The sequence below is a fragment of the Solanum lycopersicum genome, chromosome 7, assembly GCF_036512215.1.
Source record: "Solanum lycopersicum chromosome 7, SLM_r2.1".
Classification (NCBI taxonomy): Eukaryota; Viridiplantae; Streptophyta; class Magnoliopsida; order Solanales; family Solanaceae; genus Solanum; species Solanum lycopersicum.
This window is the reverse complement of record NC_090806.1, coordinates 32,737,543-32,881,721: the sequence shown is the minus strand read 5'-3', so window position 1 is coordinate 32,881,721 and position 144,179 is coordinate 32,737,543. Positions and strand designations below refer to the sequence as shown.

General features: G+C 36.1%; 6 protein-coding genes and 1 long non-coding RNA gene across 13 annotated transcripts; 4 read left to right on the top strand and 3 right to left on the bottom strand.

The window, feature by feature from the left end:
* Positions 1–46,120: 46,120 nt before the first annotated feature.
* Positions 46,121–47,050, top strand: LOC138337401 (uncharacterized). Its single transcript, XM_069287310.1, has one exon. The coding sequence runs from the start codon at positions 46,121–46,123 to the stop codon at positions 47,048–47,050; it is 930 nt and encodes a 309-aa protein (XP_069143411.1).
* A 2,493-nt stretch (positions 47,051–49,543) lies between these two features.
* On the top strand, positions 49,544–50,096 carry LOC101257680 (uncharacterized). Its single transcript, XM_004243085.1, has 2 exons — positions 49,544–49,625; positions 49,813–50,096. Exons 1-2 carry the CDS (start codon positions 49,544–49,546, stop codon positions 50,094–50,096), a joined length of 366 nt encoding a protein of 121 aa, XP_004243133.1.
* An 11,065-nt stretch (positions 50,097–61,161) lies between these two features.
* Positions 61,162–61,923, bottom strand: LOC138337400 (secreted RxLR effector protein 161-like). The gene has a single exon (XM_069287309.1). The coding sequence runs from the start codon at positions 61,921–61,923 to the stop codon at positions 61,162–61,164; it is 762 nt and encodes a 253-aa protein (XP_069143410.1).
* A 908-nt stretch (positions 61,924–62,831) lies between these two features.
* Positions 62,832–66,062, bottom strand: LOC101257086 (uncharacterized). Its single transcript, XM_004243084.1, has 4 exons — positions 65,304–66,062; positions 64,829–65,158; positions 64,472–64,640; positions 62,832–64,180 (listed from the first exon to the last, which is right to left on the bottom strand). The coding sequence occupies exons 1-4, from the start codon at positions 66,060–66,062 to the stop codon at positions 62,832–62,834; spliced, it is 2,607 nt and encodes an 868-aa protein (XP_004243132.1).
* Positions 66,063–72,526: 6,464 nt separating this feature from the next.
* LOC101265743 (transcription factor MYBS3-like) lies at positions 72,527–74,166 on the top strand. Its single transcript, XM_004242920.5, has 3 exons — positions 72,527–73,102; positions 73,369–73,568; positions 73,810–74,166. The coding sequence occupies exons 1-3, from the start codon at positions 72,748–72,750 to the stop codon at positions 73,996–73,998; spliced, it is 744 nt and encodes a 247-aa protein (XP_004242968.1). The 5' UTR covers positions 72,527–72,747; the 3' UTR covers positions 73,999–74,166.
* A 2,460-nt stretch (positions 74,167–76,626) lies between these two features.
* Positions 76,627–92,284, bottom strand: LOC101265449 (K(+) efflux antiporter 4). 7 transcript variants are annotated; one of them, XM_069286804.1, is made up of 21 exons: positions 91,596–92,058; positions 91,219–91,262; positions 90,877–90,984; positions 89,505–89,563; positions 89,321–89,399; positions 89,128–89,189; positions 88,938–89,013; positions 88,688–88,762; positions 85,840–85,911; positions 85,668–85,751; positions 85,415–85,483; positions 84,539–84,616; positions 84,277–84,365; positions 83,132–83,228; positions 82,994–83,047; positions 82,784–82,879; positions 78,685–78,873; positions 78,485–78,562; positions 78,247–78,291; positions 77,405–77,494; positions 76,627–77,279 (listed from the first exon to the last, which is right to left on the bottom strand). In XM_069286804.1, exons 1-21 carry the CDS (start codon positions 91,810–91,812, stop codon positions 77,199–77,201), a joined length of 1,842 nt encoding a protein of 613 aa, XP_069142905.1. In that variant the 5' UTR covers positions 91,813–92,058; the 3' UTR covers positions 76,627–77,198. The 7 variants fall into 7 exon arrangements, with proteins under 7 accessions (XP_069142905.1, XP_069142904.1, XP_004242967.2 ...); XM_069286803.1 differs by having other exon boundaries at positions 91,219–91,274; positions 91,596–92,045; XM_004242919.5 differs by lacking the exon at positions 90,877–90,984 and having other exon boundaries at positions 91,596–92,217.
* Positions 92,285–131,260: 38,976 nt separating this feature from the next.
* Positions 131,261–138,061, top strand: LOC104648234 (uncharacterized). Its single transcript, XR_011210663.1, has 3 exons — positions 131,261–131,413; positions 131,877–133,495; positions 137,784–138,061. It is a non-coding gene; the product is annotated as an uncharacterized lncRNA (long non-coding RNA).
* Positions 138,062–144,179: the final 6,118 nt, after the last annotated feature.

The window sequence follows — 144,179 nt, the reverse complement described above, 5'->3', positions numbered from 1 at the left end:
GACCAGGGGCACCGTGCCTCCTATAGACCCAAAGTAGAGTCTCTATCGATAGGTCCTTTAAGTGGGGCGCCAGCCAGAGCGCCCCAACTTGGCCTTTGAAGTTTGGGGCCAGGCGCCCCACGCATCTCAGAGCGCCAAGGACACCTGTTTACCCCATTCAGTCCCGTTTCTTTCGTACCAGTTCCTAAATGATATGCCCACATTTTATAGTTGATTCCAATGATCTAAGGTACATCTAAACATCATGAAATCATCCATAAACATGAGAACATGAACCTTGAATCCATAATCCAATTCAAGGAAGTTATGGTCAAAGTCTAAGAAGTCAAGAGTTAAGTCTTAAGGTTAGAAATAAGCCAAAGTAAAGTTTCTTAAAGTTTTCAAGTATCTTTGACCATTTTAACTATTTTTTAAGAATCAAGTTTCAAGTTAAGTAAAGGGTAAAGAGTTGAAAACTTTCCTTCAAAGAAATATAAGGGATCTTACTATTCCCCAAGAGTTGATTGAATACTCAAGTTTCAAGTTAAGCAAAGAGTAAAGAGTTGAGTTCATTTATCAAAATTTATACGTGAACTAAGTATTGCCTAAGAGTTAAAAATATTTTTACATTTTGAGCAAGAAAGAAATCTGAGACTTCCAAACAGCCTTTGGCTAGTTTTAGTAAAGAGGAAACTATAATATCCAAGAGAACATTTAAAGCTAAGTTTGAGAAATTATCTCAAATTAGAGAAAAATCAGTTTTAAAAACATAGGATCTAACTATTTGAGAGTAGTATTAAGCACCGATATGAGGATGCAAGTTATTAACACAAGCACTCATACACCATAAAGCCAACATGGACAGAAGAAGGGTCATACTTTTTAAATGATTCCTTAGTGTTTTTTAGCATAGACTAGTGGATCCACTTAGTAGTTCAGGCTCTATACTAACGACAAGGTATAGGGTGGTCCTCTTCCAACGTGACGTAAGATGTTGTACATCACTTAGGCTAATAGTGATGATTGTCGGTTAGAGAATCTCCCACTGAAACACACTCACACACACACACACACACACACACACACACATATATATATATATATATATGAGTTTGTTATTGAACTTTTCTTTAACGAACTAAGTGTTTACATCGTTTTACAAGTTTCGTATATATTGCATATGTCATTATTGCTTTATATGAAGTTCATTACTTCATGAGTTGAGAAGAGTTAAGTGTTTCTTCTTACTGTTTACAAGCTTAAGGTTTGTTAGTATTCCAACTCTCATACTCGTATATTCAATGTATTGATGCCAGTTGGACTGCATCGTATCATGATACAGGATTATTATCATCCAGTGCCTTGTTATTAAAACTAAGCACTCATAGTCAGTATTGAGCCTATTGCATTTCGGAGGACACATATTTACTGTTTTTTCAGTCTTTTTATTTCTAGAATATCATGGGGTTTGTCCCAAAATTCATCTTAGTATTATATAGGCTTCATATATGATAGACACTAAGACAATTTAGTTTTGAGTCTCTCTTTATTTATAAATATTTTATTATGATACTTAAGTGCCATTTTGTCCAACCTATTTTAATTCAAGTTACTTTATGAGAATGTCTTCTTATATTGAGTTAAGTCTTCCACAGAGTTAAGTAAGTCAGGCTAAGGTTTTCTCAATTCTAGCAATGGTTATTGGGTGTCATCCACTTTCAATGTGTAGGTTTGTGGCGTGACAAACTTTGTATTAGAGCACAGAGTTCTAGAGACCTAGAGAGTATATGAAGCCATGTTTGTAGTGTCCTTGTTATCTGTGTGAAGCGCACCACATCTGTAATCAGGAAGCTTTAACATTTAGTAATTTCTCAGTTCTTCATATTCCTTTTCGTACGTTAGAGTTTTTCTCTAAAAGTTTCTCTCTAATTTTTGCTTGCGCGTGTTTTAGAAATTATGCCTCCACAAAGAGAAGAAAGAGGTCTTCCAGCTAGAAGAAATGTAGCACTTCAAGAACAAGAGTTACTCAATGCAACTAAATGGTAACCCTAAGGGGAAGTTACCAATGCATAGTTTCCTGAGGCAATTAGGATGTAGAGTCAAGCTGTGACTAACCATGTATGCTCTTGGGTGTTTTCTTCAAAAACTTAAAGAAGAAATGGTAAGGGAGTTCCTTACACTGAACAAGATTGTTTGAGTTTGCATGAGTATGAGTTGAAGTTCACCTAGATTTTCCTCTATTCTCCTGAACTGGTTAAGGATATGAGGATAAGATTTAGCTTCTTTGTCAATGGCTTGGGTCGTGCATCACGCAAAGAGGGTAGATCTGCAATGCTGATCAGCGACAATGGTCATATCCCTATTGACGGTTTATGTGCAGCAAGTTGAAGTGGAGAATTTGAGAGACATAGAAAAGTATAGAAACAAGAAAGGCAAGACTATTAATTAGTGTGGACAGTAGAAATGTGGTTCAAATTAACCAGAATCTAGAAACAAAAGAGGCCTGCACATTTACCTGCTAATGCTCCTAGACCTAGAAAAAAGGGTGAGCACAATGGTGAGAATTCGCAGAACATCAATGCTAGATTGGTACAGTCTTAATGTAGTGTATCACAAGGAGGTAGTTGGGCTCATGCATGTGGTAGGTATGTTAGAAACCATGTGGGTAAGTGTCTTGATGTCCATTCAGGTTTCTTCAAGTGTGGTCAAGAGGGTCACTTCATGTAAGAGTTTCCTAAGAATAAATAGGGAGGTTATCTGGGCAAAATAGACCAATCTTTATCAGCTGCTCCACCAAAAAGTGTTGCACCTAGAGAAGATACTTTCGGTGTTTACGGAGAGCAAACCGCCTCTATGCAATCACTAGCCGATAAGAGAAGAACTCTCCTGATGTTGCCATTGGTATGATCAAAGTCTCTACTTTTGATATATATGTTTTGCTAGACCGGGGAGCAAGTTTGATTTTCGTAACTCCTTATGTTGTAAATAAGTTTGAGATTCTTCCTGAGAAACTTTGTGAAACTTTCTGTGTTTCTACACCTGTTGCAGAGTCTATTCTAGCAGAAAGAGTCTATCGTGATTGTCCTATTTCTGTCAATCACAAGAACGCCATGGATTACCTAGTGGAGTTGGAAATGGTAGATTTTAATGTCATTCTAGGTATGGACTGACGTCATGCCTGTTATGCATCAATAGATTGTAGAAATCGAGTTGTGATGTTTCAGATTTCTAATCAATCATAGAGTGTAGTAGTGGTTCAACAGGGCCTAAGGGTTGTTTTATTTCGTACCTTAAGGCGAGGAAGTAGTTTCAAATAGATGTATCCATCACTTAGTTCGAGTTAATAACTCAAGTGATAAGGTGCCTTCATCAGTCAGTTTCTATAGTAAAGAAAGTTTTTCCTGATAATCTACTCAAAGTCCCTATTGAAAGAGAAATAGACTTCTTCATAGACATCATTCTAGATTCTCGTTCTATCTCTATTCCTCCATATAGAATGGCAACAGCAGAGTTAAAGGGGTTGAAAGAACAACTGAAAGATATGTTAGATAAAGGTTTCATTCGATCAAGTGTCTCACCTTGGGGCACTCTCGTCTTGTTAGTAATAAAGAAACTTAGGATGTGTTTGGACTACCTCTTATTGAATAAGGTTACCATCAAGAATAATTATCCTCTTCCAAGGATAGATGATCCCTTCGATCAACTTCAGTGTGCCACCTACTTCTCAAAAATTGATCTTACTTCTTGCTACCACCAGTTGAAAATTAGGGAATGTGATAATCCAAAGACAACTTTTAGAACCAAATATGGGCATTATAAGTTTTTAGTTATGTCTTTTAGGTTAACTAATGCACCAACAACATTCATGGATCTTATGAGTAGAGTCTTCAAACCTTATCTAGATATGTTTGTTATCATTTTCATTGATGACATATTGATCTATTCAAGGAAAGAAGACGATCATGCTAGTTACCTCAGGATAGTCCTTCAGATTTGTAAATATAAGGATTTGTATGCCAAGTTCTCCAAGTGTGAGCTTTCGATTAAGTCTGTGGAATTCTTGGGCCACATAGTTTCCTGTGATGGTATTAGGGATGATAACCAAAAAATAGAGGCAGTTCAGAGTTGGCCTGGACCCACGTCTCGTACTGACATAAGGAGTATCTTAGGTTTGGCTGGCTACTATAGAAAATTTTTTGAGGGCTTTTCATTTATCTCGTCTCCTTTGAACAAGTTGACTTAGAAGATAGTTAAGTTTCAATGGTCTGAAGCTTGTGAAAAAGCTTTCAGGAGTTGAAGAAGAATTTGACTAGTGCCCCAATCTTGACCTTACTAGAACGTACTCATGTTTTTGTGGTGTACATTGATACATGAAGAGTTTGTTTCGGATGTGTTCTAATTCAGAATTGCAAAGTTATATTTTGTGCCTCAAGACAATTGAAGGTTCATGAGAGGAATTAACCAGCCCATGACTTGGAGTTGGCTTCTGTAGTATTTACCTTGAAGATATGACGTCACTACTTGTATCTCATTCATGTTGATACATTCACTTATCACAAGAGCCTACAATATATGTTCACCAAGAAAGTTCTTAATCTTAGACAAAGGATATGGTTAGAATTTCTCAAGGGTTATGACATGAGCATTCATGAACACCCAGGTAAGGCTAATGTGGTTTCTAATGCCTTAAATAGGTTGTCTATGGGTAGTACCACCCATTGATAAGAAGAGAAGAAAGAGCTAGGAAAATATGTAAATAAACTTGCACGCTTAGGAGTTCGAATTATGGATTCCACAAAAGGAGTAATAGTGGTTACCAATGGGGATGAATCATCATTATTTGTGCAAAATTGAAGAAAAGCAAAACCAAGACCCAATTTTTCTTGACTTGAAGTATAATGTTAATAAGCAAAGATTATTGGCATTTGAACAAAGGGGAGATGGTGTATTGAGATATCAAGGTAGGTTGTGTGTACTTATGGTGAATGGACTCCAAGAGAGGATCATGGAGGAAGCTCATATCTCCATACATTCCATTCATCCGGAATCCACAAAGATGTATCGTGATTTGAGAGAAGTATATTGGTGGAAAGGTACGAAAAAGGGCATTGCCGGATTTGTCGCCAAGTGCCCAAATTGTCGACAAGTTAAAGTAGATACCAAAGGCTTTGAGGCTTGGCTCATAATATATAACTTCCAAATTGGAAGTGGGAGATGATTAATATAGACTTCATCACAGGGTTACCAAGATCACGCAAGCAGCGCGATTCTATTTAGGTAATTGTCGATACAATGACAACATCAACCCACATTTTACCGATAAAAACTACCCATTCAGACAAGGATTATGCTAAGTTATACATTCAAGAAGTGTAAGACTTCAGGAGTTTCGCTCTCCACTATTTAAGATAGAGGTGCACAATTTACTGCTCAGTTCTTGAGGTCTTTCTAGAAAGGTTTGGGTTCGAACGTGAACTTAAGCACTGCTTTTCATCCTCAGAAGGATGGGCAAGCGGATCGTACTATCTATACCTTCTATGATATGTTGATAGATTATGTGATTGATTTCAAGGGTAAATGGATGATCACCTACCTCTCATTGAGTGCGCCTACAACAACAACTATCATTCAAGCATCCAAATGGCTCCATATGAATCTATTTATGGGAGAAGACGAAGATTATTCAAGAGAGGTTGAAAACGGATCCATATGAATCCAAAGGTGGTTCAAAGTTTGTGAATCAGGGTTGATAGGATCAGATATAGTTCACCAAGACATGGAGAAGGTGAAGATTATTCAAGAGAGGTTGAAAACAACATAGAGTTGTCAAAAGTACTGCACAAATGTTAGGAGAAGGTCGTTCGAGTTTGAAGTGGATCATTGGGTATATCTAAAAGTTTCACCCACAAAGGGTGTTATGAGGTTTGGTAAATTTAGTCCCGGTATATTTGTCTTTATAGAATATCCAAGAGAGTTAGCAATGTAGCTAATGAGTTGGAGCTACCAAAAGAGTTAACAACGGTTCATTCGGTATTTCATATCTTCTTGTTGAAGAAGTGCATGCGTGATCATTCATTAATTGTACCAACTGAAAAATGTTGAGATTAAGTATAACTTATCCTACGAAGATATTCCTGTTCATATTTCATATCACCAAGTTCACAAGTCAATAAAAAGGAGGTTGCGTTAGTCAAGGTCCTTTGGAAGAACCAATTTATTAAAATAACAACTAGAGGACATAAAGAAGAGATATCCACATCTCTTTGAATCCGGATATAATGCATATTAAGGTACTCTTAGTACTTTATAAACTATAAGTAAGCATGTTGTTACTTCTTTTGATTGTTGAGTGTTAACTTAAGATTACTATTCTTAGCTTACTGAATGAAATCTCATTCGAGGAAGAATGTTCCCAAAATTGATATATTGTAACATCTGGCAACTCATAATAGCTAAGGAAAATCTACGAAAGTAAAAATAATCACTTTTAGAAAAAAAAAGAAGGGGGAAATCTTCAGAATTTTCTAAGTTTAAGAAATTGAGTTTTAGTCCTTTTCAAATAGTAATAACTCCTAGATCTTGATGAGTTAGAGTTTGTTCTTGATATGGTTGGAAATTTCTTGGACATATCTTTCCATCACCCCCGAGTTTGTGCATTTTTGATATCGTATGAGGGAGATATGCCTATCGGAAGTTGGATTGTTGAAGTGAGGAAAGTCCAAATCCGGATATAAGGAAGGGAAAACTAGTCTTTTTCACCCATTTATTTCCTTTTTCGTTTGAGGGATTTATTTGGGGTAAAAATAAGTTTTGGTTTATATTAGAAAAGTTATTTTACTTATAGCTCTTGGAGAAAAGAGAAGAGAAGAAGGAAAAGGGAGAAAGATTAGGGATTCATCAAGAAAGCTAAGTTTTTGCGAGTGGAATTTATTGTGGGTGATTCCTATCAAGTCATGTGAGATATTTTCGTGTTAAATTATTTCACCCACACACCAACTTCTTTAGCTCAGTGACTTTTAGTAGATTGAATTATGGAAAGTTATGTTCTTGAAGAATATTGTTGAATTCTTGTTGGTTGAGTTGTTACATGCCTGGAGTTGATTTAATTCATGTTTATAGTTGTTTTAAAAGCCTAATCTATTAGGTATTGACGGTATTAGTGATTCTAAGTGTTTAGGGAAAGAACCATGGAGGTCTAGAGGGTTTAGATATAAATAACGGAGAACTAAATTCGAAATGCTTGTTCGTAGGGCTCTTGGTTCCAGCACATCCCATGGTCCCCATACGACAGTCTTTGTTTGTAGGTCCTTGGGGCGGGGATTAACCCAGAGAGCCCCAATTTGGCCTCAGAAGTTTGCGGACTGTCACCCTACACCTCTTAGAGAGCCAAGAACTACAGTTCACCCCATTCATTCCTTCTTTTTCATACAAGTTCCTAAAAGATGTACCCAAATTTCATAGTTGATTCCAACGCTCTAAGGTACATCTGAATATCATGAAATATTCCATAAACATGAGATTATGAACCTTGAATCCATAATCCAATTCAAATAAACCTATGATCCAAGTCTAAGATGTTAAGAGTTAAGTGTATAGGTTAAGAAGTAAGTCAAAATAAAGTTTCTTAAAGTTTTCAAAAGTCTTTAATAAACGTTTTAACTTTGTTTTAAGACTCAAGTTTCAAGTTAAGTAAAGGATAACTAATTGAAGTCTTTCCTTTTAAGAAATATAAAGGGAATTAAGTATCACCCAAGCGTTGCTTTAAGACTCAAGTTTCAGGTTAAGCAAAGAGTAAAGAGTTGAGTTCTTTTCTGAAAAATTATTCGGGAACTAAGTATTTCCTAAGAGTTACAAATGTTTTCGCATTTTTATCAAGAAAGGAAGATGAGACTTCCAATAGAGCCTTTGGCTAGTCCTAGTAAAGAGAAAACTATAATTTCCAAGAGAGCTTTTAAAGGTAAGTTTGAGAAATTACCTCAAACAAGAGAAGAAGTTGTTTTGAAAACATATGAGCTAACCATTTTTCGAGTAGTATTGAGCACAGATATGGGGACGCCATTCCATATTAACTCAATCCCCCATAAACTATGTAGCCAATATGGACAGAAGAAGATTCATACTTTTTATATGATTGCTTAGTTCTTTTTTGCGTAGACTAGGGGATGCACTTAGTAGTTAAGATTCTATGTTGACATAAGGCATTGATCGGTCCTCTTGCAACGTGAGGTAAAACGTTGTACCATCACTTAGGCTAATAGTTATGATTGTCAACTGGAGAATCTCGCACATAAATTATTTATATATATGAGTAAATATGGGTTTGTTATTGCAATTTTGTTTAAAGAACTAAGTGTTAACATCATTTTACAAGTTTTATATATATTGCGTATGTCACTATTGCTACATATTAAGTTCAGTATTTCAAGAGTTGAGCAGAGCCAAGGTAAGTGTTTTCTTCTTAATCTTTTTCATCTTAAATTTTGTTATCATTCCAACTCGCACACTCGTACATTCTATCTACTGATGCGAGTTAGCATGTATTGTATCATTACGCAGACGTAGGTATCCAGGATCAGCATTATCCAGCACCTCGCTAATCCAGCTAAGCACTCGGAGTCAGTGCTTAGACTTCTTGCATTGTAGAGGACACATATTTACTATTTTCACTCTTTTCATTTATAGAATATTTTGCGGGTTTGTCTTAACATTCATCTTTGTATTATAGAGGCTTTATAGACAGATAGACAGTCAGAGAGTTTAGGTTTGACTCTCTCTTTATTAACAAATAATTTATTACGAGACTTAAGTGCCATTTTGGCCAAGATATTTTTATTCAAGTTACTTTATGAGAATGTCTCCTTATAGTGAGTTACGTCTTCCACTGAGTTAAGTAATCCAGGCGAGGGTTTGCTCAATTCTAGCAATGGTCATTAGGTGCCGACCACATCTAGGGTGTAGGCTCGGGGCGTGGCAAACTTGATATCAGAGCACAAAGTTCTAGAGTCCTAGGGAGTCTATGAAGTCGTGTGTGTAGGGTCCTAGTTATCTGTGTGAAGCATGCCAAATCTATAATTAGGAGGCTGCAACATTTAGTAATTTCTCACTTCTTCATATTCCTTTTGGTGCATTAGAGTTTATCTCTAAAAGTCTCTCTCTAATTTGTGCTTGCGCGTGTATCAGATAACTATGACTCCACGAAGAGAAACAAGAGGTCGTCCGGATAAGAGGAATGTTGCACCTTAGGAACAAGATTTACCCAAGCTATGACTAACCAGGTAGGTCAATAGACAGGAGATCAACAAGATGAGTCTGACACCTCGAGAATTAATGAATTCGTGAGAATGAATCCTCCCAGTTTTATCGGTTCGAGCACTATGAGGATCCAAAAATAATTGTGGAAGAGTTGAGGAAAGTTTGTGATGTGATTCATGTGGTTGATGATGATAGGGTTGAGCTATTTGCATATCAACTAAAAAATGTGTATAGGACATTGTTCTACTAGTCGAACGAGGTAGAGTTAAGGATGTACTATGTTCGAGTTGGGCTTGTTTTGAAGAAGCTTTCTTGGGGTATTTGTTTCTATGAAAACTGAAAGAGTCGATGGTATATGAGTTCCTTAAATTGAAATATGAATGTTTTAGTATGCACGAGTATGGGTTCAAGTTTACCTAGTTGTCTCGATATGGTCCTAAAACGTTTAAGGATATGACGAGCTGATTGAGCTTGTTTGTCGCTTGTTTGGGTCGTGCATCAAGCAAAGAGGGCAGAGACACAATGTTTAACGGCGACATGTATATATCCCGATTAATGGTTTATGAGTAGCAAGTTGAAGAGGAGAAGTTGAGGGAAGAGTATAAAAACAATTTCTGCTAAGCAATTGCTCATATTACATCTCGCTAGTACTTTATTGATGTAGCCTTTCTAAGACAGTCCAAATAGTCTTTATGATCTATTACAAAAATATTTTTATCCCTATCTCTTAGCATGTATGACACACATCTTTCATTTTAAAGTTCATAGAGAGAAAATTTTTTGTCATATGCAATCTATCTAAATCATTAGCATTAAAGTACAATGCCGTCAAATAAGTTGATTTTGAAAAATATGTTTCCAAATCATATAAGTCATCCAAACATGAAAAAATTTAAAAACATTTTCCTTCATAGAAAAATTTGAAAAAAAAAGTATTAAGGGATGTGTTTGGTACAAAGCAAAAAGTTCCAAAATTTTCTCATTTTCGGTTGAAGATAAATGTTTTGGAAAATATTTTTCAAATAAGCTTATTTTTCTAAAACTTAAGGAAAATGACTTCCCTAAAATAAAGTAGGGAAAACATTTTCTAAAATAATTTTGAACCTCATACTGCATCTTCTCATCCTAACTTAATTCTCAAGTATTGATTCTCAATACTAATTTTTTATTCGACCCCGATTCTCAATTTGATACCCGCCTCTCAACCTCGATTCACGACCCTACTCGTAGTTCCATTTTCAGTCGGGTTAGATCTCAAGTCAGGGTCAAGGTTGTATTCAAGTCACTGGTCGAGGTCATATCTCAGGTTCGGATTAGGTTTAGACCCAAGGTCTCTAGTTAAGGTCAGGGTCGGGTCTTAATTTAGTTCATGTTTGGGTTCTCACTTCAAGGTATTGCTCAGATCACAAGTACGGCCATGGGTCTTGGGTTTAGGTCGGGGTAGGGTCTCAGTTTGGGGTGGAGGAAAGGGACGGGTTTGAGGTCGAGATATGGCATGAGGGTTGGATTCGTGGTCACATCTTTGTACGTATACATAAAGATATCTAGGTTTGACTAATTGGTTTCAAAAGTTTCCTTTTATTTGTACTGAATATGGTTCTTTAGGCTTTAGAACAAATATTGTTAGTTTTTTTTTCTTTTGTAAATAGCATTTACCCAGGACTAGAAAAAACTGTTATGAAATAATCATTTATTATTATTATTAATATTATTATTATTGTTGTTATTATTATTATTCAATTATATACAAAAATTAAAATTTTATATAAACCCAAAAACATATTATACACAAGATTTAATAGTTTAGATTTAATTATATATAAAAATACAAGTATATATCTCTATTCACAAATACAAATGCAAATTATACATTTGTGTTTGTATAAAGTGAGAGAGGGGAGTGAGAAATGACTAAAAAAGAGGAGAGTGGCAAGCGATATTCCTGAGACAGGAGAGAGAGGCGAATGCAAAAATATTGTTGCGAATTGGAATTAAATAAAAGTGTTGCTAGAACATTAATTCTGAATTGATAGTTTGGTATGATGTACAATTTTCCTAATTAATTATAAACCAAATTTATTGCATTTTATTAATTGTATTTCTAATTGTGGCTAAGTGACATAGGATATTAAATAGGAAAAAAAATACTTGAATTGCTATCTTTTAATAAATAATTACTGATTTTAGCGATACTTTTTATTTATTACTATTTATAGCAACACATAGCAATATCTGCAAAATATATTGAAAAAACCTTACCCTGATACAAGGACAGGTTCTTGCAATTTGCCGCAACATAATAAAATAAAATATTTTATCGTGGATACCTTCCAAACTCAAGGAAGGTAAAAACTATACCGAAGTTTTATATCAATTGAAGATTTACAACTCAGTTAATCAATGAATCTAACTCTAAACTTCTACGCTTTTTGATTAACTATAATCAAAATCTTTCCACTCACCAAGAAATCAAGCTCTTCTTCTTTACAAAAACTATCAACTCTTCTTAACTGTAACCACCCAAGAAGTAAAATCCATTTCTTGTTTACGATTCTCACAACTTCACTCCCAAGAAATCAAACCTACTTCTTGTTACAATTCTCTCAATACTCTACTCCTAAGAAATCAAACCCACTTCTTTTTAAACAATCTAGGAATCATTAGAACTCAATAATAAACCTAGAACAAATCGATTAAGACTAATAACCCTAGACTTTAATTGATCAGACTTCACTATTCAATTTTTTAGTGTGGAACAAAACTCGTGAACCTGGTCCTTATGTTTTTGTGACAAAGTTCTACATTTTTTTATCCAATAACTACTGCTCTCAAGAAGATATATTTCGTGAATATGCAATAGTTATCGTTCTGACTTTGCTGGAAAATTCTCTCGATTTGTATTTATGCAAAGATGAATTTTTCCTTTGACTTCTTGATCGTTTTATAGAGTTTGATTTTCCTTCTTCAAGTTCTACAAGGAAAGAATTTCCTTCTTGAACTTTTCTATATTTACTTCTTTCCTTATTTGACTTGAATTGCTACTTCTTTATTCTTTCCTTATTTGACTTGAATTACTACTTCTTTATTTCTTTCGTTATTTGACTTGAAAATACTTCAATATTTCATTCCTTCTTTATTTCTTTCCATATTTGTTTCCTTCTTTTTCATCTTTATTTTTGCATTTTTTCTTCGTTGCCGCAATTCCTCATAATTGTACTGCTCGTCGACAGTCACGTTTGAGAATCTGGATCACCTGATAGAGTACAGATATGACAACAAGTAGTGAATCATGCCTTCACTTTATCAATTATCAAAACTATTTTATATGTTCTCCTACTTTCCAACAGGTAATAGAAGTGAATTATGTGTTATAACTATATTTTAAAAATATGTTATGCTTGTTTGGTAAGAAATTGACACATTGTATTATAAGTGTATTAAAATATATGATAAATGTATTGTCCATCAATAAAACTAGTATTATATGTGAATAATAAAAAAAATTGTAATATGCATTAAAGTTGCATTATAAAGGTACTAAAAGTTATTAAGTGAAAAAATAATATTGCTATAAATGGTAAATAATTTTAAAATATAGTATATTTATGTTAGTTTCCCAAAATAAGTTTAGCACTTGACTCGTTCACAATCAAATGAAAAATAATTTTATTTAATAAATACTCATCAACCAATATCCTTGCGTACTTAAGCAAATAGTTCACAATTTCTATTTAAATAATGCTGGAAGAGTTGAAATAGTTCTAGTATTCAAAATAACCTAGCGGGTCGTTACACATATAAACCCAAGAATATATTATACGGATGCTGTAAATATGTTAGAAAGCACATACAATACGTATACAATTCCTAACAATTAGTTCAATCATGAAATTAAAGTTTCCACTCTTTATTAGAAAACCTCAAAAAATCAATACACTCTATAATATATCTAACACACACACTTCTTGTTTTGATAATTAATTTTCATTATAACTTGTTCGGTGTTCCATTATGATACCTAATTAATGAGGACATTTTTAAAATTATTTAAATAATAAACTGTCATTATTACATGTTCCATTATTTATTGAACATTATAAGTGTACATAATGACACTGGTATAAAATGGGGTGAAAAACATTGTGGTCATCCATTCCAGTATTTCTCATCTGAATTTTTTTTATGAGTTGAGAAAAAAAATAAAAAATATGTTGAGTCCCCTAACCATTGTTGCAATATTACTTTTTCTAATTGTGACAGCAACACCAACTTCTGTTGAGTGTTATCCAACAGTAAAGAAGTCGTTATGTTTTATTGATAATATTAGCGCCGACTGTAACGAAGCCTTTGAGACAAAAATATTGGGGACATGAAAGTACAGAGATCTCAATGACTATTGCCCGGAGCTGCTGAATGTCATCAACGGAATGTCTTCTGAAAACTCTGAATCCTGATATGCCATAGCCCAAAAAATTGTCTTCGGAAATCAATCTCCACCTTTGGAAAGACTATACCTCTGAATAAGTATATATGTTGTGCCTAGCTACAACAGTTTCAATAAGCAACTATAAATTTAATAAGCAATATCTCTTCTTCAATTTTTACTGAATAGTTACAACAATTCATGAGCTACTAGTCTAGTTAAATATTACTTCTCAAACTCTAAACTTCTGTGACGTGCACGGACTTACACTTGATGCCTTCACTGCAACATCATAACTCGACCAGACAAACCAACATCTCTACCAACTTGAACATACATACAACTATGACATGTTGTCGTATCCCATTTTTTGCAAAATCAGTTAGGCAACCACATAATAATCCTTTTAGGACTTATTAAGAAGAGAAAGTCGTCACCTAACAAATTGAACTTACCAGGGCAAATAAGGTCACTTGATTTTTTAAGTATTATTAAACAAAGACTAAGGGATAAGAGAAGATAAAAACCTTATTTTAAAAATAAATAAGTATTTGTAGCCGTGCGTTACTCAAATATTTTTAAATATAATAATGATAAAAGTTAAGTTTTTTGTATTGTTTACTTATCCCAATTAGAATGTTATTGTTCCTCTTTTATATATATGTTGTCATAACTTAACAAATATATAATTTATTTCATCAAGAATTAATTAAAGTATGACTTATTTTAATTCATTTTTTTTATTTTAGATAACTCATTTCCTTAATAAGCTTTAAACTTTTAAAAAACTTAACCATGTAAATCAAGAAAACAAAGGAGGACATGCACAACATATAGGAAATGGAAGTGTGGTATTCATTTTATATTATAATATTTTTATACTTCGGGTGGGGAGCGGGGCGGGGCGGAGAGGGACGGGGGTTGCAAGTGAAATCAGTGGTCTAGTTCCCCCTTTTTTTCATCATAAGTGTCTTATTCCTTAATCATAAAAAATAATTTCAAATAAATAATTAAGAAAATGGACATATAAACATAACCTACAAAATTACACTGCAATTAAATATCATTAATATTTTAAATTTGAAACTATATTGTATTTGAAAATCACTACGAAAGGAACCTCAGTTACCAACAAAAAAAATTCATTGGTAAATTGATCAAATTGGTTGGAAATTGAGTTGAGTTATCAATCAATTGTCAACTTATATTAATTCGTTGCTAAAAGGTTTGTCGATTTACTAGTTTTTTATTAGTATATCTTTAGTACCCCTACTAACAAATTGAAAAGGAGTTAGTTAATTTTTTTCTACATTATGGTAGTTTATTCTGGTAATTTACAAATAATTTTTTTTTTTGAGTTTCTCATCCGGTTTTCGATACCCACATTGAAACCCAACTAAATACGAATTCACGCTAAGAAACCCCACATTTAGGGGTACGAAATACTTCGTTAATTTTTTTCTACATTATGATAGTTTATTCTGGTAATTTACAAATAAATTTTAAATTTTTTTTTGAGTTTCTCATCCGTTTTTCGATACCCACATTGGAACCCAACCAAATACAAATTCACGCCAAGAAACCCCACATTGTGGGGTACGAAACTCCCTAACAAAGGCAACTCTACACCCAAGGGGAATTGAACCTGAGACCTCTTGGTCAAAGATGAATGAATACTTACCACTCCACCACAACCCTTTTTGGTAAGAATTTTTTAAGTACATTTCAATCATTATATTTTTTCTAATCAATTTACTAATTAATTGTTGGTTTGTTGGTAATATTCATTCAAGCTAAATGTAAGGATAGGAATTGATTGACAATATGTTCAAAATAGTATTAATTAAATAATTATTCAGTAGTAAAATATTTATTTATTTATTGAATTTAAAAATCTAAGAGCATGAATATTGATCCAAAAATATTAATTTGTTACAAATCCACTTAATTGTGTGGATGTTTCGATTCATCTACTCCTAACATAATGTGTTATTAATGTATCACTTAATTAATGTCTTCTAACGTAATTTGTTTATCATTGTAAACGGGTGATTTTACATCCTATAAAAAGGCATGTTTCACCCTTGTGAATGACACACTTGAAAAATTGAAATAGTATTCTCCACTCTACAATTCCATCAACATTTGTCTACACTAATTTTGTGTTTTCTTGCATTTTTCTCTCGTTTTACAACACATTATCAGCATGAGTCTCTAACCAAGTGAGACCTACGATTCGAAATTTATTTTTAAAAGTTAATAAACATTCTATTGGAGTTAGGTATACATTTATGTGTATATAACATCTATAATAGTACTTGCATAAATCTTTTATCCGTATTTTTGTTTACGCATGTATAACTTGTTTAGGTATCATTATGATACTTTACTGGGCGTAATAATCAATACGTTTTAAGTTTTTGCTTTTATTTTATTTATGCTACTAATTTATAACTCTAAAGTTAATACTAAGCAATATGAATGATAATTAGAATACTCGTAAGTATTTTCTTTTCATACATTTTGTGTCATAAAGAATATAATATTGTATTAAATTCAACTTGAAATTATTACTAAACTTTGATATTAATTGAAACTAGTAATAAATACTTTTAAAAAGTAAAAAAAATACTTAACTCTTACTGTTTCAATGCTTCATAAGTTTATATTTTCTTTCTAACATTAATGTTCATGCATATAATGTATTTTATACTCAACCTTTACTTTATTATTTAAAGTACTATTTGTCATTTATAATAAACAAACCAACATCATGATATTAACTAAAAATTATTTTATTATAGTTTACATCATGTCGAATTTGTCAAAATTTGAATTTGTGGCACTTGACATATTTGGAAAGAATCATTTGTCATGGGTACTTGGTGCTGAAATTCACCTTACCGCTAAGGGTCTTGGTGATAGTGTAATCGAAGGAAATACGATACAAGTCAGGATAAATCAAAAGCGATGATCTTTCTTCATCATCATCTTGATGAAAGACTGAAGGTTGAAATACCTAACATTGAAAGATCCACTTGAATTGTAGATAGGTTCGAAAGGGAGGTTTGACTACCTCAAGGCAACTGTTTTGTCAAGGGCTCATTATGAGTGGATGCACTACAGTTTCCAGATTATAAAACTGTAATTGAGTATAATTCTACTGTATTTTGAATAACTTCCAATTGAAATTATGCGGGGAAACAATAAGAGATAAGGACATGTTGGAAAAGATAGTAGCTACTTTTCATGCCTCTAATATGATATTACAACAACAATGTCGTGAAAAGGTTTTCAGAAATACTCTAAACTGATCTCATACCTTCTAATTGTTGAGGAACATAATGACCTTCTAATGAAAAATCATGAAGCCCATCTCGCTGGAAGTGCTTCATTACCGAAGGCACACACTTCAAAAAAGATAATTAGGTACATGACAATGTGTGTGGGCGTGACAGAGGAAAAAGACGGTATAATAATCGTCGAGGTGGTGGTCATTACAAAAGATAAAACAATATAGGTTCTCAATATAATTCTTATAAAAGAAAAGGCCAATCACTTTCATCGTTGTGGCCTTAAAGGACATAGAAAAATGAATATCGGGCATATGATCATTTTGTCAGGTTGTACTAGAATTCCCTTAAAAGAAAAGGACGAAAGGTGGTGCCTCTTCTTCTAATGCCCGGGTAGAGTCACATTTGACTCTCAAAGATGATATTCACACAGGATCTTCTCAAAAATATAATGAGAATGTTGAGGTAAACTTAGCATTGAAAGATGATGCTTTTGGTTGACTTGATGATATTACTCATGTGGAAGATGAGGACTTATTTGGGGATCACAACTGAGATTGATAATTTATCTAGGAAATGAATAATACTTTTATGTATTTGTAGTGTCTTAATAAAAGTTTATGAACTTAAGATTTGGTTTGTTAAATTGCGTACTTCTTATTATGTATTTTTTATTCTTGTGAAGATTAAAAAAAATTATTCAATTGGATCCAAGATGAGTAGTGGAGATATGTATCTTCTGGACAGTGCCACAACTCATACGATACTAAGAGAAAATAAATATTTCTCTCATTTGGTATCGAAATAATATGTGCTGGATAATATTTTCGCCTATAATGTTGCTTTTGAAATAATGCAAAAAGATGAGGATTTTGAACCAAGATTTGTCGATGAATGTACATAGATAAATGATTGGTTAAAATGGAAGGAAGCAATTCAAACAGAAATGGTTTCACTTGAAGTTTGTAATGTTTTTGGACAAATAGTCCGAACACCTGAAAGTGTTAAGCTAGTGGGGCACAAATGCGTCTTTGTGCGAAAATGCAATAAAAATGGTAAAGTCGTAAGATGTAAAGCACGACTTATGGCACAAGGATTTTCAAAAAAGCCTAGCATTTATTATGAGGAGACATATTCTCCTGTGGTAGATGCAATTACCTTTAGTATCTAATAAATATGAGAGGTCATGAAAAGATTGAAATACATCTAATGGACGTTGTCATAGCCTATTTATATGTCTTATTTGAGCACAATATTTTTATGAAAATCCCTGAAGCACTCAAAGTGCCTGAAGCATATAAAAAATCAAAATAAAGTTGTTCAATAAAGCTTCAGAAATCCTTATATGGATTAAAACAATCAGGCCGAATGTGGTATAATCATTTTAGTGAATATTTTCTACAAGAAGGTTACAAGAATGACCCTATTTGTCCTTATATTTTTATACGAAGGTCAAAATCTGAATTTGTAAAAATATGTTTTTATGTTGATTACTTGAATATCATTGGAAATCTTAAAGAGATTTTAAAAGTTGTTGACTTTTTGAAGAAAGAATTTGAAATGAAATATCTTGGTAAGACAAAATTTTATCTTGGCATACAGATTGAACATTTGACAAATGGAATATCTATCCATCAATCAACATATACTGAAAAGGTTTTAAAATGATTTTACATGGGTAAATCACACCCAATGAGTACCCCGATGTTTTTCAGATCTCTTGATATAGATAAAGATCCATTCCGACCATAAGAAAATTATGAAGAGGTTCTTGGTGATGAAACACCACATCTTAGTGCTATTGGGGAACTAAGGTAACTTGCCAACAATGCCCGACCAGATATTTGTTTCGCTGTAAGTTTATTGGAGAGTTTTAACTCATGTCCAACAAGAAGACATTAGAAAGGTGTTAAACATATATTAAGATATCTTCAAGGATTAATTTATATGAGATTGTTTTATTCTAATACATCCAAGTCAGAATTGATTGGCTATGCAGATGCTGGTTATTTGTCTGATCCACATAAATCCCAATCTCAAACATGCTATGTATTCACATATGGAGGTATAATTATATCATTACATTCAATGAAGAAAATAATAGTTTCTACTTCAAATAATGGAGAGATAATAGTCATTCACGAAGCCAGTCGAAAGTGTGTATGGTTGAGATCAATGACTCAACGCATTCTGCAATTATGCGGTCTTTCTGTGCAAACAGAGACTCCAACAATATTTTATAAATATAATGTTGCTTGCATAGCTCAAACAAGACTCAAAAAAACATATTTCACCTAAGTTCTTTTTCACACATGATCTTCAACAAAATGGTGACATAAATGCTCAACACATTCATTCGAGTGATAATCTAGCAGATTTATTTACTAAGGCATTGGCAACGTCAACATTTGAGAAGCTAAGGTATAATATTGGGATGCATCGTCTCCAAGATATCAAATAAATTTTTCATCAAGGGGAGTAAATACACACTATACTCTTTTTCCCTTAGCCAAGGTTTTGTCCCATTGGGTTTTCCTGGTAAGGTTTTTAATGATGCAACACTTAAGGTGTATTACAAGATGTGTGTGCCCTTGTTCCTTCACTTGACCTTTTTCCATAGGGTTTTTCCTAGTAAGGTTTTAACGAGGCACATTGTAACACGCTAAAAAAAACTAAGGTGAACTAGAGCTTCATGATTGTTTCTTCAGTTAATTTTGTGTTAAAATGAGTTATAATGATTTCCTTAGGCAGTCTGTGAAGATTTGAGGTCAAACTTCCAAGAACGTCCTGATGTTCGAAAGGTGTGCCTTAAAAAATGTTCATGTGTCTTGATGTGTTTGAGTGAGTTTTACGTGTTCGTTTTGTTTGAAATTTATGAAGAATGTTCCTAGTACCTATATGACTATGTTTAGGGGTTTAACATCAGGGTACGACCCACCTATAACCCACAAATGTCCCTAGAGAAGGGCCCAAGACAAGGACCCAAAGACTTCCTTGGCAATGTCCACCAACGAGACCAAATGACGGCTAGTTGTTTAACCAACGTCCTGTCGATTTGGTCCATCGTTTGGAAGTTCATGTATGCATGTTTGGAGGTTTCAGACTCAACCAACGAACCTCTATCAATGGGCCGTCCATGGACAAACGTTCTGTTGGTTTGTGCCATCTGTAAGCTACCAAAAGTTGTCAAAAAGGTTGCCTTGGCTTGGGGTGTTTGGTAATTTCACCCAAGACGTTTATGAATATTGAGTGATATTTTTAGGGTCTATTAGTTATATTAATCTGTTTCAAGACCTAAGACCTAATTTTAGACTTCATTTATAAAACCCAAAACCCCTCTCTCTTAAAAGACTCTCTACAACCTCCACAGAAGCTAGAAGTCAAGAAGGGTCTAGGAGGGTTGTTGCTGGTTGAGTTCTCCATAAACATTAATGGAGTTTATTCAATGTGAGCTATGGGAGTATAACATGAATTCTCTTCCATTCAAGGAGTTTTTTCTAATGAATTCAAAAAAGGTTTTCAACCCTAACTTCTTCTATCTTTATCTCTAAATATGGTCCTTGCATGAAAATGTTTCTAATGATTCAAATATGATGTCTCTAATGTTAGTTGGTGATTTTAATGTTAAAGCTTTTTTATCAAATCTTGGTTTAAGAAATGGGTTGAATGAGCATGATATTGTAGTCTTTTAGCTTTGGTATCCTTTTATTGATGTTGTTGTTTAGATACTTCCCTAAGGGATATATTATGATGAATTGTTGAAGGAATTACAATGGGTGATAAAAGTTTGTATTTAAGGGTATGTTGTTTATGTTGTTTAATTTTAATTTTGAAATGCTCTTGAGTGGTATGGACCACCTTTGGTGGCGATGTTTACTTGGCATAAATGTGAATGTGACTTGTGAATTGTGAATGGTCCTTGAAGGCATGTTATGTGAAGTAAGATGATAATGATGCTATTGTTGATAAATGTTCTTTTTGAAGTTTATTGTGTGAAGTAGGCTAGAGATTATGCCTAAATGAATTACATGATTGTATGAAGCATGTTAAAGTTGGTGATGTGATAAATGAAGGTCTAAGTATGTATAGAATTGAGTATAATTGAAATGATGTTATTGTGGCAGGTGTTCTCACATGTACACACACATACACTCACTTTGAATGAATGAATGAAATGAAATTAAAGAATATTAATTAAAAGGGGAGTTTTAGGGTGAACTCTCTTCGTGAGTTGAGATGAAGTATTTAGTAGCAACCTCGTTATCTTCGAAGATCTTTGTAAGACAGGTAGGAGAATGGATACCCTTCGTGAGTTGAGATTTGTTGTCCACTAGTTATCCTTAACTTATAGTTTATAATGTTGAGAATATGTGGGAAGTTATGCCTAGCATCAAGAGGATATGAAGGAGTGGTGGGTACACTTCTCAATTTAAGATGTTGTATTACAATGTACCCCTTGAGATGAGTACTCCTCGTAAGAAGAGAGTGAGTTACTTCGTAGCAATCTCCTTATCCCTTAACAATGTTCCCACATAAGTGTAGCTATTGGGAAATCCATGTAAAAGCTAAAAGAAATGACCTCACTCTAGGAAAGTAGGGAGACCCTTCTCTGATAAGGGAAGTATCGGGATATCATGTCTAGCTCTCATGGTCTATGTTGGTTAATCTAACCCCCACAAAAGTAATGAAAGTACTAAGTCTTAAAATGAGTGTACTACTTAGGGTAGGTAGTGGAATGGGACGCTATCCGTCCATTACACTAGGTAAGCTTTCCGAAAGAGAATTCTTGGTGAGTCTTATATGAATTGAACGAACTAAGTCTTCTAAAAGAACGTACTTAGGGTAGGTTGTGTTATGGGACGCTATCTATTCATTGCACTAAGTAGACCTTTCAAAAGGGGAGTCTTGGTGCTAAGCCTTTTAAAAGAGTGTACTACTTAGGGTAGGTGGTGGAATGGGACGTCATCTACTCATTGCACTTAGTAGGTATTCCAAAAGGGAAGTCTTGGTGTGTTTTTTGAGTGTTCTTCTAATATCTAGTCATTAAGTAGGGACTTATTCTCCCTAGGTGGGTAAGCCTAGAAGGGGTAGTCTTGAGGATCACTTAGGTGTGTATTGAAGGAGGTGTATGTACATTTCCTTCATGTCTTACCATGGTGAATCTTAGGATTACCTTAGCTAGGGAAACTCCTATGAAAATGAGATCACTTCCTCTTTGCTTAACCTTGGAAGTTCATTTTTTGGAATAAGGATAGTTCATTGTAAAGTCAAAAGAGTTCACTGTACCATTCGGGAAAGCTTACTGTAAATTGCTTCTTTTTGTTAAAATTATGGAAATCCTTATCTAAGTGTTAAATAATGATTCTTATGTTGTTTTGCTCTTATGTTCTTGATTGTTTTACTTAATTGGCATGAAAATGTGTTTTTACTAAAATACCCCTTTTTGCATGATTTTGCATATGCCATACTTAGTACATTATTTGTACTAACCCCATACTTTTCTATACTCTATAAGCATACGAGTGGAACCAAGGTTGAAGTTTAGAAGGCAAAACTTGGGAAAGATTCTCTCAAGACAAATCATGTCCTCAAATATTCTAGGGCATAGTTCTTAATTTTTTTAGTTTTGTGTAAGTTCTTATTATGCATTACTTTCAAATGTAAAGGGGCATGTCCCTATGATTTTTATATCGTGTCTTTAAGTTGGCTTGTGACGATGAGACTCTCTTAGTATTTATAAAATATTCTTTTTTATATTAGTATATTTCATGAAAATTTTTAATGTCGCAATACTTTTCATGTCTTATGTAATGAATGATAGCTAAGGCTTGTACAAAACCTTCGAAAGGTCAAGTACGCCAATGTTACGATCTGAGGGTGCTCCCTTCTTCTAGAGGGGTACTTTCGGGTCGTTACAGACTCTGTATTAGAGCACAACTTATCGGAAATTGTTTAGGGTCTATAAGTCTCTCAAGACACCTCTAGTAGAGTTTTTGTCATTTGTGTAAGTCGCAACACATCCATGAACAAGAGGTTTTAGGACGATAGAGTTTAACTTTCTTTATTACTCTTGTATTGTGCCATAGAACGTAACTCCATAATATCTCTCTCTTCTTCTCCTTTATCCGGTGGTTTTTCTAGGTGTGATTGCTTGGAAAGGCATATGTTTCTTTGTTGAGGGAGAGAAAGGTGAGTTTTGATGCTTATGATGGTTTTATGGGTAGAAGAGTAGATGTGAAGGTTAGATTTTAGATTGTGATGTGAAACCCTTTATGGCTATGTATGACTTATGAGATTAGAAGTGTTATGATCAGAAACTTTGTGGTGATGTAGTTCTGAGCATGTTAAGAATTATAATGATTGAATAAAATGCCTTTGAGAGCAAATAATTTATCTTGTGATTATGCCCAAAGATGGTAGCAATACTTTGAGGTGTAAATTTGAGGAATGTTGAAGGAATGTGGTAATGTTGTGAGAAATAAGGGGTTCTATTCCATCAGTTGTTGTATGAGGTGCCTAAGTGTTGAATGAAGTTATGTCTAAGAGAGTTTATTTAATATTGAATCCTAAGAGGAAAGTGTTATGCTTGACTTGTAAGGTTGATTGTTAGTCTTGATGTGCATGAGTTGAGGGTAGTCTGAGTTCCTACCTTGTAAGAGTTGTAGTGGTAATTTGAAGTATGAGCTTGAAGATGGATTTACCCTAAGTGGGGGAGATGAGTTGAGTAGAAAGGTAGTTGGTATCCTTATCTTTCTTTTTGTTCTTATTCATGCTTGAGACCAATCCTTAGTAGTTTGGTAATGATGAAGATTCTTTCATAATAGTATAAGTTGGATTTCTCCTTTTGTTAGGAGTTCCTTGATGGCATAATGTTTGGGAGGCTCTTGAAGTTATCATGATGGCATGGGAAAGATTAGTAGTCAACTTATGCTCTCTTGTCAAGGTGTAGCTACTAATAAGTGCTTAAATGCTTCAAGGTTGTTTTGAATATTAAATGTATGAATGAGTTATCTTGTTTTGTACATGAATTTAGATGACTTAAGGTCTATTCTTAAAATAAACAAGTTAAAGCTAAGTTTTGGATAATGAATGTTGAGTAGAATTGCATGTACTGTACTTAGTCCAAGAGAATCCTCAAGGGGCACTATGCGGAAGTGGTAGTATTGTATGCTACTCTCACATTTCACTTAGCATAACTTACCTACTCTCTTTGGAGTGAGTTAGTATGGTTATGTCTCTCATATTGTCATGCCATCTTGTCAATGTTGCTTGAAAGGTGCATTATAGAAATTTTAAGGAAGTGACAGAGTGAAGTTTTGAGAAAATTGCATTTTTCATGAACAATGGTTTCAATGTGTTTGGAGATGATGTTTATGAGCATGTTTAATGTTGGAGAAGGTAGTTCCTCCATAAGTAAAGAAATGAAAGTGAGATTGAATTTGTGAAGTTTTGCAAAGTTGTCTGTGTTACAATGATAGTCAATATGAAAATCCACATTTTTGAAAACAAATTAATTTGTCTTGAATTGTAGTAACAATGTGTGTAAATTGTATATGATCATGTTTAACGTTTGACAAGGTAGTTACTCCATAAGTAAAGGATAAGGGTGAATTTTGAAAAGTGAAAGTTCTCGCAAAAGTGCTTGTGTTGCAAAGTGTTTGAAAGTGTGAAATTGTGCTCCTTGTTAGTTGGTTCCTTGAATATGATGTCTGGTTGATTGTAATTTGTTATGTGAATGCTAAGTGAGTCCTTGATGGTCTTAAAGTGTTTAGTGTGATTTGAGGACGAATGTTGTTCCAAGTGGGGGAGAATGTAACATCCTAAAATGAACTAAGGTGAACTAGAGATTTGTGATTATTTCTTGAGTTAATTTTGTGTTAAAATAAGTTATAATGATGTCCTTAGTCAGTTTTTGAAGTTTGGTTAAGTGTGGACGTCAAACGTCCAAGAACATCCATGACGTTCGGAAGGCGTGCCTTAGAAAGTGGTCATGTGTCTTGATATGTTTGAGTGGGTTTGACATGTTTGTTTTGTTTGAAATTCGTGTGGGATGTTCCTAAAACATAGAGGAATATTTTTAGGTGTTTAAAATCTGGGTACAACCCAACATAGGACCCACAAGGGGCCCTAGAAAAGGGCCCACGATTAGGACCCAAAGACTGCCTTAGCAGTGTCCACCAACGAGACCAAACGACGGCCAGTGGTCCAACCAACTGCGCGTCGACTTGGTCCATCGTTTGGAACTGCAGGCCTGCATTTGGAGGTTTTAGACTCAACCAGCGAACCTCCACCTACGGTCCATCGATGGACAAACAGTCCGTTGGTTGGAGCCGTCTGTGAGTTGCGAAAAGCTGTCAAAAAAGGTTGCCTTGGCTTGGCTGTTTGGTAAATTCATCCCAAGTCTTTTATGAACCATGATTGATATTTTTAGGGTGTATTAGTTATATTAAGGTGTTTCAAACCCTAATACCTCATTTTATACTTAATTATCTAAAACCCAAAACCCCTCTCTCTTAAAAGACTCTCTAAAACCTCCACAGAAGCTAGAAGTCAAGAAGGAGCTAGGAGGGTTGTTGGTGGTCGAGTTCTTCATAAAACTCAATTGGGTTTATTCAATGTGAGGTGTGGTAGTCATACTTGAACTCTCTTCCATTCAAGGAGTCCTTTATAATAAATTTTCAAAAAGGGTTTTCAACCCTAACTTCTTCTATCTTTAACTCTAAATGCGGGTCTTGCATGAAAATGTTTCTAATGATTCAAATATGATGTTTCTAATGTTATTTTGTGATTTTAATGATAAAATTTCAATGAAATTATGTTAAAGTTTTTTTTATCAAATCTTGGCTTAAGAAATGGGTTGAATGAGCAAGATATTGTAGTTTTTGAGCTTTCGTTTCCTTTTATTCATATTGTTGTTTAGAAACTGACCTAAGGGATATCTTATGATGAATTTTTAAAGTAATTATTATGGGTGATGAAAGCTTTTATTTAAGGGTAAGTTGTTTATCTTGTTTAACATTAATTATGAAATGCTTTTTAGTGGTATGGTCCACCTTTGGTGGCGATGTTACTTGGTATATATGTGAATGTGAAGCTACTTGTGAATTGTGAGTGAGGCCTTCAAGGCATATTATGTGAATTAAGATGATAATGATGTTATTCATGATAAATCTGCTTTATGAAGCTTATTATGTGAAGAAGTTTAGAGAGTATGCCTAAATGAACTACATGATTATATGAAGCATGTTAAAGTGTGTGATGTGATGAATGAAGGTTTATGCATGTATATAATTGAATGTAAATGAAATGATGTTATTTTAAAGGTGTGATCATATGTACACACACATACACATACTTTCAATGAAATGGGGAGTTTTGGAGTGAACACTCTTCATGAGTTGAGATGATGTGTTTAGTAGCTACGTCATTATATTCCAAGAGCTTTCTAAGATATCTAGAAGGATAGATACCCTTTGTGAGTTGAGATGTGGTGTCCACGAGTTATCCTTAACCTATAGTTTATAATGTTGAGAACTCGTGGGGATTTATGCTTAAAACCTAGAGGATATGAAGGAGACGTGGTTACACTTCGTGAGTTGAGATGTTGTATTGCAATACCTCTTGAAATGAGTACTCCTCTAAGAAGAGAGTGAGTTACTTAGTAGGAATCTCCTTATTCCTTAACTATGTGCCCTCATAGGTGTATCTATTAGAAAATCCATATAAAAGCTAAAAGAAAAGACCTCACTGTAGGAAAGTGCGAGGACCCTTCTCAAATAAGGGAAGTATCAAGATTCCATGTCTAGCTCTCATGATCTATGTCAGATAACCGAACACCCACAAAATTAATGAAAGTACAAAATCTTCTAAAAGTGTGTACTACTTAGGGTAGGTAGTGGAATGGGCCGCTATCTATCGATTGCACTACGTAAGCATTCCGAAAGGGGAGTCTTGGTATGTCTTATATGAATTGAATGAACTAAGTCTTCTAAAAGAACGTACTACTTAGGGTAGGTGGTGGTGTGGACGCAATCTATCCGTTACACTAAGTAGACCTTACGAAAGGGGAGTCTTGGTGCTAAGACTTCTAAAAGAGTGTACTACTTAGGGTAGGTGGTGGAATGTGATGTCATCTACTCAATGCACTAAGTAGGAATTCTGAAAGGGAAGTCTTATTGTGTTGTTTGAGTGTTATTCTAATAGCTTGTCATTGAGTGGGAACTTATTCACCCGTGGTGAGTAATCCTATATGGGGTAGTCCTGAAGATCACTTAGGTGTGTATTGAAGGAGGTGTATGTTCATTTTATTCATGTCTTACCTTGGTGAATCTTAGGATAACCTTATCTTGGAAAACTCCCACGGAAATGAGCTCACTTCCTCTTTGCTTGACCTCGGAAGTTCACTGTTTTGGAATAAGGATAGTTCACTGTAAAGTAAATAGAGTTCACAAACATTTTGTAAAGCTTACTGTAAATGGCTTTTTTTGTTAAAATTATGGAAATTCTTCTTTTAAGTGTTAAATGATGATTCTTATGTTGTTTTGCTCTTATATTATTGAATGTTTTACTTAATTGGCATGAAAATGTGTTTTCACTAAAATGCCCCTTTTTTGCATGTTTTTGCATATGTCATACTTATTAAATTATTTGTACTAACCCCATACTTTTCTATACTCTATAAGTATAGGTTTGGAAGCAAGGTTGAAGTTTATAAGGCAAAACTTAGGAAAGATTTTCTCAAGACAAAGCATGTGCTCATATATTCAAAGTCATAGTTCTTAATTCTTTTAGTTTTGTAAAAGTTCTTATTATGTATTACTTTCAAATGTAAAGGGGCGTGTCCCTGTGATTTTTATGTCGTGTCTTTAAGTTTGATTGTGATAATGAGAATTTCTTAGTATTTATAAAAGATTCCTTTTTATATTATTTAATTTCATGAAAAGTTTAAATTTGGCACTACTTTTCATGTCTTATGTAATGAATGATAGCTAAGGCTTGTACAAGACCTCTGAAAGGTCAAGTACGCAATTGTTCCGACCTAAGAGTGCTCCCTTCTTCTAGGGGTATTTTCGGGTCGTCACGCACATTATCTTTAAATATCCAAGGGGGAGTGTTAGAAATCCACTTAATTGTGTGGATGTTTCTATTTATCTACTCCTAATGTAATGTCTTATTAATGTATCACTTAATTAATGTCTTCTAACGTAATTTGTTTAGCATTGTAAACGGATGATTTTACATCCTATAAAAGGCATGTTTCACCTTTTTTAATGACACACTTGAATAATTGAAATAGTATTCTCCACTCTATACTTTCATCAATATTTGTCTACCACTATTGTTTGTCTATTCTTGTATTTTCTTCTCGTTTTACAATATAATATCAATTTTATAAAACATAATTGAATGAAACAATGAAACAATTATAATAACAAGTTAAATTAATTTCAATACGAGACATATCATTATATTAAAAATTTTAATTTGAGCAAGTTTACCAAAAATATTGACCAAATCTAATTTTTGGCAAAAACCTTAAAAGTTAAAACACTTAATAGCACAAACTTAAACTAGAAGGATCAAAATCTGAACCAACCATCTTAATAGATATAAAAAGGACCTTTCGGAGCTAACCGTGTTGACAGAATTCTCATCAGAGTACGTTTACAAAAAATGTTATGCGAAGTCAAATATTGGCTAAAAGTTAAAAGTTAAAATGCTTAACAATACAAATTGAATATGAAAACCTCAAAATCCAAGCCAACCATCCAATAAGATGAAAAATAATCTTCCACAGCTAACCACATCGATAAAATTATAATTTGAGCATGTTTCCCAAAAATAAAAATTGATCTAATTAAAATTTTAGCCAAAAGTTAAAAGTTAAAATGCTTAATGACACAAGCTAAAATAAAAGTCTCAAAAATTGAAACAACCATCCCATGAGTCGAAGAGTAAACTTATATGACTAACCGCGGTGACAAAATTTCAATTCGAGCACGATTACTAAAAATATTTACCAAAGTGAAATTTTGGTCAAATGTTAAAAGTTAAAATGCCTAAGGACACAAACTAAAATAGAAGCCTCAAAAAGTACATCCTCTATCTAATTACATCAAAAATAACCTTCCGCATCTAACTGCGTACATTTATCAAATATACTAACCGAAATTATTTTTTTATCAAAATTTGTAAGTGAAAACTCCTAACGGCACACAGTAGAAATGAACGCATCAAAACCCGAGCCCACCATGCTATTAAATTAAAAATGACATTTGGAGTTAATTACGATGAAAAAATTCTCATTTGAGCAAGTTTACAAAAATATTGACCAAAGTCATATTTTGCCCAAACAATAAGATTTAACACAACTTACGGGACAAACAAAAAACGAAAGCCTCAAAACTGGAACAAACCTTCCTTTGAGATAAAAAATGACCTATTAAAGCTAATAACATTGACAAAGTACTAATCTAAGCACGTTTACCATAAAATTGACCAAAGTCAAGTTTTGACTAAAAGTTAAAAGTTAAAACGCCTAATAACACAAAGTGAATATAAAAACCTCAACACTAGCTGATTTACAAAAAAAATTAACATCAATTGGTTAATAGTTTACTAACATAGTTATATTTCTTTACTAATTTACCAGCAGATTTATATTTGGTTGGTAAATTTAGCAACACAATCTTGTCATTGGTAAATGTTTGGTTAGTAATTTATTGTAATTTGTTAGTAAATCATATAAACAATTTTTTTGTCATATTTACCAACCCAATATATATGTCCTTGGAAATATTACCAGCAAAAGGTGTGTGTTAGTAATATTTCAGCTGATAATTCATTGATAGAATATTGCTAAAATTGGCACCATTTTTCACCGCCGTATTTACACAACAAAATTACTTAGTAATATTTTTGGTTGGCAATCAATTAGAATTTCGTTGTTAAGTTCTTTAATTTTCTTCTTTTCTTAAATGTTTCTCACTTTCTTTCGCACCAAGTTACATCCTCTATTTTATGTTCTTTTTCAACACTAAACTCTTTTCATACCTTTTTTCTTTTGATTTCCTCTTTCATTGCCACCCTCAACTTATGGATTTTTCACTAGTTGAGAAGCACAATATTCGATATCAGACCAGAGCAAAGATTGAGTTTTTGTTTCTTTCGCCACCCTCAAATTAGGCTTTAGGCCTAAGTCGAGGTGCACAAGTCCAAGGAGGGTTCGGGCCAACACAACAGATTATGGAAAGGTGAGTTAGGGTTTTAGAATGAATTAGTCTCATTAAGGCTCAAAACATTTGGATCAATTAGAACAATCATTTCATCGGTTGGATTCGTAGGCCTTTAGTGGACTTTTTAGAACAAGGGATCACTTCCTAGATTCTAGAGTAGATCATATTAGCATGAGTAATCGAACAAGTTCTAGATTGGCACAAAAAGTATTTGAACAATTAATTAATCTCACACATTCTTGGAACATAGTTCCATTATAATATTATAAGATTACCCAGTTCAAGTCAGAGCTAAGTCATGAAATCAAGCAGGTTCGTTATCATGTGATAAAGAGAGCTAACACATTCAACTGTATCTAGCCTACAAATTTTTAGCACACATCTCAATTTTTCATTTCGACGGGTATCATTTTTTAAAAAGAAACATATGACATCATGATTTATTCTTTCTCATGATTCTACACATACGACCCTAACACATGCCTGTTCAACATAAATTAAGAAGTCTCTTGGGGAAAAAGAACACAAGAAAGAAAACCCCAACTCTAAAGCTTTTTCAACTTTCTTGTTTCTAATTTTCTAAGTTTTGATTTAATGATTTGACTTAGATATGTTTTAGTTATTTTTCTAGGCTTAAACTGACTAAAATCTGATGATTTAGGGTCAAAACGACGTAACTTAGGGTGTAAAGAAAGTTGAAAAAGCTCAAGAACCCTAGTTTAAAAATGCAGCAAGCTCCAGCAGTTCCGGCCCTGAAACTTAAGTATTTTTCTGTAGATTTCATCACAACGTATGTGAGATTCCACTAGTGGATTCCTTTCACCCATTGGGTCCCTAGTTTTCAGTCAGATTCTTGTTTCCATATCATGATTAAATCTGGGGTTTCTAGAACTTCAATAGAACTTTATGAATTTATTAGTTTTAGATTCCAAATCAGATTATCATGTTATTATTTAGTTTATTGAATGTATTTAAGAACCCTAGCTTTTTATTTCTTTAGCTCTTGAATTACACATGTAGAGTTAGGTTTTTTATGACACTTCAGATATACATGCCTCAGTTGTAAATGCATAATTGCCAGATTAATTGTTGCATTCTCAAGTTGCATGTTAAGTTTTGAGCTATCCAATATGTACAGAAACTCAGACATAATCAATAAATTTATAGAATTCATTGAGAGTACCATATTACCGTGTTGGACTAGGGTTTAGTGTACCCAATACTCCAAGAACTACTAGCCAAGTAGGTTCTAAGTCCCCTCTGTGGGAAATCAGTTTAGTGATCACGGTAGCATGACTTTATACCTCTGGCAGGGTATATTGAGTCCTTTGGATGGGTCGTATACATCGGACTCCACATTTATCTGATGTAGTTTTATTATCGGTTATTATTAGTTCCCGCAGTTGAGTTAGACATTCTGCATTAACCATTTATCAATATATTTAGTATTCAGTTTCAACATGTTATAAATTCGTCATTGCATCCACTTAGATCATAATTCATTTTACCATGTTAGATTATTATACTTGCTTTTATGCTTGTTCAATTATGTTTTATTTCATCTTTATACTATCCTACATGCTCAGTACCTTTCAAGTTCTGATGCATATGTGTGTTACATCTTCTCGTGATGTAGGTTAAGGTTCTCAGCATCAAGATCACGCATAGATCAATTTATCGATCTCCAGTTCAGCAGATTCAGTGATAAGTCCTCATTCTCCAAGGACAACAATCATGAGTGTCATTTGAGTCTTTAGTCATTTAGTTTCAGTTTTTGCTAGATTTAGCTGGGGGCTTCTCCCAGTATTTCTAGTCCAGTTTAGAGGCTTATTTCAAACATAGTTAGATTCAGCTTAGTATTGAGTAAATATTTCCTTTGTATTAAACTCATTGTATTCAATTATCTCAGTTATAGAATATGGGCATTCCCCATTTATTCATATTCAATTATGATTTAGCTTCAACATCAGTTTATTATCTTTAGTATTTTTATGATCATGCCAGCAGGGTTAGCTTGGGATCACTTATTTTCCTAGGTTCCGTGTCCGCGTCTCGGGGGTAGCTCGGGGTGTGACAAAACTTAGTATCAGAGCAGTAGGTTCAAAAGTCCTATGATGTCTGAAAAAGCCACACTAAGTAGAGTCCTTTTCATAGGTGTGAAGTGCACAACATCTAATGAGAGGGAGGCTATGAAGTGTTTTAGGAAAAACTTCACTTTCTTGTTACTCTTATCGTACGTATGGTATGATCAAATTCCATTCTAACTTGACGTTGTGCGCTTAAGATCATGCCTTCTTGTAGAGCTTAGGTGTGGAATGTTAATGCACGCAATGCTGACACAGTTCCTCTAGTACTAGATAAGGAACGCTAATTCAGCTTTTGGCTCAGAGTATAACCAACCAGAACAATCCGCAAGTTCTAGTTCCTACTAATAGAAATGACCGATTAGTGGCAGCCAAAGTTTGTGATTTTTTTAGGATGATCCGCCTATGTTTTTAGGATCGCAAGCTAATGAATATCCTAAGAATTTCTTGGATGAGATCAGGAAGATCTTTGAGGTAATGCAAGTCACTGGGAATGATCAGGTTGAGTTAGCATCATACCAGTTGGAGGATGTTTCTCATATCTGATACACTCAGTGGAAGGAGAATAGGGGTGTAAATGTGGCTCCTATCACTTGGGATTGCTTTAGTGAGACTTTTATCAATAGTTTTTTTCAATAGAGTTGAGAGAAGCAAAATCCCAAGAATTCATGAACTTAAGGCAGGGTAACATGATAGTCCAAGAGTATGGACTCAAGTTTAACCAACTCTCCAGATATGCTCCTCTCATGGTTCCTGACTCCTCTCAAATGAATAACTTTTTGTATGGAGTGTTTGATTTAGTGAAAACTGGGTGCAGAAATGCAATTTGACTTGGAAATATGAACATCTCAAGGCTTATGACTCATGCTCAGCAAGTTGAGGGTGATAAGCTTAGGGAACAGGCTAAGGAAAATAAGAAGGTTAGGAATGGGAAATATAACTATTCTCAGCAGAAATCGTGTGGTGGAAATCGCTCACAGGGTTAGCAGAAGTTTTCTGCTCTAGCTCCTTCATCAGCTAGACCAGAAGAGTAGAGCAACAGGTTCTAAATCTCGGGGAAGTGTTTCAGGCACCAAGACTTACCCCACTTTCCCAATGTGTGGTAAGAACCATTCGGGCGAGTGTCTTGCAGGAAAAGAGAGATGTTTTGGATGCGGTCAGTCTGGTCACATGTTGAGGGATTGCCTTATAGACAAGGTCAAAGAGGTGGAAATGGTAGAGCTCAGTCTACAATTTCAACAGCACCAGCAAGTCACCCAACTCAGCAGGTTAACTCATCTAGTACAGGTGGCCGGTCAGCACAAGAACAGGTTGTATGCTCTTCATGCTCAACATGATCATGAAGGTTCTCCTAATGTCGTCACTGGTATGTTACCTGTTTTTGACCTTGATGTTTATGCATTGTTATATCTGGGAGATACTTTTTCTTTTGTAACTCCTTAAATAGCAGTCCAATTCAATGTCAGTCCAGAAACTCTCTCAGAACCTTTCTCGGTCTCTACTCCAGTCGGTGACTCGGTTGTAGCTAGGCGGGTATACAAAAATTGCCCTTTCACAGTCTATCAAAAAATCACCTCAACAGATCTAGTAGAGTTAGAAATGGTAGACTTCGATGTCATTCTAGGCATGAATTGGGTACACTCATGTTATGCCTCACTCAATTGTTGAAGTAGGATTGTTCGTTTTCAGTTTCTAGACGAACCAATCGTAGAATGGAAGGGTAGTAGCTTAACGCCTATGGGCCAATTTATTTCTTACCTTAAGGCCAAAAAGATGATATCTAAGGGTTATCTCTATCATCTAGTTTGGGTAAAGGATTCTAGACTTGAAATCTCAACTCTTGAGTCAGTTCCAGTAGTTTGTGATTTTCCGAAAGTGTTTCCAGAAGATCTTCCCGGATTTTTTTCCGAAAGGGAAATAGACTTTGGAATTGATCTCCTTCCAAATACCCAGCCTATTTCTATTCCTCCTTACATAATGGCTCCAGTAGAGCTTAAGGAATTGTAACAGCAGTTGAAAGACCTTCTAGATAAGGGTTTCATCAGACCTAGTATTTCACCATGGGGTGCACCAGTGTTGTTCGTAAGGAAGAAAAATGGTTCTCTCATAATGTGCATTGACTATAGATAGTTGAATAAGGTCACAATCAAGAATAAGTATGTCGTCCCTATGATTGATGACTTGTTTGACCAACTTCAGGGTGCTAGCTATTTCTCAAAGTTAGACCCCAGATCGGGTTATCATCAGCTCAGAGTCAGAGATAGTGACAGTCCAAAAATAGCCTTCAAAACTCAATATGGTCATTATGAATTTGTAGTTATGTTGTTTGGACTAACTAATGCTCCTGTAGCTTTCATGAATTTGATGAATGGAGTTTTTAAATCGTACTTGGATTTGTTCATCATCGTCTTTATTGATGATATCCTCATTTACCTTAGGAGTGAGGAAGAACATGCAAGTAATTTGAGAGTTGTTCTGCAGACTCTCAAAGATAGCAAATTATTCTCTAAGCTTAGTAAATGTGAGTTCTGGTTGCAATCCATTGCTTTCCTTGGTCACATTATATCTAGCGAAGGGATTCGAGTAGATTCACAGAAGATAGAAGCAGTGAAACAATGGCCCAGACCTACCTCTGCTACGGATATCAGAAGTTTCTAGGTCTAGCGGGTTATAACAGAAGGTTTGTGGAAGGATTTTCATCAATATCCTCACCATTGACTAGTTGACTCAAAAGATGGCAAATTCCAATGGTTAGATGATTGTGAGAAAAGCTTTGCAGAATTGAAAACTAGATTGGCTACAGCTCCTGTCTTGACTCTACCAGAGGGTTCATATGGTTATGTTATCTATTGTGATGCATCCAGAGTTGTCCTAGATTGTGTGTTGATGCAGCGAGGTAAGGTGATAGCTTATTCCTCTAGACAACTTAAGGTTCATGAGAAGAACTATCCAATTCATGAACTAGAGCTTGCAGCAGTGGTGTTTGCACTAAAGATTTGGAGACACTACTTGTATGGTGTTCACGTAGATGTTTTCACTGACCATAAGAGCCTTCAGTATGTATTCACCTAGAAAAAATTCAATCTTCACCTGAGGATGTGGCTTGAATTCCCTAAGGATTATTATATGAGTGTGCATTTTTATCTGGGTAGGGTCAATGTAGTATAAGATGCTCTTAGTAGATAATCTATGGGTAGTGTAGCCCATGTTGAGGAAGAAAGGATGGAGCTAGTGAAGTATGTTCACAGGCTTGCTCGCTAGGGAGTTCTCCTTCAGAGTATATCAAATAGTGGTGCAATAGTTCAGAATGGGGCAGAATCTTCTTTGGTAGTGGAGGTTAAGGAAAAGCAAGGCAGTGACCCAATTTTGCTTATAATTAAGAATGTAGTCCACAATCAGAGAGTGGAGGTTTTCTCCCACGGGGGAGATGGTGTACTTCTCTACAAGGGTAGATTGTGTGTTCCTGATGTGGGCGAGTTGAGACAACATATTCTTTCATAATCCCATAATTCCAAATATTCTATTCATCCAGGTGCCACTAAGATGTATCGCGATCTGCGGGATGTCTATTGGTGGAATGGCATGAAGAGGGACATAGCAGACTTTGTGAGTAAGTGCCCCAATTTCTATCAAGTCAAGGTAGAACATCAAAAACCAGGGAGTATGACTTAAGAGATAGATATTCCTACTTTGAAGTGGGATGTGATCAATATGGACTTCATCATAGGATTACCGCGTACCCGCAGACATCATGACTCCATTGAGGTGATAGTACATAGGATGACAAAGTCTTCTCGCTTCTTGGCGGTCAAGACTACATATTTAGCATAAGACTATGAAAGGTTTTACATTAATGAGATAGTGAGGTTACATGGGGGTCCTTTGTCTATCATCTCAGATAGAGGTCCTCAGTTTACCTCTTATTTCTGGAGTCATTTCAAAAAGGTCTTGGCACTCAAGTTAACCTTAGTACATCATTTCATCCACAGACAGATGGGTAGACAGAGCGTATTATTCAGACCTTAGAGGATATGTTGAGAGCTTGTGTGATCGATTTCAAAGTTAGTTTGGATGATCACCTTCCTCTTATTGAGTTTTCCTACAATAATAGCTATCATTCCAGCATTCAAATGTCCCCTTATGAGGCTTTATATAGGCGTAGATGTAGATCTCCTGTTGGTTAGTTTGATGTAGGTGAACCAGCTTTGATATGGACAAATTCCGTCCTTTATGCCATGGAGAAAGTGCAACTCATAAGACATACACTTAAGACAACCCAAAGTCGTCACAAATCTTATGCAGATGTAAGGAGAAGGGAACTAGAGTTCCAAGTTGATGATTGGTTTTTTATGAATGTCTCACCTATAAAGGAGTGATGAGTTTTGGAAAGAAAGGGAATCTCAGTCCTAGATATGTAGGCCCTTATAAGATCTTGAAAAGGGTTGGCAAGGTGGCATATGAGTTAGATTTGCTAGCAGAATTAGCAGCAGTGCATCCGATCTTCCAGATCTCACTCTTGAAGAAGTGTGTGGGAGATCCAACCTCTGTAGAGCCATTAGAGAGTGAGGCAGTGAAAGATACTCTTTCTTATGAGGATGTATCGGTCGAGATTCTTAATCGTCAGGTCGGAAGGTTGGAAACAAAGATGTTGTTTCAGTCAAGGTTTTGTGGACAAGTCAGCCCGTAGACGGAGCTACTTGGGAAACAAAATCAGCCACGAAAACCAAGTATCCTCACCTCTTTCCTTCCAATTCCACTCCAGCTTGAGGTAATAATTTCTCTTCAGTATTCCAGTCATTCATGCATAAATTCAGTCTTAGAAATATGTTCCCTCAGTTTGTACTAGCATTTTCAGCGTATTTGCATGTACTTGGAACTCAATTCAGTCAGAAACTAGTTCCAAGTGTTTAATAGTGGGGTCTTAAGCTCTCTCCCCCTATTTCAGCTAGTTTAGTCTTCATTCGAGGATGAATATTCCCAAGGGGGAGATAATGTAACACCCCATAGCCAAAATTGACCAAAAATAATTTTTTTTTTAAAATCTGCAGGTGCAACCAACAGTGGCATCGACGGTCCGTAGGACAGAGAACGGTTTGTCCTGCACAACTGTTGATGGGATCAGAAACTCCCGAAAATTTAGCAAGGAAAAAATGGCTCCGTAGGTCACACGACGGTCCGTAGTCCGTGACCATCGATCGAGACCCCTATTCACCCATTCTCTGACAAGAGCTAGGGATGACCAGCACGGTCCGTAGGTGGACCTACGGTTCGTAGGTCTGACCGTAGGTTGAAATTTGTAGACAGTTAAGGGGAAATGTAGTTGGGCCAACTTGAAATGGTCATAACTCTTATAACAAGCTGAATTAGGTGTCTCATAACCTGCCCACAGATACATAATTGAATTATCTTTCCATAACCACCAACCTTTCTAAAATCAGACCTCCGAGTAAAAAGCTATGCTTATTTTAGTAAAGGCTTGTCGAACAAGCCCAATCGACGGACCCAATGATGGGGCGTAAGTCAGATGACGAACCGTTAGTCCTGGCCGTCGTTTTGAACCTAAATCATCATATTTTTGTCAGCTTAAGCCAACAAACATAACTAAAACATATCTAAGTCAAATCATTAAATCCAAACTTAGAAAACTAGAAGCAAGAAAGTTGAAAAAGCTCAAGAATTCTAGTTCAAAAATGCAGCAAGCTCCAGCAGTTCCAGCCCCGAAACTTCAGTATTTTTCTGTAGATTTCATCACAAGGTATGTGACATTCCACTAGTGGGTTCCTTTCACCCATTGGGTCCCTAGTTTTCAGTCAGATTCTTGTTTCCCATATCATGATTAAATCTAGGGTTTCTAGAACTTCAATAGAACTTTATGAATTTATTAGTTTAACATTCCAAATAAGATTATCATGTAATTATTTAGTTTATTGAATGAATTTCAGAACCCTAGCTTTGTATTTCTTTAGTTCTTGAATTACACATGCTAGGTTAGGTTTTTTATGACACTTCAGATATACATGTCTCGGTTATAAATGCATAATTACAAGATTAATTGTTGCATTCTCATGTTGCATAATCAGTTTCGAGCTATCCAGTCTTTACAAAAACTCTAACATAATCAATAAATTTATAGAATTCATTGGGAGTAGCATAATACCGAGTTTTACTAAGGTTTTGTGTACCCAGTAGTTCCATACTAGCCAAGTAGGTTGTAAGTCCCCTCTGTGGGCAATCAGTTTAATGATCACGCCAGCATGCCTTCATAGCTCTAGAAGGGTATATTGAATCCTTTCGATGGGGCGTATACATCGGACTCCATATTAAGCTCGTGTGGTTTTATTATAGGTTATTAGTAGCTCCCACAGTTCAATCAGACTCTCTACATTGACCATTTATCAGTATATTCAATATTCAGTTTTAGCATGTTATAAATTTGTCATTGCATCCAGTTAGGTCAGAATTCAGTTTATCATATCAGATTATTATACTTGCTTTTATGTTTGTTCAGTTATGTTTTATTTCAGCTTTACTCTATCTTACATGCTTAGTAACTTTCTAGTATTGACGCATACGTGCACTACATCTTCGCCTGATGTAGGTTCAGGTTTAGCATCCAGATCACGCATAGATTGATTTCCCGATCTCAAGTTCATTTGATTCAGTGGTGAGTCCTCATTCTCCGAGGACAATAGTCATGAGTGTCATTTTAGTTTTTAGTCATTTTGTTTCAGTTTTTGCTAGATTTAGTTGGGGGCTTGTCCCAGAATTTCTAGTCCAGTTTAGAGGCTTGTTTCAGACATAGTAAGATTCTGCTTAGTAATGAGTTAATATTTCTTTTGTATTAAACTCATTTTTTTCAAATATCTCAATTATAGAATATGTGTAATCCCCATCTATTCATATTTTATTATGATTTAGCTTCTGCATCAGTTTATTATCTTTAGTATGCTCATGATCATGCTAGCAGAGTTATCTTGGGATCACTTGTGTTCCTACATTTTTTGTCTGCGTCTCGGGGGTATCTCGAGGCGGGACAATTCCTTTCAATCGTTCTCACTACACCCTTAGTGGTGCTAATATCATCCAGACCTGTTGGCAGAATCTATGTCATGGTCCTAGAACTCGATGCCCCCATACCAATATCTCTAACCCTTTGCTAGCACAATTGCTCATCCAATATAGAGTCTTTCTTATCCTTATTCTCCTGTCTGTGATGCCTCTTGCTGGTTTTTCCGCCTCTGTAAGCTCAATTGTGCAACTAGATCCATGTCTCTTACCTGAGGCATGAGTCGGTTTGGGTTCATCTGCCTCCCAATAGCCACTGAATAATGCATCGAGGATTGTATCGTCACCTAATGCAAAGGGTGCATCCTATGGCAAGGATGGTATCAACAACGACCAGAATACTAGCTAACCCGTTACTAAACGAGGTTAGATCTTTAGTCGGGGCGGTTTCTCGAGGACTTTCAATTTGAATACATCTAAGGGCTTATGAAATAGTTGGGACCATTTGGATTGTTATGTCCTCCATCCTTTTCTACATTCTTGCCTCAGACTCGACAATTAATTTTCAAATCTATGGCCTCACGTGGTGAAGGAAAGTGGCCATACGAGTCTCTAATTTCTGTACTTCAGCCAGAGGCACTTAGGATGCTCCAAAATAAGGGGTAGCTAGAGATGAGCAAGGAGCCTGGCTAGTGGCCTTAGAAGAGGAGGCCGAGACATCATCTGTGGGGCCGGAGGGGGAATTTCATCTCCATGCATTTGCTCCACAATGTCAACCAAATTGTTTCCCAATGGTACATCGACCGTGGCCCTCCTTGTGGTGCTGCCACATTCGATTCATCTTGAATGAAGATCATGTCCACGAGCCTACATAATTTTATTGAAGTGCCAGATCAGCACTTTAGCATCCTTGCTTAAGTGGAAGATGAGACAAGGAAACAAGTTCGTGGTGCAGGTTTTGAAAGCCTGCTCATGAATCTCTGCTAATAACATGCAATAAAAGTGTATGTCTAACCTGCCACCAATGCTGCAACCCTTACTGCCCTGTTCCATGTCATCAATTTTCCAGCCTTGGTTGGTGACACTCTATTCCGCACAAATAACCAAGAGAACATGGCCACCAAATTCAAGGTTGCCTTTCAAATGCAAAATTATTGTGTGACAACCCACTCCACATGCTTTATGTAGCATTGTGCTTGGCAAGCCATAGTACACAACCTATCTCTACTTGGCATAGTGGGTGAATGCTCCACTCCACACTATGTTCCATCGATAGTCAAACTCAACCATGTTTAGTGCCCAAGTGTGATCATGGCCTGGGCCCTTGAAAAACATGGTGATAGTGGTTTTTGATATATTCACTGAGAAACCTCGGAAAACAGTAGAGGGGATAGGTTCGTGTGCTGTGGGCTCTGACCTCCTGTTAGTTGTGCATCGTAGAGTGGCAACATACAAGGCATAGAACTCCCACACAATCACCTCGCTACAGATCTGGTGGTCTCGATCCATCCACTCAACATTTTTAAACCCTATCATATAGGATGTCTTACACATGTCTTTCATTTCAAAGTTCATAGAGAGAAAATCATTTGTCTCACGCAATTATGCCTAAATCATTAGCAACAAGTAAAATGTCATCAACATACAGGATTAAAAATGTAAATTTACTCCCACTGATCTTTTGGTATATACACGGATCAATGGTAATTTCCTTAAACTCAAAAGATGTTATGGTATCATTAAAATTTATATACCATTTTTGTGAGGCTTGTTTGAGTCCATATGTTGACTTCTTTAGTTTACTCACTATTTGATCTTTCCCTTTAATTTTGAAACCCTTTTGTTAGTCCATATAAACATCCCCGTTCGAGGTCTACATTAAGAAAGAAAATTTTCTCATCCATTTGATGTAAACATGAAATCATAATGAGCTACCAAAGCCAAAAAAATTAATGAATATTTCTTTGAGACTGGTGAAAAATTCTCTTTATAATCAATGCCTCCTTTTTGAGTGTATCCTTTGACAACAAGTCTGGCTTTATATCGTTCAATATTACCATTTGAATTGTGTTTGGTCTTGAAGACCCATCTACAATTGGTTATTTTAGAACTTTCTGGTAATTAAACGATATCCCAGACTTTGTTGTATTCCATAGATTTTAACTCTTCATTTATGACATCAGTCATTAAATTCAAAAGATGTTATGGTATCATTAAAATTTATATACCATTTTTGTGAGGCTTGTTTGAGTCCATATGTTGACTTCTTTAGTTTACTCACTATTTGATCTTTTCCTTTAATTTGAAACCCTTTGGTTAGTCTATATAAACATCCCCGTTCGAGGTCTACATTGAGAAAGAAAATTTTCACATCCATTTGATATAACTTGAAATCATAATGAGCTACCAAAGCCAAAAACAATTTAATGAATATTTCTTTGAGACTGGTGAAAAATTCTCTTTATAATCAATGCCTCCTTTTTGAGTGCATCCTTTGACAACAAGTCTGGCTTTATATCGTTCAATATTACCATTTGAATTGTGTTTGGCCTTGAAGACCCATCTACAATCGATTATTTTAGAATTTTCTGGTAATTAAACAAGATCCCAGACTTTTTTGTATTCCATAGATTTTAACTCTTCATTTATGACATCAGTCCATTTATCAGACTCATTGTTTTCTGTTGCTTGTGAAAATGAAATTAAATCTTTATTAATTCCAATGTCAAAATCTAACTCTTGCAAATAAATCACATAATGACTAATTTTATTTATTACATTATTCGTGGTTCAGTTGCGTCAAATACTTGTGAGTTAGTTCCTTCTTGAAGTGTTTCACCCAAATATTAATCAGCATTGTTAAAGAGTTCTTCAACAAGACAAACAACAATTGTGATTGGTGCGGGAATAGGAAATTCATGGGCAGTGAGATATTTACCCTTACCTCATTAATTTCCACACTTTATCGTTCAACACTCCCACTAACTTCATCATTCTCAAGGAATTTTTCAATATGGATGTTGACTTTACTTTGATTTGTTATACTTTCCATAATTTCACCAACTCTATATGACCTAATGATTTTTCACTTTTCTATCTAATTCTATTTAACCTCATTAATGTACACTTTGAGAGCGTCTACTACTTGAGATTTTTCTTTCAACTAATAGATAAATTCATAATGTGAAAAATCATTGATAAAGGTAATAAAATATTTTTTTTCTCCATCAAAATATGAAACCTTAAAGGATCCACAAATATCAGTGTATGATTTCGAGAAGCTGAATGTTCATTGTAGCACCTTTCTTGATATGCTTGGTTTGCTATTCTTTAATGCAATACAAACATATATCAAGATCCTTAAAATTCAGATTCAGAAGAATCTCATTCTTTACTAATCCTTTTAATCGTTCTTTGGATACATGACCCAAATGTTTATGCCACAAATAAGCAGAACTTTCATTTAGTGAACTTACATTTCAACGAATAGTAAGTAGGGATTCAGAAAAATTATTATCGAGTTTCAATCTATAGAAGTCATCAATAAGAGCAAGAACTATAAAAATAGTATTATTATATACATTAAAACATCCATGTCCATACTTAAAATCAAATCCAGAAACATCAAGTCTTGAAAGGAAATCAAATTTCTATAAATTGAAGGAACATAAAGAGTCTATAATATATAAAGATGATGTTCACTAGTCATAGAATGATAAGTTCACCTTTGGGTAAAACTTTTAAGCTCTAGCAATAATGATAGTCAATTTATCAATTTATTTTTCAGGATAGGCATGTAATTTACCTTCATAGATAAATGACAACTTTATGAGTTGATGTATCGTGGTTTCACGGTACTTTTAATTCTTTTTCCTTAATTTTAGTGTGTGTCTAAGGCCTTTTTTAGTGATTTTAATGTGTTTTATCTGTGTTTTGCAAGAAAGTTATCGAAAATGGAAATGCAGAAGGCTGTGCAGAAAATAGTGCAGAAGTGACCCACGAAGCCATTATGGCCTGTTGTCCCATCAATGGACCGTAGGTAGTGATCATCGATTGAAGGTTCAAGATTCTAGAAGCAACCTGGGGAAGTCTAACTAAGTGTGGATCTACGAAAGGATCGACGGTCCATCGAGTGATCGACGGACCGTCCTGGCAAATCGTTTATCAGATCAGAGCTATGTCCTTGTATCCGGTGTTGAACAAAATCTAAGTATGGAGCGACGAGAAGTATTGAAGGCCCGTAAGTAAATCGACTGATCATGTTAATGGTCCGTCAATTGGATCAGAGAAGATGCAAAAGTGAAGGCTGAAGAAAAATCTAAGTGTGGACCGACGGAGACAGTCGATGGTCCTTCGTTCCATCAACGGACAGTTTGTGGGGTCGTCGATTGAAGCTGCATTTTCTTGACAAACTTTCCTGAATTGCTTTCCTTTTATTTGAACAATGTCTTTATAAATAGGGTGTAAAACCTCATTTTTTGGGTAGGATTTTTTATTATTTTTCATACTTTTGTTCTTGGAGATTTGAATTTTGCAAAGTGGCAATTAATTAAAATTTCCAAAATCAATTCTGAAGTGAATTTTGTTTTTTCAAGTAGAATTTCTTCGATTTTCTTCAAACTTGTCAAAGTAAGTTCATGATTTATCAAAAAAAATGAATTCTGTTCTTCTAAGAATGGATAACTAAATCCACAACTAGGGTTGTGGAACCATGGGTGATTAACAAAATAAACCTAGCTAATTAAAAATTCTCAACTAGGTTATTGCATGTATCGATAATTCTTTCGTATAGAGGTCTTTTTAACGAGTGCACGCGTTATAAATCGGCATATTTCTATTTACCGGACAAAGGGGATAGATAATAGGAAAAGAATTATCAAAATGGATTTAGTGGATACTATCTAATAGGCTAGTTTCGGTTGGTGCGAGGTGATAACTAAGCCAAACACCGACTATGATGCTTAATATGAGGTAAAAGGTAACGGTCAGTAATTTAAACACATGTAGCCGGACCAAGTTACAGGGTGAAATTCTCTAAATTCTGGACCAACAATTTAGAAATACATAACTTATCACTTTGCATGCAAAACCTTAGGAAAGAATTGTTATAAGCTAGGATTATGGTGTTAACAACTTATGGGGAACACGTACACCCTATTTTTTCTCATTATTTGATAAACACCAACAATTTAGTCTTGCTACTTGTTTGATTTCACAATATTTGTTTCACAACCCCCCACCCCTTTTAATTACTAGTTTTCAAAAATGACATGACTAAAGAGAGGTAATCGTATATTAAATTTAAGTGTAAACCATTTTCCTCGTGGGATCGACCCCAGCCTAATAATTGGGTCCCTACTTGATATGACCGCTTATACTTCTTTAGGGAAGTAAAAATTGAGTGTATCAAAGTTTAGCGTCGCTGTCGGAGAAAGTGGTTTTTAGATTAACTTTAAGAGCAATTACTGAATTTTAGTCAATAATTTCCTAATTTTACTTTTTTCATTGTTTTTTGTGTCTTTCAGATCTAGCTCTAGTGTATACCAAGTACACAGAGTCGAGGAGAACCAATACCTCCATTTGATCCAGAACTGAACTGTACACTCTGTAGAATGAATTATCGGCACAATCTTTCTAATCTTGGTGATGAGATCAACCATCAACTTCCTCCACCGATTGATGCTCACAACTAAGTGATTGTGGAGAACCCTGGTGATGGTGCTTTGAGGAAGCAACCTCCCTCTCCATGCCCTCACGAGTACTATAGGGGCAATGTAAACATCACCGATTTGGATGGGCCTCTTGTCCTACCTCCTCAACCACAGGGTTATACATTCGTGGTAACTAGTATTTTGATGCAGATGATCACCACTAGAGGCTTGTTTTCGAGGCTACCATCTGAGGATCGACATGCTCATATCGCCAAAATGAGGTCGGTGTGTAAGAGTTGTGTAGGGAGGCCAAACTTGGACATGGATGTCATCATATTAAGGGTGTTCCCTCTCTCACTGACGGGAGAGGCTGAAATTTAGTTTACTGAGTTAACCTATAATTTGATTTATACTTCGTACCAGGTGAGGGATTTGTTCCTAGAATGGTATTACCTAGTGTCTAAAAAGTTCAACCACAGAGATAGAGTAAACAATTTGTGGCATTACCTAGGGAGTTGGTAAGTAGATCTTGGTATAGGTTCACCTCATTTGTGAGAAGTGTGCCAAACCATCGTATTAATAATAAGTCGTTGAAAGAGTACTTATACCGGGGGCAAGATTATAATATTAAGCAGTACGTGATACTATTGCGGGTGGTTCTTATGGTGAGTGCACATATGTAGAGATTGCCGAAAAAGTTGGAGAAAATTTCTCGAAATAATAAGGCCATCTTTGCAGTGCAAGCTACACACAACTCAGCCATAGACGAGATTCATGAAGAAATGTCTCAAATGAAGACTGAGCTTGGGTTGGTATTGAAACATGTCACTGGGGTGCAGAGAAAGTCAATGTGGTGAATTATTTGACTAAACCACCACCGCAAGTAGATGAATTTTACTATGAAGAGAACTCTTATGTAGTGAATAAGCAAACGGGGGGTTTCGACCGAATGCCCAAGGCTCCAATCAGGAGAATTTGCACCAAGGTCAAGGAAATCAAGGTAGGAACTATGGGATTACAACTGAAATGGTCAATATGTTCAAAATGGAAACTACAACCATGACAACAACTTCAACCAGGGTAAGTATGGTAACAGAAATGATCAAAATGGGCCTTATGTTCCACCTTAAAATTGGGAAGTTGCTCTTAGAAATGGTGGAGGTAGTATGGCGCAAGTTAAGGACATTTAGCAAAAGAGATGAGGAAGTTTGATGCTAGTGATGAGAAAGACAAAGAGTTGAGAGGTGATTTGGCTAATATTGGGCAAAAGGTTGTTGCATATGCAATCTCAATTAAGCATCTTGAGTTGCAAATGGCCCAATTGTCTTCTACTGTGAACCTACGTCAACCGGGTAGTCTTTCTAGAAACATTGTCCAAAATCAAAAAAATGATGGACATTGCATGGCAGTGACTACTCGATGGGGTAAGCAAACCATTAATCCACCTATGTTGTATGGCGTAGAAGATGAGGTGAGAAGAGATGATGAGGTAGTGGAAGTTAGTGGTGAGTTGGTAGACAAATCGGGGGAAAAAGTTGAGATACCCCAAAAGGTGACCCGCGTTCCTAGACCACCCCCATCATTCCCAAAAAGATTAGTGAAAGAGACTGAGGGTGGTAAATATCAATATTTTATTACTATGTTGAAACAGCTTTCCATTAATGTCCTTTTGATAGAAGCTCTTAAGCAAATATCCGGTTATGCCAAGTTTATGAAAGATATGGTTACTAAGAAGAGATCGGTAAGTTTTGAGGAGGACGATCGGATGCAATATTGTAGTGTTATTGCTACAAGGTCTCTTGTGCAAAATAAAGAAGATCCGGGTGCTTTCACTATTTTATGTACCATCGGGTTGTTACACTTTTCTAAAGCATTATGTGATATTGGAGCAAGTATAAATCTCATGCCTTTATCAAAGCCCACTGCGATACGGTTTCTGATGGACGATCGAATGGAGAAGAGGCCTATTGGGATACTCCATTATGTGTTGGTGACGGTAAAGTCATTTATATTCCCTACCGATTTTGTTATTCTTGACTGTGAGGTAGATTTTGACGTGACTATTATGCTTGGGAGTCCATTCCTTGCTACCAATCGCACCTTGGTTGACATGAAAAAGTACAAATGAAGTTTAGTTTCAACAATGAAAAAGCAACTTTCAATATTTGTAGGTCCATGAAGCAGAGTGGTGAGCTCCAAATGGTATATGCTATATCTTACAGGGTTGAGAGTACGTCTGGTTCAAACCAAAGAAATTGGAGCTAGATATGAAGCATCGCGAGTCCCCACCCTCTAACCATTTATTTAGGAGGCCTCCAAATTAGAGCTTAAGGCTCTATCACCTCATCTAAGGTATGTATTCTTGGGAAAAGATGACACTTTTCCATTAATCATTGCATCGGATTTGAATGTGGAGCAAGTAGAGTGTTTGGTAGAGGTATTAAAGAGGTTCAAACGAGCCATTGGTTGGACTATTGCTGATATTATTGGAATTCCACCCAATATTTCCTCACACAAAAACCGACTCATGCCCGATCATAAGCCAAGTATTGAGAATCAAAGACGGTTAAATCGACCTATGAAAGAGGTAGTGATGAAGGAGATTATTAAGTGTTTGGATGCCGGAGTCATATATCCTAGCAGATAGAAGTTGGGTATGCCCTGTTCAGTGTGTGCCCAAAAAGAGGGGAATGATTGTGGTCCCTAATAAGAAGAATGAGTTTGTTCTAATGAGGCCGGTGATCGGATGAAGAGTTTGTATGGATTATCGGAAGTTGAATGCATGGATTGAGAAGGACTATTTTCCTATGCCCTTCATGGATCAGATGTTAGATTGTCTTGCAGGAAAAGGGTGGTATTATTTTCTTGATGGTTATTCGGGTTACAATCAAACCGGAGGATCAAGACAAAACCACATTTACTTGCCTGTATGGAACTTTCGCGTTTGAGAAGATGACTTTTGGGTTGTGTAATGCACTGGCTACTTTTTAGATATGTATGATGTCGATATTCTGTGATATAGTGGTGGACACTATTGAGGTGTTTATGGATGATTTTTCAATTGTTGGTGACTCCTTTCAGCGTTGATTGAGTCACTAGGTCGAGGTTCTCAAAAGGTGTGAAGATTGCAACCTTGTGCTAAATTAGGAGAAATGTCACTTCATGGTGAAAGAGGGTTTTGTATTGGGTCATCTCATCTCAGAGAAGGGGATAGAGGTTGATCAAGCCAAAATTGAGGTGATAGAGAGACTTCCTCCACCCATCTCTGTAAAAGGTGTGAGGGGGTTTTTTGGGCATGCTGGCTTCTACCGGAGGTTTATTAAGGATTTTCCAAAAATTGCACATCCTCTATGCAAGTTACTTGAGAAATACTGTAAATTTTATTTTGATGAATCCTGTTTGAAGGCATTTGGAGAGTTGAAGGAGAAGTTGGTGTTTAAACCCATTATTATTTCCCCGGATTAGAGTAAGTCATTTGAGGTAATGTGTGATGCTAGTAGGGTTTCTCTTGGTGTAGTCTTGGGATAAAGAAGGGATAAAATCCTTCAACCCATTTATTATGCTAGTAAGTCCCCAAATGGAGCACAAAAGAACTACACTGTGACTTAACAATAGCTTCTTGCGGTGGTATTTGCTTTCGAAAAATTTCGCTCCTATTTGCTTGGCACGAGAGTCATAGTGCATACCACCACTCCACTTTGAGATATTTGATGGCAAAGAAGGATGTTACCAAGGTTGATTATATGGGTACTACTATTGCAAAAGTTTGATTTTGAGGTGAAAGATAGAAAAGGGACCGAAAATCAAGTTGTCGATTACTTGTCCAGATTAGAGGATGATGTTATGCAAGAGTTAGATGAAAAGGCTGAAATTGATGATACCTACCCTGATGAGAATGTATTGTCCGCTTCTCATGACTCCATTCCATGATTCGCCGATTTTGCAAATTATTTGGCTAGTGATATAGTTCCATTGGACTTGTCCTTTCATCAAAGGGAAAAGTTCATACATGATGTGAAAAAGTTCTTTTGGGATAAGCCATATTTTTACCGGATTTGTGTTGATGGGCTTATTCTCCATTGTGTGCCCAAAGTAGAGATGCTAAGTGTTTTGGAGAAATGTCATTCTTCGCCTGTGGGTGGCATCATAGTGGTATCCAGACTGCCCATAAGATTTTGCAATGTGGGTACTATTGGCCAACCATCCACCAATATGATCATGAGTTCGCCAAGGCATGTGATAGGTGCCAAAGAGATGGAGGTATTTCGAGAAGGCAAGAGCTCCCTTTGAGTCCCATTCTAGTAATTGAGTTGTTCTATATATGGGGCATTGAATTTATGGGCCCATTTGTGATTTATCATGGGATGAAATATATTCTTGTGGCAGTGAATTATCTGTCAATAAGGGTAGAAGCAATAGAACTTGCCAACAATTAAGGGAAGAGTGTCACCGCGTTCTTGAAAAAAAAAACATCTTTCTAGATTTGGCACACTTAGGGCTATTCAAAAGGTTATTGGATAAATATGGGGTTCGCCACAATGTAGCCACTCCATACCATCCGCAAACTAGTGGGAAAGTTGAAGTGTCCAACAGAGAAATCAAGCAAATCCTGTCGAAAACGATGAATGCTTATAGAATGGATTGGTCAAGGAGGCTTGATGATGCTCTCTGGGCTTACCGGACAGCATATAAGACTCCTATAGGTATGTCTGCCTACCAACTTGTATATGGGAAGGCTTGTCTTTGCCGGTTGAGTTAGAACATAAGGCTATGTGGGCGATGAAGAAACTTAAGATGGATTGGAATGAAGAAATGGAGAAGAGACATAATGGGTTGAATGAGCTTGATGAATTTCTCCTAAATGATATGAAATTTCAACGCTCTACGAAGAGAAGATGAAGAAGTACCATGACCAAAAGATTGAGAAGCGCGAAATTGTAGTTGGGGATTTAGTACTTCTGTTTAACTCTAGGCTGCGCTTGTTTTCGGGAAAACTCAAGTCCAAATGGACTGGTCCATTCTTGATCACTAAAGTGTTCCCACATGGAGCAGTTGAGTTGGAAAACAAGGAGGGTGCAAGTTTCACGGTCAACGGGCAGAGAATCAAGATATACCTTGGGCATGCGGAGAGTGCCCATGAAGTGGTTGAGGCATATTACCTTGATGAAATCTGAGTAATCAAGGGTCTTATGTCGTACCGCGACATTAAATCAAGCGCTTTTTGGGAGGCAACCCAATGTTGTGTATCCTCTAGCCAACAATAGGTTCTTATTTTCTTTGTAGTAATAGTTGCATTATTTCATTTCGTTTTGATTTACTCAATGTAATGTGTAATTTTCTTTCATAGTTTTTAGTCTGTTATCTAGAGATTAGTTAGGGTCTATGTCTAAAAAGTATCCAGAAAACACAAAAAGGATGGCTTAAAGGGTGCTAAATGTAAAGGGACAAAAACACATGAATTATGCATAAATTGGTCTGGTGCATTGATCTACGGATCAATCGACGGGTCATCATTTCATCGACAGACCATCGATGGTCTCGTAGGTCCCAGGTATGCTTTTGAATTTCCATCTAAGTTAGGGCACAATATACGCATAAGTCGACAGAAGGTCGACTGATTTATGGTCCATTTGATGGGGAATCATTAGTTCCTAAAACACGTGACCCAACCCGATCCGGCCGGCTATACAACAAAATACCCTTTCAATTACCCTCCCACACCTTTTCAAATTCTCCCCCCCCCCAACCATTTCCCTCCCCTTATTCCCTTATTTACCCATTCACTTCCACATTCGATTACTCTGAATTCTCTTCTGATTTCTTATTGTCTCCACTTCCCAAAATTCTCAGAACCCTAGTCCCCCAATTCCTCATCCATTTCCAATTTTTTCCTATCGGTGTTTGAAGGCGGGTACGTCGGTTGTTATTGCAAAGTTCACCCACACATTCACTCCACTACAGTGTACCGGATGTCATTCTCACATTCTCAATGAATTCTCGTTCATTTTATTGAGAAATCGAATATATTGTATATGGGTATTGACTTAGGAACAACTTTACATGTGTAACCTGTCAAAATTGAGTTCCATGTCCCTTAGAACGATAGAAAGTGCATGGGTTAGGGGTGCAAACTGTCAAAATGAACTCTGCCTGTTGTTTGTTTTGCTGTTTTTCCGACTTAGGGCTTGATAGTCTCTTAGAATCTAGGATTGAAATTTGCAAAATCAAAGCCCTAGGAATGACGAAGTTGTTTGGTGATTCTTATTGAATGTTGTTTGTCTTGGTATATGCTTGAAATTTTCCATTTGAGGGGAAAAAAGTCTGAAAATCTGTCTTTGACCGACAGTACGAGACCCCGTCGATAGTTGCACCCTGTATTTGCTTAACTCTTGGAAGGCGGAAGTGGACTACGGTTCGTCGATTGATTGACGGGTCATTTTTCACGTCCATCGTTCCTAACTGAAACCCTGATCTCTGAAGCATTCTAAAACTTTTTAATTGTCCGATGAAGGATGTGGACTATGGTCCGTCGACTAGTCGATGGGCCATTCTGCACGTCCATTGTTTCTAATTGGAAGTTTTGTAGACCTGTGACTTTTGAAATTGTCTAAGTGTCCACTGACTAGCCCTATCGACGGAACTTTGATTCATCGACGGAGCATCGATAGTGCTCGTCTCCCAATTCTGCAGTTCTGCACTTAAATATGTCTTTTGTTTCCAATTTGTTTTAATTCTTTTGTGTGTTAAGTCTGATTATAATGAAACTAACAACTCTCTTTTCAGGTAAAAACGGCTCCCAAACCAGATATTGTCTATTCCAGGGGATGGTCCAAGTTCGTGGAACCATCTCGGCACCTATTTAGATTATCTAATAATGAGCGTGATTGTGAGTATGTTCCCCCAAGAACCAAGACCCCGACACCTACTGCTAGAGCTACTCGGGGCATGCCTAGGAGGGTGGAACTCGGCGTAGTCACTGCCTCCTAGTCTGATGATAAGCGCGTATTGACCAGTACACGTCTGGGTTCCTCGAGTTATGAGTGAGCATCTGGCTCCGAGAAAGCCTCCGGATCTGAGTCGGCCCACTCTACAGGGTCGAATTAGGCCAGTGCCTACGGTTCCAGATCTTAGGAAGCCACTCTCCCAATCAGGCCTGCCTGACATGCCTCATCTGATGAGGCCCAGAGTTCAGAGTCTGTTCCGGCGCCCAAAATTGAGGTCCCTACATCGATTGCTGATCAGCCAAAACAGTGGTGCGTAGAGGGCCAACACCAGATTTATAGGGATGCCAAGTTGCTAAACGACAATGAGGTTATGACTCAAACTTTGATAGTTGAGCGGAGGGTTCTGACAGGTATCCTACACACAATCCCTGCGATACATGACTTATTCACCCACCACAAGCTCAAGTGGATGTCTAGGAGTGTGGGACCTTACAGCGAGGAGATGGTGCGAGAGTTAACGCCTCTTATGTTACGGATCTCTGAGGTTCTTTGGACGGGCGAGCTAACCCCTCCAAACAGCACCACTCACATATGTCCGTGTTCGAGGCTGCCGGGTAGAAATTTCTTATCCTGCCATTCGTTGTTTCCTATACGCCCAGGCCACTGATGCCGAGAGGGTCCCCATCACCCCAGATTTTAACTACATGACGACGTGGTCAAGAATGGCCATTTTCAGCGGGATAGATATTTGAGAGAGACCACCAAGAGGTGGATTGCCCAGCAGATATCTGTAGACGATGAGGGAGCTGACTGGGTTATGGACTCTAGAAACCTTATTAAGAAGTCCAACCTCACGTTTGCAGCCAAGTTCAACTGGCTTTTGGTCCACCACCGCCTATCCCCCACAGCTACAAATAATATACTTACCTGGGATAGAGCGGTCTAGCAGTTATGGTCACCGGGTTCGAGATTGATTCTGCGAGATTGTTGATCTCCGTCATCTATGAGGGGGATTTTAATGCCTCTACTACTCACCCATTTTACTGCATGATTGTTCAGCTATGTAGGAATGTTGAAGTGCCCATTTGGCACATAGATGTCCTTTGTACTCCTACCGGGACAGTGGATATCGGTCTCATTAGGGATGAGGACTATGAGGCGGGACCATGGAAAGGGCCCAAAGTAGAGGTGCAGCCGCTAGATGAAAACTTGGAGGATATGGTAGATCAAGCCCAAGGGGCTGATCATGCTACATTAGAGCCTACTGATACCGCCCCGGTTGAGTTCTCCTCGAGCTCTAGTAGGGCACCAAGTTCCTTCTAGTCTACGCCCCCATCAGCAACATTGGTCCCTCTTGCTAGGGTCAAGAATTTAGAGGCCCAGATGTCCACCTTGTTGCACTATATCCAGCCTTGGATGTGGAAGTCCATTGTTGATGTTGAGGACCACATTGAGAAGAAGGTAGCTAGGTAGACTGGAAGGATGATTTAGGCGGTCCACCAGTGCCTTAATGCTTTTGAGTTGAGAGTCCTAGTACGTCTAACCCCCAACATTGATTTGACGACTCTTCAGGCGGCTGTGGCGAGTCTGAGGGCTGATGTTGATGCTATCCTAGATGTGAGGGTACTCGAGCCTGAGGCCGCACCTGCCGAGCTTGAGGAGGATACAGTGCTTGCTTCACTGTTCATACCACTGCTACACCGCCGCCCTCGCCACGTGAGCGTGCCAAGAGGCATCGTTCCCAAGAGAGTGAGGATACTCAGGCTAGGAAGAAGGAGCATACTGAGATAGAAGTTGCAAGGAGAGCTTCATTGATTGATGAGGAGGCTCGGTAGATGAGGGCTCGTGATTTAGATTTTGGGGCGTCTAGCACTGAGGGTGCAGATGTTGCTGTGAGAACCACTGATGGTCGCCCTACTACTCAGTGAGCGGGTTCTGGGAAATCGAATACGCCGCCTTTTTGATCTTCGGCGCTATGTGCCTCAGGTTTGATTCACCTACTACCTTTGCTTTATTTTCTTATGCATTGAGGACAATTGCATGTTTTTTTGTTGTGGGTGGGATAAATGGAAAGTGAGTGCTCGGGTGAAGTCTGAGTATCCCAACTCACGTTCCTCTCTTGGTGGTTTTTTTTCTTGTGTTCTTTTGCCCCAAGAGACTGGTTATTTTATTGTTGAACCGGCATGTATAGTATTTTGTACAAAGTATGAATGTGAAATCTAAATCATGATGGCTAAATATGAATGATATCCCATTCTAAAGAGAATGCTTGCATGATTAGGCATAATGAATGTTAAATGTGTTGGCTTTAAGCATGACATAGAGATGCATCATTGCATGACCCTCAATCTAACACCTGAACTAAGTGTTCGATAATCTGGTAGGGTAATGAGGTTTTAATAGAGTGTGAGGAAATTTGATTGTTCTACTGTTAGTACCTAACTAGAATTTGTCTGGTTAGTCCTCCAAAAATAAATTTGTGTTAGACATTTAGGAAAGGATCATAGGCCCTTGTTCAAATTAATCAATCTTTATCCTAAATAAAAGAAAACCAAATGAAATTGATCCCTTTTTTATCTAAATATTTTGAGCTTACAATGGACCTTTTGTTTTTTACGCCAACTCATCTTCCTTGGGTATAATGTATTGGCCCTAGTCCTTCGTTGGACATGTGCACCTCAACTTAGGCCAAAAGCATAAGTTGAGGGTGGCTAGTGTAGAAACTGACCTCGTCTTGAACCTGACCCAATCTTGGGTATTGTGTACCTCGACTCATGGCAAAGCCATAAGTTGAGGGTGGCTATTATGAGTAATGTCCCAAATAGTGGGGATGAAAGGATTAATGTGAAAAAGAAAAGAAAGAGTGAATAAGAGAAGTGACTCAGTCAAAGCCAGTATCAAAGAAAAAATAAAAAAGAGAGAAAATAAAAGAAGTACGAGTCATTTTCACAAAAGGTGAAAGAAAGGAGAAAACAAGGCAAAGAGTAGAAAAAAAGGAATAGTAGGACATAGTAGACAATGAAAGAGGTAGGACACTTAGCCTTAAAGTCAATAAGAAACACAAGTCACTAAAATGTACACATGTATCAACCCTGACCAGAGCCTACGTTACAAGACAAGAAAGTCCTATCGTGATCCTAAGAGTCTAAAATGGTGAACTTAAGCAGTGAAAATAAGGGCAAGCCTATGGCGACAAGTATCAACTAGGTGTGAAGTTGTTCTGGGTATGAGTGTTGAATAATGATCTTTATACTCAAATTTTAAATTACTATGTGAAAAAGTAGGATATCTTTTGAAGTAAGGGAACTAGTTGCAATATTGGAAAGTTGGTACCTTGGTGAGAGATAAAAGAGTAGAGGTGTCGGTGCGTGGTGAGTCTGTGTCATGGTCTGATCCACATAAATGAGCTTAGTGAGCCTAAGAGTAAAACCATGCACTAAAGCAGTAACAAAATTCGGGATTGATAGCCATATGATTGTGAAAACTTAAAAGAGTATACTTTTGAACAAGGTGTTGTGTTGAGTCATAGTGTGTCGCTTGAGAACAAACAATGAATTTAAGTTGAGGGTGTTGATGTATCGTGGTTTCATGGTAATTTCAATGCTTTTTCCTTAAGTTTAGTGTGTGTGTTTAGGGACTTTTTGTAGTAATTTTAATGTGTTTTATCTGTGGTTTGCAGGAAAGTTGTGCAAAATGGAAATGTAGAAGGCTGTGCAGAAATCAGTGCAAAAGTGACCCACGAAGCCATTGATGGATTGTAGGTGGTTATAGTCGACTAAAGGTTCAAGATTTTGGAAGCAAATCGGGGAAATATGACTTAGTGTGAGGCTACAGAAGGATCGACAGTCCATCGACTGATCGACGGACCATCCTGACAAATCATCGATTAGATCAGAGATATGTCCCTGTACCCGATCTTGAAGAAAAGCTAAGTATAGAGCGACGAGAAGCATCGATGGCCCGTAAGTAAATCGACGGACCATTCTATTGGTCCATCGATTGGATCAAACTTTTGGAAGCAAATCAGGGAAAGATGAAGAAGTGAAGGCTACAGAAAAATCTAAGTGTGGACTGACGGAGGCAGTCGATGGTCCGTCGTTCCATCGACGGACCATCATGGGGTCGTCGATTGAAGTCGCGTTTTCTGGACAAACTTTCCTTAATTGCTTTACTTTTATTTAAGGACAATATCTTTATAAATAGGGTGTACAACTTTGGCGTTGGATCTTTTATTATTTTTCATACATTTGTTCTTGGAGATTTGACTTTTGCAACTTGGCAATTAATTCAAGTTTTCGGAATTGATTCTCAAGTGAATTTTGTTGTTTCAAGTATAATTTTTGGATTTTCTTCAAACTTGTCAAAGTAGGTTCATGATTTATTATTCAACAAATATGAACTGTGTTCTTCTAAGCATGGGTAACTAAACCCACAAATAGGGTTGTGGGAACAATGGGTGACTAACAAAATAAACCTAGCTAATTAACATTCTCAACTAGGTTATTGCATGTATCAATTATTCTTTCGTCTAGAAGTCTTTTTAACGAGTGCACACGTTAGAAATCTCCATATTGCTATTTTCCAAACCAAGTGGATAGTTGATAGTAAAATAATTATCGATATAAATTTAGTGGATACTATCTAATAGGCTAGTTTCGGTTGGTGCGATGATAACTAACTCAAACATCGAACATGATGCTTAATATGAGGTAAAAGGTAAGGGTTAGTAATTTAAACACGCGTAGCCGGATCAAGGTACGGGGTGAAATCCTCTAAATGACAGACCAAGGATTTAGAGATACATAACTTATCACTTTGCGTGCAAAACCTTAGGAAAGAATTATTATAAGCTAGGATTATGGTGTTAAGAACCTATGGGGAACACGTACTCCCTAGTTTCTCTCATTAATTTATAAACACCAATAATTTACTCTTTCTATTTGTTAGATTTCACAATATTACAATACTTTTGTTTCACAACCCCCCCCCCCTTTAATTACTAGTTTTCGGAAAGGTCTTGACTAAATAGAGGTAATTGTATATTAAAGTTAAGTCTAAATCATTTTCCTCGTGGGATCGACCCCAACCTAATAATTGGGTTCTCTACTTGATACCACCGCTTATTCTTCTTTAGGGAAGTATAATTTGAGCATATCATGAGTGCATAATTTTCTTAACCATACTAGTTTGGCCACTTTGGTGACTAACAAGCTATGTGAATATAAATGCATAGAAAATCTCATAAAATTTTGTGCATGTGAATAATTTTAAACATTTTAGTTTGGCCACTTTGGTGACTAACAAACTATAGTAACATAATACATGCATCAAGTAATCATAAACATCATATGTGTAGACGTTAATTTTCTCTAGTTTGGCCACTTTGGTGACTAACAAACTATATAATACAAAGCACACATAACATCATAAAATTTTGTGCATGTGAATAATTTTAAACATTTTTGTTTGATCACTTTGGTGACTAGCAAACTATAGAAAAATAATACATGCATCAAGTGAACATATGTGTAGACATTTATTTTTCTAGATTGGTCACTTTGGTGACTAACAACTATATAATACAAATTACACATAAAATCATAAAGTTTTGTGCATGTGGATAATTTTAAACATTTTAGTTCGCTTTGCTGACTAATAAACTATTAAAACATAATACATGCGTCAGGTTGAAAAATCAGACTCAGTCTCTCTTGAAATACTAAAGATGCAAATAAATGATGAATTGTATCAATCCACATATGTCAAGTGATCATAAATAAAATGTGTAAACATTAATTTTCTAGTTTGGTCTCTTTTATGACTAACAAACTATATTGCACTAAGTACACACATATTATTTATTACTTAATATAACGAAGACTTTAATTTATTGCACAATCTAAACGAAAACATAATTATTACATTATTAAAGGATTACAAAATTTCAAAATTTGTGCAATCTAAAACAAAATAAAATTATTTATTTGGGCGGTAATTACTCTTTATTACCCTACCAAGATTGATGCGGTTATTTAATTTATGAAGATTATATGTTCAAACAATCCAAACTTTGATGCCACATGTAAGATTAAATACTTTATAACATAATATCAGGATCTTGAACAAGATAATTTTACATAGAGGTTGAATAAACCTATCCCCTAGAAAAAGAACCAGGTTCTTGTAAGTTGCTTTTAAGTCAAAACACAAACACTTGTTAAATTAAAAACCTTTCTCAATCAAGGAAGGAAAAACCCCATTTTATTAATTCAACTAGAAGATTTTGTTATTACAACTGAATAATCAAAAACCTCGCCACTACTACAACTCTCGATTAACTATAATCGACTACTTCTACTCTCCAAAGGTCAAACCCACCTTTTGTTACAAACCTCACCAAAACTCAACTCTACAAGAAGACAAACCCACTTCTTGTAAAAAGAATCATAACTAACACTCAAGAACGAAACAAGAAAATAGTTTTACACATTCAAGACTTTCTAACTCAAGAACTTCTTGAACTTAGCAAACCTATCGATCTTGAAGACTTATACTCGATGAATAATTCTCACTTTTCTCTCTATGTGAAGTCGTGATCTTCTTATCTGCGTTTGTCCTCTTCTTATAGATTTTCTTCTGCCTTGAATCCTTATTAATTAAGGTAAGGAAATTGTAATCATAGTTGAACAAGGAGTACTGATTTTCCCTTTTTATTGTACAATCCTTTTTCTATACAACTTCCTTACTTAATATATTAAGGTTTCCTTATTTGTCTCAACTTATATATTCATCATTCTTTAGCTCTTGTACACGTTTTAGGTGACTTCTTGTTGCAACAGATTTGGCGATGAATCTGACAAACTTGCGACAAATTTGGCGATGAATCTGGCAAACCTTTTTTACACATATATTTGCATTTCTTTGTTTATCATCACAACTTTAATTTTCTCTGTTTGTAGGATTATCAGATTCTAACATATTCCCCCTTTTTGATGAAGACAAACATGTATAATGCAACTATAATAATCTTCCCCCTTTTGAAAAATCAAAAAGAGTCCAATAATAGATAATCAAAACAAGATAACATCCACACCAATAAGTGAAGCTCACCCAGTTGAGCAAAATAAAGTGTTCTTGCAACACAAAGAAGATTAACAACACAGAGTTAATGATCAAAACCAGGTGCAAACAAAATGCTTTTCAAGTTGAAGATTGACTAGGTTTGGTGGAGGCAGAAGCAAGCATATCCAGAACTATGTCAACCCTTGTATTGTTAGCAAGCTGCTGCTGCACCAACTGATCTTTCAACCTGTGAATCTCAGCATTTGAAGTATGAAGTTCAGCACGTAAATTCTGGTTTTCCAATTCAAGAGTGGCATATTTTTCCTCTGCCACTTTGAGTTCCCTGATTAACTGAGCAACAAGACCAGATGTACGTGGAGAAGCATTAGCGACCTGCTCCGACTCCATGGGAATGCCACAATCAGCAAGAATGGTTTGAGTAAACATATATGCATGAGTCAAAACCCTTCCTTCTCCCAATGGTACTTCAAATGCATCAAATACTCTAGTTAACATATTTCCAAAAGCTAATTGATGAGAACCTAGTTTAGGATCAACAATTCAAGCAAGATGTTTGATGATCAGTGTGGGCCAGTCAATGCGTTCTTTGCACTCAAGAGCATTCATAAGTCTCATGTTCCTTATGGAGGATATGTGACGTTGGTAACCTCTAGGCAGTATTACCTTATGTACTATCTCAAAGAGAAGCTTATGCACTGATCTCATAATGCCCTTTAAAACAATTTGTGCCCTAGAATTGACTCTACCTTGAGAGAATTTAGCTGGCAGGCTAGAATGTTCATCAAAACCCCAATGATACTAATTAATACCCACATATGGTATATGCAAGATTTCCCCAAGCTTAGTTGTATCAAAAACAATTTCAACTCCCTTCACATTAGAAGATACCACATCTCCTTCCAATATTATTAAATTTGTATAAAAATCTACCACTTCTTGTTCATAAATAAGACTAGGTTCAAGAAATAACTCATCCAACCCCTGAAACCTTAGTAACACACAAACCTGCTTGACTATGTCCATTGATAGAATATCAGGATGAAAAGTTCTACCCCAAAGCACTGTTTTGGTTTGAAAATATTTTTTCTTTCCAACTTTGAGAAATTTATCCACATTTCTTTTTGCAGATTTTGACTTTGACTGAGGAGTTTCAGAATGTATACCCTCAGAGATATCATCAGTTTCATAATCAAGAATCATTGGAGAAACAGATGAGTGAATTGGAGACTTACCCAGACGACGTCGCTTCACACTAGATGTTGCACCATCAGTTGGTTTGACTACATTCGCACTTCGAGTTACTGGCCTGTGTGGACGAACCTGTTTGACTGCAATGTGTTTTCTTGGCCGTCTTGGTTTTTAAGGATGAAGTGTACTCATAAGGATGTCATCATTGTATAGAAAATGTAGAGAAGGTGGTGGATTTTGAGGAGTGGTTTTGTGAGTTGGGGAAGAAAAGGGGTTTTTTGAGATAGTGGTTACGGGTGTTTCGGAGTTTGGTGGTAATGGGGTTTCTTGGACTGGTGGTGATGGTGATTCTATGACGGGTGGTGGTGGAGACTCTGCAACTGGTGGTGGAGATGTTTCTTTAAATGGTGATGGTGGAGATGTTTCTGTAACAGTTGGTGGTGGAGATGTAGACGGAACTGATTTGGGTGAGGATGTAGATGGTTTGGTTGGAAGTTGGTTTTTTCCCCTTAATTAAGTAAAGTATCAATGACGGGGTTCTCTTCCCCCTGAGAAGATGCACTGTCAGATGAACTTTCGTCCTCTGAGTAAGCAACGAGTGGATTAACCATGGTGATGGAGAGGATTTTTCTGAAAAATGGAGAAGAAGAAAGAGTTGGTTGATTGTTTGGGGAAAGTGCTTTATTGGAAATGGTTTTGATGTCGTATTCAAGGAGTTTTAGTAATTATGGTGAATTGACATCGAAGAGACGTGTGCTTTGACGATTGCACCTGCTTTGCAGAGACGTGACATAGGAGACAGAAGAAGAAATTGTCCCCCCCCCCCTTTTTTTAATTTTTGACTATTAATTTTCCTTGCTTAGTGTAAAGTAGTTGTAGAACCAACTAGACTGTACCTGGTTCTTACATCCTTAGAACTTGGTTGGAAAAAAATCAATCTAAAAAGATGATCCCTAACTCAAGTCTATTTTTCTGAAATGATTCTCTTCCTAGTGCCTTGGTGAAAATATCAGCAACTTGATCCTCAGTTTTGCAGAACTTCATCACTGTGTTTCTTTTTCAACATTATCATGAAGGAAGTGATGTCTACATCTATGTGTTTGGTGCGTTTGTGTTGAACTAGGTTTTTAGCCATGTTCATAGCACTTGTATTATAACATAGAATAGGAATACAACCTGTTTTTATGCCAAAATCTTTAAGCTGTTGTTTTATCCAAAGAAGTAGGGCACAACATGAAGCAGCTGCTACATACTCAGCCTCAGCAGTGGATAAAGCAACCGAATTTTGTTTTCTAGTTGCCCAAGATATTAGACATTGTCCTAAAAAGTGTGTCATCCCACAGGTACTTTTTCTATCTACCATATGTCCTGCATAATCTGCGTCAGCATATCCTTTTAAATCAGAAGAGTCACCAGTTGGATACCAAAGAACCAGGTTCATTGTGCCTTTTAAATATCTCAAGATTCTTTTGACAACTTTTAGATGTGATTCCTTGGGACAGGACTGAAACCGTGCACATACACCCACACTGAACACTATATCAGGTCTACTGGCAGTAAGGTATAGGAGTGATCCAATCATACCTTTATATCTAGTGTCATTTACTGGTGAACCTGGTTCATCTTTATCAAGATTTGTTGTTGTCCCAATGGGTGTGTCATTTGACTTAGCTTCATTCATATCATACTTCTTCAATAATTCCTTGATGTACTTTTGTTGATGAATTGATGTTCCAACTGGAGTTTGTTTAATTTGGAGTCCTAAAAAGAAGTTTAGCTTGCCCATCATACTCATCTCAATTCACTATTCATTAGTTGAGCAAATTCTACTCCAAGTAAATCATTAGTTCCTCCAAATATGATATCATCTACATATACATGGACTATGAATAGATCTTCACCTTGTTTTCAAAGAAACAGTGTATTATCAATTTTTCCTCTTATGTATCCATATGTGAGAAGAAAGGTGGACAATCGATCATACCATGCTCTAGGTGCTTGTTTTAGCCCATAGAGTGCTTTGTCTAGTTTGTATGCATGATCAGGATACTTGGTATTCTCAATACCTGGGGGTTGTTTCACATACACCTCTTCTTGCACATAACCGTTTAAGAAGGCACTTTTGACATATATTTGATAGAGTTTAAATTCCATGTGAGCAGCATATGCAATCAATATTCTGATTGCCTCAATTCTTGCTACGGGTGCAAAGGTTTCATCGTAGTCTATCCCTTCTTCTTGGTTATATCCCTGTACAACTAGACTAGCTTTGTTGCGTACTATTTGACCTTGCTCATCGATCTTATTTCTAAACACCCACCTTGTTCCTATTATCGTCCTGTTTTGAGGTTTTGGAACCAGGTTCCATACTCTGCTTCTTTCAAACTGATTAAGTTCTTCTTGCATAGCACTAATCCAATCAGAGTCTAGTAGTGCTTCCTTTATATTTTTTGTCTCAATCAAGGATACATAGGCAGAGAAGGCACACATGCTACGTAATTTGGATCTTGTAGAGATGCCTGAGTTAAGAGGAGTAAGAATGTTTTGTAAAGGGTGAGAGCTTTGATGTTTCCAGCTGTGAGTTGGGATGTTTACTGGCTCTTGAGATGCAGAAGAACCAGTTTCATTAGTAGACTTATCTCTTATTTCATGTGTTTTATGAGAGGGTATGGATTATTCTTCCCATCTTTTTGGTTATGATGTCTTGGAGCAGGTTCCCTCATTCTGTTCATCCTTTGAATTTCCTTCAACTTCACTGTTATTTTCATTAAAGACAACATGAACACTTTCTTCTACACGGTTTGTTCTTTTATTCAGTACCTTGTACGCTTTGCTTTGTGACGAATAGCGCAGAAAAATTCCTTCATCACTCTTGGCATCAAATTTTCCCAAGTTGTCCTTGTCATTGTTGTGTATAAAGCATGCACACCCAAAGGCCCTAAGATGTGCTAAATTTGGTTTTCTTCCTTTTAGAAGCTCATATGGTGTTTTGTTTAACACTGATCTGATCATACATCTGTTTATTAGATAGCATCCTATGTTTACTGCTTCAGTCCAATAGAATTTTGGAAGTTTGCTTGAGATTAACATTGTTCTTGCAATATCTTCCAGTGTTCTATTTTTCCTCTTAACTACACCATTTTGTTGTGGTGTTCTAGGTGCTGAGAAGTTATGCTCAATCCCATTTGTAGAACAAAATTGTACGAATTGTGAGTTCTCAAACTCCAGCCCATGATCAGATCTGATGCTAATTATTTCTTTGTTGAGTTTTTTCTGAACCAGCTTTGCAAAGATTTCAAACATAGTGAATGTTTCATCCTTTGTTGCAAGAAACAATGTCCAAGTGAATCTTGAATAGTCATCAACTATTACAAACACATATCTTTTCCCACCTCTGTTTTGTATACGCATTGGTCCACACAAATCCATGTGTAGCAGTTCTAGTGGCTTGGTAGTACTCACTGTCAACTTTGGTTTGAAGGATGATCTAACCTGTTTTCCTTGAATGCAGGTTTCACATACTTGGTTGTCCCTGAAACTTTTGGTTGGCAGTCCCCTAACCAGGTCTTTAGATATGAGTTTATTTATTGTTGTTATGCTAATGTTTCCCATTCTTTTGTTCCAGATCATGGAGCAATCAGATACTGCACTTAGACATTTAAGAGTATCTTCCTTAGAGTTAACAATCTTGGCTTTGTACACATTCTTGTGTCTCTTACCTAGTAGAACCAGGTTCCCAGTCACTGAGTTTGTTATTCTGCATTCTTTTTCTGTAAAGAGAACATTGTTTCCTTTATCGTATATTTGAGATACGATCAATAGATTATGTTGTAGGCCATTCACATAGTATACATTCTTAATTGCATGAGTATCCATGGACCCAACCTTTCCAATTCCCTGAATTTCCCCACTTTTTCCATTACCAAAGGCAACGTTTCCTCTTTTGATGTTTTTGAGTGAGAGGAAGCTTCTTTTATCTCCAGTCATGTATCTGCAACATGCACTTTCCAAGTACCATTGTTGTTGCTTCCTTCTCACTGATCCTGCAATTTAATTTCGGGGTTTAGAGTTTGGTACCCAAATCCACTTTGATTTATGCTTAGAGAATGGATGAATAAGATTTTTTCTGGACCTTCTGGGAAGAGATTTGACTGTAGGGATTTGATTTTGCTCATTGGATTTCTCATGATGAGATTTTCTCAAAGATTTCAAGTTTTTGTTATGAGCAATTTGTTTTCTTTGACAATCATGACTTTTATGCCCTACCATCTCACAGTGCATGCATAGACAATCTATATTGGGATTTTTTACATGAGATCTAGTTTTATCAAAACCTATCCCATGTCTCTCAGATGTACGATTCTTGTGAATGTTTTCAAGCAATGTGGAGGACCTGATCCATCTCATTCCATTTTCAGCTTCAGTTTTAGTCACAAGAAGCTCTTTGGTTAGTGCTCCATTCCTTTTAGTTACCAAATCTAGGTTCTTACTTAGCTCAGTATTCTTGGATAAAAGATGAAGATTTTGTTTTTCAAGATTCTTGTTTTCTTCTCTTAGTGAGCATAATCTTCCATTATCAATTCCCTTTTTGAGTCTATGGTTTTATATGCATCAATGAGAGTGTAGAGTAAAGATTCTAGCTCCCTTTTTTAGTATGAGTTTAGATTGTCTTGTATGTGATGAAGACTAACCTTTTCATTAGTATATTCTTCTTCTTTGTCCTCTTCAGAATCTGATCCAGCCATGAGTGCTAATATGGTTTCTTGTAATCTGCAGGTTTCCTTTTCTTCCTTTGTTTCTACTGCTACAAGAGCAAGAAAGTCATAATTATCTTCTTGTTCTAGTGCAAGAAGGGATTTGTTTTCTGTCTCATCATCCTCATATTCTTCATCAGATGAATTCCCCATTGCTGCAAAGGACCTTTTCATTGAGATATTTGCCTCTTGAGTTGTAATTCTTCTGTTTGAGGGAACAAACTTATCTTTCTTGATGTCTTTGCCCTTCTCAGGGTTTGTCTTTTTCTGCTCTAAAGCAAAAAGTGGACAGAATTTGATGAATTGATTCGGGCTTCCAAACTTATGACAAACCTGGTCTTTAGTATTTTCAGATGATTTTTGAGGAGTTTTCTTTTGAAAGTCCGGTCCTCTCTTTAGCATTCTGGTGAACCTTTTGGTTATAAGGGCAATATTTTTCATCCTCGAAATCATCTGATGCAGTAGCCTTTAGAACCAGGTTCCTTTCCTTCCTTTTTCCTCCAATTTCCTTTTCTTGGTTTTTCTTGAGTTCGTATGTGATGAGATTACCAATTAACTCATCCATGGCTAGTGAATCTAGGTCGCGGGCTTCAGTGATATCCTCGACTTTGTTTGCCCAAGTTTCAGGAAGGACACTCAAGAGTTTCTTTACTACCTTTCCAGTAGGAACTATCTCTCCCAAGGAGTACATCTCATTGATGATTAAAGTGAACCTGGTGTGCATGTCTTGTATGGTCTCCCCTTCTGCCATCCTGAACAGTTCATATTGTCTGTTCAAGTTATCAATTTTGGACTTCTTGACTTGCGTTGTTCCTTTATGAGCGGTTTGTAGTGTTTCGCATATGGCTTTGGCATCTTGACAAGATGAGATTCGATTGTATTCGTCTGGTCCTATGCCACAGATCAGAATTTTCTTGGCTTTGGCATTGTTTTGGATTGCGAGCTTGTCTTCAGCATTCCATTCTTTTCTTTCCTTTGGGATTTTGGTGATTCCATCAGTTGCAGTTTTCATAGGCATAGTTGGTCCAGCTAGAATTACTTCCCATAGATCAGGGTTTTCGCCAATAAGATGATCCATTACACGATTTTTGCACCATCCATAGTATTTGACATTAAATAGTGGTGGTCGTGTTTGTGAAGCTCCCTCTTGTGTGGTAGGTGGTGCTGCCATTGAGTCTTTTCAAGGTGTGAATATTTTATCGAAAAAACCTGCTCTGATACCAATTGAAAAAGCCTATCCCCTAAAACAAGAACCAGGTTCTTGTAAGTTGCTTTTAAGTCAAAACACAAACACTTGTTAAATTAAGAACCTTCCTCAATCAAGGAAGGAAAAACCCTGTTTTATTAATTCAACTAGACGATTTTGTGATTACAACTCAATAATCAAAAACCTCACCTCTACTACGACTCTCGATTAACTATAATCGACTAATACTACTCTCCAAAAGGTCAAACCCACCTTTTGTTACAAACCTCACCAAAACTCAACCCTACAAGAAGCAAAACCCACTTCTTGTACAAACAATCGTAACTAAAACTCAATAACGAAACAAGAAAATAGTTTTACACGTTCAAGACTTTCTAACTAAAGAACTTCTTGAACTTAGCATACCTATCGATTTTGAAGACTTCTACTCGATGAATAATTATCACTTTTCTCTCTATGTGAAGTCGTGATCTTCTCATCTTCGTTTGTCCTCTTCTTATAAAATGTTCTTCTGCCTTGAATCCTTATTAATTAAGGTAAGGAAATTGTAATCATAGTTGAACAAGGAGTACTGATTTTCCCTTTTTATTGTACAATACTTTTTCTATACAACCTCCTTACTTAATATATCAAGGTTTCCTTATTTGTCTCTGATACGCTCAAACTTACTTCTCAAATGAGAAGTAAAGCGGTCGCGTCAAGTAAATAACCCAACTAGTGAGGTTGGGATCGTTCCCACGAGGAAAATAGTCTAGACTTAACTTCAACTTGTTATTACTATTGTTCGGTTGATGACTTCCTTAGAATGTAAAAACATAAAAAGGGGGGTTTTATCTCTAAATAAGTGAAAATAAACAACGAACTTGAAAGTGACACTTAACAGCTTTTAATTTTGGGTTTTAATCAATTAATCAAAGTAACTAGGATTTACGTGTTCCGCACAGGTTCATAACTTGATAATTCTAACTATAACAATTCTTTCCTAGTATCTTGCATGCAAAGTGATAAGTTATGTATTTCTAAATCCTTGGTCCTGCATCTAGAAAATCTCACTCCGCACCTTGGTCCGGCTGCGTGTGTTGCTTTCCTAACCCTTATCTTTACCTCATATTAAGCATCGTATTCGATATTTGACTAAGTTATTACCTCGTACCAATCAATACTAGCCTATTAGATAGTATACACTAAATCTATGTTAATAATTCTTTTCCTCTTATCTACCTCCTTGGTCCGGCAAGTAGCATTAAGGCGAGTTCTAATGTTGATCATCCGTTAAAAAGACTTCTAAGCGAAAGAATTATTAATACATACAAGACACTATTCTAGAATTGTTATTTTAGCTAGGGTTTATCTCATTATTTGCCTATGGTTCCCACAACCCTAGTTATGGAGTTTAGTTACTCATAGCCACAAACACAATATTCAAATATATTAAATAAGAATTCATGTACTTACTTCAATGAGAAAGAATAAAGTCCGAAAATTTGTTTGATTAATCACCAAAAATCACTTGTAAGAATCTCCAAAAATCAAACACCTAATACACAAAGTCTAATAATATGATGTCTAATCTAGCAGAGTCTAACCTCAAAAACGAGGTTTTTCGAACTATTTATAAAAAATAAAAACCTAATTAAACAAGGATTCAAATTACTGGAAATCTGCCAAAAAGCGGCTGAATCGACGGACCACGCGACGGACCGTCGTGGACTCCGTCGTCCCATACTTGGTGCAATTTCTTCTGCTGCTTTCTTTATTCCCCTCGACGGCAAGTGTGACGGACCGTCATAGGCACAACGGTCCGTCGAGGGTCTTCGTTTCAAAATACTTCAACTCTTGGAATCTGGGTACCGGGATCACTTCTCTAATCTTCACGACGAACCTGCAGGACGGACCGTCATAGCCATGACGGACCGCCACAAGCTTCGTAATCCCACACTTGGTCAGACTTCCCCGTCTTCCTTCAGCAGCTTCTCTACGCTGCCACCTACGAACCGTCACAGACACGACGGACCGTCATAAGCTCCGTAGGTGGTCTCTTCTGCATTTTTTCGCTCAAAATCTCCGCTTTCAGCCTTGGACAGATTTCCTGCAAAACAAAGAGAAACTTATATCAAAATTAGCACAAAAAGGCTTTCGGACACATTAAACTTAAGGAAAAAGTATTAATTATACCATGAAACCACGGTATATCAGTCTCAACTTATATTTTCATCATTCTTTAGCTCTTGTACACGTTTTAGGTGACTTCTTGTTGCAACAAATTTGGCGATGAATCTAACAAACTTGCAACAAATTTGGCGATGAATCTGGCAAACCTTTTTTACACATATATTTGCATTTCTTTGTCTATCATCAAAACTTTAATTTTCTCTGTTTGTAGAATTATCAGATTCTAACAGAGGTTGTTAAGGGCACATACCTGATGAGGAAGATATCATCACATAGAAAAGCAGAAGCCTTAGTTGTAAATTGGTTTCTACCTCCTTGCCGTAACTTTATGTTATCACAACCGTCATCGATGGAATTATTGTAAAGAATATATGAGTAACCCTAATGGGTAGAGGGAGAACCAATTTATAGAGGTTAGATTTAATCTGGTACATCCATCAAGTAACCAATGTACGGACAAGATATGTTCCTTTAAATACTATTTATGGTAGTACTTAGGTTACAAGTAAATTTGGGCCATAAGTAAAAAATAATTAATAATAAATAATTATTATTATTACACACCATGCATAAAACAAACAGTTCTCGAATCCTCAGAGGAACCCTCGCGATTCATTCAGAATCTCATGCAGACAAACAAGATATGCTACCTGACTAACTCAACATTATGGACTCAATAGAACCATTAAAACATGAATATGAGGTCTCTTCGATCAAAAACTCGTAAAAATCAGAAGAAACAAATATAACGCCTTTAAAAGACCAAATCAAGCTTGGGACCTCTAAAAATTCAAACAAGAGCCCCTCTACTATTATAATCATCCCCAGAATCTAACGGAATTGTTGAAAGCTCGATCCGAACTTCAAATGTAAATGTTGACCAGAGTCAACCCAAGAACGATCCAATTTAGGACCTCAAATCCGAAATTATTGAGTTGTACTTGTTAATTTCTTATTTGAATATTGTGTTAGTCATAAGCAATAGTTGAGTTGCTAATTTCTATCTTGTGCTTTTGTAATTAGTTGAATATTCTCTTAGTTATGAAATGGGTCTTTGACTATCTTATTAGTCGCATACTTTAATTGTTTTTCGAAGGGAGTGATCAACTCTAGGACTTGCTCATTTACTTTACTTTAACTTGAAAGAGTTAATTGAGTTTACGAAAAAATAAAAACGATGAGCAGGATTGATTTTCCGTCGACTCTTTGGACCGACCTATCCGTCAATCTTTTTTCTATATTTTAAGTAGTGGATTTTGTCCATGTTTGAAACAGTTCTGTTTTCTCCATATCTAGAATCAATAATTTTATTGGAGGAACAACTGAACTGAATCCTCCCCTGTGTAATATTAAATGTTGGTGTATATACATGTTAGAACTTTTGGAAGAAAATAAAAAGATTTTTTCCTTGGGATAATAATGTCAAATCACGATTTTAGTGGGGGCTTAAGTACATTGACTATTAATTACATAATCCTCTAAAAGGATATATAAATAAAATCATTAAATAAGATCACATCTTTTTTAAGATATAGTATTTCACTAGAAAAACAATTGGTCCCAGTATTTTTTTAATTAGAAATCTACTATAAGATAAAGCCTAATTGAGTAAGATAGCTATCCACAAAACCTTTTTGAGTATTACTAAAATATATGTTACTCTTAATCTAAGTAAACAGAACCTTTTTGAGTATTACTAAAATATATGTTACTCTTAATCTAAGTAAACAGATGGTAAGTTCATTGATTTAAGTAATGATAATATTTTATTGTTATTTTTATAGATATTTTGATTGAAACAGCATGAAAAGAAAAAATAATAATATTTTCATATGGAAAAAATTAGGAAGCTACTCATTATTTTAATGAGAATCTGTTTCTGAAGGTGCATTTTTCAGTGAGCTAGTTCGATAAAAAAATTATGCTGTATAAAACATCTCTAACTAATTTATGATAGAAAAACTTTTATTTCTAATAATAATATTATATTCTTATCCATCTAAGTCTTCCCTCCCTCGTCTCAAGCTCATCAACCCAGTCCTTGCAAATCGCTAGACAAAGATAATTTGATTCTGCATCACCTTTTTCCATATCCAGGGCACTTGTATATTGTCCTAAACAAATATACTGAATTTAGTGATGCATAATGAAAGAGTTGATTTTTCAAATTCACATTCAATTGATAGTTATTATTTTTTTTTTTAAAAAAAAAGTAAATTTCAAATTAGTTTGAGTCACCTATGACAAATCAACCCTACAACTACGTATTACTACTGCTTATTAGAAAACATTTTAAATTTCTCAGAGATAATCCAAAAGGAAAAACAACTTTAATTTTGTAGATAAGGTTATTTATCCAATGATGATCTGAACATGATCACCTTGATAACTATTTAGAATTATAAAATAATACGTGTTGAGATAATGGCCTGTGTGACAAATCTTCCAATATATGGTACTTTTATGGCTATATTTTAAGGATAATTTTTGCAAAAATCTATTATGATAAATTTAATTATGTTTCATGGTTATAGTTTGTATATTTATGGTTTGTAGCTAAAGTTTAAGTTGTCTCGTTTGTATAATTTGGAGATTTGTATAATTTGTGGGCATATTTTTATAATTAAGTTATTTTTGTATAAATTTGAAATAACAAATTTATACAATTACAAAAGTCAAAACTGTAAATAGTTAGTTATACAAATTATATTATACAAACTTCGAATTATACAAATTATATTATACAATTTTTGAATTATATACAAATGTGTGATTTATACAAAACTAAAAAGCTGAGTCACGTAATTATAGCCAAAAAGTAGGTTGTAAATTATAATTAGGCAAATTATAACTATGTTAACGAATTAACTAGTATATATTTACTTATACACATAAATTTTCCTATTGGGAAAACGGCATTTTTAGTTCCTCTGTTGACTATATTCTTATTTTAGTCCTCGTGTTATCTAACTTAGCATTATTAACGTTCAATTATATCAAGTAAGTGATTTTAGTCCTTCAACTTACAGATTCAAAAAAAAATTAACAGATAGTTCAATGCTAAAAGGGGTAGTTCAAATATTTTCTTTTCAATTCTCTCTCTTTGAAGAACAAGCTAAGTCTTTCCTATCTCTATCTAGAAGAACAAGCCCATCGATTTGAGCTACAATTTTGAAAACCAACTTGATAGAAATTAACTCTCCCTCTTACACCGACGAACGATAAATTATGAAACGAATGATTTTTTTTTTAAAAAAAATATGTTTTCTCAAGCAATTACTTTAGAATATCATAATTACCCCGTTTAGCAATGAACTCTCTGTAAATTTTTTGGCTATGTTAGTTGAAGGACTAAAATTACTCACTTGATATAATTAAAGATTAATAGTGCTAAATTAAATAACACAAGGACTAAAATAAGAAATTAGCATAAATATAGGGATTAAAAATGTTGTTTCCCCTTTCCTATTTTTTAGACAAATATCAATTACCCCACTATACATACTGAAATCAAGAAAATTGATACTGTAATAATTAATTATAATATCTCATAAAGATAAAGCTAATTATTTCCTACTTTATTTTTTGTTATAATGATTGAGTATTTTTTTGTTATAATGATTGAGTATTTAGTGTAGAAATCCATGTAGATATCTCACGTAGAGAAATCAAGGATTGTATTCATGTATTGATAGTGTTTTGATATGTTGATCAATATTGGTAGTATTGATCAATATTTGATATATTGATCATATTGATCAATAATGATGTTATTGATATGTGATCAATTATTGATGATTTGATGAATAATAATGTCAAGTACATACTCCTTATATAGGAGAGAATTAGAGAGTCCTAAGTTATAGAGTCCTACTACAATACTGATTACTACTATAATAAAAAAATAATTAAATCCTAATTGTGCTATAATTTTAATAGTTATCTAATCCTAGTCATAATATAATTGTAATCATAATTTAATTATAGTCAAAACATAATCCTAATAAATATAATTAGTCTAATCCTAATGTGAATTTAATTCTTCAGCAGTGTTGTAACTCATTCGTCAGCTTCGTCGGATCTGTTCTTTCGACATGTTCCAATCCTCAGCTTCCTTCTTCATCATCACTTGCTGAAACAAGTCAGTCAACTGTGTTGGGCCTGTTCGTTTAACATGTTCCAATCGTCAATTTCCTTCTTCTTCAACATTTAAGTTTTACTGATGGCCCATTAACATAAACGTTACAATATTTTTTCATTCTCAAAACTCAGAATATGAGTTTAGTATTCCTACCCAAGTTGGATATATACAGAAATAGCCTAGTGCCTAGTGCCCACCCAATCATCTTCACCTGGTGTGCTCCTATTTTTACAAGCCCCAACTTGTACTACAAAATATATTACTATGATATAAACCACTTCCTATTGCATTTCCTCATCTTTCAATACCCCCAAGTCTAACCAAACTCTTGTGGATATGGGAAGGAAGTGTTCACGTTGTCGTAATATAGGTCACAATTCAAGAACTTGTAGCACTTTCAAGTTAGGTGCTAGTGCTAACTTTGTTGGTGGATTAAGGCTCTTTGGAGTACAACTAATTGACATCTCTTCTTCATCTTCCACATCATCATCATCTTCCTCTTCCTCTTCTTCTTCTTATGATATCCACTTGAAAAAAAGTTTAAGCTTAGATTGCATGTCTTCCCCTCAAGTATCTATTTCTCCATCATCATCATCATCACTTGTTACTCTTAATGAAAAGAGTACTACTTGCACAAATGGAGATTATCTATCTGATTGTCTCTTAGGTCAACCCAAAGAGAGAAGGAAAGGTTTGGAATAATTTTTTAGATATAATTATTTGACTACTTTTTAGTGGGAAAGGTTAGTATGAAAATAATGGTCAAAATCATATTCAGTTGTCAATACTCAATAGGACTCCTTACCAAAAATGAGATGGACTATCAATTTGAAAGAAACTGGAGTTACATATATAATTTAATCGTTATAACCATACATCATATTCCTCGAGAAAGGAAAATTAGTTTAAGAAACGTGAATAATTTCTAAAGAATTGTTCCAAATGTTTTTGAATTAGGAGTTGGATGGACAGAGGAGGAACATAGGAGATTCTTGATGGGACTAGAAAAGCTAGGGAAAGGAGATTGGAGAGGAATTTCGAGGAAGTTCGTCACAACAAGGACTCCAACACAAGTAGCTAGTCATGCTCAAAAATATTTCCTCAGACACTCAACTCATCTCAACAAAAAGAAACGTCGTTCTAGCCTCTTTGACATGGTATGTCGAATATATATACTCTCTACTTTTCATTAAATAAATACTTTTGTTTTGTTTTTCTTTTTTTTTTAATTATTTTTAATAGTTAGTCTCCAATCGTTCTATTTCGTGTCTTTGGACCTCATTAGGGAGAAAATTTTTATTTTTACTCTAAAACTCAGCAAAAACATTTTCAATATGAAATGAATATTACTATCATGTGTTAGTTGCAATTGAATGTGTGAAATGAAATGATACATAGGAAAGGAGGAAAAACAAAATGGAAGAAAGCAAGGGAGATTATGGAAATTCAACAAGTTCAATTAGTGAAGAGATAGCATTAGCAACCAAAGATACTCTAATTTGGTCATCTTATTATAAAGCCCCACTTGATTTGGAGCTAAGCGTAGCAGCTACAAATACCTTCCTGATTGGAACTACTGTTACTTAATTCTAACCCAAACTGCCTCTTAATTGTGTGTGTGTATATATATATATATATATATATATATATATATATATATATGCTAGCTAATTAATGAATCTATGTGTTTCAATCTAATTGTACCATGTAATTACTATTTGCTAGTATATATATTTCAAGTATCTTATTGATTTATTCGAGTAGAACAATATAAACATCCTTTTTAATTTATCCAAATTATGAAACGAGCTTGATGAGAACAATAAATTATTTCAATTTTTTTTTCTCCACAAATCACTTATTAGAACCAAAGTTACTAAATTCGATCGAATTCATAAAATAGTTAACACTACTTTTTACCTTGTTACTTTATAGAGTAAAACCCTTGTATTAGAACAAATCAAGAAAAACAATTTGGTCAATCAATTACTCGCATTTTTCACTTCTACAATATAACTCTGTAATGTTCAGATGAGGAACCTTCTTAATTAATACTCACCACTTTAATTTTGATTAATAAGCACCTTATTAATACTTATATACTTGTGTTTTTTTTCTCTTTTTTCTTTGTCGTGAAGACGTCTATTTTTAGCATAGAATACATAAATTTGCTACCAACTTGTCAATTATCACATCCCATGGTCCATTCACTTTATAAGAAATAGTCGCTTGAACCAACAAGTAACCACACACCACCACATGCGCGCATTTTTAAAATAGTAAAAAACGTAAGATATAAAAGTGTTTTATTTGATACTCAAAGTGGTACGCATAAGTTTGAACTTCATAAATTAATATAATAAAAGTAGGAAATTGCATAACAATTTCAAAATATATATATAAAATAAGTGTAATCGTATGTAAAATTACTTCATCTTAGAGTGGTAATCAATTAACATTAAAATAAACAAAAATAGGAATATTCATTTCAAAAGATTAATTGGACTTTTTTTAGAAAAAAATGGAGTAGAAATTTATAAATTAACAAGGAACTTAGAATAAAAAAATCAATCAAACCAAAATAAGCGTTAAAAAATGATGCGCTTTTACTTTGTTGTTAGCATATTGGTCTTCTTTCTTTTTTCCTTTACCCAATTAAAGATAAAGATAAATAATAAAAATATTTTAATTTTTAAGTCCAAAGAGACAACTGAATCAAAACAAATATTGTGTTTCACTTTTGTCTGCATAATTTGAACAAATAAATAATATTCTTCTTAATCATTAATGGTCTCGTTCTTTATTAAACATCGTGCTTTATTTGCCCTTTTAATGTATAGCGTCTTTAGACTTTATCACTTACTTTTTTAGCATTTGATAACATTGACGATTGAGCTCATTGTTAGTGCACTAAGCTTACAATATTGAGGATTATGCCAAGAGGAGGAACACGATTGTTGTTGTAAAGTGTGAAATAATCGTCTGTTTTATTAGCTTCTTTTTTTTCTTCATCAAGACATATTTATAAGTCATCCTTTATATCTCCTTATGAGAAGCCTAGAGGTTTTCTATGGACCCCTACCCCAAGTGAAACACCATTGAATTGGTTGTGATAACAAAAATCAAATTATAAGTTGCAAAACCAAACAAGCTACGTATATAAGATGTTGTCATTGCGTAGTGCGTGTTTGTCTTAAAGTGAAAAATATGCTACCATGCATGTTAAATGGACTTGACTTATTCCGATGTTAGTTGAGTAATGGGTCTAGATGATTGTAATTTGTGATGTGCACAATTCCAAGGCTCACTCAAATAAATAACAATGGATGGCATGGCAGCATCATTATGTTTTTTGGCCCACTCTTGCAAACCAGCTGTTACTTTTACACCTAGGACCACAACTTTAAAGCTTTTTCTTTTATGCAAATTGGGTTAGATTGTCGTATCTATGAAACAAACATATGCACGACAAATTTGAATGAGTCCATATATGGGATAAGGTCAAATTTTGACACGTTTCGACCCTCAATGCCATATAATATCCTGCACATGTTTAAGATTCCTCATCATCCTACCATTTTATTTCCAATGAAATGATGAAAAAAAAAACAAAACTTATATTCCTTGGAGTAGTTAATGTAACAGATTTGGATGCAAAGGGCTTTTTACATTGAAGGTACAGTAACTTTTTAGAAGAGTTGACGTTTGGACGAACAGGACATTCTCTTACTCCTCTGAATCTATATTGTTCACGTCTGAAAAATAATGACATTTTTTTGTTGGGTAACGTAACTTTAAAAAAACTCATTCTAATGTTAATAAAATGATTTATAAGCACACAAATATTTATCGCTTATTTTTATATCACAAGTTTCAAAAGTCTTTAATGAAATCCTCTCGAGTCAAACTTACTTATATAAAATGGTACCTAAGGAATTTCAGTTTACGCTTCTAAAAAACAGCCTGCTGGAACAAATACGAAAAAAGAAGCAGAAATAAAATGACACCCCATACTTAAAGTGCATTTACCTTTTGATTTCTTTGCATTACTTCAAACTCACTTGTAGCAACAAAAAAAAAAAAAAAAGAAGAAGAAAATACTGTCATTAGTACATAGAATCTTGTTTCATACACTTGCAAATAGATGGTGAGAGAATCTAATTCATTTCCCAAACGATGTGGTTATCAGGAGAAAATAATAATATAGAAAGAATCTGTTAAAAAGTAAGCTTTGTAAATTCATCATCTGTGTTCTTCCTTTAGCTTTGCTAGTTAGAATAGCAAATTCATTCTCAAGTGCAAACGTTGAAAATGAGGTAAAGTGCTTAGGTAGGAGTTTGGAGTACATGCATCTTTATGCACTGACTTCTCCACCCAAGAGTTCCAGGATCAGTTCCATACACAGCTATATTCTTACAGTCATGTGTTCATCATCTATTTACAGACTGATATTGACACTACCCCAGAAAAAACAACACTAACATCAAACTAGAGAATATAAACAATTGCATGACAGATGGACATCATCGTATGTAGCACCTAATTGGGAAGTAATCACGTATCAAAAAATAAATGCCAGAAGATGTTGGCAGATAGGTCAACGGCTCTACATTCTGCAACCTCTCTCATGTATCAAAGAAGAATACCTGACGTTGGTACATAAGAGCTTCATGATTATAAACTGTCCAGTCAGTCAACCTCCTTTCCTCTCTTCTCTTCTAGCATCAGAATGCCATCAGGTAACATTGAGATTTTCTTTTGATGTTGCTTTTTTTTAAATGCAACTATCATGAATCACGGGATCCTTGGATCAGTACACTGATACGCTTAGAACTGTCTGCACGTAGGATATCTCCTTTGGGTCCAATCTGGGATGAAAAATTCCAACATCTCAACTTTAAACACAGGCAAGTATTCAAGGGAAAATGTAACCAAGAGAGCTAATATATAGAACTGCAAAAAGACCAGTCATTCTTTACACCGGAAAAGTTACCTCATTTGGAATTTCAGGCGAGAACCACCGCAGTAGTACTCCAAGATGCACAACAGCAGGAATTAGCTTGAAAAGCAAAGGTGTGGTCACCTGTAGCATTCATTTGGAGCACTCACATATTAGCATACAAAACAAAAATGAAAGATTAAATAGAATATCAAATTTATTACAGTTGAAACCTTTTTCTAAATCTCCATATTGGCCCATTTAATAACTCATAAGTTGTCTTCATCACCAAATTATTAGTTTAGTTGTCAAAGACACATTGCAGTAATACTTACTCCAGGTTTGACTGCTAACTTTCACCAAAGCATTGCAAATATAATTTCCAACCTTAGTGTGATTTCACCGGTATGTTGTTGTATCTTTACTTCGGATAAAACATTCAAAATTCAGACTCCCCCAGAAAGGACTGCAAACTACACATACTAAGAAGTGAGGAGTGTTCAGGTTAAAACTGAGCTTTTACAAGCCATGTTGAACACTACTCAATGGACTACCCTTTCACATGCCAACTTTCAGCACTACTCAATAGACTCTTCCTGAACTACGCGTATTTGAGCACTAAACAACTTTTCCTTCAAGTTTGGCTGCTAGATTCAAGCCTCTAACTAAGACTCCTTAATGTAGTGCTCGTAAGTCTTCCATATTTTTTTAAGCAGCAACTCTTTACCTCCCCAAAGAAAACATGCATTGTCACATGTCCAGATTCTCGTCAATTTATCACTCAGAGAAAGGTAAATAAGTATCAAAGCAAGAAGGCAAGCAAAACGTACAACACTCTCAGAAGTATATAAGATACAGGAACTGTTGCTACAAAAGAGGATTAACAGTAAACATACCAAGCTAAGTGCAGTAGTTCCCAGAAGCAGCATATACACTTTACCCTGCAGCATGACCGAATTTCATTACTAATCTCAAATCAATAGCCAGATAACTCAGCAATGATTGATTATGCATAATCGAGAGTTGCAACAAGAAAAACAAATAATAGTAATTATTAGTAATTCCATTTTGATACCATCAAGTCGCACAAAATAACTACAAAATGGTAATTGAAGGGGCTAAATAATTCAGCACCTCAATTAGATGCAGATTTGAAGCACGGCTAAGAAGAACAAAAGCAAACTCTCCTATTTGAGCCAGAGACATTCCAACCTGGGCATACCATACAACAAAAGAGTCCGTAATGCAAAATTATGGAGAACAGATACAAATAGATGCTTTGTATATCAAAAAGAGTTCAAAAATTATGACCTCATATGATCTGGAAAACTTACAAGAATTGCAGCCTTATTGGTGTAACCAAAACCCTTGACAACTGCCGCAACTACTACAGTTTTTATAACAATGACCAATATAACAGCTGCTACTAAGATATCGATGTGATTCCAAAGAAAATGAACATGGATAAGCATCCCAATGCTAGCTAAAAAAAGAGCAGCAAAGAAGTTCCGTATAGGTTCAACCTGAAACAAAATAAAACCAAGCTAAGAACAATGCATGTAGAGCAGATGCTGTAACAATCTAACCATAACCAAGGTCCAAGAGTATGTGAAACCCACATCTTCCAACATGCCTACAGCTCTATGAAACTTTTAGAGAAAATCAATTCCTCAGAGAAGGAAAAAATATATTTTCTCAGATGGAATATTATATAATTCTGGAGAATTAATTGCCCAAATAAGGCGGAAAAGGTCTTATAGAAAGGAAAGTTATCCCAACTTCTGAAGATGGAATATTATATATTTTCTGAAGAATAAGTGCTCAAATAGAGCGGAAAAAGTTTTATAGATAAGGAAAGTTACATCTACAGGAGAATCTTTATTTTCTTTCAATGAGCCTGACCAGGGCTATGCCAGGTTGATTAGACTGGAATGAGAAAACAGATAGGGAATCCCACACTGCTCATTGCACAAGAAATGCTTGTTTATTGCTCTAGTACTCCTTATTGATTTCCATTAAGGTTGAGTCGCATACATTGGATGATTGGAAAGAATATTTTTGAAGGCATATCTAGAAATATTTGGATAATTGGAAAGAATATGCACATCTAGAAATATTTGGATAATTGGAAAGAATATTTTAGAAGGCATATCTAGAAATATTTGGATAATTGGAAAGAATATTTTTGAAGTCATATCTAGAAACAAACTCTGCCTTAAATTTAGATCTCTTTGTAGCTTTTTGGTGCAACCTGGTCTTAGTACATGATCTAGTTTAGGGGTGACATGAGTGGGTTGAGGCTTGCCTCCGGAGTCTTATGTGATAAGAAGGTACCACCAAAACTTAAAGGTAAGGTCTACAAAGTTGTGGTTAGACCGACTGTTGTATGGGGCGGAGTGTTGGCCAGTTAAGAAATCTCGTGTCCAGAAGATTAAAGTTACGGAAATGGGGATATTTGGATGGATGCGGGCATGTTAGGAGGGACAAGAATTTGAATGAAGATATTTATATGATTCCAGTTAACTTTCTCAAAAAAAAGAATTTGAATGACGATATTTGGGACGAGGTGGGAGTGGCCTCAGTGGTGGACAAGGAGAGGGAAGCAAGGTTGAGATGGTTTGGACATGTGAAGAAGAGAAGCGTAGATGCCCCAATAAGGAAGTGTGAGAGGTTTGCGATGGTGGGTGTAAATACAGGTAGAGGTAAGATGAAGAGGTATTGGGGAGGTGATTAGACATGATATGACGTATCTTTGACCTTAGATAGAAGAGTTTGGAGGTTGGATTAGGGTAGAAGGCTAATTGGTAGTTGAGCGAACACTTCTTTCCTGCTAAATAGGCTCGGTGATCTTATCTGTACCTGTTTTGGCACTATTCTTGTAGTTTCATGTTTATCTTTTTCAATTACCACCAGTATTTCTGGTACTTTGTTTATCACATTATTTCGTTGTTGTTATTGCTATGTTTTCTGAATGCTATGTATTGCTTTGTATTTAGCATTCATATGTTGTTACTGCTTTCATTTTCATATTCCCTTTTTTTTCTTCAAACTGTTGTACTCAAGCCGAGGGTCTTTCAGAAACAGCCTTTCTATCTTTACGAGGTAGGAGTAAGGTTTGTGTACACACCACCCTCCCTAGACCTCACTTGTGAGAGTACACTGGATATGTTTGTGGTATTTCCAGACCTTTATAGACTTACTTTGCTGCCTAGGTCCTGTTTGGCCTCCAACAGAGAACATGAAGGTTGGAATTTCCACTTTAGAGGACTCTTAAATGACTGGAAAATGGGAAGGCTTGCTAAATTTCTGGCTACAGTAGAACCTTTTCAAGGTCTGGACAATAACAACCATGACAAGCTAATTAGGAAGATTCATAGTATGGGAAACTTCACACTCCTCAGTTAAGTCATGTTAGCTCCACTTCAATTCTAGTGGCCAGCAAAGGGGTCTATGGCCATGGAAGCAAACCTGAAAAACAAATGCACCACACAGTGGCTTCTTTCACTTGGTTGGCAGTCTGAGAGGATTATCTAACCCAGCAAAACCTCCAAAAAGTAGGATCCCAGTTGTGCTCTAGATTGTTTGTTATCAGTGTGGAGACTAGACAGAGAGTATCAATCATTTATGATTTGCTTCATCATCTTACGGACCAGCTATGACAATTCCTTCTGAATATGGTGAGACTAAAATGGAGCATGCCAGGGTGCAGAGATTCAGCTAAAAATAATTCAGATATCTAATAATAGAGCTGTGAAAAAACATGCCAAAATTTTGGTGGACTATTTGGAAGGAAGGACTGCATGAATTATTAGAGTAAGTTTGAATCTTTAATTATTATTAAGTACTGATGCATATCCTTGCTCTTTTGGGTATAACAATATAGAGTCTGTGATAGACTTCTTGAATCATTAAACGTTCAAGAGTGATGTAGACCAGTAAATATATTTAATGCTTTTTCTAGTTGCTGACTGTTTAGCACAGATATCTTTTAACGATTAAAAAAACATATGCCTAAAGTATATTTCAACCTACCTTTTGTTTTGATTTCAGAAATCATTGTATCAGTCTCAAATTTTCTTTTCATAACCAGTTTTTTTTTTTTTTTTGATAATGGTTAACGTGATAACTGAATTTACCTTGGCGCTTTCCACACCGGGGTTCGTTGGTCGCCCGACGAGCACGTGGAGTATCAGTCACAAATTTCTCTACTGATTATGGCCAAAGTACCAAAAATCATTTTACCCGATCCAAAACACTAACGTCGTGTCGTCATGAGTGTGACCCAATAAATGAAGAGTCTTGAGCAACTTACAAAAAAATCATAGACTAAATGGATTTGATTACTAGTAACTTTTTATCACAATTGCGTGCATATATGTTAGAAATCATTCAACCCTATGAGCAAAATGCAACAAAAGAAAGCAAGGAAAATCGAATGGACCAATCCCGATATCACAACCCCATAGGAACAATGAGATCACCCCCAAAGGACAACTTCAGCATTGAGGAGTCATAAACCGACCACATAACCCTGTTGAACGTATTAGTTGTCCGCTCTCATGATTAATTTGACCTAACTCTAACAATTAGAAGCTAAGGAATATATTAACCAAGGAAGAGAAGCTAAAAAATTAACCAAGGAAACAACACATAAGAACACTATTATTGGGAAAACTAATTTAGAAAAAAGAACCAAGCATAGTCCAAGTTATTAGCTTCATATGTAACAACTTTGACCCAACTCTTAAAATTAGCTCCAAGCATGAACAATTGAAATGGTCTAAATATACCCTTAGGCAATTATAAAGGTCCAAACACACCCTGACGTCGCTTCCCCCATTGGTGCAGGGGACATATTTGGACCTTTTCAATTATTCAGGGATATACTACTATACTTGAACCATAAGATAATGGTAGGGGTATTTTTGGTCCAATAGGTTAACGGAGGGCATTTTTAAACCAATCCAATATATCAAAGTTTGGACATTTTTCATTTTGTAAATGATGTTGAACTAGTGATGGAACTCATAAAGTACCTTCCAAGAATAAGAAGGGATATTATGTTTGTATGTTGTAAATATTTTGCCAGCACCCCCTTGTTGACATTTACCATTTCTCAAAGAAGTCCCTAATCCCAATTTAGTTGGGGCCCACCAAATGAATTCTCTTCTATTTATTACAGTCTAGATGATTATTAAAATTTTCTAATCTATGAATCCGTTAAACTTGTCTTCTCTGAAAAACTAAAATGTCATCAATTTTTATATTTGTTCCCTTTAGATAATCTTCAAAATTTTGATAGGCTAGGTGTCATTGAGAATCTTCACCTTGAAAGATAGTTCAGTATTGTGTGCATACATAACAATAGCAAAGAGAAAGAGAGTGAGAGACAAGGAAAAACAAAATGCAGATGAAAAGTACAAGACGACAAACCTGTTCCAGTGTATGTTGAGCAAAATCGGTTGTTGATATCATTACCCCGGCAGCAAAAGAACCCAGCTCAAGACTCAATCCCAGTTTATCACTACACTGAGATGCAATAGTACATTTAATCGACAAGTAAGACATTTCTAGGATATACTAAGAGTTAAAAAGGTTGAGAACCATTCATTTTCTATTCATAGATACGAAAAGGAGACAAACCCAAGCAACAAGCAAACAGAAAGCTACAGATGCAAGTTGATACAGTTCATTAGTCTGCAAAAAGTTCAGTAAATCACAGTCAAACATAGAAACAGCTGTGACATAAAGGATGTTTTATTCCAAGAGATGCAAAGTTACCTGTGAAGATAGGCCTATCATTAGCCTAAGAAACCAAGGTACACATGTGCGACATAATACTGACAAAATGGTCAAGAATATGAGCAGAACTACTAATCTGCAATGAAAGGAATAGTAGCAGTCAGGGGCAAGATTGACATTTAACTGTTTAATCCAGTCAATAGCATACAAGAATTGAAAGAAGATGAGGAAATGTGCTTTTTGGATTTTGTTGTGCTGCAGCGAAACTAATAAACAGAACTGGACTTTAGATTTATGGAAAGGAAAGAGGGAATGTCTCCTGTAATACATATGTTGTGGGTATGAGATATACGTCCTAAGTGCTTATAGAGACATGCCACCCTGAACCAAAATGACTCACCAGCTGATTTCTATTAGTTTCGCACAAATCCAAAAGGTCAGTTAAGTAGTAGTTGGTGGTTTTCACACTTAAGCTGTCAAACTAATATGAACCAGTGCAGTTTCACCTCTCAGCTTTGGACCGTCTTTTTAAACATGTAGAGACTTAACTGGTCAATGCCGAAGTCTACATTGGAGCTACTTCAATGAAGACGCAGAAAAAGGTTTGGGAAAAGCTTCAGTTAAGGTCTGGAGCGTAGCCTCAGCTGTACTTTGGCGGTGCATTTGGGAGAAAGGAAATACAAGAACTTGTTCGAGCAAAAAGAATCTATAATTTAAATGAAGTAAATATCAATCTCTTTATTTCTTATTGGTGCAACATGGATTTAGTTAAAGATGAGGAAACAATGATTTTTTAGCTTATTATACAACCTGTGATGCAGCTATACTGTAAGACTATGACTAATTTTTTGAAACATATTACACAAGTAATGATGCAGATATATGATACATACCTCCCAACAAATATTTTTTTGCTGGAAATAAATAAAACTACCTTTTACTGAAAAAGGAAAGTGTCAAACAAGGTAAAAGATTAAGATCAACTTGAAAGCAATTTTGTTTGGCGTCATAATTTCCAGATAAACTAACATATATATCATAATCTCACCTCCAAGAGAAGACAATTCAAACATCTGGTATATGGACACACAAAAAAATATTTAATACATGTAACAGCATAGTTGTTTCACATAGATTTGAGTCTATGTTCCAAATTCAGAAATCATTCGATAATCACTGCTTACAATTTTGCCATGGAAAACATTCCTTGAAGTGCACCAGAAGTACCGCCAAGAATAGGAAGTAGTGCAAATAGCAAACCAACAGTGCAATCCTGGAAGCCACAGACATCTCAAAAAATTAATCAGGCAAGGACTCTTAAGAAGAAGAATAAGATAATTCTGATGAATAGAATTTCTTTTTTGGTATAACATATCCATGTGAAAGATAGCACCGAACCAATATTTTGTCAAAGACATATTTCAAAAAAGGACAGCTGGGACAGACCTGCAGAATAAGAGTTCCAATGGTGACTTGCCCATACAGGGTATTAACACTATTTCTTTCCATCAGAAATTTCAACACCTGTTATTCATATAAAGATCTTCAATACATTTATAAGAAGCTTTACAAACTTAAAAAGCATAATTTGCATTTGCAACATAACAGTCCATAATATCTAATTCAACATTCAAAATGCATTCCCTTACTCTGTTTTTCCAATTTTCCCTATTCAGTAATAAGCAAATTATGACAGCAAACGTGTTGTGAGAGGGAATCTGTAGCAGGTGCAGGTCAGCGAATCTCAAAACAATTTTGTAGTTACTCTATCAAAATTCTTGGTTCTTTAATTCATCAAATCATATTTCTTAGCAGCAAGTTAAGCACAAAACCGATACAGGCAGAAACAAAATGCCTATGCATCATGCATTGTGATAATGTTCAAATTGAAGTGAATCCCACTCCACATCTTATTAGCACACTTTATTCTATCAAAATACATCTTTCTTCAATACACCAGTTTTCAGATTATTCAAAAAACTTTTCCTATGATCAGGTTACTTCCCGTCTTCCAGCACTCAATAGAGGTCCTAACATTTTGTATAAGCAACCGATATTGGGTACCGAACCCAAAAGAGAAAGTGATTCATGCATGCTTGGTAGAAATTTTTATTCTCCTTTCCGTAATTATACCTTTGTAAATTTAAATATCAAACTGAATTTTTTTCAATTTTCCTCTAGGAACAGGAAACTTCCATTATTTGAGAGAGCTATTCTCAGTTCTCACCCCTGACAGGAAACTGAATAAAAGCTCATGAAAAAATACTTGATGGTACAATGGATTAGATTGGAAAGATAAATTCAATAACGACATCGACTTGCCACTGCTGTCGAAGACATTGATAAGAAAACGCCGACAAAAACACCTTCAGATGCTTCCCCACCGCATAACTGCAAGTATCATTGGTTCGTGGTTACAAGTAAGTTGAAGGAACTATATAATAGAGATGCGCAGTTTTGCATAATTGGATTTTCAACAATTAGGCCAACAATTCATAAATGCAAAATCTCAGAGCTGAACTACATGTCGAACAGGTAGCTCCCAAAAAAAAAGGCGATAACAGAAATTCCATACCGAGGCTGTTATACCAGACAAACACATAAAGAGAAATATTTGGAGTAACCCTCCTAGCACCGCAACAGCTCGAACAATGCGAAGCTGTAGTTACAAATTAAAAATTCGTATCTGCTTTCACTCAGAGAGATAAAGTACAAAATTGTCTTAATTTAGAAAAGCAAAAGCAAACCTTCGCTGTAGAGAACTCCAAACCCAATGCAAATAGAAGAAAAATAACGCCAAACTGAGCAACTGTTTCCACCTGAATGATGTAACCGCTGGAAATTAGGAAACACAAACATAGAAAACCTAAGTAGAATATCCCATTAGACCATTAGTACAACATTCCATGGTGGGAATCCAAAAGAAAACTTAATTAACATAAAACCATAAGCACAAATCTATCAGGAGGTTAGACTGTAGCCATAATGCAGCAGTTTTGAACAGAAATTCAATTTCCAGCAAGTGGTAACGATAAGATGGCACTAAGCAGCTCTCCAAATATACAAATTTGCATCTCAAAACACTGAAAATATATGCAACGACTCATTAGCCCTCTTAAATTACATACTGCTAAACAGTAAGGGTAACATGTTCAAGTCAATACAATTCAGTGAGGGGATAAGTGCAATAACTGAGTGGACCTGCAACAGACCTGAGAGACTAACTATTCTTTGAGGAAAAAGGACTAACATCTAAAGATAACTTTTTACCCCAAAATAATGAGGAACTTTAAAGTAAAAAGAGCAAGCTAACCATCCTTCATGTGGTGGCAGTTAAACATGGGCTAAGTGGATACTAAGTCATAAGAACAATATCAAGAATAAATATAGTTTTATTTTCTATTGACTGGGATGAACAGTTCAGCTATATTTGATAGTTTATCGTCCTAAGACTCTCAGATCATTTTCCTTCAAAGGACACTGGGAAAAAGGTAGTCCCACTTTGTTACGAGAATATGCAGTTGAAAACAGTGGTTTTGTAGATATGGTCAAGGTTTGTTGCAGTCCCATGATGCAAGAGGAAGGTTGTTAGATAGTTCATGTTTCTATTATTATATTTAGTGTCCCACTCCCCAGGGACGGAGTTACCCTTGTCCGTGGGGTGTCAAGCGAGACCTAGTCACCTACGTTGTATAGATAGGTCAGATTTTGATTCGATACGTACATATATATTATTGTTGACACCTCTTGAAACAAGGTGAAGATATAGTGCAACAGTTGAGCAGTTACATAAGTGTTCGAACCTGCTCAAGGTTTTTTTACTTCAGTGCTTCTTTTTTCATTTTTTTGTGTGCTTACATCTTTATATTTAGAAACCCCTCAATAAAAATCTTGGCTCCACTACTGTCGCAGTGTCGCTCCCACATTAAGAAAAATGTATTATGTACTGTGAAAAGTACAGGTATAAATAGGGCTCGGTGCAAGACAATAGTTGAGATGAATCTTTATAATATTTTCTCTTGTGCCTTATTTCACACATTGTAACAAAGCACTGGTGAGAAACACACAAAAGAAAACACAATCAGACAATCACCATGCCTCAAATTCCAGCGACATTGTAGGATTGTTTTGCATCATCTACTTTTCCTTCCGTAGTTGTGCGAAAACTAGCACTACCACAAGGTATGTAATCATCCTATACCTAATCCTAATCAGATTCTCTGGCAGCAGACACCATGTGCGCCGTCAGAAGCTAGGATTCTGGCTAGCCAGTAACTCGACGCGCTAGTGCATGAGGTACTTTTTCGGCACCTCCATGGCAGGTTCTTCTGAGGTGGCCTCTTACCACTTCCGACGCTACCCATAGGGATTTGTGGGATAGCAATTGGTGGAACAGTGTTGAATCGGTGTGACAGTTGATTTCTCTTCCTTTCTTCACCGTTTCGTCCATTTCATTGACTTTTGTGTTACTTGGTGACCTTTTTGCTGAATCTCTCTTCAATCCAACCATGCCTTTTAGATTTGATGTTTTTGGGTAGGCATTAAGCTTGAATTTCTAATTTCCATGTTTTTTGTTCCAAAAACAAGTTCAAGCCTAGTGATTACTTCATAATACTCAGCTCAAGCTTCCTCGGTAGAGTTGCAGTGCAAAAGTCAAGGAATCCCCACTCACTCAACTAAAAAGGCTCAAGCAAGTTGGGAGAAGGTTTGTATTCAATTATGTAATATCCTGTGGCAAACTATTGAATCCATGTTAATGTGTTTCTTTCGTCCCAGACATATTATTCAGTTTGGGAAAAAGCTTGTACCTTTAGACATGTCTCATTTTGTTGATGTGATTCCTCAAATGACTAACTTAATTAAAGAATCGAATTTGTCTGCTACTTCGCGGCAGGTATAGCAAGTCGGGGAGGAATTTGAGAAGCTGTGAAGGGAGGCCACCTTCCAAGGTGATGCCATCCCTAGAATATTTAAAGAATAAATTAACTAGATAATTTCAAAAAGTATAAATACACTAGTCATGGAGGTCCTTCACAGAGGAGAGTCGGTGTCTCTTAAAAGAGTTTAGGCATAAAGCATATAGGCCTGACCCTGATAGGTTATCCATGACCCTGTATCGGAGGGGTTTGGGACTTACTAAGCCTGACTCAATTGTTCCATCAGTTTGCAAGCATAGAAAGATGTTCAATGCCTCATACATTGCCTGCATCCCCATTCCCCAGAGAAGAGAGAAATAGAGTTGAAGGACTTCAGGCACATAAGCTACGTGGGAAGTTTCTGCTATATTGTTGTTGAGTTGCTCACTAATCACTATGGTGATGGGGAAGTTAACAACAACCACAAAGTTAACATTTACACAGGAGGCAGAACATTAATGCAATAAAGATTGCAAATAAGTTTTTCCTCAATGTCCATGAAAACTAGACATTGAGAAAACATTTGATCATGCCGATGGGGAAGTGTTGGCATTTGCTGATTATAGTAGTGCTGGTTTTTGTTGATTGATAGCATCTTATTTACTAAATGAATAAAAAGTATTTTACATGATAACACCATCTATACAAGTTACTTTAATGAATCAAAAAATCAACATACCTGCACCATTTCGCTGACAAAGTTAAAACCCCCAGGTCCAATTACAGATCCTGCTAGCAAATATCCTGTGAAAACCTGAAAGATATTAACAGGATAGGACTTACTTGTTTCTGGCAGGTAATGCTTAAATTAAAATGTGTAAACGCAGTCAAGTAAATACTATCGACATCTAAATTAGCACAAGTGTAGAAGAAAAGAAAAGAGGCTGTCAAATTAGCAGTAGAAGCATGCAAAGGATGAGTTATCACACCGGTTGTCCAGCACAGGCAAAGGCAATCCCACCGCATGTTGCAGAAACAATGACAACAACGAGATCTGATATCAATCTGCCCATTGATTTACAATAAAATCAGTTCACTTAATAATATAGCTCCTCTTAACATAATAGTCTTCCTTTTCACTAAATTCAAATGACCAGGATGGACAGAGTTATAACTAACCTTAAGTCTAGCTGCAGCACCGGAAACTTCGACTTGCGATTCGACATGATGAAGACATTATCCTGATGAAGGAACAGGAGGGAAGCTACCAGTTAGTAAATCATGGTCAAGAATCCATAACTATCTCTTACTACAACCGATGCTCCTGTGCAGCCTATTACCAGACCCAATTCTTTCTAGATGCAATAGTTACCTTTCGATCAATCAAGGTAGGTGTATCTTCAGCTCCATTGTCATTCTCCAAGTGGAAAACATCATGCAACTGGAATGACCTAATATAAACCAGTAATACCAACAATTTTCAGTCTTTTAATTTCCAATAACATGGAGACCACTGAAAGTAGCATAGCGTGTGCCAAATATTAGATTAACCTTACTTTTCCTCCTTTGTCTCATTCTTCTTGGGCTTGACCCTTGCAACAGTTTCCAAAACAGCCTGAGAAATGGAGCATTTCAAGAAATGTTTAGTTGCACTAAATAATTCCTCTGTTCACTTATCTTCACTTTTACTTGTCACTTTTAATATATCAAGAGAAGACAAATATTTTTTTCCTATTTTACCCGCAACATTAATTATGTATTCCCCAAAACATTTTCCAGGACCTAAGATCAATTAATATGGGTATTATGGTAAAATACACATATTAATCATTGTTTCTTAAGAGGCGTGCAAAGTCCAAGGTGGACAAGTAAAATTGAATGGAGGCAGTAAATTTTGGAATCAGGTCACAGGTCACAGTTATTTCCAAACGTGTTGCACAACCATTTAGAAAGCAATTGAAATAGATACAGTTTTCTTCCTTATCTCAATTAGTAGGACCACTAGAGTCCACTCCTTCCCCACACTACGAGTGAAAGGAAAATGTAAAGACGACCATTAAAGTAGCCCAAGCAAGACTAGCTATATCCATACGAACTATGTCCCCAATCTCTATAAATATAATGGAATTGTTCCATTATTCCTCACTAATGATAGTGGAATTAATGGTGCAGAGTCAAAAAGTATGACAATCAGACAATGGGAAGAGACATCCTAAGATTCTTCTCCGACATTTCTTATTCAAATTGCAAGCTACATGGTAAGCAAAAAATAGAGCCTTAAGCTAAGGAATAGTGCATCTTTTAAAACAATCTACTAGCTCAATAACTCAATAAAACATCCAAGTTACTAATTATGAGAATCTTTTGTTACCATAGCAGCTATGTTCATTTGTATCTAGCTTTTATGAATAAGAACAATAAACTCCAATATCAAAAATCTTATTTCATAAATTGATAAACTACATAATAGCACTTCATTCTTTTTACTCTCCAAAGGCAGTCAATGTTTAATTAGCTATTCTTGTCAATTGCAGATTTACATCTCTCCCCTTGTCAGATGTTACTGAAAATAAAAATATCTATATCAAAAGAGCAACAAGCTATATATTGCCATCAGGACCTACGCATAAACAGACAGTAAATATCACAATACCATTTAGCTCAGAAAAACAAGTTACTTCATTTTCATCAAAATTGTGTTATGCCTAACTTGAACTACAAGCATCACCGTTGTCATGCATTACAACTTGGTTTATCCGAGTACATGGATGAAGTTTCAGTCCAAATATGAGCAGAACAGCACAGGACCTCACATCGTAACACCAACCTTTATCTCCTTTGAGTAAGAGAAGCTCAATCAGTTGGTAATAAAAGATTCATCAACGCATAACTGTAGCTAATTGACCAAGAGAGCAAAACAAAACTTACAGGAAATGAACAGCCATCAGAACTAGAATGTACTTTGTCAGAGTAGATGTTCCAATGGCAGAGCCGAGAACTCATCCTTGAATAATAGTTCCCATTTATAGCTAAACTCTAGTGAATAAATATATAAATAAAAACCTCAACCTCAAACAAGCCACTAAAGCCACAGATCAGAAATCATACTACAAATACCCTATCCAAGCACTATTTCAAGGAACAGATAACAGAAGAACTATCACAATACCTCCTTCCAACTAAAATTTCAGTAATTTTTTGAATTTCACAAGTCCAAATCATTTTCACTATTAGTCAATTTCAGAAAACTGGAAGGAACTAGGGACAAACCTCTTGCTCCGCCACGCTATTGTTGAAGCTTCTGTGATCAGTTACTGAAATTAAAACTAAAAAAGTAAGTGTATCAAGAAAGGTCAGATACGACTGTTACTGAAGCCTAAATCACAACCAAAACTTTCTCCATCACTGGAATTAGAGGCAAGTAAGTGTATCAGAGTTTAAACAAGCAAATGAAAAAACAGAAAATCTTGCAGCGTATATGTAACAAGACTATCAGTAGTCCAGAAAGTAATTCTACTAAAATTGTTTCCAAAAAGAGAACCTATAATCAGAGTAGATAGAAATAGCTACTCTAAAAACATGCAATTTTAGTCCCGCAATGCATATTTTGATCGATTTAAGAAAGGCAAAGTCGAATTTGAACTAACCATCTGTCTTGTCGTCAGTTTCATTGAACTCCTTTTCGAGAGCTTTATCGATCATTGTAGCAAAGGTAGATCTAGACGAGTTGAACTCAGAAGAATTCAAGACATCATTTACATCTTGAGGCTTCACATCACGATCAGCATCAGCATCAGAGAGGACGCATTGCAAAGAGAAAGGGAGAATGAGGAGAAGGAAGAGCACTGGCACTCGCATTTGCATTTTGGTTAGGTTAGAGAGAGAAAACTCTGATGAGGGTTTTAGAGAGAGAAGGAGGGTTGTAACTTGTAAGTAGAGAAAAGGAAAAGGGTGCGGTGAGTGGCAACCGATTGAAGTTAACTAACCGATTGAGAGAGAAAAAGCAGAGCCTCGGCCACCGGGACAAGTTGAGTGGAAGTACAAAAAGGTCCTCCTTCACATTCGCTTCTTGTGATTTCCGTCAGGTGTTTCCACACCCCAAATCTCCCAACAGGTCAAACCTAAGTCACGTCTTTTAATTATTATTTTCACCAATTTTTTTAACGTGATCCCAAAGCAAACCATCGTAATTGTAAACCAATGAGGCGGGACTGGATGGAACCAATTTTTTGAACGTGATCCCAAAGCGAACCATTGTAATTGTAAACCAATGAGGCGGGATAGGATGGAGGCTGATTAACCCTTTGCGGAGCGGGATGGGTTAAAGATCGTATATAAGTTGAAGTTGATTTTAAAAAAATTTATGTCACATGGGTGAATTGCAGATATATGTTATTTTATGTGAATTCAAATTTAATTTTAATTTTAATTTGTATATGATATAAGAATGATAGATCACTATTTATGAAGATAATTTCTTTAAAACTATTAAAATATTCAAGATAATAAATGAAAATAGTTAAAAACTAATTTAATTTCTTAACTATTTTTCAATTGATCTCTAAAAAATAAAATTTTAAGTCATTATCCATAAATTAATAGAGCTTAATAAAAAAATAAATTTATTTTTATTAATTTTACTTTTAGTATCGAACATAACTTAAAAAAAACATTTAAAAAATTATATAAGTTGATTCATGCGGATCGAATCTATGTGGAGCAGGGTGGGGCCTACTCCACAACTTTCACCTCATCATTTACTATTAGCGAGAGTAGTAATTGTGATCTTCAAGCTAGGTTCTAGCTTGTTACTTTCATTAATTTTGTATATTTCTTTGGAGTGTATCTCTTTTATAATTTGATTTAACAATCCTCTTCACTAGTTGTTGCTTCTATTAAAATTGAAAAATATGCATGTTTCTTTTCTTTCATATATAGGTGGTAAATAGTTATTGCATAGACAATTTATATACATTATCTTTACTATTTTTTGTCTTTGTATATGTGATAGCTCATGCAGTAGCTTACGATAGTTCAAAGTTTCAACTTCTAGGACACCTTGTTGAATCCAAGTCATACTAGAATTTTACGTCAAACTTGTGCAGATATTAAGCAAGAGAAGAACACATGGGAAGAAATTCATCAACTTCATTACATAATAGACTTGAGGGTTCAACCTGCATCCCCATCTTAGCGATTTGTCTCTAATATATAATTTTGATAGAGCAATTAATATAAGTATATTAATTCACTTTGCTAATCTTAGGATGTTGCAAATCAATCTCCTCCATTCCATTTATCGAACCACCCTTGAGTTTGAGGTAAAACATTTTGATAGAGAATTGTTTGCAATTACATAGTTCAGTCATACTAACTCCAGTTGTATATTTAATATTGATTAGGATTTTTTGCACTATATAGACTAATTGTTTTAGTATGTCTAGTTCTCTGTCTTTCCAAAATAATAGTGTATCTAAGTAGGTCTCTGTTCTTTCTAACAAATGTTCCATAATAATCTATAATTATACTCTTATCTCAAGTCTTAATATCCAGAATATTGAGGCATCCTGCATACTCAGATTGACAAATTTTATCTCATGCTAAAAGATCTTTCTTAGTTACATTAGTTACATCAGTCCACAAAAAACTCTTACATATTGTTTTGATAATTTTCACCACTTTTTTTATAACACAAAAATTAACCCCAGAAAATTCGTATAAAGAACAATAGGGATTTGATTAATTGGGTTCTCCAAGCATAGGATAAGAATTTTGAGATTTATGATTTTATCTATGCTAGCATCTTCATAATTAGGGGTTGCCATTGAATAATGGATATCCTCTTTGTGTTCAATGGTAATCTCAAATATTTTAAGGGGACATCACTCTTGACAAAAATTCAGCAACTCTAAAATCTTATATTGCAGCTCATCAGATACACCCCCATGATACACAAAACTTTGAGCCTGATTTGCAAAAAGACCCGAGGTTTGGGAGAAACTTGAAAACTAATCGTTCAAGTACTTTACTGAAATTACATCATCTTTACATAACAATAGTAAAATGTGTGTGATATACCGTGGTTTCACGGTATAATTAATACTTTTTCCTTAAGTTTAGTGTGTCCGAAAGTCTTTTTGTGCTAGTTTTTATATGAGTTTCTCTTTGTTTTGCAGGAAATCTGTCCAAAGTGGAATGCGGAGATTTTGAGTGAAGAAATGTAGAAAAGGCCACCTACGGAGTTGATGACGGTCCATCGTGCTTGTAACGGTCCGTAGGTGGCAGCATAGAGAAGCTGCTGAAGGAAGATGGGGAAGTCTGACCAAGCGTGGGGTTACGTAGCTTGTGACGGTCCGTCGTGGCTATGACGGTCCGTCCTGCAGGTTCGTCATGAAGTTCAGAGAAGTGATCCCAGTACCCAGATTCCAAGAGTTAAAGTGTTTTGAAACGAAGACCCTCGACGGACCGTTGTGCCTATGACGGTCCGTCATACTTGCCGTTGAGGGGAATGAAGAGAGCAGCAGAAGAAATTGCTAAGTATGGGACGACGGAGTCCATGACGATCCGTCGTGACCACGACACGGTCCATCGCGAGGTCCGTCGACCCAGCCGCGATTTGGCAAATTTCTAGCAATTAGAATCCTTGTTTAATTAGATTTTTATTTTTTATAAATAGTTCGAAAAACCTCGTTTTTGAGGTTAGACTCTGCTAGATTAGACATCATATTATTAGACTCTGTGTATTCGTTTTTTGATTTGGAGATTCTTACAAGTGATTTTTGGTGATTAATCAAGCAAATTTTCGGACTTTATTCTTTCTCATTGAAGTAAGTACATGAATTCTTATTTAATATATTTGAATATTGTGTTTATGGCTATGAGTAACTAAACTCCATAACTAGGGTTGTGGAAACCATAGGCAAGTAATGAGATAAACCCTAATTAAAAGAACAATTCTAGAATAGTGTCTTGCATGTATTAATAATTCTTTCGTTTAGAAGTCTTTTTAACGGATGGCCAACGTGAGAACTCGCCTTAATGCTACTTGCCGGACCAAGGAGGTAGATAATAGGAAAAGAATTATTAACATAGATTTAGTGTATATTATCTAATAGGCTAGTATTGATTGGTATGAGGTAATAACTTAGTCAAATATCGAATACGATACTTAATACGAGGTAAGGATAAGGGTTAGGATAGCAACACACGTAGCCGGACCAAGGTGCGGAGTGAGATTTTCTAGATGTCGGACCAAGGATTTAGAAATACATAACTTATCACTTTGCATGCAAGATACTAGGAAAGAATTGTTATGATTAGAGTTATCAAGTTATGAACCTGTGGGGAACACGTAAACCCTAGTTACTTTGATTAATTGATTAAAACCCAACATTAAAAGCTGTTAAGTGTCTCTTTCAAGTTCGTTGTTTATTTTCACTTATTTAGAGATAGAACCCCCCTTTTTATTGTTTTACTTTCCAAGGAAGTTATTGACCAAACGATAGTAATAACAGGTTGAGGTTAAGTCTAGACTATTTTCCTCGTGGGAACGATCCCAACCTCACTAGTTGGGTTATTTACTTGACATGACCGCTTTACTTCTCATTTGAGAAGTAAGTTTGAGCGTATCAAATTTTGGCGCCGCTGTCGGGGACTTTAGCTTTTAGATTAACTTGAACTTATTACTATAGTTTAGTTGATATTTTCTTGATTTTACTTTGTTTTATTGTTTTTGATTTCCTTTCAGAACTATCCTCCTTGTATGCCAAATACACGGAGAGGAAGAGAACCCTTGTTTCCCTATGATCACGAGCTAGAGCGTACACTGCACAATATGAATCGAAACTTGGGAATAAATGATGAGGATCCAAACCAGAACATCCCAGATCCAGTGGATGTTCATGGTCATATGTTACCCGACGCTCCGGGTAAACATCAATAGAGGGGACAAAATCCCGTTCCACGGCCCCCAGCATACTACAGAGGGTATGATAACATAGCAGACTCGGATGGGCCACTTGTCTTGCCCCCTCTACCCACATGTCACACTTTTGTGGTAACTAGTAGCCTGATGCAAATGCTCACTGCCAGAGGTTTGTTTTCAGGGCTACCTTCTGAGGATCTGCATGCCCATATAGCTAAGGTAAGGGCAGTGTGTAAAAGTTGTGTGGGGAGGCCTGATTTGGATCTAGATGTAATAGGTCTCAGAGTGTTTCCTCTCTCACTGACGGGAGAGGCTGCTATGTGGTTCACTGAGCTCCCATACAACTTCATCTTCACTTGGAACCAACTACGGGATGTCTTCTTAGCACGCTACTATCCGGTCTCCAAGAAATTAAACCACAAAGACAGGGTGAACAACTTTGTGGCACTACCAGGAGAGTCAGTTAGTAGTTCTTGGGATAGATTCACCTCATTCTTGAGAAGTGTTCCAAATCACCGTATAGATGATGAGTCACTGAAGGAATATTTCTATCGGGGACAGGATGATAACAATAAAATAGTGTTGGACACTATAGCAGGTGGATCTTATGGAGAATGCCCTTATGCTGAGATTGCTGAGAAATTAGAGAAAATCTCCCTAAACAACAAAGCTTGGAGTACTGGGAAGTCTGATACAGGGAGAAACACCTTCGCAGTGCAGTCCACTCACAACCCAGCCACAGATGATATTCGTGAAGAAATGGCTCAGATGAGAACTAAGCTTGGGTTGGTACTAAAACATGTCACTGGGGGTGCAGAAAAGATTAATGCAGTCAACTACTTGGCTAAACCACCACCTCCAAATGATGAGTGCTATTATGCGGAGGACACTTTATGCAGTAAATGAGCAGACGGGGGGTTTCCGACCAAGCGCCCAAGGCTCACATCAGGATAATTGGCGCCAATTTCAAGGGAACCAAGGTCGGAACTATGGTAACTACAATCGTGAGGGTCATTATGTCCGAGATGGAAACTACAACTGCGACAACAACTTTAACAGGGGTAATTATGCTAATAGAAACGACAGGATTGGGACCTATGTCCCTCCTCAAAATCGTGAAGTTACTCCAAGGGATGGTGGAGATAGTATGTCGCGAGTTGAAGATATGTTGCACAAAATGAGGAGGAGGTTCGACACTAGTGATGAACACATTAAAGAGTTGAGGTGTGATTTAGCTAGTATTGGGCAAAAAGTTGATACACATGTAATTTCGATTAAACAGATCGAATTACAAGTGGCCCAATTATCTACGACAGTGAACACACGACAACCGGGCACTCTTCCTAGCAACATTGTCCAAAATCCAAAGAATGATGCGCACTGTATGACAATCACTACACGGGGTGGTAGGCAAACCATTTGACCCACCTATGCCATCTACTGAGGAAAATGTGAGAAAGGATAATGATAATGTGATAAAGGGTAGTAGCGAAGCAGAGGGAAGTCATGGAAAAGATGCAGAAGTACCTATCAAGGTAATTCTCATGCCTAGGCCACCACCACCCTTCCCTCAGAGATTAGTGAAAAAGACTGAGGATGGTAAATACCGGCGCTTCATAACAATGTTGAAGCAGCTCTCTATCAATGTCCCTTTGGTAGAAGCTCTAGAACAAATGCCCGGTTATGCCAAATTTATGAAAGATCTGGTCACCAAGAAAAGACCAGTCACTTTTGAGAATGATGATAGATTGCAGCATTGTAGTGCTATTGCTACAAGATCCCTAGTACAAAAGAAAGAAGATCCGGGTGCGTTCACTATTCCTTGTACAGTTGGGTCATTACATTTTGCAAAAGCATTATGTGATCTGGGGGCAAGCATAAATCTAATGCCCCTCTAAATTTACAAGAAGTTAGGTTTGGGGGATCCAAAACCCACTGCGATGCGGCTACTGATGGCCGATCGGACAGTGAAAAATCCTATAGGGATACTCCATGATGTGCTAGTAAAAGTGGAGTCATTCATCTTTCCAGCAGATTTTGTTATTCTTGATTGCGAAGTCGATTTTGAGGTGCCCATTATTCTTGGGAGGCCATTCCTTGCTACAGGTAGAGCCTTAGTTGATATAGAGAAGGGACAAATGACATTTCGGTTGAATAATGAAGAAGCAACCTTCAACATTTGTAGGACCATGAGGCAGAGTGGTGAGCTCCAATCGGTATCTGCCATATCCCACAAAGAAAAGATGAAGAAGGAGACTGAACAGAAAATTGCAAAACAAGAGTTTATGATTGGGGATTTGGTGCTTGTAGACAGTTCTGGGGTGCCTTGTCTTCCGGGAAAGCTCAAGTCCAAATGGACTGGCCCTTACTTGATTACCCAAGTATTCCCTCATGGGGCAGTTGAGTTCAAAGCCAAGGAGGGAGTGCGGTTTAAGAGGAATAGAGATAGAATAAAACTCTATTTTAGGCATAAAACATCGGGGAATAAAGTGATAGAGGCATACCATCTTGATGAAGTCTGAGTAATCGAGTGTCCCCAGTCGTGCCGCGACATTAAATCAGGCGCTTGTTGGGAGGCAACCCAATACTTATCGTCTTTTTAATAATGGTAGCATTTTTCTATTAATGGGTTTTAAATTTGCAGGCACATCACCAGGAAATTCCGCAGAAAGCTACTCCGTAGCAGGTACGCTTTTCTGCTATTTTGAAATTAGGGCACACACGACGGAACCAACGACGGGTCGTCACAACTGCGACAGATCATCGTCGGGGAACCGTCGCGTGATTAATGAATTATACCCGACCCGACCCAGCTGGACCCTTTTCCAAAATCTGACCGTTTAAACACCCCAACCCCTCATTTTCACCCCATTCATTCATTATTCCTCTCATCTCCCCTCTCTTTTCAACTTCCACATTTCCCCCTCACTGATCATTACCCCCACAATTCTCCAAAGCCTTAAAACTATCATCTACTAGTCGGAGCTGCTGCTGTAGGTGTCTACCTTGCCAACTGAGTCATTGTCCATTTGCTTTTTCTCCATTTCTAAGGTACTATCTACTATGTCGCAAGACCGAACCTACGCACGCGGGCGATCAAAGTCTGTTGCCCCGTTTGCACGCTTGATCATAGGCTCTGATGATGAGCGGGACCCTGAGTATGTGCCCCCAGGCACTTCCGCACCTTCCCGTGCTGCACGTGCTCCCAGAGCCACACCTAAGACGGTGGCATCCAGCGTAGTCACTGCCTCCAAGTCTGATGTGGAGCGCACACTGATCGGCACACCCTCTGGGTCAGCCACACATGAGGAAGGAGCGTCTGGCTCCTTAGGAGTATCATGGTCCGAGGAGGCTTCAGTCTCTGCAGAGGTTCCCGCACCCGCCACTGCTGCAGTGTCGGCCTCGTCTGATGAGGCTGAAAGTTCAGACTCTACATCCGGCGCACCAGCTCAGGTCCCCACACCAGCCTCTGACCAGCCAAACCGGTGGTGTGTCGACGGCCAGTTTCAAGTTTACTCCGACGCCAAGTTCTTGACTAATAAAGGAGTAATGACTTGGACACTCACCTTGGAGCGGCGGGTACTTATAGGGAGTCTCCCAACGATGCCGGAGATCCACAACCTCTTCACCAGGCATCGCTTAGAGTGGACAGCACATCCGTTGGGACGATACAATCAAGGAAATGGCCCTAGAGTTCTACGCATCTTACGTAGCGCTCTCTGGTCACAGATCGATAGGCGGGCTGCTCCCGCTAAACAGGCCCCACTGGAGCAGGTTTGAGTTCGGGGCGTGCAGGTTGACATTTCCTTGCCAGCCATCCGCCGGTTTCTATATGGCGAGAGTGCAGATGCTACTCGGACCCCCGTCACTGCCGAGTTTGACTACCGCTGGCAGATAGTAAAGGATGGACAATTCTTGCGCGAGCCAGCACTGAGAGAGACCACCAAGAGGTGGATGGACCTGCACCTGTCAGTAGATGGAGAGGGTGCCGAGTGGGTCACTGAGCCAAAGTGGGCCATCAAGAAGGCCAACCTCACGTTCATAGCAAAGTTCTTGTGGCTGCTCGTCCGTCACTGTCTTTCCCCCACAGCTGCTGATAACATCGTTACCTGGGATCGAGCAGTGTTGATGGCGGCGATGATAACCGGATTAGAGGTGGACTTCACATGGCTTCTCCAGGCAGTCATGCACGAGAGGGCATTCAAGGTCACTACTACCTACCCCTTCCCGTGTATGATCTTTGCCCTTTGCAGGTCCGCAGGTGTGACCATATGGCATGTAGATCAGCTGAAGACCCCGCAAGGCACGGTTGACGTCGGCCTCATCAGAGACGAGGCCAATGAGTTGGCTCCATGCAGAGGGCCTCATCCAGAGCTGCCCCCACTTGCTGATGATCTTGCGGATACGGTAGCCCAGGCCCGCACAGCTACACAAGCGTCCACTGACACTACCCCGGTCGTGTCTATCCCGAGTAGTAGCACAGCCCCGAGCTCCTCTCGCACAGCCTCTCTATCGGTACTGGTCCCGCTTACTAGGGTCCATAAACTAGAGGCACAAATGACCACTCTTCTGCATCATATCCAGCCGTGGATGCAGAAGTCGATTACTGAGTCTGAAGCGCGTTTAGAGATGAAGATGCATCAGTTTACAGAGCGGAAGATTGCTGAGGTCAACCAGCGCTTGGACGCCTTTGAGTTGAGAGTGTTAGCCCGACCAGCCCCTCCGGTGGATGTGTCGACTCTTAGGCTGCAGTCGATAGTCTTCGTGCAGACATTGACACGATCCTAAAGGCGAGGGTGCCGGTGTCTGAGGCCCCTTCTGTCGAGCCTGCTGAGGACACCGTGCTGGCAGCCCTGTTTACTACTTCAGAAATTCCACCACCTCCCCCTCGAGAGAGTGCCAAGAGGCGTAGGGGTCGAGCAGAGGACGAGGCGCGAGCAAGGAAGAAGGAGCTTCGAGAGATGGAGGCTGCGAAGAGAGCCTCACTTGCTGAGGAGGAGGCGCACCAGATCAGAGCATCACAGTTAGCGGTTGGGGCGTCTAGCTCCCGCACTGTAGAGACAGCATGAGGCACTACTGATGGTGCGAGTGTTACTGAGGACACCACTGAGGGTGTCCAGATTGCAGAGGACGTGGGTTCCGGGGAACTGGACCCACCATCTTGCTGATCGACGGCGCTTTGCGCCACAGGTTTGCTTCGCCTACCACTCTAATATTTAGATTTTTTTTATGCATTGGGGACAATTGTATGCTTTTTTGTCGGGGGTGGGGTAAATGGAAAGTGAGTGTAGGGTGAAGTCTGAGTAGCCCAACTCACTATCCTCTTTTGGGGTTTTCTTGCTTGTGTTCTTTTTCCCCAAAAGACTGATTACTTTTTCTGTTGAACCGGCATGTTTATATCTTTTGTACATAGTTTAACTCTGAAGCATGATGGCTAAAATGATATCCTGAGAAAACTGGAAAATGTTGCATGACTAGGCATAGTAACTGATAATTGTGTGGCTCTAAGCATGAAATAGAATTACACCATTGCATTACCCTAAGTCTTCAATTCGAACTAGGTATCTAATAATCTGGTATAGTGATGAGATGTCAAGTGAGTGTGAGGAAATTTGAGTAGTCCACTATTGGTACTGAGCTAGAACTTGCCTGGTTAGTCCTGTTAGAAGTAAGCTGTAATAGACAATTAGGAAAGGATCATAGGCCCTTATTCAAGATAGCCCATTTCTATCCTAAATAAAAGAAACCAAATGAATGTTATCCTTCTTTGATCCAAATAATCTTAGCTTAAAATTAGACCTTTCTTTTTCACCCCAACTGATCTTTTCTGGGAACAATATGTTGGCCCTGGTCCCTCCTTGTACATGTGCACCTCAGCTTATGCCAAAAGCATAAGTTGAGGGTGGCTAATGCATAAAAAACCTTCGTTACGGCCCTGACCCGACTTTGGGTATTGTGTACCTTGACTCATGGCAAAGACATGAGTTGAGGGTGGCTGTTTTGAGGAATGCTCTGGAAAGTGGGGTTGAAAGAACAAAGAGAGAGAAAGAACAAAAGTAAAGTGACTCAAGAACTCGTTGAAAAAAAAATATAATAAAGAAAAAAAAAAGAGAGAAAAAAAGGGAAAAGAGTCACTTACACAAATGAAGAAATAAGGAAAAATAGCAAGGTGAAAGAATGGGAGAAACTGGGTGAGATAATGTGATAGAAAGTGGAAGGTTTAGCCGATATGTCAAAGAGGGCAAAAAAGTCACTAAAGTATACCTAAATATACCTACCTGACTCCGAGCCTATGTTACAAGCTAAGAAAGTCCTATCGTGATCCTAAGGGTTGTATAGCGAACTTATAGCAGTGAAAATAAGGGCAAGCTTATGGCAATAGGTGTGAATGAGTGTGACTTTGTTCTGAGAGCGAGTGTTGAAAAGTAATCCTTATACTCAAATTGAAATCATTGTGTGAAAAATGAGGATTTTGTTTTGAAGTGAAGACACTAGTTGCAATACCGGAATTGTTAGCACCTCGGTGAGAAATTGAAGAGGATAGGTGTTAGTGCATGGTGAGTCTGTGTCATGTTCGAATCCCACAAAAGTCAAGCCTAATAGTGATAGCATGCATAGATTTGATGATATTAATCGGGATTGATAGCCAGATGATTGCAAAGGATAAAACATGAATACTATTGTACAAAGATTGTGTAGTGAGTCATAGTGCGTTGCTTGAGGACAAACAACGAATTTAAGTTGAGGGTGTTGATATACCGTGGTTTCACGGTATAATTAATATTTTTTCCTTAAGTTTAGTGTGTCCAAAAGTCTTTTTGTCTAGTTTTTATATGAGTTTCTCTTTGTTTTGCAGAAAATCTGTCCAAAGTGGAATGCGGAGATTTTGAGTGAAGAAATGCAGAAAAGGCCACCTACGGAGTTGATGACGGTCCGTCGTGCTTGTGATGGTTCGTAGGTGGAAGCGTAGAGAAGCTGCTGAAGGAAGATGGGGAAGTCTGACCAAGTGTGGGGTTACATAGCTTGTGACGGTCCGTCGTGGCTATGACGGTCCGTCCTGCAGGTTCGTCATGAAGTTCAGAGAAGTGATCCCAGTACCCAGATTCCAAGAGTTGAAGTGTTTTGAAACGAAGACCCTCGACGGACCGTTGTGCCTATGACGGTCCATCATACTTGCCGTTGAGGGGAATGAAGAGAGCAGCAGAAAAAATTGCTAAGTATGGGACGACGGAGTCCATGACGGTCCGTCGTGACCACGACGGTCCGTCGCGAGGTCCGTCGACCCAGCCGCGTTTTGGCAGATTTACAGCAATTAGAATCCTTGTTTAATTAGGTTTTTATTTTTTATAAATAGTTAGAAAAACCTCATTTTTAAGGTTAGACTCTGCTAGATTAGACATCATATTATTAGACTCTGTGTATTCGTGTTTTGATTTGGAGATTCTTACAAGTAATTTTTGGTGATTAATCAAGCAAATTTTCGGACTTTATTCTTTCTCATTGAAGTAAGTATATGATTTCTTATTTAATATATTTGAATATTGTGTTTATGGCTATGAGTAACTAAACTCCATAACTAGGGTTGTGGGAACCATAGGCAAATAATGAGATAAACCCTAATTAAAAGAACAATTCTAGAATAGTGTCTTGCATGTATTAATAATTCTTTCGTTTAGAAGTCTTTTTAACGGATGGCCAACGTTAGAACTCACCTTAATGCTACTTGCCGGACCAAGGAGGTAGATAATAGGAAAAGAATTATTAACATAGATTTAGTGCATACTATCTAATAGGCTAGTATTGATTGGTACGAGGTAATAACTTAGTCAAATATCGAATACGATGCTTAATATGAGGTAAGGATAAGGGTTAGGATAGCAACACACGTAGCCGGACCAAGGTGCGGAGTGAGATTTTTTAGATGCGGGACCAAGGATTTAGAAATACATAACTTATCACTTTGCATGCAAGATACTAGGAAAGAATTGTTATGGTTAGAGTTATCAAGTTATGAACCTGTAGGGAACACGTAAACCCTAGTTACTTTGATTAATTGATTAAAACCCAACATTAAAAGCTGTTAAGTGTCTCTTTCAAGTTCATTGTTTATTTTCACTTATTTAGAGATAGAACCCCCCTTTTTATATTTTTACTTTCCAAGAAAGTTGTTGACCAAACGATAGTAATAATAGGTTGAGGTTAAGTCTAGACTATTTTCCTCGTGGGAACGATCCCAACCTCACTAGTTGGGTTATTTACTTGACACGACCGCTTTACTTCTCATTTGAGAAGTAAGTTTGAGCGTATCAGTGTGCGAATCTAAGTTGAATTAATTTCAATTTTGCTCACTTTGAGTGAAAATTAAATTTGGAGTAGCAAGGATTTTTCTCAACATTCAGTTAAGGTATTTCATTACCAAGATAAACAAGAATGGGGACAAAGGTCCCCTTTCTTAGTCTTTTTCAAGCTGCAAAGGGTTTTGAGGGCTTGCCATTGATAGTAACAGAGTATGATATTTGTTGACATCAAATTTTAGTTTGATATTTTCCAAATTAAGTTATTTTTAAATATGTTATTCATTAAATAGTTCAAAATACATATTTTGCGATTTTAATTTAATTTAGTGATAATCATCCTTATTTCTCAAAATATTAGGATTTTCATCGTTTTATTTTGTTACATTATTTTGATTACAGTTGGTTAAATATGTTCAAAATACTTTTCCAGTTTAATCAAATCACCATTTTTTTGTCAAATTTCATTGGTTACCTTTGCAAATATTCATTTTGATATCTTTTAGCACAATCCATAAATATATTTAAATACACATAAAATTTGCATACATAGAAATTTTTATTTGCTTTTGACCTACGAATTTAGTGAAATGATATTGTATAGAGATTGTTTTAAAACTTTCTATTTAAGTTTTTATTTGATGTCGAAGCAAGGGATGGTGAATTTTTCTTTTTTCAGAATTTCATATTTTTCTTTGGTCCCACCACCACCAAAACTCACAGATGCAAGACAAAGCACCCATCTTTTTCTTTCTTCTCCGACCAAAATTTTGACCTCCACCATTTTTCCTAATCTACGGTTACAACCAGAATATAACAATACTCAAACGAACCTTTTCTCTTTTCTAGATTAGCCAGCCACCACCCCAAAAACCCTTTTCCTTTTTTCGGCAACGAACCAACAATTCACTCCACTAAACCGATCAACACACCTCTTCACCCTCATCTCTAGCAAACTCATGATGTCGGGGACATGAGCTAAAGCCTTAGCATATCACAACACCCAAAACCTCAGACCATCGTGAGCTCTATTCCAATAACCAGCGAACAACAACTTCATTTCTGGCGAGATCCAAGAAGAAATCACCAATGACAACTGGCATCTTTAGATCCGGCTGGAAAATGCTTTCTAGTGACCCTTCTCCATTTTGTATTTATATATATTTGTATATTTTGCGCTTTTTAGGGTTATTGTTTGATACTTTTGTTATTATTGTTTGAATTATTTGACATAATGTTCCTTATTATTTTTTTTAGTTTGATAAAATATCTTGGGATTTTCTATTATTTCTCTTGCCTGGGTGTTAGTTTCACCGTGCATCTTCACACAGTGTGCTTAATTTTGATTAATTTTATGATCATTTAGTTTATTATTATTGTTGTTCTATTTTTTTAAAAGTCTTGTTGTAAATATTTTCATTATTGTTAGACTTATTTTGGTTGTTTTTTCAGTGTAAAGTTGTTTTCTTATTTATATTTTTACTATTTTAGTTTTTGTATTTTGTTGATTTGTTGTGGTATTATTCTCTATTAAATGTTACTTATTATGTTTAAATATTTTATGTTTTTAACTGATCCAAGTACTCCCTCATATCCGTTATTATTCATTGTTTTAGAATAACATTTTGTTATGTTTGTTTCTTTATTATATTATCAAATATATATATATATATACAAATAAAAATTGGCCAATGAAGAAATCTCTCTGTCGATTTTTGATATTTTCCCTATTGTAAAAGATAAAATTTAGTTTAAGTTCATTTAATTGTTTATTAAAATTGGTCGGTGAAGAAATTATCGTGAATTTTCAAGGTCTCCCATGTTCATAAAACATTTTTTTATTTTTAAGTTATATTTGATTCATTTATTTTTATTCATATTTATTTATTTATTAGTAACACTTTTATAAAGTGTCTTTATAGGTACGCATAGTTGCTTTCCATTGAAGTTATTCGAATGAAGTTCAAACAATATTTTTGATTCGTTATTTTGTATATATTGAAATTAGGCAAACACTAGGTTATTTCTTATATTATTATTTTACTTTACGATTTGTGTAATATTACATGTTTATTATACTTGTACAATATTATTTTTATTTTCTCATTAATTTTAAAAAATAAATTCAGTCTAGACTCATAATTATGGATTTTGAAGGATGTCTAATGCCTTTTATTCTAAATCACTTGAACCTGTACCTAGAATTTATTCATTTTGTAGACTTTTTTTGTTAATTAATTAATTAATTTCTTAGTTTTTCCTAAAATTAGGTGGCGATTCCATTTATAAAATATTCTTTTTTCATTTTAGAACTATTTTATTGTGTAAATTTTGAATTAGTTAATTTTTTGGTCACTACGACATTGTGCCTTAAGGAATGTCAATGGAATGACGATTATGATGGGACTGTAGAGGTTCTTACCATTATGGATTTATTTTTTTTCAAATTGAGGAGACTTTTCTTTTATTGTGTTATACACTAATTCTTGTATATTTTGTTGATTATTTGTAAGTTGTACTTATTATGTGTTCATTATTTGTTTAATTATAAATACATTGTCATTCTATCATGACATGATTTTTGTCAAATTACAAATAAAATGTATTACGAAAAGAATTGTTAGAAAAAAATTTGGAGCAGTAAATGGGTAGTTGGTTCTTGGTCGTCTAATTTTGTTTATTGTCTTCACCGCAGTTTGTCCAACTCGGGTTGTTGGTCCACTTTCAAATAATGCCTACTCTTAGGGACCATTTGACCATGCGATATGGAATCATGGGATGAAGTTGAAGTTTGTGTGGACATGCAATATGAAATTTTTGTGTTGTATATTTTCTCATAAACATAAGAATCCCATAAGCTCCAATTGTTTATTCAATCTTATCAAATAAATAAAAATGTATAAAAAAAATCGTATAACAAAGGAGTACAAAGTTATATGTTCTCCACTTAGTTAATTATTTCATCTAACTGTAATTGATCAAACTTTAATTCAATAGAAAAAATTGAACATAAATTGTAGAGTACTAATCTTTAATATAATCCTCCCATATAGAAAGAACAATCTTCTCACGTTGAACTTGCATTTCTCTATCATATGACCGAGAAGACAAACCAATATTGTTACTTTAAGTCATTTGTTGGTCAATATCATTCGCAACTATATTTTCATACTCAATATAGACCATAAATATTGCATCTCCCCTTTGGTAATATCGCAAATAATTATGTAAAACTTTACAAATTATGATAATTTTCACTTGTGTGTCAATATCATATGGTTCATGCCTTGTTTCACTTGTGGCACTTGCACATTTTCGGTGCATTTAGTTTTGTGCTAAAATCAATATATTGGAAGTAGATATTATCAAACATACATCACCAATATTTTCATTTTTCATGTTAAATTGATTTTAACATTTTCATATGTAGCCAAAAGAGAAGTTTTTTTATCATGAAAAATCAAAAAAGTGTTACTTCTTCCATGTATGCTAATATTTACCAAATCAATTCTTACTTCATTTATATTCACAAATTGAATGTAATAATAAATTTTATGTTGGTGAGAATCATAAATTTTAAAAATTTATGATGTGATTATTAATTTCATTTACGTATGAAATAAAAATTTAGTAAATATAATGTGAGATTGTTTTAACAAAGTATAAACTTGTGGGACAACTTTTATATTTAAAAAACTTCATATCATGATATGAAATTCCCATATCATTATTTTTGGAGAATATAATATTTCATCTCATGATATGGAATCATGAGATGAAATATTTAGCGTGAAATCACACATCCAAACACTGATTACATCTCACAATTCCAAATCGTATCACATGACCAACAAGACCCCGAGAGGCCCCATACAAGCCACTTAACATTCATAACATAAGAAATAGAATGAAAAGACTTAAAAGACAGATACATGAAATTTTATAAAGGTAAGCGGAAGTCTAAACACTTGTCTGATTAGCCATCTTGTACATAAGAATGAAAATGAGCGTAGCTCATACATCATATCCAAAACTGAAAAATAAGAAAGAAAACTAAAAGAAATGAAAATTCATCCTCGAACCATGAGGACTCACCAAAACTCAAAAATCTCTCAAATCAACCTCTAGCCATGAAACTGAGAACCCTGATTGTCGCACCCTATATTTGGAAAATGTAAGCGAGAGTATGTGTTAAATCATGCTAATTATAATGGTCATACATAGAAACATTTAAATCATGCTAAAATATGACATTTCATGACATACAGTAACCAAGCTAAATCATGATATAAAAGGATTCAGAGACATAAGTCACAAAAAATGGTCAATTCAAGCTATCATCTTTAAAACCTTTAAACGCATATGAGATACTTGTTGAAGTTGTCATGACCGGGGAGCACCCCCTAGACGTTACGCGACATATTCGACCTCTCGGAGGTCTTATACAAGCCCTTAGACTTATTTCATTGCACCTAAGAGCCAAGGAAGGTAGGAGGATTCATCCTCACAGTCTCTCAACCTAGAGGTCATGGTACTCTCATGAGCATTCCTCCTAGGCCCCACCTCTCTATTTGCTTGAGTCTTCATGGATTGGGCTAAGGTAACAAGACCTCATCTAATCTCTGCCTTAGTCATGTCCGTAGGAACCACCGGAACCTCATTCCCTTGATCAACTATAGGGACTTGTAAACCTTAAGGAACTTGAACACCTTGGGGAGATTGTCCACCTTGGGGAACTTGTCCACATTGGGGAGGAACTCCCTCATCCACTTTCCTTGTGAGCGTTCTTCTTGTATTTATATCCTATAAACACAAGAGAAGAGATTAGGAAAAGATACTTATAACCTCAAATCTATGCCACAACACAAGAGTAATAAAGAAAGTGAAACTTTTACTGTCATATACCTTTCGCTCATAGAGGTGGCGTGACTCACCACTGATAAACAAGAATCTACTATACGTGGCATCTATGAGACTTTGAATCGTAAGGACTACTTCATAACCTTATGCTCTAATACCAAGTTTGTCCAGACCGAGGAGCACCCCCTAGACGTGATGCGACATATTCGACCTCTCGGAGGTCTTATACAAGACCTTGACATATTTCATCACACACACACACACATATACATACATACATATATATATATATATATATAAAGTAGTGCAGAATTTAAACTTTTCATCACAATAGTCAAACTCTTTTATAGAAATATAAGAAAGATATAAGTCTCGTCATAGCCCTCTTAGACACATATAATATCACTGGGTCACAACCCTTACATCAATTTAAAAATAAACTATAGTCTATTACAAAGTTCTTTAAAAAAGGAAACTAAAACATCAGTCATTTAATCATAACATATGAGGACATACCAATCTTGAAAGAATGTTATTTCCCAAGATTCAACTTCTAAGAGAATCCTAACTTGCCACCTACACTTGTAGACATAGGGAAACATATGGAATTAGCACATCGAATGCACTTTGTATGGTGAACATGCAAGAAAACCATGAAAAAACGAACATTTACTTTAAAACATACTTTTCATGCTCTTTTGATAGAAACCTCATAAAGCAAGTATAAGAACCATGTTCAAGTCAATATTCATATATAAGACATATTCAAGCAATCCATAAGATACAACCATAATCACTTAGAATCCATATAAACATAGACCTCCTACCAAAGGTTATACTAAGACCCACCTAAGTAAGATATGAACCAGCCACCCATACAACCCCTTCACACACACCTAAGTGATCCTCAATACTACCCAAAGTAAGAATATTCCTTTTCACCATTTAGACTATCCAGCTAAGGTTACTCTAAGACTCACCTAAGTAAGACATGAAGAGACGACCCATACACCCTCTTCAAGACCACCTAAGTAATCCTCGAAACTACCCTAGATAAGAACATTTCTATTCAACATGCTTTAACTAAGTCAACATTATTCATTTAAACCATTAAATAGACAAATAAACAATTAGAGGACCTTACATAATGGTCTTGGAAAACCTAGGTAACTCATTCTAGCATCTTTAAAGCCTACTCGTGCCATGTGTAGATAGCGTCCCATTCCACTACCTACACATTGTAAATCTTATCCAATACTAGAATGTACATTCCATATGATGAGATTAGGCATTAACTAACTAGACAATACTACATTGGTATGGAATACAGTGTCATAAGGATGCCATACCATGGAAGGCTTTCTACTTGCCAAAGGTAAAACTAGGACTCATCCCATGTTGGCACATGGTTAAGGGATATCACGAGCTTCTTTGTACTCTAGTCTCATTCTTAAGTAGAGCTACTACCACAAGCATATCATCTCAGTGCTTTGCCTTTATTCTCATAGAGTAATTCATTCCCTAGGTGTATTAGAGAAGGTATCCTTTCTACGTCCTACCAACTCATAATACTCTTTCCAAGGATATCTCATTATTCGCCTTTTTTTCACATTCAAGGTTCCATAGAAGTCTTTCATAAAAGGGCACCTACTATAGGTCTACCAATCATAGACTTCATTCTTTCTTTCATTTATACACGTACATAACAAGGGTGCCTAAAACCTACCAAGTCAAGAGATCACATTCACATAACTTTCATGTATCAAGAAGAGGGACCTAAGTCAACTATAATTAAGACACAACATCATCATCCTATCATTTAGAGGGATCATACTCTCACCTTACACATGCACATACACAATATCATCCTTCACATTGTTCATCTATACAAGCTATAACATGATGATTTTACAATTCACATAATAATGACGACAAGACCATGTTCATAATATATATAACAATTATAAACCGTCACCATAAGTGGACCATACCAATCAACAACAATATAATAAATTCTATAGTATACAAAGGAATTATGTCAACTCACCACCTTCCAATATCCATCATCAACATTCCTTATCTTTTCCAATCAATTCACATAATAAGAGATTCTTTCCAATGGTAACATACACAAGACTAAGCTAACAATCCATCCATATCAATGATCCAACAATACTAAATATAGATATCAACATTATAAGGCAAGATATGAACAATTCCAACATGGATCAATAGCCCAATATAATCCACATATGAATTCAATAAGATTAAGACATGATCAATTCACCCACTTTAGAGCCAAAATTAGGAATTCAAGGAATACATGGTTTCATGGAGTTTTTGATCTTAAAACTACCAATTAACATTAATTAAATCATAAAATATTGATTTAACCTTTTCATTCAAGTACCCATGGTTAGAATTCATAATAGGATTTCAATGTTTTGAAAGATCTTTGAAAAGCCTTTGGAATTGGCTCCTTGAATGAAAGATGAATCAAGGATGAAATCACCGTAACTTAATTGAAGAAATTCAATGAAATTGACGGATAAATCATTGAAGAACTTCAATCTTAGCTTGCACATTGAGTTCTAGCTTTAATGGAGTCTAGAGAGAACCTTATTTTGATCTTGGGGTTCTGATTTCGAAAAGTAAGGTCTAATTTAGGTCTTAGGTATATAAACTAACTTAAAATACCTAAAAACACCTAAAATAACCGTATATGACTTAATTAGTATGTGGGGTGGATTTCTCAAAGCACTCTCACCTTGGCCGAGACCTGTAGGAAAGTTACAGGCCCAAACGACGGTTGCCAAACTACTGGCTGTTGTTTGATCGATGGGGTGTCCTGCTATGGAGTCATTTTAGTAGAGACTCCACTTTTGGGGGGTAATCTCACATAACTAAGTGTGGAGAAATGCCCCCAACTGACGGGCGTCTATTGAACAACTGAACGTGGTTGGATGGTCGTGGTTTGGGGTTGTTTTTGGCAACTTCTTGCCAAGGTTTGGCTCCTCCTCAAGGACCCTTAAGGTGATCCTTGGGGATTCGTACCTGAATGTTTTGATCCTAAATATGTTCATCTAGGTTTTAGAGTCCTCTCATATCAATTTAGACACCAAACAACATATAGAACATGCAAAGGCACGCTAGCCACACAGGACTAGTTTCCAAATGTTTTTGTCGTTCTTTGACGTTTGACTTTCAAACTCTTCTAACTGACTTATAATGCCAATATTCATTATTTTAACACCTTATTAACTCATGAAACACATGATATGATCTATTTTAACCTATTTCATTTTGAGGGTTGTGACATTCTTCCCCATTTAAACAAACTTTCCTCTTCGAATAACACCAAAACACTTTCAACATTTTCAAGAGATAAAGACTCAAGACTAGCAGCTCATAATCATACCACATCATATGCAATACACATAGCTAGGAGGAAAATCAACTCCACATAATCAAGTGACTCAAAACACAATAAGAAAGTAGGAACATCCTTTAAAACTTATCATGCAGTATGACTACATTTTTCATTTCACATAGGAGGAACTTCCTTCCTACCTATCATCATGTTTATTACATTATTTCTAAGAGCATTAATGCCTAATTCTCATAAAACAAAATTAACTCATAATCTCATGACATTCACTGTTACATATACTTACAAATTAACTCATGCAACATTTAGGCAATTCATTAGAGATGCACAGATCAACATGAGAGACAACATCATTTAAGCTCAATTTACCATATAAACATAATCTCATGACAATATGCACAATGTAAGGAGATCAATGAAATTCATTTTCACTTAGACTCTTAAACACATGTAACATGCTACTAAAAGTTCTAACTCTCAAGCTTGAATAGAATAGAAGGGAAGAGACAAGATTCATCAACCCAACTATTTACTATACTCCCTCACTTAGAAGGAACCCATAAAATCTTATAAAAAATAAGAAAAAGGAAAACTATAACTTACCGGTACCTTAATCCAGATTTGCTTTAGCTTTGAGGTGATAGAAACGATCATGATTTTGAGAAATAGGAACAGTACCTTCACTAAGTGATTTCTTGGCCTCTCTTCCTCTAGCCGCATAAATAGGACAATCTCTCACTTTGTGATCATCCTTCCCACAACCTAAACGCCAATTAGTTCTCGCTAAACACTTCCCAAAATGTTTCTTCCCACAATTTGAACAAGTTGGTTTATCAATTTTAGAAACCACCACCTCTCTCATACTTGGCCTTAGGATCACTAGGAACATCTTTATTTGGAGCCCTCTTCTTAAACTTAGGTTGACCTTGCTCATCGGTTCTTCCCCTTTTAGCATCTCTACCTCTCCTCCCAATATTAGACTCCTCAATAGAATGAGAATACACCGTAAGCCTAGATAGGGTCGTGTCACCATGGAGCATTGTCGTACGACACTCTTCCTTCACAATATCGGAAACACCAGTCAAGAACCTACTCCTCTCAACTCTAGGGTTAGACACCATGGATAGAGCATACTTAGACAATAGGGTAAATTTCAAGGAATACTCCTCCACACTAATGTTACCTTGTCTAAGGTCTAAAAAATCAAATTTCAAGGAATACTCCTCCACACTAATGTTACCTTGTCTAAGGTCTATAAACTCCTCAACCTTAACCTCCCTCTTTTTACGAGGAAAGTATCTCCCTAAGAATTCTTTCTTAAACACTTCCCATTCTATATGAGCCGATTCAACTGACCTATTTTCTTTTCATTGTGTAAACCACACTTGAGCAACCTCTTTCAATTGTTATGAAGCCAACTCCGCTTTCTCCCTAGAAGTCCTCCATATACCATGCACTATCTTACACACCTCATCTAAGAAGTCTTGGGGATCCTCTACCACCTTAGAGCCAAGGAGGGTAGGAGGATTCATCCTCACAAAGTCTCTCAACCTAGAGGTCATGGTACTCTCAAGAGCATTCATCCTAAGCCCCACCTCTCTATTTTCTTTGGCCTTTATGTATCGGTCTAAGGGAACACGATCTCATCTAACCTCCCCTATTAGTCATGTTCTGGGGAACCACCAAAACCTCATTCCCTTGATCAACTATAGGGAATTTTTCACCTTGAGGAACTTGAACACCTTGGGGAGTTTTTCCACCTTAGGAAATTTGTCCACCTTGGGGAGGCCTCATTCCCCATTTCCTCATCCAGTCTCCTTGTGGACGTCCTTCTTGTATTCATACCTATAAAAACAAGATAAGAGATTAGGAAAAAACACTTTTAACCTCAACTCTATGCCACAACACAAGAGTAATGAAAAAAGTGATACTTATGCCGTCCTATAGCCTCTTGCTCATAGATGTGTCACGACTCACCACCAATAAATAAGACTATACTAGACGTGGCATTTATGAGACTTTGAATCTTAAAGACTACTTCATAAACTTATGCTCTAATACTAAGTTTGTCACGATCGGGTGTCGCCCCCTAAACGTGACGCGGCATATTCAACCTCTCGGAGGTCTTAAATAAGCCCTAAGACATCTTTCATCGCATATATATGAAAAGTTGTGCTGAATTAGAAATTTTCATCACAATAGTCAAATTCTTTTATAAAATATAAGAAATAACTAAGTCTCATCATAGCCCTCTTAGACACATATAATTCCGTAGGGTCAAAACACTTACATCAATTCAAAAAGGAACTATAGTCTATTATAAAGTCTTTTAGAAAAGGAACTAATATAAGACATGTCCTCGAACATATTAGGACATACAAATCTTGATAGAATGCTATTTCCCATGTTTCAACTTCTAACTGAATCCTCACTTGCCACCTACACTTGTAGACATAGAAAAACATATGAAATAAACACATTTAATGCACTAAGTATGGTGAACATGCAATAAAACCATGCAAAAATGGACATTTACTTTAAAAACATACTTTTCATGCTCTTTTGATAGAAACCTCTTAAAACAAGTACGAGAACCATCTTCAAGTCAATATTCATATATAATAAGTATTCAAGAAATCCACAAGATATGACCATAATCACTTAAAATCCGTATAAACATGTAGACCTCCTACCAAAGGTTATCCTAACACCTACCTAAGTAAGATATGAAGCGGCCGCCCATTCAACTCCTTCACACAAACCTAAGTGATCCTCAAGACTACCTAAAGTAAGAATATCTCTTTTCAGCATTTAGACTTTCCAGCTAAAGTTACTTTAAGACTCACCTAAGTAAGATATATGAAGAGATCGACCATACACCAATTCAATCCCACCTAAGTAAACCTCGAAACTACCCTAGATAAGAGCCTTTCTATTCAGCATGCTTTAACTAAGTCAACATTATTCATTGAAACCATTTAAGAGACAAATAACTAATTAGAGGACTTCACATTATGGTCTTGAAGACCAAGGGAACTCATTCTAGCATATTCAAAGCCTACTCGTGCCATGTGTAGATAGCGTCTCATTACACTACCTACACATTGTAGAACCTATCCAATACTAGAATGTACATCCCATATGATGAGATTAGACATTAACCGACATAGACCATACTAGCTTGGTATGAAATTTGATGTCATAAGGACCCCACATCGTGAAAGGTGTTCTATTTGCCAAAGGAAGAACTAGGACTTATCCCATGTTACCACATGGTTAAGGGATATCAAGGGCTTCTTTATACTCTAGTCTCATTCTCAAATAGAGATACTACTGCAAGCATACCCTCTCAGTGCTTTGACTTTATTCTCATATAGTAATTCATTCCCTAGGTGTATTAGAGAAGGTACCTTTTCTAAGTCCTACGAACTGATAATACTCGTTCCAGGGATAACTCATTTTTAACCTTCTTTTCCTATTCAAGGTTCCATATAAGTCTTTCATAGAAGGTCACCTACTATAGGTCTATCGATCCTAGACTTCATTCTTTCATTCTTTTATTCACGTACATGACAAGGGTGCCTTATCCTACCAAGCCAAGATATCACATTTACATAGCTTTCATGTATTAAGAAGAGGGACCTAAGTCTACCAATCAAGACACAACATCATCATACCATCATTTAGAGGGATCATACTCTCACCTCCCACATGCACATACACAATGTCATCCTTCACATTGTTCATCTATACAAGCTATAACATGATGATTCTATAATTCACATAGTAATGTTGATAAGGTCATGCTCATAACATATATAACAATTATAAGCCACCACCATAAATGGACCATACCAATCAACAACAATTTAATATCAATTATATAGTATACAAAGGAATTATGACAATTCACCACTTTCCAATAGCCATCATCACCATTCCTTATCTTTTCCAATCAATTCACACAATAAGAGATTCTTACTAATGGTAATATACACAAGACTAAGATAATAATCCATCCATATTAATGATCCAACAATACTCAATATAAATATCAACATTATTAGTCAAGCTATGAACAATCATTACATGGATCACTACATAATTCAATAGCCAAATACAATCCACACATGAATTCAATAAGATTGAGCCATGATCAATTCACCTACTTTAGAGCCAAAATTAGAAATTCAAGGAATACATGAGTTCATGGATTTTTTGATTTTAAAACTACCAATTAACATTAATTACTTCATAAAACATTGATTTAAACCTTTTCATGCAAGAACCCATGCTTAGAATTCAAACTAGGATTTCAATGTTTTGAAAGATCTTTGAAAAGTCTTTGGAATTGGCTCCTTGAATGGAAGATGAATCAAGTATGAAATAACTGTACCTTAATCGAAGAAATTCAATGAAATTGATGGAGAAATCAGTGAATAACTTCAATCATAGCATGCATTTGGAGTTTTAGCTTCAACGGAGTCTAGAGAGAACTTATTTTGATCTAGGGGTTTTGATTTCGAAAAGTGAGGTCTAATTTAGGTCTTAGGTATATATACTAACTTAAAATATTTAAAATCACCTAAAATAACTATCTAGGACTTAAGTAGGACGTGGGGTGAATTTCCCAAATCACCCTCCCTTGGCCGAGACCTACAGGAAAATTGCAGTCCCAAACGAGGTGCCACACTACTGGCCGTCGTTTGATCGACGAGGCATCCTGTGTTGGTGTAATTTTGGTCAGAGACTCCAATTTGGGGTCTAATCTCCCACAACTAAGTGTGGATCCACTCCCCCAATCGACGGGGCATTTATTGAACCGCTTTATGTTGTTTGATGGTCGTGGTTTTGGGCTGCTTTTGGCAGCTTCTTGCCAAGGTTTGGGTCCTTCTCAAACATCCTTAGGGTGGTCTTTTGGGAGTATTTCCCAGATGTTTCGACCCTAATCATGTTCATTTAGGTTTAAGAGTCCTTTCTATAAATTTAGACACCAAACAACACATAAAACATGCAAAGGCACGCTGGCACACACAAGGACTAGTTTCCAAATGTCTTTGTCATTATTTGACGTTTGACTTTCAAAGTCTTCTAACTAACTTCGAATACCAATATTCATTATTTTTAACACCTTATTAACTCATAATACACATGATAGTATCTAGGTTAATCTAGAGGTTTTGACAGAAGTAACCTTAATTCATTATTATTTTAGCAAGTATCCTTAACCAACATACAGACCATGTGAGTTATAACATGATCCCCAGTGTCTCCCACACCGAAAAAAGTGTATCCTACTTGTCAAGGTAAGGACCATTAACTTCTAACTGTTGTGGATCTACTAGCTAGTGTTTATCTAGAAAATCATCATGTGGGGGCACATCTACTCACGGGAGAGATTTCATCTCAATATATTCTCGGTGCTAAGATTACATCCCACGAATAGTTTTCTTATTTGTTCTCATTTTCCATGGAAAGGGCTCGTAAACTTGTCAATCCTAGCTATGCCATAAGTCATCCATGTTATGAAATTATTCAATAACAAATTCAAGCTAGGATTCATTAGGATAACTCCTTATCTTTTGATTCAGTTAGGTGAGAGGACCTTTCAACCTCAAAATCCTTACTATGTGAGAAAACCTTTACAATCAGACTTTCATGTGTACTATACGAAAATACTTTCAACAACACAACAACAACATTATCACTGAGACTTCACTCTTTAAAACATCCTTAATACATTTACATAAATTTCATAAGAACATACTTAATTTCATAAACTCTTCATACATAATCCAAAATCCACATCATATCATCATAAATTTAAAAACACAGGAATTACATGAGTTTATGGGTAATCATCATAAAACCATAGAATTTCATTTATTCATACGTAAGAGATCATAATTCACTAAATTAAATCAATAATTAAGAGAATCCATAATATAGATTAAAAACCATAACTCAATTGAAAATTTCTAACTTTGAAAATAGATTAATTTGGGAACTTCACGAACGGAAAAAATCCATGGATGATAAATATCATACCTCAATGTCAAAAACATTCCTTAAATGGGGGAAATGTAACTTGCCTTGAAACCCTATGTTGAACCCTTCTTCTTGAAATTTCTAGAGATAGAATTATTTTAGTTTGGAAAAACTTGATCTTATTTGATAAATTTAAGAGAATAACTTGAATGGTTGAAATTAGGGTTAACAATACTTATATTGGGGTCCTAGGTACGGGTAAAGTGACATAGTATCATACCAAAATAATTAGGAAAAGACCCAATTGACCATGGCTTATAAACGACGTGAACTTACATATTAAGGCCTATACGAGCCATCAAGGACATTACAGGCCGTACTAGCAGCCGTGGTGCTTGATCATTGGCTTAGGGAAGAGTTCCTTGTGTCCTTTCCCTCTACACCCACCTTGACAAGTTGTTTGGTTCTTCACGAATCGTCTAGGGGTTTGTGAGAGGAGGTTGGCCTTAGGAGGATTCTGCCTACCCCTTCATAAGCACCAACATAAACCATGATGCCCTTTATGAGTCGTTGAAGGGCTCGTGGGAGGGGATATGATCTTACACAACCACTGAAGGCTTCAGGATCACCAACATGAGTCGTGGTGCCCTTCACGGCTCATGGGGAGATCTATGAAGGGTTTCTTGTTCAATGGAGGATTGGTGACCTCCCAATTGAATCCCTTTTTAGTCTCCTTGATTTCGGGGTGTTACACATTCATAGTCTGAGTCCAATCTCTATTCAAGTCACACTTTATTGAAATTATATGTGACCTGATTACTATTTCAACGAAATATGTAAGCACCACAACGACTTAGTCATTTTCTCCGTAAGCTTTCCATTATTTCAAAACAGAAATTGGGGAAAAAATTATTGAGGATGTCTCCAAAAATTTCACAAAGGAGACGGTTTCTACAAGATCGAATACTGTAGATTATTAAGGCTTAAACATCAGATTCATGAGGCATCGTTCTGAGTTAGTCTGTAAATTTGCATTAACTTTTTGTATATGATGTTATATTTAGTGTATATACCTACCTTTGATTTTATTTTTTTCATACATCCTATAACTAAAAAAATTGTTTGACATTTTTAAATTTGGGTTGTCCGCGCTTTATTGTGACTCATTGATTTATCATTTCTTTTATATTTATTTCTTAAAAAATAATTTATTGTTCAAAATATATGTTTTATGTCATATCTAAACGAATTATGCACACCTGATTCTCATTTCAATGAGATATGTAGGCAGTCGTTCTAGAGTTTTGTATTCTTTATTCAAAAGATTTTTCAATTTTATTCTTTGTAAGATGTTTATATTTTGAAATCATTTTTTGACTTGGTTGGTGTCAATACATTTTTAGTGTGCATATGAAAAAATAATCAATACAATGGAGAAAGTTTGACTTCTTGGTAAATCATAGAATCTTTTGGTACCTCACATTCTACTTTGTTACCTTTGACAATGTTATCTTGCATACATTCAAGATCAGAACAAAATCAAATTCATTTTTTCATGTATATTTTGTGGTGAATTTTGATTAAATTTAACTGTGTTGCTTTCTCGATCCAGAACTTCACCTAAACGTTGTTGAGATGAAATTTTGAGTAACGTTGATTTGAAAAATAATTGTAGGCTTTCTTTGACTGAGCCTTTCAAAGCCTACCAAATGATACTAATCCTTAGTATTTCCTACTTTTAGCCTTAAACCTTTTTGTGTAGACAACCACATTTTAAAAAGTCTATACCCTTTTGAGTGTGCATATGAACTATCCCTTTCTTGGCCTAACTTTCCTGAGCGTATTGAAGACATGCAATGTAACACCTCAGAAAATGATAGGTTATACTAGAGCTTAACGTAAAGGTTAAAAATCATAAAATGTCTTCTCGAATGTTAAAGACTCATTTAGGGATAAAGTGTGGTTTATTGAGTTAAGACCAAGGGGAAAGTAACTAGGCAAATGGCCAAACCAAGGCCAATGGCCAAGGCTTTCCCTAGCTAGGATAACACTACCCTAGCTTCATGAGAGGGACCACAAACCGTGGTCTACACCACAGATCCTGAAGGAGGTCGTGAAGTTTCCTTGGCCAAATTAAATTAGCCACCTTTTATCCTAGCCACTGCCTCAACTTCAAGGAAGGGACCACAGACCGTGACCTTGTGAAAGGGAATAGTCTTAGTGAATATGTGGTATTTTTAGGGCAAGTATAGATGTTATATTAAGTAAATTTTCACAAGACCACTAGACTGATGTCCTAAGGAATGGGTCGACATGAGGTTCAGCTCGAGAGGGTGAGCCTTAGTCCTATATCCAAGCACCGTCTATCAAATGGTCAGGGCTGGTTAGCTTAGATGGGTGAGTGTCTGAGAGGAACCCATTTTATATGAAGTAAGTTGCTCGAGAGGGAACATACTTGCACCTAAACCTTAGCCTAGTCACCATTGTATTGTGAATTTTCATATCAAAAGCATGTACCCATTAGTTTGTGTCAACATATATTATGGTCACACCCCAAAAACTCTCTCCCATACTAGTTTTCTCCTTCATTTTTTCTATTCTACTACTTGTGACAAAACTTTTTTTTATATTTGAAACTTTGGTGTCTCAAATTGAATTTAATTTGTGTTTAACTCGAAAAAGTTTTGAGCAATAACTATTTAGAAAGTAATTCCAAGTAACTCCTTATTTGATTACCACTCCCTTGGGACACGATCCCAACCCTTGGGTGGGTTACTTTACTAGCTTCAGTTCGTAGAAACTCAAATTGTCGGTTAGTATTGTTGATCACGAAATATAAAAGATACACATTTGAAGCATCATAATGGCTCCGCTGCCAGGGAGTGGTGTCACGTGAAAATATAGTTACTTAAAGTTTTTAGTTCATTGTAGTCTGGTTTCCACTAATTTAACGTTTAGTTTTGTTTTATTTGTGTTTAAAATTCCTAGGAAGTATGGTGTTAACGACAGTGATATAAGTCAAATAGGCCATTAGGATGACACTGAAAATTTGAACAATGTCCAGGAGACCAACATCAATGACCCACATCTCATGGGAGGTGTGAGGGCCATCCGCTTACCTCCATCAGAGGGAAACCTAGTATTCTACATAATTAGTACCAAGTTGCAACTAAAAGGACTATTTAGTGGATTATCTCAAGGGAACCGCATGAGCAACTACGTAATTTTGTGGATGTATATGGACCATTCCCGTGCAAAAATATCTCTCAGGAATTAGTTTGACTAAGACTATTCGCTTTCTCGTTGATGAGCGAAGCTTACCAGTGGTTTGCTGAGTTGCAACACAACTCAATCACTTCATGGGAGGAACTGGTTATAACTTTCAATATACAATACTTTTATCCTTCGAAGATGATGACTATTCGGATAGTATCCAAGGATTTAAGCGTTTCAATGGAGAACCATTTCATGAATTTGGCTCTGATTTAAAAAGTTATTGCTTTAGTTCCCAATGCATGGCCTTCCTGATAATGTCCTCCTCCAATATTTTTATCGGAGCCTAGACTCAGTAAATAAAGGGGTGTCTGACCAACTCTCATGGGGAGGTCTAATGAAGAAGCCATATGTGGTGGCAGTCCAACTTCTCGATGGCATGACAACTATCAACAAGGCATGGTACACTCGCGAGGACCAAGTTTCTCCGGTCACTTTTCAGTTATCGAATGATCAGATCGAAAAAGACAATGAAAGGGACAAAATATGGCCAAAATCATGACGCAACTTAATATTCTATCCAAGAATGTCATAGGAGAAGGTTCCCATAACGTCAATGTTATGGGAGTCGGGAGTAAAAATCCTGATTACATAAAGTTTGAAACCAATGTGGTGGTTACCAATCGAAATACCCAAGAAAGGGTGGTAACCAAGGTTGGGCTAGAGAGAAAGGATGGAAGGATAGAGAATGAGAATAGAGAGATCGAAATCCAACTTGGAAAGATGGGGAGAAGGATAGGTATGTGGTTCCTCATGAGTGACAAAAACCCAATGATTCATAAGGTGTTAGATATGAGGATATGCTCTCACGTATAAAAGAAGATGTATCCACCCTTAGTCAGACCGTTACCTCCCATTCAGTATCAATCAATTACTTAGAGACCAAGATGGGCCATATATCATCTCATCTCAGCCTGAGACAACAAGGGGATTTGCCTAGTGACACTATGGATAACCCAAGAGTGAAACTGAAAGATTGACTTGCGTCGTGCCACGCCGTTAACTAAGGTACTATTTGGGAGGCACCCAAAACCATTTACTTGCTTTCTTATTGATATATTGATAATATAAGTGTGTGTGGGTTATACAAGTTCAAGAAGGAAACATGCTTGAAAATATGCAAAGTGATGGCAAACAGGTCCTTTTGGTGGAATGTCGACAGTTTTGGCGTAACTAATCGTTCGCCATTGTTTGACTCTATGCACCTAAAAGGTAAAGTTGTAACACTCAATGGAATGATAATTTTTATCTGTGATTCGCCAACCCAATGGGTGATGTTGACAAAGACCACTGATGCAACTTTCGCAAAATACTGGAATCTTATTATATTTGGTGAAAATATAGATACTCGGCGCTTCGCCAGTAATTAACCGAGATAAGCTAGTATCACCGAATGAGCATAAAATGGACAATCACAGGCATTAGGCTTAAAATTCCTACTTTAAACCTTTCTTTTCACTTTGTCCCTTTCACAAACTCACACTTGCTCTCTAGTTGTTTTATTTCGTGCACTCTATATTATTTTAAGTGTCGTATTGTGCTCAGATTCGGATTGCATTGCTGCCTAGCACACCATTACAATTTTATTCAGCACCAAAAGTTAGTAATTGAACCCTCCAGTTATCTTATGAAAGTTGTACTCATTTAAATAATGATTAATAGTGCCAAATCTTTGTTCAGTCTTTGAGATGATGGGATAACATTTACTGTCGATTATTACTCGATATTTCGTCCGTGAATGGTAAAATATCATTAAATTGTATTTTGGACTAAATTGTTATATGTTGGGATGGCAGAAATTATATATGTCTTCGTTAAAAATTTATTTTGAAAAGGCTTGAGTCGCATTATCAGGAATTGCAGGTTCAAATTTGAAAGAATTGGATTCGAACCACTGACACAAGGATTTTCAGTCCTTTGCTCTAACCAGCTGAGCTACCTGAATCCTACTATCTTCAGGTGCTAAGCCTGGCCTCTTACAAGTCTCAATTGAGGCAGAAAAAAGATGGATTCTTAACCCGATGGGGGAGCTGCAACAAGGGCTGCGGGAACGAGTGTTGTGCTTGCCCCGACCGATACCACCCTGTGGGTTAGACTGCCCTAAAGCGAGTAGGAGTTTACTCACATGCAGTTGGAAAGTTTGAAAGCAGAGCACTATGGCTCTTGGCCCAAACAACGTCCTAGGCGTAGGGGAGATCGAAGCAACATGGAACTTTCTTAGCCTATTTCTAAAGGGTGAACTGATCAACTTGCATGTGTTAAGCATACGACTGAAGTATCATGGTTAGACCTTCTTATCAATTTTTTGACTAGCTATAAACTTCAACCCCCCTTCAATGAAAATAGGCAAGTTAGGATGTTTGGCGAGTTGAGTAGCTCGCTGAACCGCTCGACGGTTCGCCTAACATCACATTCCTCTTTCAACTGAATGATTTATGTATTGGTTGATTTATAACATTCGGTGGTCAGGATGAATTACAAAATGCACTTGGCAACTCGTTGAAAGATTCTTCGTCCACCCTTTTTCTTCACCCTTATATAATTTGTACATCTTTTTAATGAAGACCCTAACAAAATTAGCAAGTTACAAATTATCTTTGCAAATTGACTCTACAGTCAAAACCTTCCTCCCCCCTTTTCTAAATTAGTGTCTAACTCATCTTCAAAGTTTTTTGCAGAGATGTATAGACCAAAAGTATTAGGGGTAAATGATCCACCAAGGCACATTAGAGCACGAGAGTTTAGAGACGAGGAAAACAGAGCATATCTAGCTAGATAGAGTAGTTACACCAAGGAATCTAGGGCCAAAATATAAATTTCCATCGACCCTAATGGTCCTCATGGGAACGAGGGCTTGTTAATGCTATACATGCCTTCAGGGCAGGTCATGAGGTACACAGGATGATTGCAGCTAACATCGCTGCTGAGGCCAGGACAACTTAAGATAGTGGTGAAACTGTCACGCCCCGAGCTACCCTTGAGACGCGGACACAGAACCTAGAACCACAAGTGATCCCAAGCTAACCCTGCTAGCATGATCATGAGCATACTAAAGATAATAAACTGTTGCGGAAGCTAAATCATACTTATAATGAAAAGATGGGGATATTCTATAACTGAGATATTTTAAAACAATGAGTTTAATACAAAAGAAATATTAACTCAATACTAAGCTAAATCTAACTATGTCTGAAAATAGCCTCCAAACTAGACTATAAATAATGGGATAAGCCCCAGCTAAATCTAGCAAAAACTGAAACTAAATGACTAAAGACTGAAATGAAACTCATGACTGTTGTCCTCGGAGAATGAGGACTCACCACTGTATCTGCTGAACTGGAGATCGGGAAATCGATCTATGCGTGATCTGGATACTGAGAACCTGAACCTACATCACAAGAAGATGTAGAGCACGTATGCGTCAATACTTGAAAGGTACTGAGCATGTAGGATAGAGTAAATCTGAAATAAAACATAACTAAACAAGCACAAAAACAAGTATAATAATCTGAACGTGATGTGCTGATTTCTAAGCTAACTGGATGCAATGACCAATTTATAACATGCTGAAATTGAATACTGAATATACTGATAAATGGTCAATGTTAAGAGTCTAACTGAACTGTGGGAGCTACTAATAACCGATAATAAAACCACATGAGCTAAATGTGGAGTCCGATGTATAAGCCCCATCGAGAGGACCCAATATACCCTGCTGAGGTATAAAGGCATGCTGGCGTGATCACTAAACTGATTGCCCATAGAGGGGGCTTACAACCTACTTGGCTAGTAGTTTTGGGACTAATTGGGTAAGTTGAACCCTAGTCCAACTCGGTATTATGCAACTCCCAATGAATTTTATAAATTAACTGATTATATCTGAATTTCTGTAAATACTGGATAGCTCAAAACTGAACATGCAAACTGAGAATGCAACAATTAATCTGGTAATTGTGCATTTATATCTGAGGCATGTATATCTGAAGTGTTTGACATATATGACCTAGCATGTGTAATTCAAGAACTAAAGAAATACAAAAGTAGGGTTCTGAAATTCGTGCGATAATCAGAGAAATAACATGATAATCTGATTTGGAACATAAAACTAATAAATTTATAAAGTTCTATCAAAGTTCTAGGAACCCTAGGTTAATCATGACAAGAGAATCAAGAATCTGACTGAAAACTAGGGACCTAATGGGTGAAAGGAACCCACTAGTGAAATCCCACATACCTGGTGATGAAATCTACGGAAAAATACTTAAGTTTTGGGGCTGGAACAGCTAGAGCTTGTGGCATTCTTGAACTGGGTTCTTGAGCTTTTTTCTCCTCTCTTGCTTCTAATTTTCAAAATTTTGATTTAATAATTTGACTTGGATATGTTTTAATTATGTTTCTAGGCTTAAACTGACAAAAATATGATGATTTAGGGTCAAAATGACGTAATTTAGGGGTTTAAACAGAGTGGAAAAGGTCAAAAAGACCTCTGGAAAGGTTGTTATTGGGCCTGACGACGGCTTGGACTGACGGTTCGTCGTGCGCCCGACGCCCCGTCGTTGGGTCCGTCGTGAGGGCCTGTTCGACATGCCTTTACTAAAATGGGCATAACTATTTAATCGCAGGTCTAATTTTAGCAAGGTTGGTGGCTATGGAAATATAATTCAATTATCTATCTGTGGGTAGGTCATGGGAGACCTAATTCATTTTGTGCGAAGAGTTATGATCATTTTAATTTGACCCAACTGCATTTCCCTTTAATTGACTGCAAATTTTCCACCTACGGACTGTAAGTCCACCTACGAACCATGCTGGTCATCCATAGCTCGTGTCATAGAGTGGTTGAAGGGAGTTTTGATAGATAGTCACGGACTACGGACCGTCATTTGACCTACGGACCGTAAGTTCGTCTGTCTCCAAGACTTAACCGATTTTTCTAGGTTGAAATTTTTGGGAGTTTCTGATTCTATCGACGGTTGTGCAGGACGGACCATGGTTTAGGCTACGGTCTGTCGATGCCACTGTTGGTAGAACCTGCAGATTTTTCTAAAAAACTAATTTTTGGTCTGTTTTGGCTACGGGGTGTTACATTCAAAGTAGTAACACTTCAGGAGCAGTTGTGTTATTTTGGGAAGACACTTCGAGCGCTCATACCCTGATGGATAAAGAAGGTGCATAAACATGATCTCCTTTTCACTTGTCCCTTTTTGTTTATCCTGCTTAGAATTTTGGATATTTTCATTATTTACATTTGAGGACAAATGGTGTTATTTGTGGTGGGGGTGAGGCCCACCTTGTTTTGTTGTGTTGAATATTATGTTTTATGATAAATGTTTGGGTTGTCTGTTTAAATTGTGCTTTAAAATTTTCTATCATGAATGTTAGAGATTATGGCTCTCTATTGGGGTTCTAATTCCATAATAATAATCTTGACACTTCTGAAAAATTTTCATTTTTGAAAATTTTGCCACCTTTTGTGTGGAAAGTGGATGTTCTTATACAAATTTAAACTGATGTCTTGAAAAGTGCTCTCGATCGAACAAACATGAATGTGCGGATACAACGAGAACGAATAAAGTTACATAGGAAGTATGTGATCTCTTTGCATCTCGTTGTGATTATTAAATTATCGAATTAATTCTTTTGCAATGAATATTGCACACTAGCAAAAGTGTGTCATCTTGTTTGACTTAAGTGTCACTGCCTTGTTTGATATGCTTACCTTGAACCTTGCCATAAATGAACCTGGAATTGCCCATTTAGTCTAATTGATTTCGAAAGGTATCCTATTGACATGATTTAGGCAATTTTTAAGTGCAAGAGAAGTCTCGCAAACCCATGGTATTGCAAAGAACTGGAAGCCCTCCATAAAACAAGAAAAAGAAAGAGAAAAAAATAAAAGGAAAAATAAAAAGAAAAAAAAGTCGTGAAATAAAAGCACAAAATGAAAAGAAGTCGGGTTTCAAAGCAATCCATGAAAGGAAATAAAAGATGACATAGAAACAATTGACTAAGGATTAAGAAAGCAAGATAGGGGATAACTTAAGGAAATCACATCTCATTGGAGAAAAGTCACTGACCCCAAATGAACACACCTTTGCACTTAGCCCCGTTACAAGCCTTAAAAATACCTTTTTGACCTTGAGTGATCGAACCGAAGGTCAATTAGAAAATAAGGGCAAAGCTATGAGTGAAAACATGCATTGTGTTCCTCTTTGTGAGTGTGAGCATTGTATCATATTCTTGATCCTAAGTTGATAAATCTACGTGTGTGAATATGGAATCATTCTTTATGTGAGGGCATGTAGATAATATTTTTGAGCTTGAACTTGCATTAGTAGAAAGTATTGTGAGCTCAAGAGTCTTTTATAATTGTGTGTCACAGTGGAATCTTTGAGTATACAATTGAGTTAATGCATGAGTAGTTTGATTCTTCTTGTGTTCATTCATGATTAAGTCTTGTGTAGCACTATTTGAGACATTCTATTTGAACTACTGAACTTAAGTTTTACTTGAGGACAAACAAAATTTTAAGTTTGGGGTGTTGATGAGTCCTCAAATTAGACTCATCTAGGGTCTTATTTTAATGCAAATAGTGTCCTAGATTGTGTATTTTATCTCAATATCTAATAAAAACTTCTAAGTTTCAGGTATTTGGGGATTTTCTAGGAGCATGGATACTTAGGTGCTAAACGGAAGGAAAGAGCTGAAGATTTAAGTGTGCATTGCCAAGAACACTTGGCGATACGCCGTATAGAAAATTTCCGCCTTTTGTTATAGCAAGTGATCCCTAAAGGAAGTGGATCAAAAGGCGATAAAAAGAAGCAGTTGTCACTTCGCCAAATAGTTTCGCAAAGCAGAGTCATTCCGCCCAACGTTAAAGAGCATACATACGGTGACAAACCAGAGAAAGGGCATTTCGCCAAATCACTCGACAATTCACGATTAAAGATGCCAATGGATCCACCAGCATTAAATCTGAAGCCTACAAATATTGAACTCTTTTATTATTTATAGAGGAGAATTTTAGAGATTAAAACAATAAACACTTAATATTTAATTTTAGAAACTTTGTTCTTAAGTTTTCTCTCAAGTTTAGAGAGGGTTTTGAGGAAGCTTGAAGAAAGAAGTTCTTCGAATCTTGAAAGTGGGTCTTCTCTATTTACCTTCCTTTGTTATTTTAAGGTTTAATATCTTATGCCCGCTTGATTTCCTTATCATTTTAAGTATATTTGATTATTTCTTGATATGTGGCTAGAACCCCCCATTCTTGGGGCGTGATTTAGAAAATACGTGTTGATAACAATGTTGGGTCTTGCTTGCTGATAATATTAGATGCATTTAATGGTGATTTTATCTAGTCGTTTTGATTTAGTTTAATGGATTTGTAGTTGCAAATACAAATCCCCAATGTGTTTTCAGCTTTCCCAAGAGGGAGATCACGAAACTAAGACCACTAGAGTGATGATCTAAGGAATGGGTTGACATGAGGTTCAGCCCGACAGGGTGAGCCCTAGTCCCATATCAAATCACCCTCTATCGAATATTCAGGGTATGGGTAAGGCATAGGCAGGTTAGTTTAGATGAGTGGGTGTCCGAGAGGAACCCATTTGATATGGGGTAAGTTGCCCTAGAGAGAACTTATTTTCACCTAAAGCTTAGCCTAGTCACCATTGTCTTGCGAATTTTCATATCAAAAGCATGTATCCATTAGTTTGTGTCAACGTATATTGCAGTCACACTCCAAGAACTCTCTATCATACTTATTTTCTCCTCTTTTTTTTTGCTATTCTACTACTTGTGACAAAAACTCTTTTCTTGATATTTGACACTTCGGTGTCACAAATTGAATTTAATTTTTGTTTAACGCGAAAATATCTTGAGCTATCACTATTTATATTGGAATTCGAAGTAACTACTACTTTCACTACCATTCCCTTGGGACACGAACCAACCCTTGGTTGGGTTACATTACTAGCTTCGATCCGTAGACACTCAAATTATAGGTTAGTGTCGTTGATCATAAAATATAAAAGATACACATATTGAAGCATCATGTTCTTATTGAAAATGATTTCATTATGTTAATTGCATTATATTATGAATGATTTGATGTTTAATGGTGATTTTAATTGTAAAACTCCACATATACCCATGTGCTTCCTCCAGACCCCTATTTCATGAATTATGATGGGTTTATTGATTCAAGACGAATACTATGAATTGTGTCTATGATAGTTTTGTTAATTAATCTTATTTTATTCATGCCTAGTGTAGTAATTTTAGGTTTAATTGTAAGAGTTGATTCATGACCCTATAAGGTTTAAATTTCTAGGGTTGTACATTGTGATGCAAGTTATGTATGAACTTATGATTCACTTAGAAAGCAAAACACTATGACTATTGTGTGATTTGTGATAATGTTAAAAGATTAATCTCCCTTACCTACTTACAGATGATTATGTATGAATATCTAATATAATGTTAATGATGTTGTGTTGATTGAATGTCTACTTTCATGAAAAAAATACTATGAATGCCATGTGAAAGAATTACTCACATGTATATGATGATTCTAAGGTCGAGAGCTATATTATGAGTTGTATTGAAGGAAGGGCAAAAGTACTCATTAGTATATTTAAATGCGATTCAAGATTGATTATGTATAGTTTGGGTAATAATTCTTAGCACCGAACAAACATGGAAAATGTGGTAGAGGCTTCCCGTTGATACAATAAATCGAGCCTTCACCATATGCCCTCATGAGATGGAAACTCTCCCATTAATACAATAGGTCGGGTTTGTAGAAGCGATCTTCATATCCCATAATTATGCACACACATATGTATTAGCTAGTGTATCCACCTTATATCTATATATTTAGTTCTACCTTAGGCAAGTAGGATACCTTCTTTCAGTGTAGAGTTATATGACATCGGATTTCATGTAGCTCACTATTATACCTCGGAAATTCAATGACCAAGGATAGAGTCTCACCTATTAAATAATAATTGAAAATGGTGCTCTAGAACTAAAATAATGTAGTTAAATTTGTTTAGAAGTTTTAGATCTAAAACATCAAGAAACGACCATGTCGTCCGTAACTAGTGAAATTGAATTAGTAGACGTCCTTAGGTCTTGTGAAGGTTTGGGGGTGTCGTATGAAGGGTAAAACTTCTAAAAGTACTTTAAATAGGTAAAATAATATTTTAGGGATCAAAACATCTAGTTGAGACCTCCCCCCCACCAAGGACCATCCTAGGGGTCCTTATGAGCGCCTAGCGTTGGCAAAGAGGCTGCCAAGGCAGCGAGGAAACAACCTCTTTTTGGAGGTGCTTGCATGTCGCGGGCCTTACACTCAAAAACCAAAAAGTTTCCTTGTGACGCGGTCTTGTCACAAATCTCTTTGCCTTAAATTAAATTCCAAAAACAAGATTTGGTAGTGCCTCCGCGACGCGCAACCATGTCCCAGATTTTGTCGCGTCGTTTAAAAGTCAAGTTTGACTTTAGGAAAAGGCCCAACTAAGTGAGGGGTGTTTTGGGTATTTTAGGGATGTGTGTATATTTATTTTAAGTAATTTTACATCACTTTTATCCACCCAAATCAAATCTCCAAATTGAAATCCTAATTACTCTCATTTCTCTCTCTACCCAACCTCCATTGAAGAGCATTGAAGCTTGAATAAGAAGACCAATTCTCGAAGTTTTATACTCAAATTCATGGCTAAAGTTTTCATTATGGTATGAATTTTTTCACTCTTGGTATTTCTTTCCCCCAAAAATCAAGGTTTTTCTCTACACATGGGTCTTCTTTTAAAATCTAAATTGTGGATTAATTATGATAAATTAGGATTACTAAGGGTTGTGTAAGTGTATATTGATGGATAATTGTTATTTTTTAGTTGAAATTCCATTGGACCCATGATCTTCCCCATATTCCATAAATCTTGGAACCTGTTTTGTGAATTGCTTGAATGTGATGAGTATATCAATTGTTATATTGGTGTTCATTGTATTATTACTTCATGGACTGCCTTATATCATGTATTGTTTGGGTTTTAATCTAATTCTTTAAGTACCCATGATTTTTCCTCTTCTCTTAACTCTAACTCTTGAATTATGTTGATTCATGATTAGAGGAGATGTAATTGAGTATGTTCTTGTATAATTGACTATCATACGATGATGATAATTGATTTGATAGGTTATTGGTTTGGGATGAAGTCTTGAATGGGTTTCATGGAGGCCATTCGAAAGACATTCAAAGTCATGAACTTGTTGTGGTATAGTTGACTATCTTTGGTAATGTTTGTTAATTGAAGTATGAATAATGAAGTTATGAGTGGATGATCATGCTATGACTATGATGGTTGTGAGATGATGATAGTTGAGGGGTTAAAGGTAATTCCTATGTGCATCTTAGGATTATACTATGATGTAATGTTCTCACATGATGTTGGGTTGTGATGAAAGAACTTTCTCATCCTAAAACAATTAGTTATGAACTTGTTATATGAGGGGTTAAACTCCTATGACCTATATTGTGAATTAATGTTAACGAAGACTTCAAGATACTTCAAAAAGGGAATTGTTGACATTCAATTTTGGCCTAACATTTTCAAAATTCGTAACTTTTAAACTTTATTTATTTAATAGTTCAAAATGGATTTTTACATTTAATTATGAATAAGTTTATCGATAACTATCTTTATTTATTAAAATTTAGGATTTTCTATCAGTTAATTATAAAATTGCATTTCCACATGTCATCAATTACGTTCAATACTTTTTTAATATTTATTTTATTTGTTACATTTGTTAATATATATTTTGAAATTTTATATAATATAGAAACTTATTGAAATATGCATAAGATTTTATACACAAATATTTCATCGACTAACAATTTTTGGACCTCAATCTTGAGTCAATGGCCTAGGCCCATTGTATAACAATTTCTATTTAGGATTTTATTAAGTCAAAAATAGCGTGTTGAATTTATTTTAGGATATTTTCAAATTTTTATCCACAAAATAATTTCACCAGTCAAAAAAATTTAGACTGCCACCACCCCGAAATCCGGCAACCCAAAACCCCATCATTTTCTCCTTTTTTTTTTCCGACAAAATCCAACCGGAATCAACTCCAAAACCCTCATAAACGACCTCCCAAACCAACCAGCAGCTCATCACAAACAAACTCCGTCATTGTCTCTCCGTTTCCCTCCAAACAACAACCAAATAACAACCAAACAGCCACCAGAATACAACCCAATCCAGCCAAACACACTCCGAAATCATCAGGAAAATAGAACTAAAAACCCACCAGATCTCCTCTTAAATCACCACCTCTGCTCACCCTTTAAGCTTTACTCGAGTTATTCCATTAATGGTGAACTCCGAGCTCCCATCGTCCCATTTTCCCCTCTCACCCGCTACAAACAATGGCAACCCTCAATTCCATGCGAATCAGAACCACCACCATTTCCGACGAACGGAGAAACGACAACAACCACCTCTAAAACCCAATGTTTTCGTATTCGATGCAACCAGTAGCTCCGGCGAGGAGCTCAAAGCTCCGATGTACCGGAGCTAAATAACACTAGACCTCTTTCCCTCTTCCCCTTAACGTTTTTTTGACAGGTGAACTACAATCAGCGAGTTTGTGAACAAACAACGGCAACAACTAGAAGTTCTAAGGATCAACGACAACCAGCTACAAGCTCCAGCGAAGAATAAAAATGACCACATCCAGTCCTAATACTCCATTGAAGTGAGATTTCACCGGAAAGATTAGACTTCGGCCAAACATCATTTAAAATGGGTAAGCCTTTTTCTTTTCTCTTCATTGCCTCTTTCGGACTTGTTTTCTAGTTAATTCTCCGTTGAAGGAGTTATCTGCACTTTATTTTTTTGTTATTGATATCTATTTGACCACTTATTGTCATAGGTGTTGTCATATAATTTTTCTAGATTTTTTTTATCCTCTTATTTGCTATTATTTAAATATATTTCTCATAACAACCTGTTGAAAAAGTAAATTTCAAGCTACTGTTCCAATATTCTATTATTTTTGTTGTTGCTTGTTTTTGCCTATTGGTTATTTTGTTATAGTCAATTACTTATTTATAGTTACTAATTTTAAGTTATTTTTTTTATTATTATTTTAACTTTTTCTAGTAATCTTTTAATGAGTATTTATATAAAGTTTGTATAGTTTTCTTCGTTGATTGCTTTGGAATATAATTTTTACAATCTTATTTATTATTTATTTTGATTTGTTACTTTTGCCAAGATCCTTAATTGTTATTCATCTTCTCTATCGTGTTTTAATTGATTTAATAGGTGGTTGGCTTTATTTATTAATTGATGCTTCATTCTTTTTGTTTTTATTTAGTTGTTGTTGATAATTTATTTTTTTATTTATTTGGCTTATGTTTTCTAAAATGCTTCAATAAGTTCTATTAATATTAGTTTAAAATCCAGTTATGTTGTTATATTTGGTTATTATTATTGTTTTGCTGTTTGTCATCAGTTAATTATTTACGTATTATTTATTTCATTATTGTTAAGTTATTATAATTCTGTTTGAGAAATAAATTAAATATGGTTAATGAGAAAATTATTATGTCGGTTTTGATGGCCTCCTCAATGATTAAAAGACGAAAATTTATTTTAAGTTCATTTATTTTGTTTGTTAAAATGGACGATGAAGAAATTATCGTCGATTTCTAAGGTTCCCCATGTTAATAAGACGGGTTTTTATTTTTAAGTTATTATGTGAGTTATTCATTTTCTATTTATATTTATTTAGTACTAACTCTTTTACTAAGTGCCTTTAGAGGTACATCGAGTTGCTTTCCATAGAAGCTATTCGAATTGTAATTTTATTTATTATTTTGTATATTATTGGCGGTAGGAAAACTTAGGCCGTTTTTATTATATTTTTATTTTATTATTTGTGTATATTGCATGCCTATTATACTTGTTTATAGTTTTATTTTCTCTATTTGAAAAAAAGAATTCAATCGGGATCCACAATTGTGTATTTTGAAGGGCGTCAAACATCTTTTCTTCGGAATAACTTGAACCCTTAGCTATAATCTAATGGTTTTGTAGATCACTTAACTGGTTTCCTAGTTTTTTTTCAAAAAATAGGTGGAGACTCTTTTAAAATTCACTTATCCCTTAAATTCTTTAAATTTAAGCTTATTGACATTTTTTCTAGTCACCACGACGTTTCGCCCTATTTTAATAAGATAGGGGATGTAAATAGAATAATGACTCTACTAGCGACTGTAATAATTCTAACCTTAAAATTAACTTGTTTGGCCATGTGTTTAGTTGTTCATTCGTCTTATTTAATGTATTATGAATGTTGCATCTCATGGCATTGACTATGCCAAACGGCAAATAGATTGCATTAGAAAAAAAGGCGGTTACGTGACTTACCACGACTGTCCTTCAGAAAAAACACAAGTCTAAATCTTTGGAAGTGATAAAAGAATAGTTGGCTTGTGGTCACCCAATGTCGCTAATTAGTCTTCACCCCGTTATTTGTTCGACTCGCGTAACCGTTTATTTCTAAACAAATTCTAGTCAACCTAGAGTAAAGCAAAATCAAATCCAAATCTAAGAATTAGCATAAGATGACTCAACACCCAAGGCATGTTTGGCCCATTAGAAATACTACCTTAGTCCAAAATGGCCCATGGCCTAAACAGACAATCATATTTGTTTGTTAAACTTTAAAGGATGAATACGTCATCTAAAATGTCATTGTGCCTTGGGGTTAGGAGTAGATTATGGCTTATTCTAGTCGAAGAAAGAGATTTATAAATTACTAGTCCATCCAAAGGCATCGGCATTGAGAGATAAGAAGTCAAGATTGAAGGACCTTATATGGAAACTTAGTTTAAGATTATACCCCTACGTGAGATTAATTATTTGTAAACTATTTTCCTACTATGTATCCCCATTCGGTTTACTTATAAAGTTTGTATAAAATTTGGTTTTTGGAGCAATGGAATGTATCAAATGATGTACACATCATTCAAATCGGTAGGCCTATCCTTGGCACAAAAATGTCACATATTTGTTTAGGTTGTGCAGTATTTGCTAAAGTGTTAAAACTGTTTGTGTTATTATGTTGCTATATTTGGAGATATTCTAGTTTACTTTTCTTCAAATCATTTTTAGAACCTCTAAGCACAAATATCAAGTTATTATCAAACGTGCGTCCAAATATAATTCGAGTCTTTAGTTTCCTAACAAAATTTGAACTTCATTTTCAAATCCTTACTCTCCCATCTCACAAAAAGGTGGATTTTTCCTTTCATGTCAAAAAGAAGTGTTGAACTACGTAGGACATGAATTTTCCCTCTTAAGATACGTAGGCAGCCTTTCAAGGCTCGGTCTCCATTTTTTGAGAAATTTTAGCTCTACCAAAGAAATTAGAGTTACATATTTGATTCACTAATTTTAAAGTCAAGTAGATAAATTCCTGTTTATTTAAACATGTCTCAATATTGGTGGGTCAATTTATCACTGAATAAAGCAACCCGTGTGTGTTTACAACTATGTGTGATATCTTGTACTATTTATCACCTTTAGACATTAACACATTTGTCTTTTGTTGTAACGACCTGTTTAGTCGTTTTGAGCAACAGATTTTATTTCTGGAAAAACAGGCTGAGACGACGGAACCCACGACGAACCGTCATGGGCACGACGGACCATCGAGGGGGTCTCGTTCCAAAACACTTAGAATTCTGAAATTTGGGTACTGAAATCGACTCTCTGAACTTCGTAATGGAATGGCAGGACGGACCGTCGTGGGCACGACGGACCGTCACACATCTTCCTCAGAGATTTAGTCTCTGAACTCTGCGACGACCCAGCAGGACGGACCGTCGCAGGCACGACGGTCTGTCACAGGCTGCGTAATCCCTGGCTGAGTCGGATTTCTTTAATGTTTTAAGGGACGTTTTTGACTATTCCTGCTTTAATTATAAAGTTAGTGGGTTAATGTTAATAAGTCTAAATTACTTGGGGGTTAAAAGAGATAATCTTGAATTAATTAATGGGTTAATTCACCATCTTTTATACTTAATTATATGCTAATTAGGGTAAAAGAAAGAGGGTTTGAATAAGAAAAAGAAAAGAACAGAAAAAGAGGGAGAAACGATCGAGAAGAGGAAAACACAAAGCTTTGGGGAATTTGCTTGCTTGATCACTAATCTTCGGTGGAGGTAGGTTATGATTTTTATACTATTCGTAGTAAACTCTTAATAGCGAATGATATGTATGGGTAGTATTGTAAACCCTTCTATATGCTTAATTGTATGCTTGCATGAATGTGATTATGTAATTGTGATAAAATAAACATGATGAGGCTATTGAATCCTAAATCTTGAGAAACCCTAATCTACTTTGTTAATGATGATGCCTTAGTGTAAAAGAAGGCTGGATGAATGAAAGTAGTGAGATTAGGGGATCGGGTGTCACGTTTCGGTACCAGGATAGTATGTGAGGATCGGAGTGTCACGTTCCGACACCAGGATAGTATATGGATCGGGTGCCACGTTCCGGTACCAGGATAGAATATGGATCGGGTGTCACATTTCGACACCAGAATAGAATGAGGATCGGAGTGTCACGTTCCGACACCAGGATAGTATATGGATCGGGTGCCACGTTTCGGTACCAGGATAGAATATGGATCGGGTGTCAGGTTCCGACACCAGGATAGAATGAGGATCGGAGTGTTACGTTCCGACACCAGGATAGTATATGAGGAGTGGAGTGTCACGTACCGACACGAGAGGAATAAAAAATAATGAATCTTGAAAGACGTTAATATACTCAATCTAATGAACCTAATTCCCAAATGAGTATGATGAGGAGGCGTGAGTCCTCATTGATGTGCTTGGTGTTGTAACCAAGGGTTATGGTAATTGTAAATGCTGCATGCTAAGGATATTAGTTGATTTTATGATGTTATCTGATATATACTGTTTTCTATTTTGAGTTGGCCGATGATACCTACTCAGTACTTGTGTTTGTACTGACCCCTACTTGTATTTGTTTTCTTTGTAAATTGTGGAGTGCAGCAAACGTACCGTCGTCTTCAACTCAACCGCAACTCTAGCCAGTCTTCATTACTCCGGATATCAGGGTGAGCTAATGCTTCTAGCTTGGACTGGATCCTCCCCTTCATGTCTTGATGCCTTGAAGTTCCGGCATGGACTAGTTGTTTATGTATTTTAGCTTCTTAGCTACTCTTAGATTTAGTAATTTGAAGTAGATGTTCTTGTGATGATGACTTCCAGATTTTGGGGATAATAATAGTTGTTGAGTTTTTAGAAGTTATTGAATTGGTTTTTATTAATGAGTTTAAGTCTTCCGCATTACTTTCTGTTGATATTATATTGAAATGTTAAGGTTTAGATTGGTTGGTTCGCTCACATAGGAGGGTAAGTGTGGGTGCCAGTCGTGACCCAATTTGGATCGTGACATTTGTTTTTTTCGTTTGTCAGGTATTTAGAATCGATCTGTGTTGATAGGTTTGCTGATCATTCTTATTTCACAAGATCTAAGGTCTCCAAAGATTTCTTCCCATATTAAAGTTAGCAAAAAGAATAGGCAGTAATGAGTGATAACATGATAAGATTGTCCCGAATGATGTTATTGTGGCTCAACCCACCGCTGCTGATCAAAATGAATTGATTATGTAGTTAATGCAACAGATTGCCAAAATGAGGGTCGAAGTGCAAAGAATGCAAGATTTGTCTAATCCAGTTTCTTCCTTCAACCCTCGAAGAGATGGAAGACCTCCACTCCACTTTCCTCCTCCAAGCAGCGCTGAACAGGTTCAGAACCTACCTTCTAACCCCGTTCAAAATCCTCCAACCATTGACTTAAGTACTCCCAATCCCCATCACGCCACCACCTCCTCCTCAAAATACCAACTTTCAAACCTTCCATCTTCCTCAAAACCAAAATACGAACAATGTTCAGACATTTCCCCACCTTCACATTACCAAATACCCATCCATATTATCAAGCTCCATCAGTTAATTGTTCAAATATCCAACCAAGTTACAAATATCCACCACCATACTACCAAAGTACCCTTCCTAGCTACCGAGCTCCGTAATATTCAAATTTTCAAACCCAAGTGCCAACTCACCAAAATCTTCCAAACTACCGTCAAGTACCTTCACACTTTCCTCCTCGTCTAAATCTTGAGAAGATACCTTCTAAAGTCTTTACTCCTTTGGTTGAGAGTCGAACACAACTTTTTGAGAGATTGAAATCAGCTGGACTGATACAGACAATTGATCCAAAAATCATCAATGTCAACTCTAAGTTTTATAGATCCGATCTTCATTCTGCTTACCATTCAGGAGGCGCTGGACATAATACTGAGGATTGCATCAACTTGAAACATAAAATTCAAGACCTAATAGATCAAAAAGTCATCACTCTTCACACTGTCACTCCTAATGTCAATAGTAACCTCATGCCTAATCATGGAGGGGTGACCAGTAATGTGATTAAAGTTGAAGAAGATTTGTACGTCGAGAAAGTTATAATCTCAGACAACCTCGAAAAGCTTGAGAAAGTTGTATCCGCTCCAACCATAGAAGAGAATTATGAATTTGGGATCAAAGTACCTCATCAAGCTTTTGATATAGTACCGAAGGAGGGTCAGAACAAGCAGAATATTGATCATGCTTTTCAAAAATCATTGCCTCACTAATATCAATCTTTTCCAATGCAAATTGGTGTAGGGAAGGAATCAAAAAATTGATCAAAGAAGGTGAAATTGTGCTTGAAAAAGATGATTGACACACCAGTCATACTAGACAGCGAGTCAAAGGAGCAAATGCTCAACTGGACATCCAGTTCGCTCTTGATTCCTAGCTCGTCTTGGTAGACATTGACAATTTTATATGTTATTTTCAAAATTGGTGGTGTTTCAATGAGGCTCGAGACCCTCCTTTACTCTATTTTCGCCACACTATGTTTTAAATTCCTTCTAATATTTTGAAAAAAAAAGAGAAAGGAAAATGACTTATTGACAAAGTTCTTATTTTCTCATTTCAAATGAAAACCTCCTTTATTGAAAATTTGGTTTCCTTGATTTATATTTGCTATCTAACGGTATCTCCCTATGATTTCAGTGAAAATATTTTTAAATCTATCAATATCATGTCATATCACAAGTTGAATGAACGAAATGGGGTAGATGCAGACGAGTTTGAGGACTACAGTAAGAAGATCATTGTACCCAAACAGTGGTTGATGAATTCAGACAGTTCAAAAGTCACAAAGAGTCGAATTCAGAAGAGATTGGAATAATGAATCAAGAAAATGATGAATGCATCAAAGAAATTAAATTGGTGCCTATCTGACAATAGCACACGAGAGAGATCTCATCGGTTCGCTTAGCAATCACATCAATACATTTATTTGATGATATTATAAGGTTGAGCATGAACATTAGGTCTCACAAGTCATCAATTTACTCAAATGTTGTCGAAAGACATCATGTTGGAAAGCTTGATTTCTATCATTTCCTTGTAATCTCTTTTATTCATTTGTAATAGTTAAGCTTAGAATTTATCCATTTGTAATGAACTACGTCTAACCTGAATTCTCAAGAATGAGATACGTAGGTGGCCTATGTTGGCCTCGGTCACCCCTTTTATCCCTCTTAATGTTTCTTTGTTTATGAATTATGTTGACCTGAATTCTCAAGAATGAGATAGATCCTCGAGATGGGAAACTATGTTTATCCTGATTCTTATCTCAACGGGATACGTATGCGCCACAAGGGTTCGGTCATATCTTGTGTAAGATCTCTAATTTTTTCTTTATAATAGAAAATTGGGACAGAATGGTTGAGAGGGACAAAGAAATTCTCAAGAAGAAGATCCCACTGGAATTCGCAACTGGGACAAATCTTTAGGAAACTCTCACAAATAATGTAATTTTCTCACAAACAGTTAAAGATAAACCATGATAGTTAACTGGACAGAAATTTTGAGGATGACCTCAAAATTTTGACAGAGTTCATCGACAATTTAGAGCAATGTTGAATGCTTCCTCAAAAAGTAATCAGATAGACCTTGAGACATCAACCTCAAAGACGTTTAGTAAGCTTGATGTGACATGACACTTGACCGTGACCTTTTCCAAATATTTGCTTTTTGAAAATCTATTTTCTTTAAAAACTTTTCCCCTGTTTCAATTATGTTTACATAAAAATATTTTGTCTTATCCATCAAGAGGCGACAGATTGGAGAAATCAATTGGAGATAGGAAGACAAGGAGCAGAAAACCAAAGAGATCGACACATAACAGTTTATTTCTAAATAAACAATTTTTCTATGGATGCACGTTTATAAGTTTATCTCAAAATCAACATATTCCTCCATTCAATTAATGAGGGGGAGTCAAAAGAGCGAAGAGCTCTCCAAAATTGACAATTAATCTGTGGATGCAGGAAATATTTTATGTTGCGTATATCAAGGATTTGAGAATATAAATAACATTATCCCATTCTATTCCTAACAAGGCGAGGTCCATAATGCATGTGCGACTCTGTTAAGATATGGAACAGATGAAAATCCAGATGAACGACATTTTACTGTTTTCTATCAACTAAAGATACCCGGAGGGCGTTATCTACACCATATTATCATACATGATAATATTACTATTTAGAGTGTTATTTATATCGTATTTTTGAATGAGATCATACCACTACTCTGAGGGTCATTTTTATTTGTATTGTCGATTGAGACGATACTGTCACTCAGAAGATACCTACAAGATCACCTATGTTGCTCGGTGATGCATCATCTTCACTCGGTATCGATAGACATCATCCTATCAATAAGTCATGTTCATCCTACCAATGAATCTTTATCATCACCATTATCACCTTAGCGATGGATTGTCATCATCATCTCAGTCGTCAACCTACCGAAGGATATTTATTATCATCATAATCCTAACAATGGATCAACATTGTCCAAATAATGGATCATTATCATCATCCTATCGATGGATCAATATCATCCCACCGACGGATATTCATTAGCATTATCCTACCAATGGATCATTATCATTATTCTATCAATGAATCAATATCATCCTATCGATGGATTTTCATTATCATTATCCTACTAATGGATCAACATTATCTTAGCAATGGATCATCAACATCATTCTATCAATGGATCAATATCTTCCCATCGACGGATCTTTATTGTCATTATCCTGCCAATGGATCAAAATTATCCTATTAATTGATCATTATCATTATCCTACCAATGGATCAACATTATCATATCCATGGATCATTATCATTATCCTACCAATGTATCATCATCATCATCATATCAATGGAGCAACATCATTATCCTATCATTATCGTCATCCTATCAATGAAGATTCATTATCCTATCGATAAAGTATCAAAATTATCATCCTATGGATAGAGCAACATCGTCATCCTATTAATGGAGTATCATTATCCCATCGATGGAGTAGAGTCATCATCCTATCATTATAATCATCAACTTATCAATGGAACATCAACATGATGATCCTATCGATGGAGCATCGTCATAATCCTATGAATGAAGTAGCATTATTCTATCGATGGAGTAGCATCATCATCCAATCATTATCGTCATCATCCTATCAATGGAGCATCAACATAATGATCCTATCGATAGAGCATCATCATCATCTTATCAATGGAGTAGCATTATGCACATACACACGCACGCACCCACGCACGCGGGCACCCACTCACGCACGCAGACACACATGCGCGCGCACACATACCCACACAAACAATCTATTCTTATCTTCTCATATATATTTCCAGCTTGACCAACTTCAAACAATCTAATAGGATATATGCATCTTCTCCCATAAAGAGCTTCATAAGGAGCCATTTTGGATGCTAGAGTGATAACTAGTGTTGTAAGCTAATTTAATAAGAGGTAGGTGATCATCCCAATTACCTTTGAAATCAATCACACAAGCCCTCAATATATCCTTTAAGGTCTGAATAGTGCGCTCTGCTTGACCATTTGACTGAGGATGAAAGACAGTACTTAAGTTCACCTTTGAACCCAAGCCTTTTTAGAATGACTTCAAAAACTGTACAGTAAATTGCACACCTCTGTCTAAAATGATCGAAACTAGCACCCTATGAAGTCTAACCACCTCTTAAATTTACAACTTGACATAGTCCTCTGCTGAATGGGTAGTCTTTGCCGGCAAAAAGTGGGTTGATTTTATCGTTCTATCGACAATCACCCAAATCGAATCATGCTGCCTACGAGACCTTAGTAAACCTGTGATGAAGTCCATATTAATCATCTCCAACTTCCATTTTGTAATATCTATATTTTGAGCCAAACCACAGAGCCTTTGGTGCTCTACTTTAACTTGTTGGTAATTCTGACACATAGCAACAAACTTTGCAATGCGTTTCTTCATACAACTCCACCAATACACTTTTTCAAATCACGATTTGTCTTTGTGGAACCCAGATGAATGGAATAATTGGATCTATGAGCTTCCTCCATGATCCTATCTCGGAGTTCATCCACCCTTGGTATACACAACCTACCGTGATACCTCAATACACCATCTCCCATTGTTCAAAAGCCAATACTTTTTGCTTATGAACATTTGCCTTCGATTCAAGCAAAATAGGGTCTTGGTTTTGCTTATCTTTCACTTATAACACTAATGATTATCCATCACCACTACTCCTCCTTTTGTGGAATTCATTAGGCGAACTCCTAAGCGTACAAGTGTGCACATCATTTGTTAGTTCTTTCTTATCGTCCTCAAAATAGGAAGTACTACCCATAGATGACCTGCTCAAGGAATCATCAACAACATTAGCCTTACGTGGGTGATAAAGAATATTCATATCATAATCCTTGAGTAATTCTAACCACCCCATTTGTTTAATATTAATCTCCTTCTGAGTAAACACATACTGAAGACACTTGTGATCAGTGAACACATTCACATGAACACATAAAGACAATGACACCATATTTTCAAGGCAAATACTATGATAGGAAACTCTAGATCATGGGTTGGGTAGTTCTTCTCATGAACTTTCAACTTTCTGGAGGCATAAGCTATACCCTTGCTAGAACATACAACTCAAACCAACTCTAGACGCATCACAATATATGACAAAACCTTGAGTACCTTCTGGTAAGGTCAACACTGGCAGTAGTCAACCCCTTTTTCAATTCCTTAAAGCTTTTCTCACAAGCTTCAGGCCATTAAAACTTCACTGTTTTCTGAGTCAACTTGGTCTAACAGGATGAAATACACGAGAACTCTCTATGAACCATATATAATAGCTAACCAAACCCAAGAAACTCCCAATATGATTTGGAGATGTGGGTCTAGGCCAATTCTACACTACCTCTATTTTTTGACTATCAACTTTA

Excerpts from the sequence above, each read along its gene's own strand:
- LOC101257086 (XM_004243084.1), bottom strand. The coding sequence starts at position 66,062 with ATGGCAGCACCACCTACCACACAAGAGGGAGCTTCACAAACACGACCA. Across the intron at positions 65,159-65,303 it reads ATTGCCCTTATAACCAAAAG|AAAAAGACAAACCCTGAGAA; the intron begins GTTCACCAGAAT and ends GCTTTAGAGCAG. Across the intron at positions 64,641-64,828 it reads AAGAATATACTAATGAAAAG|AATACTGAGCTAAGTAAGAA; the intron begins GTTAGTCTTCAT and ends CTTTTATCCAAG.
- LOC101265743 (XM_004242920.5), top strand. The coding sequence starts at position 72,748 with ATGGGAAGGAAGTGTTCACGTTGTCGTAATATAGGTCACAATTCAAGA. Across the intron at positions 73,103-73,368 it reads ACCCAAAGAGAGAAGGAAAG|GAGTTGGATGGACAGAGGAG; the intron begins GTTTGGAATAAT and ends TTTTTGAATTAG. Across the intron at positions 73,569-73,809 it reads GTTCTAGCCTCTTTGACATG|GAAAGGAGGAAAAACAAAAT; the intron begins GTATGTCGAATA and ends AATGATACATAG.
- LOC101257680 (XM_004243085.1), top strand. The coding sequence starts at position 49,544 with ATGAATGCTTATAGAATGGATTGGTCAAGGAGGCTTGATGATGCTCTC. Across the intron at positions 49,626-49,812 it reads AGCATATAAGACTCCTATAG|AGAAGATGAAGAAGTACCAT; the intron begins GTATGTCTGCCT and ends CGCTCTACGAAG.
- LOC101265449 (XM_069286803.1), bottom strand. The coding sequence starts at position 91,812 with ATGCAAATGCGAGTGCCAGTGCTCTTCCTTCTCCTCATTCTCCCTTTC. Across the intron at positions 85,752-85,839 it reads TGGAGTTCTCTACAGCGAAG|CTTCGCATTGTTCGAGCTGT; the intron begins GTTTGCTTTTGC and ends TTGTAACTACAG. Across the intron at positions 84,617-85,414 it reads CAATGTCTTCGACAGCAGTG|GTGTTGAAATTTCTGATGGA; the intron begins GCAAGTCGATGT and ends TATGAATAACAG.
- LOC138337401 (XM_069287310.1), top strand. The coding sequence starts at position 46,121 with ATGAGGAAGTTTGATGCTAGTGATGAGAAAGACAAAGAGTTGAGAGGT.
- LOC138337400 (XM_069287309.1), bottom strand. The coding sequence starts at position 61,923 with ATGGGCAAGCTAAACTTCTTTTTAGGACTCCAAATTAAACAAACTCCA.